The sequence below is a fragment of the Vidua chalybeata genome, chromosome 28 (assembly GCF_026979565.1).
Source record: "Vidua chalybeata isolate OUT-0048 chromosome 28, bVidCha1 merged haplotype, whole genome shotgun sequence".
Lineage (NCBI taxonomy): Eukaryota > Metazoa > Chordata > Aves > Passeriformes > Viduidae > Vidua > Vidua chalybeata.
The window spans coordinates 2377769-2499664 of record NC_071557.1 but is presented as its reverse complement, the minus strand read 5'-3'; the positions used below and the strand labels follow the sequence as shown (position 1 = coordinate 2499664).

The following is a 121896-nucleotide window of genomic DNA, read 5'->3' as shown; positions in this document are numbered from 1 at the left end:
GAAGATCTCAGCTACAGAGTGAGGGCTTCACTGTGCTGCTTGGCAATGCTAAAACCAAGCAGTAAAGGCTCCATAAAGAATTTAAACCCAACTCAGTGGACTTGAAGGGCAATCCTTTGCAGGATTCTGTCGAGAGCTTTTACTGCTCCTTTGCTGGGGCTTGTGGCTGCAGATTTTTCAGGTTCTTGGTAGACTCTAAACTATTAAAGCCTTGAATCACAACGATTTATCACCCATCAGGGAGCTACATAAAATGTATTTTCCTTCAGAGTGACTATTCTCATAAAAAAAACTAATTTAAAAAGAAAAAAGACAATTAAGAATGTTTTTTAAAAATCTACACTATAGCCCAACTGTACAGGGATCCTTAAACCTAAAAAGTCTGACCCCCAAAAAATTAATGCCACCTGCAAGCTGTAAATACATGTATTTAATTTTTTTTTCCCCAAGTATTTTCTTTGGCTGTTACATTCAGCTGAACAAGGCCTAAAAATTGTCAAACTAAATTCTTGTTTAAGAGTGGAGCTCTAACTACTGCCAGTTTGAGTGAAACACACAGCCAGGTTTAGGGAATATGTTTTATTTATCTTGGCTGCGGCGCGGGGTGGAACATTTTCCATCCCATCCGAACGCAGTCAAAAAGGGGTTGAAATATTGCACAATAAAAGCCATTCATTATATCTGTCTCCTCTGCCTTCTAAAAACAGAGCTGCCTGACCAGCCCCGAAACTGGGCAGGGGGCAGGAAGATGGGAGTCAAGGGGTCACTGGAAATAAACCAAGACTAACACCAGGTTTTTCAGGCCTGGCTTAGGGAATCTGTTCCATGCCCTCATTCCCACAGCACACAGGTTTTTCTGCTCCCCCCTCCCAAGCCTGGCTAAAGTAGTTAATTGCTCTGTTATGCACAATTTACAGGAGTTAATTACTAAACTAATACATTAGGCTGCTTGTCTCCCAGTCACAGGCCCAGCTCCAGCTCCTCCACTGGGACACGTTTCCTCCACTGGACCATTTTCCACTTAAAACATTTTGAATTTACTTCTCATTTAAAAATCATGTTGAAGGAATACCCTACTATTTTTTATTTATTTCCAGTGCTCACTTACCTGTTGGCAGCTTGAAAATGCAATTTCTTCCCCTGCCCGTTTGTGTTCCTGCGTGTTGAAGCCATCCCTGCCATTCTTCAGGGGAATTTCCCCCTTTCTCCATCTCCTTGTCCACAGCTCTAACAATCCTTTGCTGTTTGCTTCCCTGTTCATCACTAAAGTCTCTCCAGGTCTAAGAGTGAGAGGATTCACGGTGAGGAGGAGGAAGAGTCAAGCAAAAACTTTCTAAACATTTCTGAACAACAACTGACCCAGACAAACACACCACACTGACATTTCTAGGCAGCACTCAGGTGTTTCAGCATCTTCTATTGCTCATTAGTCAGGATAAAGTAGAAAAAAATCAGCTGAAAACCAGATTTATTTACAATTATTTTAAAGTGAAATAAATAAAAATGGCACATACAGTTCTTGTTATTTTTCCCCCTGCTTATCAGGTCAGGATGAGAAAACTTTTACTTCTTCAACTTTTCTTAACTCATATGGGAGAAATTTGGTCATCTCATCCCCACTTTTATAACTTATGCGCACCTTAATTAAGGCAAAAGATTGGCATAAAATAATTCCTGGGAAACATTAACACTTTCCCTTGAAAACCTCCTGGAGAATTCAGAGATAAGGATTGTTCTTTGTACCCTGAGCAAAGTGAAGCAGAGACTTTTCCAACAGTGAAATAGCTGCCAGATATCCAGCTCTGAAAATCCATCACCACTGCACTTCACAAAAGTGATGTGTAATGACTCTTACTTATTAACAACATCATAATTACACAGCAGCAAAACAATCAGCCTTTCCAGGCCCCAGCACTTGTCCTCCCTGCCAGTCAGAGCAGCAATTACGTGGCGAGCTGCTAAATGCAATTATTCACCAATCCACACCCAGGGCTGGCTTGTACCCGCTTGAAGTCATTTAAAGTCCACACAAATTAAAGTAGGGAAGTACTTTTAAACACAAATTCATTTTTATAAAAGCCCTCCAAAAAGAGAAGAGCCTCGCTTTGAAAGAGGAATGGCCATGCCATGGATTTATTTAGATGCCACTATAACACATGTTCTGAGCTGGAGCTCAGCACATAAAAATGTTAAACCACTGGAATCTCCTTCAGGCAGAGCTGGAAACCAGAACCACAAACTGAAAGAGTCCTGACACCTCTCTGCTGTCACACACCTTGATTTCATTTCCTACCCCCCACCATGGCCACTAAGACAAGACCCAACTCCAGAAAAGCTGCTGGCACAGGGAGAGGGAAGCTGCTGGTCATTCTGAGGGAAATGTTGATTTTGGAAAAGCAGATGTGACAATGGAATTACAGTGCTGTTCCCAGCCCCTGTGTGACACCACAGGCACCAGGTGTAGGTCCCACAGTTTCAGGAGTGCAGTGAGCTCCTGCTCTGAGGCAGAGCAGGGACTCAGCTGAGATCTGGGTGTTTAAAGCCCCAAGATGCACGGGCGTTGCATGAGGAGCTCTCCCAGTTTCCAGTTCCCCAGCTGAGCCATTCCCCAGCTCCCTGCTCCACCACGGATTCCATCCCAGGTCTGGGCTGTTCAGCAAGCCCCACAGCAGCTCCTGCAATCTCCACAATCAGAAAACACAGCCAGAGCCTCCAGAGGCCATCCTGGCCTATCCCTACCCCAGGAAGGATCATCTGTCATTCCTGACAGGTATTTGTTTAATCTGTTCTTGAAGGCCTCCAGCGATGGAGATTCCACACTTCCCCAGGCCCTGTGTTCCCCTGCATGGCCATTGCTGCTGTGAGAACTTTTCCTTAATGTTTAACAGAGACCTTTTCCTCTGACTAAAACACATTTCTTGTCCTTCTCAGTGCAGATATGGAGAACAGATTACTGCCCCCTACCTCTGCATCTTCTGCACAGCTGAAGACTTGTTCAGTTCCTCTCCAGATTAAGAAAACAAAATATTTTGAGGATAAATTCTATCCAGAGTAGGACAAAATGAACTAAAAAGCACCATAGACACATCTCTTGGAAAGAACTGCAATCTCTTCTTTTCTTGTAGGTTTCCTCACCCTGCCACTGCCATCAAGCATCCACAAATGATTCCTAACAACCCTTTTCCACACAGCTGTGCCAGGAGGAAAATCTAAGCTTTGTTTTCCTCTCCTTACCCTCGTTCTTCTCCTCCCGCCTCCCAGCTGAAATGCACTTAGAGAGCCTCTCAGGGAACCTTGAGGGAGAGCTCCCTGTGCTGCTGGGGCTGGACTCAGGACAGCATCTCACAGAGCGAGCTCTGGGCAGCAGCAGGGATTAACCCCTCTTGTATCAAACACATGAATTTATTGTCTCTTCCTCCAGGACAACTCTTCAATCTCACTCTTCAGTCTGATATTCAGGATGTAACAGCCCCAGTGTCACCCAGTGCTGGATTTGGTACCTCAAGCTGCACAGACAGCTCAAGTACAACATGACTCTGTTCAGACACAAAGTGATTTCCATATGAAACTCACACCTGATTCCAGCCCATCATCATTTCACTTTCCCAGTTTAATTCCAGTTCAGTTGCTGTTTTGTTTTGAACGGTAAAAGGAATAGCTATTTTTACTAATTTTTTAAGCTTTACATTATAAGCTCAGCCAGCCTGATTTTGTCCATGATGTTCTTTTCCAGGTCCCTTCCAAGCAGAAAGCTCAGCCCAGCCTGCCCTCTCCTGGCAGCCAAGCACAGCATCCAACCCAGGAACTTTCCCCAGTCTGCTTCCAAACCTAACCCCAAAAGCAAATCCTCAAGCCAAACATTAAGGCAACTGTTTTTGGAGGGATTTAAGACATGGAGATGTGGCACTTGGGGACATGGTTTATGGGCCACAGGGCAGTGCTGGACTCTGATCTTAAAGCTCTTTTCCAACCCCAATGATTCTGTAACTCAAACAGCACTTAAATAGAGGAGTTTCTTTCAAGTTGCTTTAGGAATTCTTGTCTGGGGAGAAAGAGGTATGAAAATCCAACTGCTCTGGTTGCTTTCAAGCTTTATAAAAGCAGCCAAGTACATAAAGGATTTTATCCCACATCACTCATGGTAAAAACCAGGTCACAGAAGGGACTCTGGTGGACACAAAGCCATTTCCTCCAGGCTGGCACGTGGATCCCTCTGGACTGGAGCACCCCAGGATGAAAAATGAAAGCAGCAGCAAAGCTTGGAGCAGAGCACCTGCAGTCCTCACTCTTTATTCCACTGTTCCAAGCAGAAAGTGCAAACAGGAAGATGACAAGGGCCAACAGGGGATGGACGCAGGACACACACACACAGGGCTGGGAACGACTGGAAATGAAGCACAGCCTTCCTGGTTAGGAATGCCTCTCTCCCCTCAGCCAATTTCATTTGTCAGATACATTTTATACAAATAAAGATCTAAAAGCTTTTTTTTTTCTTTAATGACCACCCTTTACATCAGAGAATCATTCATGAACTCTAACACAAAATCTTACACTAAGGAACTCCACCTCTGCTCATGCCCAAAGCCTTTTCAGAAGATAGAGACAGGTTCCCCGCTTCCTCCTCTTCCCTTTCAAGAAGGGATTCCTTCATTCACTGCAGACAATCTCTTTTTAGTGTATTTTTGCAATCTAGAAGAAAGTATTTGCAGATTTCAACATCAATTTATAGGGAATGATCAAGCATATGGGAAATAAACCCTTGGAGCAATTGTAGCTGGAAGAACACATTTGACTCTGTGGTTTAACTGCTAAAGACAAATTTATCAGAGAGAAGAATTTAATTCTCTTCATTACTTGCCATAACTGTACCAGACCAATGCTCTAAGCCAGTCTGCCACACGATTCAGATCTTCAAGCGTTTTAGGCATCAAGACAAGGAAAAGGAATTCTAAGTTATCCAGAAAATGAATAAGAAAGTGAGGAAATACAAGTGGGAAAGAGAAGAAAACTGCACTTGAGAGACAACACAAGGCTCTAACAAGCACCTTCACTTCAGAAAATCAGAGATGCCTGAAACATCTTTCAATCTTAGCTCAAGAGTTTCTGCTGCTTTCAAGTGGTTTTGGTCACTACTCTTGTCCTTCCCACACACAGAATTTGTGCTTCTCCTCTGGGTGGGAGCCCAGGGCATTTCTTGAGCTGTGGCTTCACAGAGGCTTCTCCTCCTCCACCTCCTGCCAGGACCAGCAGCAAGAGGAGCCGAGTTCTCATTCTCCTTCCCTGGGGCTGGGAAGGGGAGGTTTTGTTCCCTGTGGTGAATATTCTTGGATCCTGCCAGGATGGATATGCTGATGCTTCTCCTGGCTTTGGGAGCAGCTGGGAGGGGAGGCTGCTTGGGAATCTCACAGGGAAGCTGAATCCATGAGAGTCCCTTACTTGCTGCATCCTTGCTCAGCCTCATGCTGCGCCTCACCCTGACCTCAGCACTGGCACTGCTCCTCCTCCTGCAGGCCTGCAGGGATCCCTCCTTCGCCCGGGGGACTGATAAAACTTCTTCCACATCATAAGAGCAAACTGGAAGATCAGCCCCAGTTATTTCCAAGTTTTCAACAGGAGGGAAGTAGAAGGCACTGCTGCTTCTTTTTCTTCTTCTCCTTGCTGGATCATTTCTGACAGAATCCTTTTGAGGACACTTGGCACCCTCCTGTACATCCTGTTGTTCCAGAATTTCCAGCCCACTTAGAAGATTTCCTTGTAATTCTTCCTTTTCTATCAAGGAACTGCTTTCTTTTGCTTCTTTTTCACATGGAGTCTCTTTGCCTTGCTGGAAATAATCAGATGTATCAAAATCACCTTCTGCATCTGGCACAGCATTTGAAAACTGGGGAGATTAAAAAAAAGAAATCTTGATTTTTTTAAAATATAGGCAAGAGGTAATCCATAAAAACCTGGTTTCAAACAGCTGAACTGGCCACTGTTCTCCTTACCACGTTAGTCTCCGAAATCCCAACACCTGACAGGGAATCCTGCAGGCCAGAATCTGTTTCAGTGTGAGGCCAAACTTGGGTTGCTTGAGAAGCAGAGAATACTGGAATGGCCAGGGTTGGAAGAGACCTTGAAGATCATCCCATTCCACCCCCTGTCATGGGCCCAGGCTGCTCAGAGGCTCAGCTGAGTTCTGAATGCCCAAAACCTCCTTCCAAGGATGGCCTCCAGGCTGCCTGACCCCCAACTTAACCACTCCCAGTGCTTTCCCCCCAAACATCACCTCTGTGATCCCTCAGCCCAGCAGTTACCTCAGGAGCAGACTCCAGGCTCCCTGGCACCTCAGAGTGTCCAGGCACAGAGCTGGTGGCTGCTGCCTCCTCCAGTAGCCCAGGGCCTGGGCACACAGCAGCTGCATGGAACCCCCTTGCACGCATCCTTGCAGCCTGAGGCTCCTGGGCAGTGTCCCTGCAGGCATCCCTGCATTTGGGATCACCCCAGCTTGCACCCTCTGAAGGAGAGCAAGCACGTGGTTAATTGACTGAGTGCACAAAATCTTCCATGTACTACAAGAAAAGCTTCATCATCATTTACTGCATATATAAATTATTTTACTTATTTACCTATATAAAAATAACCTTCTAAACAACCATTCCAGATAAGCAGTGGGGAGCAAACCCAACAGAAAGCTCTGCACATCCCTTAACTCTTCATGCCCAACTCATCAGCTTAAAGACTAGGAAAATAGCAGTACCCAAAGTAAGGAGGTGGATCTTTTGTCAGATTTACACTGGAGTCCAACAAGAACTGAATTTATCAGCTGGACATTATTAATTTATTAGACCCTCCAGACCCTGCTATTACAGAAGCAATTAAAAGTAAAAATTTCTATTTTGTTTAATTGTTGAAATAAATGAACAGAAAGAGCAAAGCAAAACAAAACTAAAACCCAAATCACCTGTAAAAAGTGCATCTGCCTTTGGTGAGTTTGGAGACGACACAGAAGAGAAAACCTCTGGAATTTCAGGGATAGGGCTGAGCAGGGGTTTCTTAGAAGCAATTTCTCTTTCCCCATACAAAGATTTCTTCACTTTTTTCTTTCTTCTTTTCCCATAGCTTGGGTGTTTTGTTTTCTGAAAAGATTGAGATGGAGAATAAAGCACTGTGAAATTTTAATCATCCTCTATAATATTTTTCAGTAAGTGACCCCATTACTGGATTTTGATGGATAACAACTGTTTCCCCTAAAAGGAAGGTTCCACTTCTTCTGCCAGCTACAGAATAATCTAGAAACTCAAAAGCAAAAAAGAATTACTTTTCTAACATGCAAGGCTTCGGTAAGGGAAGAACCACAAACTCATTTGTTGGCCCTCAAGTCTGAAAAGTCGCACACAAACACCTCTCTCCAAAAAGCTCCGTTTGGCCCTACAAGAATTCAAGCCCTCAAGTCAGGAAGGAAAAGGGATGGGGTAGGAAATGCAGGAAAACACGATGGGGATAAAGAAGAAAATATTGGCAGCAACAGGAAGATCAAAATAATCCTCTAAGACACAAGGAGAGACACATGGAGAGTGAAATAAATAAAAATAAAGGCAGAATTCAGCAACTGCAGTGGCTGACACTCACCTGGGTCTTCTTGGGAGCAGCTGTGGTTGGATTCTTCTGTCTCTGAATCTTGCTCCTTCTTGGATTTTTAGTGTCTTTGTCATTATCAGTGTTTGGCATTTGGTGTTCAGTATCAGTGTCTTTGTCATTATCAGTGGCTCCTGTGCTGCTGCCATCAGCGTCCTGTGCCACAGCCCTGCACTGCTGGAGAACAGGATTTGGGGTGGTTGGGGGCACCTGCTGAGTCCAATAGGCACAGGAATCAAATGGAATTAATCTCTTATCACCTCATTAGGGGTTGGCACAACTGGGAATTAAATATTACAGACTCATTTCCCACAGTACAATCCAGTCCTGTTTGTATTAGAATGAAAATACAGTAAATTTTCATCTTCAGTTATTTAAGAAAATGGGTTACTTTTTTTATATTCCTCTATTTCTTGCCTTCCCCTCCCACCAGAGCTGTCCAACACTGAAGTCTGAAAGCACTTCTTGTACAATCAATCCTGTGCCTTGAAATTCCAGCAACCAAAATATTTTGTCAGATTATTTGGAAAAGCTCCTGGAAAATTCAATAGAAATTGTCCATTTAAAGTATCAGGCTGTGTCACTATAGGACACGAGAAAACACGACACACGCCTCTGCTCTTGGGATGGTAAAAGGAGAAGGTTTGATTTCTGACTCCAACATTTATAGCTTTCCAGAGATGACAGTGGATTGGAGGGTGAAAGTGCCACCTCTCCAATGACACTGGACAAACTACCAGTCCATCAAATTTCTCCTCCTCTATGAAGGAATGCAAAACAATAATTTATTTACAGAAAGTTGTGTGAGAAAGTTTGCTACAAGAATGTAAACTCAGAAGGCTTTAGAAAATCTTAAAAAATCAGGATGACAAGGCTGTATTTTTAACAACTGGAAAATCACTTTTACTGAAAAATCTCATTTCCTCAAGGCACTAACAGGAGGCATTTCCATATACCTGGATAAGGATAATCCTCATAACCTGAGGCCAGGAAAACTTTAAGCATCAAGAAGGATAAAAGAACAATTCTGCCTGAAGAAGTTCAAATAAACAAAATAAATTTCATCACCAAGGAAACTCACCTTCCTTTTAGTAGAAGAACGAGTTGTTATTTCAGGTTTGTCAGTCTCTGCTACTATAAATGAAAAAAAAGGATTTTTAATCAGTTTCAATGCTAGTTAATCACATTTTGAGGAAATTATCTACGTAATTTCTGACATTATGCATTTCAGCCACTTTAGTCTTGAGTAGAAACTTAATCTTGAGGACTATCAAACATGGCAAGATAAAAATTCTACGTTTCTCTACAAAATAGAGGAAAACTCAGCTTGGGAGGATTTGGTAACAATAATTAGAACATCCAAAGCTTTCAAGAAATAAATATGCACAACCCACTTTCAATTCTTTCGTTGTTGGTTGCTGTTTAAAAGTCATCAAAATTACAGTGTCAGAATAAAGACTCTAAAAAAAAATTACTTTAAGCAGTAAAATTTTCACAGAAGGATATGCCAAGTTTAAATAAGATCCAGTTAACCTAAAGCTCAGGTAAACTCTGCAGCTACTGCAAGGAGCTTCAGAAGAAAACCTTTCAATTTAAATGCTAGCATTCAAGTTTTAGCACAATTGAAATATATCCCCTGTATTAAAAAAATTACAAACAGAAAAATAAACCAAAACCCTCAACTCTCAGTTTTCAGGTACTAAAAGATTCATTATCTATTGATAAAAACCCAAGTTGGGGTTACCTTCTGCAATTTCAACAGATGAAGGGGCTTCTGCAGCAACAGAACCTTCCAGGAATTCTGGGAGAGGCTCAACACCTTCCTTCAAACAAGAAATGACATTTCTTAGCAATAAATTACAGCAGATATTTGATGGACCTTGTCCATCAGTGTTTGTAGACAAAGTGGTTTTATTTTGTTTCCTTAAAGAAGACACCTTTGTTCTGTGTGGCAAACACAGCAGCAAAATACAAGAAAAAGTGAAGGGGAAAACATTTCAAGGTCCAGAAACCTTCTAAAACAGCTCTCCAGGCCTAAGTGCTGTTCACAATTCCTAAAAACTCAGCTTCTCAATGTGATTCTGTAACTCCAAGCAGACTCTACCTTTATATTTCAGCAATTTCTTTGCAAAACCCAGCAGGCTAGGGGGGAAAATGAACCAAGAATTGACCATTGACAGGGAATAGAGACCAAGAAACTCACATCACCCCAACCAAAATCCAGGAGGGGCAAAGGCTCCTCGGAGAGGCCTGGCCTTGCCCAGGGGCTCTGCCCCAGGGGACGCCCCGGGGAGGCTCCTCTGCGTAGGGGAGTATTGGCAGGCAGGCTTTGGTCAAAGATTTCAGGGCTCAGATCTTCCCCAAAAGTCACTTTTTTCTTCTTTGGTGTTTTGGAGCTCTGACTGTTAGTTCTCTCTGTTGGAATAAAATGAAACAAACAGTTGAGTGAAGGGGAACTGGCACAGAGCAGAGGTTTTGCAAGAGATTTAAATATTCTCCTAAAAATCACCACCCAAACAATCAGCAAAACACCATCTTTACATGGACCGTGAGGCCAGCCAGGATTTTCACTCTGGATTTATTAAAAATCAAGGAAGAAAAACTAAAAATTACTACCTGTTCCCCAAGTTTCAGTTTAAAAGTATAAAACTCCTTTTAAAACCAGGAGTTCTATTCTGGTGGTCAAGTCTTTCTGAAGTTTTGAGGTGGGATTTTTTTTGATAGACTTTCTTTTCCTTGGCAATCTTGTTTTCCATGTCATCAGCAGGATGCCACAAGGAGGTCATTCAGTGGTGATTAACACCAATAACCAGACTTAGCAAAGAGGCAAAAACCTTATCACCACAATATTTTACTTATTTAAAAAAGAAATAAAGAAAGCCAAGAGATTTTTTTTTTCTTAGAAAGGGGAATCTGACCTGTTTGCAATGTTTCAAAGGCTTTTACACAATTGGGGACTGCAGCAGATTCATCTTCTCCTCTGTCAATATCACTGTTTAAGTATTCCTGTCAAATTTAAGATACAGTTCAATAAAATTTAATTAAAATATTGTCCTCTAAGCAGCATTTAATAATCAGTTCTTTTGTTTAACCAAGCCTCCTTGTTTGCTGCATGAATAAAACTCAAAAACATTCATTTCATGGAATCATGGAATGGTTCAGGTGGGAAGGGAGCTTAAAATGATCCAGTGCCACCCCTGCCACAGGCAGGGACACCTCCCACTATCCCAGGTTGCTCCAAGCCCTATCCAGCCTGGCCAGGAACACTGCCAGGGATGGGGCAGCCACAGCTTTTCTGGGAATTCCATCCCCCAACCCCACCCTCCCAGGGAACAATTCCTTCCCAGAATCCCATCTAACCCTGGCCTTTGTCAGTTTGAAGCCATTCCCTGTGTCCTGGCACTCCAGACCTTTGTAAAGTCTCTATTTTTCCTGTCACCCCTTCAGGTCCTGAAGGTGCAACTGGGTCCCCCCGATCCTCTCCCAACTTGAGAGCTCCAAGCAAAGCTCCCAAGATGACCAAGCAGCATGAAATCATTTCCAAACCATTCCCAAGCCACAGCAATCAGTCACCAAAGCACCTTTATGCTCATCCTTAGTGCAAGCACTGAATCAGCCTTGGGGCTGTGGGGGAGCTCCTTGGCTGGGGTTTTCTTCAGGATGGGTCTCAGCAGGGAGCTGCTCTGGGAGAGGTCAGTGCTGGGAGTGGTCCCAGGGGCTTGGCTTCCACCTAGCATTGCCAGGCTCACATCCTCCACAGCCCCAGCCTTCCTTGTGCCGAGGTCTGCAACAGCATCACCAGTGCCACCGTGCTCGCACCTGTGAGCTGCAGAGCAAGCAGAGCTGTCACACTGAAGTGTTACAGGAAAAGTGACAAAACTTCAGTACTAAAAGCATGAGGATAAAAGCACACACATCTCCACAGATCCTGTGCAGAAACACCCCACAAAAATCCACCGGCTGTAAATTCTGGCTCTTTCTGTGCCAAATGTACATTTGCTATTTTCCGAAATTTATAGAACATACTAAAAAGAAGCATTGCATGAATAAAAAGTTATATCAGGTTTCTACTGCATCCTAAATTGTAGACAAGATAACAAACGTCAGTTGAAACATTTCCTGACAAATATTCCGGTATTTTTATTCCCTAATGAGAGTTTAACAAAGATTATAACAGTGCTGCATTCTCTTACCATGGCCTGTTTCCAGGGTATCTCCAGTTGCAACAGTGTCCACGGATTTAATAGGATTTTGCTGCTCATAAACCCATTCCTAAAGAAAGAGTTACAGGATTTTTACAACAGCACAAACTATGGGGGGTTTTAATCCCACAGATCAAGGATTTCAGAGTTTTTTTCCATCATCCACTATTTCAGCTGAACTTATTTTCCCAAAACACCCAGGGAAATGCTTAGAATATGCTTAATTCATTAAATGCTTAGCAGGATTACACATGGCAAATGAAGAAATTGTCTGTTTTAATGTCTAACTTAGAGGTTTCTCCCCAGTTCAAAGCACCTTTGCAGCAGCAGGGTCAGGGACAGTCACAGCTCGGTGTGGGGACAAGATGCTGCAGATCCTGAGCTCACTCCTGCTGCTCTTGCTCCTGTTTTCACCTAAATTTTCTTTCAAAGCAGCTCCTCTGTTGCCCAACATAAACTTTTCACTCCACTGCTCCAGGTTTGGCTCTGTTTTAGAAGGTGCTTTGTTCTGAGCTGCATCAATTAAAAATAAAACAGAACGCAAACAAATCACAAAGACAAACTTCAGGTTTTTCAATTAATTCTTTTTGTATTTCTTCACCAAGAGGTGCAAAAAGTCAGGAAATGTTCTAGGCAGAGAGAAGAACACGTTTTTTAGATCTACTTTGAAAATAACATTACCAACCTTCAAAACAAAGTAAGAGATTCTTTTCATATAATTGTTAAGATCAGCAATAAAAGAGAAGTAAAATGAAAACCATTCTCTGTTTCATGGAAAAAAATGCAAAACCATTAATGCTTAGTGAGAAATCCATCAAAGAGTACAAATCTAGGAACTAAAACTCAGGAAAGAGACCCAAAAATAGGAGTTTTCAGAGAAACCACTAATCAGGGTCCATTAAGATGTTTTAAGCAAACAAAACAAACCTCAAACCAAGCACAAACACCTGTGCCAAGCCTTATAAAGGAAGATTATTTTGTTTTATAAGAAGTATTTCTAGTTTCCTACTTTTAGCCTAAGGGAAGAGCTGATATTTAAGGTTGTGACCAGGATATTTAATCAACTTACAGGAACCTCCTTCCTGGGAAGGCTCCCCCAGGTGTGAGGGCCCAGCCTCCCCCTCAGCTTCTTGCAGGGATTCAAAGGAGGCTTGGAAAGCATCGATTTTGTCCTTCAGCGACCTCACATTTGCAGGTTTAAAAGGACTGATCTGCCAAAAACAAAATTAATCCCATCAGGCATTTCTTCCCTCACCATTTGACCTTTAATGTTTTGTATTTGCACTTTGACATAAAATACAAATAATCTAGCATTTAATCTGGCTGCAATTATATCTGTACAGTACAAAATAATGAAAAAAAAGGAACTTTACCCAGAAATCTGGTACATTTTATTGCATTTAATTTGTTCCTCTAGTCTAGAATTTGCTTTCTGACAGCCCAGGATAGTTCAAGTTATGAACAAACCTGATTAAACAAGTCACTCATGCTTGAAATTGACTTCACTTGGAGCCAGCAACAGTTTAATTACCCAAAAACCAAGTGCAGTAAACAACGGAAAGCAACAAGAATTAAAATTTATCAGCAAGCTCAACATGGAGAAGAAATTCCAGCCTCTATGCAGTGCAAACAAAACCTGGAACATTCCCTTGTCCTGAAGTCAGGTGACCAAGGGACAACAGCAAATTAATGCCATGGTTATCCCTTTTGCTGGATTCTTCCCAAGACTCATCTCCCCTTCTCCCAGCACTAGGTGGTTCCTGGGGGAATGCAAGTTCCCCATCAGATATTTGGGAAGGACTCTCACCTGGGTGAAAGCTTCTTTCTGTCTGCTGCTCCTCTGCTGGGCCAGGTACCGGATCAGGGTGTTGTTTTCTGGTGATCCCCTCAATCCAATGGTTGATCTTCTCCTAAATTTTAATGAAGTTGGGGAGGGCCCTGTAAAGGGGACGAGAGGTTAAAAAGAAAAACAAAGCACAAAACCACAAAAATGGTTTGTAACACCTAAAGCTTTAAAATGGTATTTTTTAATCTTTTTTAAGGTTGATTAATGCTACTTATTCTAAGATCCAAAATTACCTGCTTAGCTTCAGAAACCTCCCTGAGCACATCAAATAATCACAAACCAAGTCTGCTTTTTAGCTTTTCAATTGTTTGTTAGTGTGTACAAATACTTGCAGATTTTGTCTTGCAATTCCCTGGTGAAACTCAAGACACTTCAATAACTGAAGAGAGATACACAGGGAGCATTTAACGGTGTTGGATATGCCCTGTCCAGTTAAATGGCATAATTATCTTATCCGTGGGATGTCCTATAAAGATGTTGCAACAACAGCCTCTCAGAGAGTGCTCCTGGGCACATCCAAACTCTGATCACCTGAACCTGCCCTAAATGAGAGCCTCTGGAATGAGGCTGGACTAAAGGAGCTGGAGAAGCCCCTCTGAGAAGGACAAAAGTCATCTGGCACCCCAGCCTCACCCATGGGTCGTGTTCCAAAACCTTCCTGAGTGATCCCAAACTCAGCATTTATCACAGCAGCAGAATCAACAGGTTTTTTCCTCTGTTCAGACAGTCCAAAATCAGGCTTTCCTTCCACTTTGTCCCCCTCAGGAGTGGAGAAGTCATTTCCCAAGGGAACAGCTCGGCTGCTGGACAAATCCTCCTTGGAGTGCAAAGGCAAGGGGGGTTTGCTGAGCACATCCCCCCCGAGTGGCCCAGAGCAGCCCCCAGGGAGCTGCCAGCCCTCATCAGCCCCCTGGGGGTGACACAGCTTCTCCTCGGGGCCTCTGGGGCATTTCAGGGCACGTTTTGGTGACCATGTCTGTTTCCCATCAGTGAAATTCTCCTTCTTGGATGGTCTGATGACTTTGGACTTGGTCACTTTGCAGCTCTTCTGGGCTCTTGATGGAGGGAAAGAGGCCTCTTCCTTCTGTTCAGGACAACCACTCTCATTTTCTTTGACTTTCAGGGGAGTTTTAGATCCTCTGAACATTGTTTGGGACTTATTTGAAGGAACATCCACTCAGCCTTTGCTGCTGTAATTACAGATTCCTATTAAAAAGAAAAAAAAAAATCTTATTACTTACTAAGGGCAAGAGCTCACTACCATACTCAAGCTTCTCCCAGATCCACATTTTTCCTGGACAAGGTGTTTAATAGTGGGATGGGAAGGGAAATTTATTCCCCAAAACCTGCAGGGAAAGGACACAAGGGGCAGGGACCAGAAAGAAAAACACAGAGCAATAAAAATGTGCATTATAAACAGGCACAGGAGTGGCTCAGGGTAAGGAGCCACAAGGCTGTGATTTCACTCTATCAAACTCCAGATTCATATAAAATACGTGTATAAAATATGTTGTATAAAATACAACAATCACAATCACACTGCAACTGTTTTGCTCCAAGTGTTACAATAAATATCAGCAGTTTAATACTACTTTTAATAGCACTAACTAGTAGCAGCAGAAAGAGAATGCAAGTTCTGGAAAGAAATCAGCAGAAGAAACAACACTAGTAATATATATATATATATATTTTTTTTACTACCACTAGCTTCTAAGTAGAAACTTTAAAAAGCGAGGGTTTTTTTTTTTTGCAGTTAGTTTCTTGAAGTTAATGACGTACAACTCAATAACGTGACTCTGAAACTTCGCTTCTGCAAATACGTGCACTTTTAGAAACAGAATTACCAAAATTAATCCGCTTTACAACGCCTGGGCAACCGTCTTCTTTCTTATTCTTTCTTTTTCTGCTCTCAGGACCCAGCGGAGACCGATGGCTGCAGTCACAGCCACCGGCCGAGGAGGGGAGAACACCCAAGCCGGGGCTCCCCCGGTCTGTACCGCCCCGGGGCACTCGCACCCCGCAGACCCAGAGCGCAGCCCGGGCATGCCCGGGTACCCCCGCGCCCTCCCGGCCGCCCCCCGAGCGCTCCCCGCTCCCGTTCCCCGCCGAGCCGCCCTCACCTCGGCCCCGCGCCCGGCCCGCCTCACGCTTCAAACCGCGCCACGCCCCTGCGGATCCCTCCGCGCCCCCGCCCCTCCGCCCAGCCCAGCGCCCGCCGCAGCCTCCCCGGCCCCAGCAGCACCGCAGGGAGGGCGGGTCACGGCGGCGACCCCTCGCCGCTGCTCTGCCCCGGGGGTCCGCGCGGCTGGCGGGGGACAGGGGGAACTCTTTGATTGAGCGGAGAGATCGCGGGCCGTTGGGACGCAGCACCGCTGTGGTACGGGAGGAAAAAATAAAATGATTAAATTAATTCATTCAACGGCCCGCGCGCACGTGACGGGCGACAACCAATCACAGAAGGCTTATGCAAATCTGGATGCTTCTTCTGGTCGCGATTGGCTGCCGCCCCGGCTTTGTCCCGCCTTCTCACTGCCCATTGGACAGATACGCGGCGCAGCGCGGCGCTGATTGGCCGTGGGGCCTGCCCGTCAGCGCCCGCCCCTTCCGGGTGTCGGCGCGGCGGCGGGCGCAGCATGAGGCGGGTGACGCTGTTCGTCAACGGCAGCGCCCGCAACGGGAAGGTGAGGCCGGGCCGGGCCGGCCCGCGGCGGGTCCGCGCCCCGCGGGGCCCTGCCCGGCCCTCCCGCAGCCTCCCGGGGCAGCCGGGCCTGCGCCGCGCCGTGCCGGCGGGGAGCGGGGCGCGGGGTCCCCCCTCACTGCCTGTGGAGGGAATCGCGACAGGCGGGGATTTGGCGCGGTTGGAGGCGCTTGGTAGCTTTGGGGAGTCGCGTCCGGCTGCTCGTGTCGGGCATAGCTGTGGGATGAGGGCTCTGGGGGGAGACGGACCCTGCGTGGGGATACCCTGGGAATAATCGCAATTAATTGTTTAAAACCTCGCTAAAATCGTCTCGAGACTCAAAACGGTGATTTTTGGGCGCAACCAAGTGCTTGTCCGGCAGAGGAAAAGACCCTGGGATGCATTTCCGCAGAGAGTCCCTGATCTTGATGTTTCCGTGCACGTTCTGAGTGTAGACGTTGATGTGACTGTGCTTTATCGTGTAATTCTATTCATTCTGCCCACGATCCCGCTATTTCCACCCGGGCCCGGAGTGCAGGAGTTCATTGTGACCGCATTTCAGCCTTGCAGTTCTGCTGAATTGTGTCTGTGATCCTGATTTTCCATCCACATCCTGAGTGCAGACAGTTCCTGTGCCTGTGCTTTAGTCCTTGGTTTTAGGGAGGGAAGTACATTTGGGAGAGGTTTGGAACAGAACAAGTAGCAATGTTTCTTTAGAGAAAGAATTAACTGAATTATATTCCTACAGCACCAACATATTCCCTCAGTGCTGTTGCAGTGAGTTTTGGTGGGAGCTGTGCAGGTCACCCTGGTTTTGTGTTCCAGCACCAAAGCTGGTCTTTTCCCTTCTTTCTTGGTCAAGATCCAAATGGATTTTGCTCCTCCTAATAGTCCTGATAAACCTGAAGTGGCAGAACTTTTGGAGCACAGTTTCCTGGGTTTGTTTTTATTCACAGCCTCCTCTCTTCTCTCCTCCCCCAGGTCGTTGCTGTGTATGGGACTCTCTCAGATTTGCTCTCTGTGGCCAGCAACAAGCTCGGGATAAAAGCCACCAGCGTTTACAATGGGAAAGGGGGGCTCATTGATGATATTGCTTTGATTAGGTGAGGATCAGCCAGGAAAAGGCAAATCAGGGCTGTGGATTAAGAGACTAACCTGTTAATCCTCCTTAATCCATACCCAGTGCTTTCCCCAAAACCAGATGTGATCATTTCCAGCCAAGATGCCCAAAGGTCCTTTGTGTCTTTCTAACTTCAAACCATTTATTGATTCAGAACTTGATACAAGCTGTGTTTGAGGCCTTTTCACCTCCTTCTGTGTTGATTCTAGGGCAATGTTTGTGCCATGAAATCCCCACTATGCCAGTCAGCCCTGGAATGACAGGATTTCTGTAAAGGAGACAAATTCTGTCAGTACCTTGGCTTCACCGAATAGTCCCAGGCTGGGGAGAAAAGCAACTATTTTGTAAGAATTAATTGATTACACAAGTGGTCCCTACCTGGCTGCTGCAGATAAAATCTCTGGTGAAGTCAGTCCATTCCAATCCAGTAGAACCTTCAAAATACAGATAAGAATCAGATACAGAAGTTCCAGCTAATGGCCACTAGTCATAATTTACCTGAAAGAATCGGGAGAGGTTCCACTGTCAATTAGATGAACAACAAATTATGATTAACCTTCTTTTTCTCTTCCCTCTGCCCCTCCTGTCTCAGGGATGATGATGTTTTGTTTGTCTGTGAAGGGGAGCCTTTCATTGGTGAGTCTGTAATCTTATGTTTAACCTTCTATTTAATAGAGTTTATTTTGCATTCATATAAACTTAAGATTTTATTTTGTGGTGTTTTCAGAAGATACCTCTTTGTAATTAAAGAGTATTAACAATTTTTCCAGTAATTGCTTTGTTTCTTGTCTGCAGATCCTCAGACTGATGGGAGAGCTCAGGAGGAGCTGACAGGGTCCCACACAGACTGGCTGACTCTCAATGTGGGAGGCAGATATTTCACCACCACCCGGTAAAAATGGTCTTCAAAAACTTCATTTCAATAAAGCAAAATACCTTAAAAAGTAACTTACTGTCAAGCAGGAGGTCTTTGACTCCTGCAGCTTTCTCTGTATTTTATGTTTGCCATGACAGTTTTGCAAGAAATTAATTCTTAAGCATTTACAGATGAAAGAAAAGTAAAGTTGGGCTGCTTTTGTTTCCTAGGAGCACTTTGGTTAACAAAGAACCTGACAGTATGTTGGCACACATGTTCAAAGACAAAGGTGAGTATGCTGAGATGAACTTTATTATTTTTAAGTAATAAATGAGCAAAGTAGGCAAAAGTCACTGTCAGGCTGAGGCTCTTGTTCATTAAGTAAAATATGCAAAGTATGTTGAAGTACCAGAGCAGAACAGGGAATTATTTTTTAATAAATTTATTTCTCTCTGTTTATCATCTCACCACCTAATGTTGATCATGTGTCTCACAAGCTGCAAATACAGCTTCCATCCATTCTGAGTAGTTTGGGTCCTTTGTTTATTTGATTTGAGGTTTTTGTCTTGTTGCATATTCCTCAGTTTTGTCAGCAGAGCCAGTGAGCAGACTGCACGAGGCAGCCTTGGGGAGACAATCAGGCTAAAATTTCAGTGCTGCTTTTATCCTAGCCAGGATTCTTTTGTATGTGGTAAAAACTCAGTTATTCAGAGCAGGAACAAAGTCATTTTAAGCTGATTTTTCTCCCCACTCCTCTTTTCCTTCCTTCTCTCTCCGAACCGCCCTTCCAAGTGGAATGTTTGCTATTCCAGTCCCCTTTGGTAATAAAAAACTCTGAAAACTGAAGCAAATGCTCTTCTATTACTACATCAAAAGTAATTTTATATATATATATGTTGTGGAAACAGATGCTTGGGGGAATAAGCAAGATCCTAGAGGAGCTTTCCTCATTGACCGCAGTCCCGAGTATTTTGAGCCCATTTTGAACTATTTGCGTCACGGACAGCTCATTGTAAATGATGGCATTAATTTGCTAGGTAGGTATTATCTGTCTGACATCTCCTAAATTATTCCTCCTTGGAATTAAAGCTTTGCCCGTGGTGAAGCCAGGGGGAGCTTTGTGTGCTCATCCCTGTGGTTGGGAGTTTTCCTTTGGTGGATTTATTCTCAGCAGTGCAGCTCCATGTGCTTGCTTTAATGAGGATAGGCTGGTTATTTCTTTTTGGAGCATTAAAAGCCCATACTGGATTAATATCTGGAATTCTGGAGTTGATCTCTTTAACCTAATGCTGGTGTTGGAAATGTTGTGTCTGAGTTACGTTTTTCTTTTTAGCTGCAAGCAAACATTTTCTCTCTCCCCAGTTACATCCAGTATAATGTGTGTGTGTTCTCCAGTAAGGGGAGAGAAGGGTGCTGCTCTCTGGATCAGCAGTTCTCTGGAATAACCAGCACTGCTTTGTTTGTAGGGGTTTTGGAAGAAGCCAGGTTTTTTGGGATCGACTCCCTCATTGAACACCTGGAAACTGCTATTAAGGTACCTTGCTCTCTGTAAGCCCTGGATGCACGTCCTGCTGTCCCAGGGAACGTGAAACTCAGTGCTGTCCCTGTTGCCTCCTCTGCCCAGAACTCCCAGCCAGCTGAGGATCACTCTCCCATCTCTCGGAAGGAGTTTGTCCGATTCCTGCTGGCAACGCCCACCAAGTCCGAGCTGCGCTGTCAGGTGAGGGAGCTCAGCCTTTGTCTTTCCAACAAAACTCCAGGAATTGTTTCCTAGCACCTGATCCAACTCTGTCCTCTTACAGTTTAAAACCACAGCCTGTTTTTAGGAAATACCCAAATCTTGAGAGCTTTGCATTTACATTTCATGGTGTTATGTAATAGAGTAAATGATCTTGTGAGTGTGTGTTTCTATGGGACCATGGAATGGTTTGGGGTTGAAGGGACCTTAAGGATAATCTTGTTCCAATCTGCCATGGGCAGGGACACCTTCCACTGTCCCAGGCTGCTCCAACCTGGCCTTGGATGATTCCAGGGATGGGGCAGCCTCAGCTGCTCTGGAATTCTATCCCAGCCCCTCCCCATCCTCACAGGGAGGAATTTCTTCCCAATATCCCATCTAAACCTGATCTCCAAATCCATTGCCCCTTGTCCTGGCATTGTCTGTCCATATAAAAAGTCTCTCCCATCTTTTTATCAGCCCCTTTAAGGTACTGGAAGTGTGTCAGTACATGTGTTTATCTCTATAGATTTATATACACAACTACCCAGACGTGTTTCTTTTAATTTGTTTGTGTCCAGACCTTCCCCTTCCCTTCTGTGACCATTTTGGGTGTGTTCACTGGCTTTTCCAGGGTCTGAATTTCAGTGGAGCTGACCTTTCCCGCCTGGATCTTCGCTACATCAACTTCAAGATGGCCAATCTGAGCCGCTGCAACCTGGCCCATGCCAACCTGTGCTGTGCCAACCTGGAGAGAGCTGACCTCTCTGGATCCGTGCTGGATGTAAGGATGCTGCACCCTGGGCAGCCTGGGCTGCCCTGCACTTGTCTCAGGAAACAGGAATTGGAACAAAAAAATCAGTTTCCCAATGTTTTCTGTGATTGTTCCACTTACAGCGCTCGCACACTTCCTCACAGTAACAGGGGGGTTGTGCTTTGGAGGGGTTCACTTGCAGTGCAGAATTTAAATCTGTGTTCTGCTGATTTTTGGTGTTTATCTTGACACCCTCATGACTCACATCCTGTCTCTGCCAGTGTGCAAACCTGCAGGGGGTGAAGATGTTGTGTTCCAACGCAGAGGGAGCATCCCTGAAGGGCTGCAACTTTGAAGATCCATCAGGCCTTAAAGCTAATTTGGAAGGTAAGTTTTTGCCTGTTAATTATTCTCTGGAATCAGCCCTGTGCCTGTACATTTATGTGGCAAAATTCAGCTGTGTTTGTACAGTCCATGGGAAGAGCCCACAACTCTGGGCTGGTTCTGCCAAATAATCATTAAATTCCCAGTCTTGCCTTGGCCTCTCCCAGTTTACCCAGCTCTTGGGAAGCATCACCTGGAGCTGCTGCATTTCTGGCTGGTTTCCCTCCCAGCCCTCCCTGTGGGTGTGTTGCAGGTGCCAACCTGAAGGGTGTGGACATGGAGGGCAGTCAGATGACTGGGATTAACCTCCGAGTGGCCACGCTGAAAAATGCCAAACTCAAGAACTGCAACCTCCGAGGAGCCACGCTGGCAGGGACTGACTTGGAGGTGAGTTAGCCTTCATTTCCTGGCCATAAATATGTATATGTGTACAAAAGATGGTAATTTGGGGGATTGCTGGCTTTCCTCCAGCTACAAAGTTAAATGGAGTTAAGGGAAGTGGAGTTAAACTTTTGAACAGAGTTCTGTCTCTATTCAGTTAACATTATTTTTCCTTTCCCCCTTCAGAATTGTGATCTGTCAGGTTGTGACCTACAAGAAGCAAATTTGAGGGGATCTAACGTGAAAGGAGCCATCTTTGAGGAGATGCTGACACCCCTGCACATGTCCCAGAGTGTCAGATAGGGGCCAGAACACGCTGAAGAGGAAGGAATCCAAACATTCATCGTGACTTTCTTCACCTCCTCCCCTTCCTGAGTTAAAGTCATGGTTATTAGCCACCTTACATTTGCAGTAGTGCCTAGGTAAACTCTTTTGGATCAATTTTGGGGAGGGAATTATTGTTTTCAGAGGTACCAGCAGAGACTTTGTACCTCTGTGAGCACAGTGAGGAAGTGGGCTAGTGCTGGAATCAGAGAGTGTGGCTGGTTTGGGGGGGAAAGGTTCAATGGTTTCATTATTTAGCATTGCCTCACTTTGGAATGCATTTTAATTTATAAAGCACAATATATGCAATTCTATTTATTAAATCTGTAGCTGCAATATGAATAGAAAATGTTACTCCTGTACAGTAGCAACCAAGTTGAGGTTTACAGGTGTATTTCCAGTCTGGATCCATGCCAGGGGTGGCTCAGTGTCCCCAGGGGGTGCTCAGGTCTCTGCTGGGGTGGAAGCTGATGGGAACATCCCTGTTCAGAAATTGGATATCTTTAAGTAATCCTCTCCAAATGAGTGTGGAGGTGCACTGTCAGTCACAGCTGGTGAGAAAAATCCTGCTTTCACATGTCCTGACCACTCCAGGCTGGAGTTCCTGCAGTGTTTTCACCTTTTGTGGTGAATTCAATGCAGAGAGGAAGTACAGAGCTGGCACCAAAGCAGAGAGAGGCAGAGGGGCCCCAGCTCGTGCTCTTACCCTCCCCTCATGACCTCAGCAGGTGAATCTTTCCCTGTTTCCCCTCCATGTACTATGCAAAGACTCCCTGAAAGCTCCCTGGGCCTCATCCTTTTCCCAGCTGGGTCTCCCTGTTCTGTTTGGGCTGCTTCAGGTGGCTGTAAAAGCATCTTGCCTGGGGCCAGGTGCCCTCCATGCCCTCCCACACTGCTGTGCCTGTGCAGAGAACAGCTGGAGCTGCTTGTGTGGGGGAGTTGTGCAGGGCAGAGGCCTCAGCACCCCTGATGTGGATAAGGAGCTGCTTCCCTGTAGGATCCATGGAGTTCTCAGCTCACACCACCTTTATTTTACACACAATCAAAAAGCACATGAAGAAACTATACCAAAAAAAAGAAAAAAAGGTGCATCAAGAACTTACCTCAGATGCTTAAACCACCCCAAAGTTAAAACTAACCTTGAATTTAAGGAAATCAAGCTGTTACTGTAGAAATACAAAGGAAGAATAAGAACCAGTGGATCCCAGCTGGAGTCCCACAGGAGCTGGAGTTCCACAGTTCTTCAGGGGGTTGTCTCTCCCTTGCAGTGCAATTTCTGTCGTCTTGTCTCAGTTGTTGTTACAAAAATGCTGCTTTGCCACCAGTCTGGGAGGATCGGAGATGGCTGAGGGTCAGCAAAGGATGTGTTTGGGGGGAATTGCAGGATTCTCCCTCCTTTTCAAGTTGGTTTGACTCAGGCGAGTGACATGAGCTTTCAAGGCTCAAAGTCCCAGAGCCACAAGGTTCAGAATTGGGATTATTTCCTGCAAATCCCTCTGGATCAAGCTCTAGGACAACACTATATCCTTGGAGAAATGACCTGTAGATTCCAGGGAAATATTACAGCGTGACTTTGGAGTCCTTTCTTGCACCTCATGGCTTTCAGTGGGAATGTTGTGTCTGTTGCAGTAGAAGAAGATTCCTAGGGCTAGAGAAACAAATGAATTATTTTTCTTTATCATATTTTGTAGCTGGCAGAAGTAAAACTATTGTATGGAAAAAATTATATATATATATATATATATATATCTATTTTCATAATCACTGTGTATAAAATCTCTTTGAACTTTCACTGAAGCACTATGGAATGATCACAGCATGTGGCACCATCATTCACAGCTGGACTTTAGGTACCTCTTTTGCCAGGACAGAGCTGTGTGAAGAGCCCTGTGCAGAATTTGCAGGTTCCAGCTAATTTAAGTTGCATTAATAAAAAGTGTGAAAGAAAAAGTGGCTTGGTTGTCTTCATTTTAATAAAAACCCCAAATCTTACCTGGCTTGTGTGAGAAGAACAAGAATTTTTTGGTTTTAAGCATAAAATACCCATTGGAAAAATAACTGTGCTTGTGGGGTTTCTGAGCCATGAATTGGGAGAATTTGCATGGGATTGTTTTTGGTTTGTCATTCTTCTCCAAGACTCCTCAGCCTTTTCGTCCCCACCCTTCATATTTGCTTAATAAAATAGTTGGAGACAGAATAGTCAGAGAATCATGGAATATTCTGAGCTGGAAGGGACCCAAGGATCATAAAAGTCCAATTCCTGTGGATTGCACCAGAAACCTGTGGAGAAAAAGTTGTTCAAAGCTGTCCAGGGCAGGCTCATCAGAGCCAGGGTAAGTGGTGGATAATGAGGTGCAATTACTGGGCAAAGCTCTCTTTAAATGTCCAAACCAACTCTGCTTTTACCTTTAAATAACCCTCATTTTTGAAAAGCTCATCAGGGAAGGAAGGAGGCTCCGGACACAGGAAAATCCCTGGGTGACTCCACGTGCCCCACGGGAGGAGCAGGAACATTTCTGCTCTGAGCCCCAACTGTTTTCACAGCTTGAGCAGCTGAGCTGGAGCTGGGGGCTGGCTGCCCCTGCCGGGAGCGGGAGGAGCCCTGGGGCAGGAAGAGTGACTCTGCTACGAGTCACCAAATCCTCCCTGAATTATTTACTATTAAATGACTTTAATCCATTAAAGCTCCAAGAGGTCATGGGAGCCGGAACAGAGGATGTTTGGAGAACAGGGAACACGAGACCTGCAGGTGGCACAGAACAGTGCACAGCAAGGCAGAGGAGCAGCCAGGTGGGGAAAAATACAATTTCTGCAGTCAAAAATAGTGAATTGAACTCCTGCATGCAAATAAATCTTTATAAACCTGCAGTGCACAAACTCTCAAGATTGAAAAATAAGGAATCATAGAATGGTTTGGAAGAGGCCTTAAGGATCATTTCCATCAATTCCATCCCCAACACCTTCCACTGTCCCAGGCTGCTCCAAGCCCTGTCCAGTCTGGCCTTGGACACTTCCAGGGATCCAGGGGCAGCCTCAGCTTCTCTAGGAATTCCATCCCAGCCCCTCCCCACCCTCTCAGGGAAGGAATTTGTCCTAATATAAACCCAAATTATATATTTCTTCCCAACCTAAACCTTCTCTGTTGTCAGTTTAAAGCCATTCCCCCTTGTCCCTGTCACTCCAGGCCCTTCTAAAAAGGATTTGGGGATCCTGTTCACACCAGAGACTCCATCATGCCAGCAAAGTACATTTACAATCATAGACTCATCCAGTTTAATCCCACCTGGCATTCTATAAAGCAAGGAACACCAAGGCACCTGAAGTTCAATATTAAGGAGGAGGATTTCAAACTGCTCTGGGCACCTGTGCAAGCACAGGCAAAAGTTTGAGCACTGAAGGGTTGTTTCCTTCATGCCTGGTATAAATGAAGATGGGCATGAGGTGTTGCCTGGACCACGGATTCTCCATCCCTGGAAGTGTCCAAGGCCAGGTTGGATGGGGCTTGGAGTACCCTGGGATAGGGAAAGGTGTCTCTGCCCATGGCAGGGGTGGAAATAGATGAATTTAAGGCATTTTCCAACCCAAAACATTCCAGGATTCTTAAAGACTGAGCTCAATTCCTCACCCATTTCACACCCTCAACAAATTCAGACTCACCCAAGAACTTTTATTAAAGGAAGCAGAACTCACTGACAGAAAAGCTCCTGCATTTCCCAGCAGGATCTTCTGGATCCCAATGTGGGATTTACAACTTCTTAAAAACAAGGCTGTTACTTGTATGACTTTTAGAGAAAAGAGCTGAATTTAATTGCTGCACCGGGGTGTCCCAATTATGGGCTTTGCTTGTGCATGACAGTCACTGTAACAGTAACACCAAAATTGCAGCCTGGGAGGGAGAAGTGGAAAAAGTCTCCTGCTGGGAACGGGGTGGCACTGGGGTTCTTGGGTATAAAAAGTGAGGTGAGAGCACATTTACAGGCATTTTCCAGAGGAGAAGAGCTGGAGTTACTCCACAACCTCTCTCAGGCAGCAGGTAATGTGCTAGAACAACATCCCACACTCCCTTTTTATTTATCCAGTGCTTACAGATGCTCCTATTAAAAAAAAAAAAAAAAAAAAAAAAAAAAAAAAAAAAAAGAGGTTAGAAGAGTCTGCAAAGGGCAGTTTTTAAGGAGCAGGGACATCGCATCAGAGCAGAAACCAGCCGAACACATCTGCCAAACACCACCAGGGAATGCAACCTTTGAGGTCCACACATGCCTGGAACTCAGAAATCCTAATTCAGATCTTCATCCAAATTTTTCAGATGTCCAATCTCTTTCAAGTGAGCTAATCCACACTTTGAGAGGCTGCAAATCCAGCTGGGGCTCCTGCCCAGGAGGTGCAGATCAGAAGTGGAGCAGGCAGAGGGTGGGATTTTTGGGGAGTCTGTGCAGGGCCAGGAGCTGGAATTCCATGATCCTTGGGAGTCCTTCCAGCTCGGCACATTCTATGATTCTCTGTCCCAGAAATGCCTCATTTCCATCCCTCTCCAAGGTGCAAATGGAGCTGCAATGCCTTTATGAGCAGACAGGTGCTTTTTTGTCTCTCCCAGGATGGAGAAGTCCAGGAGGATGGTGGCCAGTGTCCTGCTGTGTGTGCTGTCCGTGGGGCTGTGCCTGGCCCAGCACTGGTCCTACGGCCTCCAGCCCGGGGGCAAGAGGAGCGCCCAGGTCCTGCTGGGACCATTCCAGGAGGTGGGTCCTGCGCTGGGAAACAACCCTGGCCTGCAAAAAATGCAGCCAAAAAGGTGACAAAGGCTTCCCTCTACACCTCTCCCTGTGTCGGTCCTCCAGACATCCCCAGATCTGGGGATGAAGACATTCGTTGAAGCAGGGTTTGGAAAAACAGGGGTGAGGTGACATTTGTCAGGCTGGCACAAGGAACAGCACATTGTAGCTGGCAGAACTAAAACTATTGTATGGAGAAAAATATATATATTTTCATAATCACTGTGTGTAAAATCTCTGAACTTTCACTGAAGCACTGGAATTATTTGGACAGACAGCTCCAAGGGAGAGATAGAGCTCTGAGGTCCAGGTTAAATCTGATTTCATCCTCTCCCTAAATTCCAACATTCCGATGGGTTATTTTATGATAATTCCTCCACTTCCCTTAACATTATGGCAATTGGCATGTGGTGGATGCTCAGCACTTAAATGACACAGCACATGTGGAAGGTTCTGTTCAGCAGTGGTTTTCCCCTCTTTTCCAATCAATACTTCATGTCTAGTTCCTCCTCATTTCAGCATCCTGGGGTTTGGGAGGAAAAGGTGAATTTCAGTTGCGCACTGGAACACTCCACTACACAATTTCAGTTGTGTAGTTTCACCTCCATCTCTAACTGGGGTAGAGTTGCTTTTGGCAGAAAAATCTCCCTTCTCCCTTCCTGAAGGTTGTCTCACTTCCCTGTGTCACTTTTCCAATCCAGACTGCAAATGAAATGGAAAAATTAGAGGAGGTGCAGCAGAGTGCGTGCCCAGGCTCGTACCAGAATTCCAGGAGTGGGGATCTGAAGGAAGCCATGGTGAGTAATGTGGTTTTTCTGTCATCACTATGGGAAAATTTAAAGAAGATACATGAGGGGAGGGGAAAAAAAGGTGGTGAAGGAGGAAGAGGGAGTAAAGTTTAGCTCGCATCAGGAAATACTGGCTCTGCCCTTATTATGGAATCCCAGGATGGTTTGGGCTGGAAGGGACCTAAAATCCACCTTGTCCCATGGGCAGGAGCACCTTCCACTGGATCAAAATTACCTGCAGAGGTCCTTCACTGTCACCTGCACCGTTCCCAAATCCCTCCCTGGCCACTCCCAGGACAAGGATCCATCATTCCAAAGCTCCCCTTGTAGCAGTGGCGTTTCCTGCCTCAATTAACCCAGACCAAGCCCAGCCCTCCCTGGCTCCCTACGAAGCCACAGCACCCCCGGCTGCTGTCCCAGAGCTGTCCCTGCTGCTGTCCCAGAGCTGTCCCTGCTGCTGTTCCAGAGCTGTCCCTGTCCTTGTCCCAAAGCTGTCCCTGCTGCTGTCCCAGAGCTGTCCCTGCTGCTGTTCCAGAGCTGTCCCTGTCCTTGTCCCACAGCTGTCCCTACTGCTGTCCCAGAGCTGTCCCTGCTGCTGTTCCAGAGCTGTCCCTGTCCTTGTCCCGCAGCTGTCCCTACTGCTGTCCCAGGGCTGTCCCTGCCCCAGAGCTGTCCCTGCTGCTGTCCCAGGGCTGTCCCTGTCCCAGAGTTGTCCCTGTCCCAGGGCTGTCCCTGCCACAGAGCTGTCCCTACTGCTGTCCCAGGGCTGTTCCTGTCCCAGGTCTGTCCCTACTGCTGTCCCAGAGCTGTCCCTGCTGCTGTCCCAGAGCTGTCCCTGCCCCAGAGCTGTCCCTGCTGCTGTCCCTGAGCTGTCCCTGCCCCAGAGCTGTCCCTGCTGCTGTCCCAGAGCTGTCCCTGCCCCAGAGCTGTCCCTGCTGCTGTCCCTGAGCTGTCCCTGCCCCAGAGCTGTCCCTGCTGCTGTCCCAGAGCTGTCCCTGCCCCAGAGCTGTCCCTGCTGCTGTCCCAGGGCTGTCCCTGCCCCTTGGCTGTCCCTGCTGTTGGCCCTGAACTGTCCCAAGTCTGTCCCTGCTGCTGGCCCAGGGCTGTCCCTGCCCCAGAGCTGTCCCTGCTGCTGTCCCAGAGCTGTCCCCGCTGCTGCAGGGCACAGCCAGATGGAAGCTGCTGCTCCCAGGGTCCCCAGGCTGGGAAATGCATTTCCATTAGCTGCTGCACAGCAGCGACAGCACAGACCTCACATCTGAGTTCACTGACAGTGAGCCTTCTCAGGCAAGAATGTGCTTTTTCATTAACCCAGCAACACCTTGATGGGGCCAGATGGCCACCATTTCCTGGGAAGTGTCCCTGGGCCATCCCAAAAGCTCAATCTACTTCAGATTTGAAGCCAACAAACCCCAAAGCTCTGAGTGCTTGAAAGCCTCTCCAGACTCACTGAGGCATCAGGCCTAGAAAAGGCTCATAAAATCAGGAACACTAATGCAGAGCCCGAATTCCACTGGATTTTCGTGCAGAAACTACCTAAATAAATATGATTTTAGCTCATCTTTAATCCTGTTTGTACTGAACATGCATTGGAATTGTGGCCCATGACTTCCAGCAGCACTGCCTGCACAGTGAAGAGCCAGCAGCAGTAATTTACTATAGTTATGTATTTTTTTTTACTGCAAGATATGATGTTGGGCAGGAAAACACACCAGAATAATTACCAGGATATTTGAAATTAGTCCTTCCTGGCTCACCAAGGGAAACTTGGCCTGTCTTGGCAGAGCTGAAAGGACCAAACCCCACCAGATCCTGAGGTTTGCTCAGGAACTTCTCATCTCTTGCTGCTTAAGAACACTGAAGACAAATGAAGCTTTTTCCACACCCAGCTTTTCCAACCCAATGCATTCCTGGTGTTGCTACAGGAATATTAAACAGGGAAAAGAAAGGGGAGTGGCTGGAAATGTTCCACCCCATGGAAAAACTCTAATTATCAACATTTCCTGGGCAAGGTGGGAGGGAGCACAAAATTCCCCCTCCCTGAGGCACTTCAGGGAACAAACCCACAGATATTCACCCAGTTCATCTCCATCCAAATCACCCCAGGGCATCACCTCTGTGGTATTTTAGCACCTGAAAATTCCATCCTCAAAGTCGTTTCTGCTCTTTAAACCCAGAATTTGGTGTGTGGTTACAGGAGAGGCTGGTGGAGGGAGAAGGCAGAAGAAAGAAGGTTTAAAAATTCCAAAGTGAAATGGAGCCACAGAGCCAGAGTGAGGTTTCAAAACTGTGTTAAAATAAATTCCTCCTCAAATGGTCTTTGCTTGGATCAATATGTGAATAAATACTCTGAAATTGCATTGAAATAGTGGAAAATTGTTGTGTAGATTACTGGATTTATGTAAAAGAGAGCACATCCCAGTCCAGAGTGGGAGCAGCAGAGTCTGCTTTGAGTCCTGCAGGGACAATTTGGATGTGACAACTTTTGTTTCACATGTCCAGACAAAACCATGGCCTCATCTCACTCCTCTCTGGGTAAAAGAGCAAGGAAACATTGGTAAAAGAATAAATTCACTCTTGGAATTAACTCCCCTGTCCGCCAGTGGTCCATGGAAGAAAGACTTTTACTGCTTGTTTTTTCTGGTTCAGTCATAAAAACTACATTTATTTTAAAAATGTATTTACAAACTTTACAACAGTCATTACATTTTAAAAACCCACAAAAATGTGTACACCTTGCTTTACAGATTTAGTGAATCATGTGGCATTTACCCAGAGAGCTGCAGTCCCTTCCCACAGCTCCTGCTCTCCCCAGAGCCACTTTAAAGCTGTATTTTTACTGATTCAGTTGCAAAGAACTGAAAAAAACCTCCAAACATCGTATTTGCACTCTGCAAAAGTGGGTTTGCAATGGAATCACCAATCCAGGATCCCAGAACACACAAGAACTCCTTCCACAACACCCAAACCCTCCCCAATTCACAACAAACACGCTCCAGGGTTTTAGAGTGATTAAACCTGTGTAATACCACAGTGAGAAAAATTAATCAAATGTACATTGGGGTGAATTTGGAGCTGCTGAGGTGCTTCCACCTCTGCCTAAAAATACAAACCAGCAACATGGACCTGAAAATGGGTTAAGGTGTGAACCCCCTTTGAGTAAACCCTGTAGTGCCCAAATTGTCCTAAAAGTGCTTTAATTAATGTTCAGAGAGAAGGATCAGGTGAACCTCGTGCTTTTGAACAGCCATAAAATCACATTATTTGTTTATTTTTCCTCCCTGCTGTAGTCTTTGGAAAAGCTTACCCTGGTCCACCACAGGATTTGGTCTGCAACAGTAAAAATAAGGTCAAGTTTTTAATTAAAATAAAAATAATCAAAAGAAGGTAGCAGAAGCAGGTCAGGAATGTTTTCACTATATAAAAAAAATTAGTTAAATTACAGATTTAAAGTTATTATTTCCATTTACAATGGTAAAAATAAATAAGGAGAGGAAAATCTGGGGTGTTGTCACTGCAAGTCCAGCTCGGTGTGAGTCTGGAGTAGACACTGGGCTGGGAGCGGGGAGTTTATGGGATGCAGGAGCCCAAAAAGCCCCTGCACATCCATCCTGGAGTTCTGTGCCACTGCAGATCAGAGCTGCTCTCCCTGGAATCTGTGTCCTTTCCTAATCCAATAATCCACTGGAAGGCAAAGCTGCCTGCTCCCCTCTGCCCCTGATGTGGATTAGACATTTTTAAAGGAATTTATCACAGCATGATACATTTTAATTAAAAGCTCCAGAAAACAAGTGTTGAGCACATTTCTCCAAAGGAGAGAAACCAAAATCCTCAAAGACTTGAAATTTCACAGCAGCTTTGAACAGCTTGGCTCTGAAATGGGATTAGGTTTTGTCTCCTCTGCAGAGTGGATGTTTTGAGATTTTATTCCAAACCATGAATTGGGCAGAAATTGCTGTAATTTGTGGTGTGCAGAGATCATCATTGTGGACTGTCCTATTCCCATTTTAAACCCTCCAGTTTAAGACAAATTAGAGGCATTTCCTAGAGCACCTAATTAACTTGAAGAGATGATTCTCGTTTAAAAAAAAAAGGTAGAGACAACCTTAAATTGCCTCTGAAAATTAAATCTCACAACTCTTGTCAGGCAGGTACCCAAGCAAAGAGCAAACACAACAAAACCACAGTTCTGGTGGGATTTCTCCTAAGAGTGGGCACTTAATTCCACTTATTTAAAATAATTTGAATGCTCTGTTCTTCCTCACACACTTAAATGCCCAATTGCCTTTAAAAATCTGACACTTAGATGATTTTTTCCTGCCAAAACTGACCCAAAGCCCTGAATCATTTGGGCACAGAACAGAATTCCATCTTGCACCTCTGAGCCAGTGATGCCAACTTTTATCAGCCAGGTAAGAGAACTGGACACCATTTTGGGGACATTGCCAAAAGGAGCAGGAGTGGGACAAGTTTATAAACTCTAGAGCATAAATAATGCTGAGAAGGGAAGAAAAAAAAAAGAACCAAATTTAGAGCCCTTTCTGGCAAATCTGCCAGTGAAAATGCCCACAATGTCCTGGGAAGGGAAAACTTGTTCTGAGCTCTTTAGTGTCAGCTGCTCCTCTCCTCCCAGTTGAGAGGGTGCCCATGCCAGTGCCCAACTGGGCAGGCACAGGGAGGGAGAGGAGAAGGCTGAACTTGTGAGCAGCAAACCCAGGTGAGGTTTAAGGTGAGAGGAGCAATTTCAAGGCAGAGCAGAGCTGAAGGTGGCAACTGTTCTCACCCCTGGCAGCTGCACTGCCCAAGGGAAGGAAGGGAGGAATAATTCACCAACATGCCAAGGATTCTGTTCAAAATCCTGGTCTGTGACTACAAAAAATGCAGCCAAGAGCCAAACCTCCCCAAGGAAAAGAGCAAAAGGCTCATTAAAGATCTGCTGAAAAATTCTTCCCAAGGTCAGACCTTCTCCTGTGAGTGTTTTTTGCATGGAGTTTTCCTTCTCCAGGAAAAACCTGGATGCAGAAGGTACCTTCATATGTTAAGGTTGTTGAAGCAGAACAAAAAGACTGGAAAAGAGGACTCCAAAGTCACTTAGAACCAAAACACCCAAAGCTGACAGCTCAGTCTGTTTGCCCACACCAGGGAAACCATTCCTGGGATCCCTACTCAGCCTCCTGTGCTCCTGCTGATTCACTCGAGGAGTTAAACCCAACCTGCTCTGAAAAGCACCCAGGACTGAGGTCAGAGGCAGATGCAGAGTGGGGAAAGGCACTGAATTAACAAAAGGTGCTGTGAAGATGCACTTCAGACAACTCAGACCACATCCTGTTGTTCTGCCTGAAGCAGAATTCTCAGCCCAGACAAAAAGCTGCTCTTGAAGTGAACTTTCAGAGGATCCCGGGTTGGTGTGAGCGCAGCAGGAAGGCAGCGCTGCCAACGGGAGGGAGAGTGCACAGAAAAGGGCAAGACAAAAACACCCAGTGGTTTTCAAGTCAAGCAGTGTCTGTGGCTAAGAACACAATGAGGAGCTGACACGTCCTACAATGCCCCAGAGAGGGGGAAAGCTGGCCAGGGTGTCCAGGAAGATTCCCAAGATTTCCCCTGAGAAGCAGCAGCCCGGAGACAGCTGGAAGCGTGTGCAGCAATCAGGCTGGGGATGGATGGGATGTGACTGCAGTGCCACCTCCAAAGCAGCTCCAAGCTGGCGGTGATGGCAATCTGGGATGACTCTGGCATGAGGGCAATCTGCTTTTAGAGCTGGGCAGGCAGCACAGCAGCTCCTGCAGTCACACTGGTGTCAAAAGGAGTGGGAAGAACAAATGAAAATGACAACTTCAGTCTGCGCAAAACCCTCTTGTGGGTGGTTTTTGTTGGGTTGGGTTTTGTTTGGTTTGGTTTTCCCTGGAAAATCCTTTGCTAAGGAAACTTTTCATTAGGTTTAACAAACTTTGGTTTTTCAGTAAGGTCAGAAACCCATTTCAGTCAGGGGAGCACAATAATGGCCCGTGAACCCCCAGCCCAACAGTGATTGTACTTTCTGCTGTGAGCAACGCCCTCAGCAGGGTTTTAGTGGCTCTTCCCAACTTCTTCAAGATAATCAGAAGCAAAATGAGAGAATGAACAAATAAAATTATTTCCTGGAAGAGAAAGCAATATCTTCATCGATAGTGATGATAAATAAAAAGGCCACAAGCTGTTTCTGGAACTGGTACCAGTAAAGTCCTGGTATCAGTGCAGGTGGTACCAGTCCAGCCCTGGCAAAAGTGCAGCTTCTATCATCTCTAACATTTATAGGAGGGATTTCCCCCACCTCATTAAAAAGCACAAAATGAGATCTTGTTCCAAACCAAGCACAAGCTGGGCAGAGACCCTGACCCAGGCAGGAAACTCCACTGCCCTGCAGTGATACCACCGTGAGATCGCCCCAGGATTCCCAGTTACACTGGGAAGGAGCTGCTGGGATTGCAGCAGTGACAAACTCGGGACAGACAAGACCAGGAGGGAGAATTCCAGGAGGGGGACGTCTGGATTAGTGTGTCAGCACTGCACAGGCAAACAGGGCAGGGAATCCAGGCCCAACAACGTTTCCTTTGTGATGTTTCCCAGGAAAACTGCAGGGGAAGTGGTGCAATGGCAGGGAGGTCCCCAGGCTGCCTGGAAATAAAGCAGCCACTGCATGTTGGGCGTTGCTGTCACCCCAAATCCTCACTGCAGCCCCTGCTCCGAGGACACCACGCTGGATTTCCTGGTTTTAGGGGGTGGAGGGGGAGGTTTGGCCTCACGTCTGCTGGGCAGCGGCGGAGCAACCTGAGGAGATGGAAACACAAAAATAAACCATTGCTGGCAAGTGGAGGGTATTTTACTTCACCAAATGAAAAACCCAAAAGGTTGTGATGGTTCTTTCAGAAGCAAACCTTGGAGTTCAACCTCAGCTCCACATTACAGGGCCAAACAAGGACAGATCCCCAGGAGATACCAGAAGCTGAAATGTTTCAGTTGCTGGAGCATGCCTAGGATAGACTTTAATTGCTTCTGACCTGCAGCCCAACTTCAGCATTTTCCCCTCCTTTTGGTGATCAGTAAAATGGTAACAAACCCATTTCCTCCCAGGTTTTAAAATGCAGGTATTGTCTCCTGCTGGCTGGATGAGCTGCCCCAAAAGGATGTAACGTGCTCAAATCAGAACACACGTTAGGGCAAAACCTAACACCCTAAAATGGAAGCAAGGGCAGCTCTAATTAAACAAGCCTCATCCTGCCTGCCTGTAGAGGGGCTTGGAGGGCGTTTCTTGTTCTTGCACTAAGGGGGGGTTTCATGTTGTCTCTGCCTGTTTCAAGGGGCATCCTGTAAATAAATAAGATGGGAAAGGCCAGGAGAGTGAGGAGCTTGTGTGGTTCATCACTCCTCAGCCAAAACTCAACATTTCAGGATTGTTTTAACCCAAGGAAGACAGACCCAACTTTACAACAGCAAACTAACAAAATCCTTCAGAAAACCCTTCCCAATCTCCCTTTACAGCCCTGTGAATCCTTTCCCTCTGGCTGCCAGCCAAGGGGATGCTGCAGGCCAGGACATGGCAGTAATTAGTTTCCTTACAAGACTCAAGGGAAGGAGGCTCTTTTATTAATCCTCTTGATCCAGTGACTCCCACAGCATCCCTGGAGCTGGGATCTCTGCTGGGCACAGCACCACAGCAGCCACAGTCACTTCCAGCCAAATGAAGGGCAAAAGAAGAAAAACTTCCTCCTGATCCCGTATTTCAAGGCTTTATTCCAGTGTCACAACACACAATTATTAAGTGATGAGCTGTTTTCTTGTTTTCCTGTGCTGCTAAAGTAGTTAAGTGTGATCACTCTTCAAATTCTTCTTGGACAAATCCCAGTTTATCCCACTCAGGTACTCCCAAATCCTCTCTGTAAACTGGACTGGGGAAGACATCCCTGCCTTTCAATTGCAAAAGGTAATTCCTAACAGGTTTTGGGAGGGCACCATCCCTCTCTCAGTCACAAAATTATCCTTTCTTGCTTCCCACTGATAAGGAATTAGTCTGGCATCACCAGCACCCTCATTTCAGGGGCAGGTGAAATGATTCTGACACAATATTTGCATGTCAGGGATTCCAAAGAGCCTGCTGACCACGAGGTGTAAGAGAAACATCAGTGATACAGCACTGACAAAGGGGCAGTTTGATATTCTTGCAAGAAAATCACTCCACGGAACTGAGACAAAGGGCAGGATTTAAATACAGCCTTTTTAAAGTCACTGATGGCTTGAAAAATCAGATTCTGCTGAGCTGAAGCTTAGAAGGAGACATTGGAGACCTCTGAAAATTGTGATTTTCTCCCCACTTCTTTTTCAGACCAAATTATTGCACTATTTTAGGCTAATCATGTTTTTGAAACTTTTGCTGCTGGTGTGTTTTCCATATCTCTTCCCATCCCCACACACTTTTTCCTGACCAAGGACAATGCAACTCCCACTTGGAAAAAAAAAATAATAAAGGCACTGCACTCCAGTGTCTTCTCCTGAAGCAAAAAACCCAATTTTTTCCTTTTTTTGTGGTTTCAGGGAGTGAAATAGTGAAATGATGAGACAGGTTTCAAGCAGCACCACCCTAAGAACAGTTTGGAAAATTCCACTGGTGCCTCCTGTTCCAAAGCTGCTCTCCAAAAAGCTGTCAGCTCCCATTTCCTCACCTCCACGGAGTTCCTGGGGGTGCTGCTCTCGTAGGGTTTGCTTTTGGGTGGAGGGGGGGGTGGTGTGGCCAATCCATCAGCCTGCAAGGAGGGGGAGCCTGGAAACAACAGCAACGAGAGAAGAAATAACAAAATATAAGGGAAAAAAAAGGAAAAAATAAGGAAAAAAATAAGAAAGGTGAAAAAGAAATGGGAAATGGGGTTGCATGCAGATTTTAAGGAGATTCATGAAATTCCCTGTGGTTTTCATCTGTGAGCAGTTCCCTGCTCCAGCAGCTGAGCCTGCCTGATGTGCTGGGTCCCAGCTGAGTCCCCCTCCAGTTCCCAATGCCCTGAGGAGTTTTCCCTTCCCCAAATGGCTCTGAGAGCAGCAAACTGCTTCCATCAGCACATCTGGAGTGCTCCTGGGGCCTCCCCTCAGAACTCACTTTGATTTTAACTCCAGCTGATGGAGGAGATAAAACCCAAACTTCATAAGGATTCCAGCAATTAAACCCTTGCTAAGGAGAAGAGAGAGCTTTTACATTCCCTTCACAGATCTTTCTTCACAGAGTTCCTGAATTTGTTTCTGGCTGTCTCCCCATCTCATCCCCTGCCCTGGTAAGGATTTTATTGTTTTTATCCTCTCACAACAATTTTACGCTGGTTTAGATCCTTATCTGCACTGGATTCTGACTTGATACCCACATAAAGACAGCCAAGTCCTACCTAGGAACTTTTGTTCCTTTCAAAAAAGAGCAGCAGACTGAGAAACGCAGCAGCCAGGGAGTTCTAGGGGTGGAACTGACAAGGGATTTTTATTTTTACCTTAAGCCACATTTAAATGTGCTGCAGAATTATCTACAGAACTTCCTGGATATACCAGAAAGGGCTTTTTCCCCTCTCTTCTTTTCCAGGATCAGATTATTGTGCTATTTTACATTCAGCATGTTTTTGAAACCTTTGAAATTACTCATTTTGTTAATTCTTGATTTTTATTTTACCTTAAGCCACATTTAAATGTGCTGCAGAATTATCTACAGAACTTCCTGAATATACAGGAAAGGGCTTTTTCCCCTCTCTTCTTTTCCAGGATCAGATTATTGTGCTGTTTCACATTCAGCATGCTTTTGAAACCTTTGAACCTTTGAAATTATTCATTTGGTTAATTCTTGAAAATAAATTCCACCTCCTTCAGGTGGAACATTTACAGCTGGATGTCCAAGCTGCACAGCCAGCTGTCCTAGAACTCTCTGCCATGTGATGGGAGTTATTGTTCACTAATTAACAGAACCCTCAGGGCTTGCATTGATAATTTAGGCACAGAGCTGATCACAAACACCACGGGATCACTGCAGTGCCCTCCTGGGGATCCACTGGAGATGCTCCTGCAGACCTGACCTGATGATTTACAGCCATCTACACTGACTGCATGTGCTGCTCTCCTCAGGGTTTAATAAACCTGCCCAAAATTCAGAGAGTCATGGGACAGGTGGGGTTGGAAGGGACCTTAAATCCCACCCAGGGCCACCCCTGCCATGGCAGGGACACCTCGCACTGTGCCCGGGTGCTCCAGCCTGGCCTTGGACACTCCCAGGGGCCCAGGGACAGCCCCAGCTGCTCTGGGAATTCCATCCCAGGCCCTGCCCACCCTCACAGGGAGGAATTTCTCCCCAGAATCCCATCTAACCCTGCCCTCTGGCAGTTTAAAACTGTTCCCCTGTGTTCCATCACTCCACACCCCTGTGAAAAGTCCCTCCCCATCCTTCTAATCCAGGTCAATATAGGAGAAAACAAGAAAGGAACTGAGAAACCCAGAAAGTGTTCCCTGGAATTCCTGTGATGCACTGCTTCAACAAGTGATGTGCAAGCCACGGATGTGATCTTTGATAGCACAGCCAAATTCTGTTATCTGACAAAAATGATAACCCCTGTTTTCCTGGGAAACAGGCAGTGGGCACCTGGAATGCACTGGGGATAACTGCACTCCAGAGGCAGCAGCTGGGGTTCAGTTCCCTCTGTTTGTGCTCCAAAGCCCCATCTGTAAAATGGAACAGCAACACTGACCTCCAGTAACATTTTTAAATGTACTTCCATGGAGTAAATATTGATTTCAAGATTTCCAACAGCCCCAAGCTGTGATCTAACTCGGAGAACCTCCTCCCTCCCTCCCTCCCTCCCCAGCGTGTTCCCTCAGCAAACACGGAGTCATTCCCACAATATTCCAAGCAGCAGGACTTACTCTGGGTCCGGGGGGTTTTGGGGGTGATGGGGGGAGGGCTGCGGGTGGATTGCTGCAGCGAGGAGCTCTGGAGCAGGGTCAGCCTGTTGTCTCCTAGCTGCAGACTCTTGGGCCTCTGTGCCTTCCCTGCCATGCCCTGCTGGGAACACAGACACAGACACTTCAGGTGAGCACAGCCTGGTAAATCAGAGCTGTCAGTGACACAAACACCTGGCACAGAGAGGTGAGCACAGCCTGGTAACACAGAGCTGTCAGTGACACAAACACCTGGCACAGAGAGGTGAGCACAGCCTGGTAACACAGAGCTGTCAGTGACACAAACACCTGGCACAGAGAGGTGAGCACAGGCAGGGCATTCAGAGCTGTCACAGTGACACAAACACCTGGCACAGAGAGGTGAGCACAGCCTGGTAACACAGAGCTGTCAGTGACACAAACACCTGGCAGGGAGAGGTGAGCACAGCCTGGTAAATCAGAGCTGTCAGTGACACAAACACCTGGCACAGAGAGGTGAGCACAGCCTGGTAAATCAGAGCTGTCAGTGACACAAACACCTGGCACAGAGAGGTGAGCACAGGCAGGGAACTCAGAGCTGTCACAGTGACACAAACACCTGGCAGGGAGAGGTGAGCACAGGCAGGGAACTCAGAGCTGTCACAGTGACACAAACACCTGGCAGGGAGAGGTGAGCACAGGCAGGGAACTCAGAGCTGTCCATGACACAAACACCTGGCACAGAGAGGTGAGCACAGGCAGGGAACTCAGAGCTGTCCATGACACAAACACCTGGCACAGAGAGGTGAGCACAGGCAGGGCATTCAGAGCTGTCCATGACACAAACACCTGGCACAGAGAGGTGAGCACAGGCAGGGAACTCAGAGCTGTCCATGACACAAACACCTGGCACAGAGAGGTGAGCACAGCCTGGTAACACAGAGCTGTCAGTGACACAAACACCTGGCAGGGAGAGGTGAGCACAGGCAGGGAACTCAGAGCTGTCACAGTGACACAAACACCTGGCACAGAGAGGTGAGCACAGGCAGGGAACTCAGAGCTGTCCATGACACAAACACCTGGCACAGAGAGGTGAGCACAGGCAGGGAACTCAGAGCTGTCACAGGGACACAAACACCTGGCACAGAGAGGTGAGCACAGGCAGGGAACTCAGAGCTGTCACAGGGACACAAACACCTGGCACAGAGAGGTGAGCACAGGCAGGGCATTCAGAGCTGTCACAGTGACACAAACACCTGGCAGGGAGAGGTGAGCACAGGCAGGGAACTCAGAGCTGTCACAGGGACACAAACACCTGGCACAGAGAGGTGAGCACAGGCAGGGCATTCAGAGCTGTCCATGACACAAACACCTGGCACAGAGAGGTGAGCACAGGCAGGGAACTCAGAGCTGTCACAGGGTCACAACACCAGGCACAAGAGGTGAACAGGAGTGAAAGCCCTGCCTGGCTTGGCTGTGTCAAAGGCACCCTCTGTGCTCCCAGGACACAGCCCAGCTTCCCCTGGCACTTCCTGAACAGCACTAAACTGCTTTTAATGGTGTTATTAATGTATTAATTAACTGTATTAATCAAGGTGTATTAATTAAAGAGAGAAGATGTCACACTGAAAAATTGCTGCAGTTCTGTGGAAAAACTTTGGAGGGGAGTAAGGGTGAACTCTTTCCAAGAAATAAAGAAAAATAAAATTCTGGGTGCAGGTCAGGGCTCTGGTATCCTCCAGCTCCTGAAGGCTGTGAAATGAGTCTATTTTAGGCTTTACAGAGCAAATCCTTTGCATTTGGGAATTTGCATCCAGCTCCTTCCAGTGTCACATCCTTTGTGCTCTTCACTCAAACCACGAGGCCGCCTCAGTGTGGCCCCAAAAGTCCAGTGCATGAATACTGGAGTCCTTTTAAATACTAGTTCATTGCTTCCCAGAGCAGGCTGTCACCTAAACACATAATTAAACTCTTTTTCAGAGATCAATTCTCCATCCCCAAGCAGTTCAGGATTTCTCTCTGCACAGAAGGGACCACATACACCTAAAGCCCAGGCAGTCCTTGCTTCCCTCTGGCTTCCCAGCTCCCAGACAGCTTAGTCCAGAGTTCCAGAAAATCCTTCTGTCCAACTCCTGCTCTCACTGTGGAACCCTGGAGCAGAGCAGCCATAAAAGCAGTTTTTCCTGGGCTTTGCAGCATCCTGAGGCAGGACTGGAACCCTGGATGGCTCCTTCCCTTCAGAGATATTGGGGATTTCATCCAACAGCAATTCCAGAGGCAGAGGGCCAGGCCTCCTGCAGCACCAGCATCCACAACCCCAGTTTTCCTGGGCTGGAAATGCTGTCAGTACCAATGACAGCACCCTGGCACCACAGATCCCCTTCTTAGAAACACTCTGCAGCCTCCAAGTGCTGGCAGCATCCCTCAGAGCTGATGAGAATTCCTGAAAATGGATCAGCACTACCTGCCCCTGCCAGATTCAGCTGGAACTTGGAGAGGAAAGGGAAACACAGGAATTTGTGTTTTCGTGCTATTGTGAAAAATGAGCCTGTGTTAAATCAGATTTGCAATCAACCTCAGTGAGATTAGGAGCACTGAAATACCCAGGTGCCCAATTCTCTCAGCTTCAGAGTGTAGCACAGTATTTATGTCCTTCAGGACAATATCCCAGGGTGTAACACAGCTTTTACATCCATCAGGACAATATCTCAAGATGTAGCATAGTTTTTACATCCATCAGGACAATATCCTGGGGTGTAACACAGCTTTTACATCCATCAGGACAATATCTCAAGATGTAGCACAGCTTTTACATCCATCAGGACAGTATTTTGGGGTGTAACACAGCTTTTACATCCATCAGGACAATATCCTGGGGTGTAGCACAGCTTTTACATCCATCAGGACAATATCCTGGGGTGTAACACAGCTTTTACATCCATCAGGACAATATCCTGGGGTGTAACACAGCTTTTACATCCATCAGGACAATATCTCAGGGTGTAACACAGCTTTTACACCCATCAGGACAATATTTCAAGGTATAACACAGTTTTGATGTCCATCAGGACAATATCCCGGGTGTACAGTTCTGTCTGTGAGCTGAAACTGTGCTCTGGGTGACCACTCTGAACCCCACTGTGAGCCTTAAAGCTCAACAGCCTCCAGTCTGTTCCTCATCCCAGCCTCCTCTGGGGTGCACATTCTGGTTTATTCCTCAAGCAGTGACCACCCTGCCCTCACACGGGGCTGCAGCAGAGCACAGCCTGGCAGAGCCAGGTTTCCAGAGCTGGTGATTGAACCACCAGAGCAGCTTCTCCCAACTCCCTGATCCATCCAAGGGGTCTGCACCTCACAGGATATTTGATTTGTGCAGTGCTGCTGCCTGACAGCAGCTCAACATCTGGCTGGGCAGCTGGATCCCTGCCTGGCTGAGCAGGAGCTCCTTGCTCCAACCAAAACAGGGGTTTGCCATGGTGCTGAGAGCACCCCAGGGCTCAGCTCTGCTCAGCACCTCCCTGAGCCTCCTGCTCCCAGTCTGCACCTCCAGCCAAGCTGCAGTTGGGCCTGTGACATGAATTTTCCAAATTAAAAAAAAAGAGAATTACTCAGATGACTGAGGCTGGTTGGTATTTGAACCCCTCCCACTGTTTAATGAGGTTCCCCCTGACCAGCACGGCTGAGAGCAATGGAAACACTCAGCTCCTGCTGTGGGTTTTATTACTGCTGACGTTATGATGATGGGTTTTTTTACCATTTTGGAAGTCAGTTCTGTTTCTGGCTCCTTCTCCACAATAACCTGAGACTTGCTAATGCTCCACTCCTTCCTCTTGAGTTTGCTAATCCTGTTGTCACCATCGTCTTTCACAGGCAGCTCCTCAGCTCTGGAAGATGTGGATATTCTCCTCTCCAAGAGAGGCTCCAGGGTAGATCTGTGGCCCAAAAGAGTGAGAAAAACATGAAACACGAGTCCATCAGACATGGTAAGGGCTCTTTGTTTAAAAGCTGTGATCTCTTAATTTGTGTAAGGGATTACTGTGAAAAAGTGAGGCAGGAACATGGATTGTCCAGTGGGATTTGTGCTGTTACCCCTGGAATTCTGAGTATGATATGTTTTTTGTCCAAGGTAAAGCGTGATCTGCTTGCAGAGGGAGCCATAGCTGCAGTTCCTGCTCAGCCATGAGTCCCACTGACCTGCACCAAACCACCTAAACTCGGGTTATCCCAGCTGTAAAGTCAATGCACAGACAAGTGACATCAGGGGATGTCCCCAGGTGTGGCAGCTCCTTTCCACACCACGGATGCAGCTGCAAACAGAGTGAAACACGTGCTATGTGCCTTATTCACTTCTTGGCTGACCAAAATAAACCCCTTTGTGGTGCCTCACACCCCTGTTTTCCTGGGAAACAGAGGCAGTGGGCACCTGGAATGCACTGGGGATAACTGCACTCCAGAGGCAGCAGCTGGGGTTCAGTTCCCTCTGTTTGTGCACCAAAGCCCCGTCTGTAAAATGGAACAGCAACATTGACCTCCAGTAACATTTTAAATGTATTTCCATAGAGTGAAACTTGATTTTCATAGCACCTGATTGTGGATGTGACAGCTTAGTCAGAGAGAGAGAAGCCACATAAACTTTCCCAGGAATTGTTCTGGGGAGTTTTGAGAAGGCTGAGAGAAAGAATTAAACAATCTTGCAGCTGGTGTTTTGAACAGTTGTTTTCTCATAAGATGTTTACCAAAGAATGTTTTCTTAATTAACCAGTGGTGTGAGTGGTGTTGATCAAATGACCAATCAGGTGCACCTGTATCAGAACAGTCTATAAAATAATGGGTCTCTAATAAACTCAGATCAGCCTTCTGAAGGGACCCAGAGTCTGTGTGACGCCTCACTCCCATTCCTGAACAGCGGTGACCCCTGCTCTCTCAGGCACATCCCCTGCTCCTCTCTAGGGCACATCCCCTGCTCCTCTCTCGGGCACAGCCCTTGATCCTCTCTAGGGCACAGCCCCTGCTCCTCTCTCGGGCACAGCTCCTGCTCCTCTCTCGGGCACAGCCCCTGCTCCTCTCTCGGGCACAGCCCTGAACCTGTCTAAGGCATATCCCCTGCTCCTCTCTTGGGCACATCCCCTGCTCCTCTCTAGGGAACAGCCCCTGCTCCTCTCTAGGGCACAGCCCTGAACCTGTCTAAGGCATATCCCCTGCTCCTCTCTCAGGCGCAGCCCCTGCTCCTCTCTCGGGCGCAGCCCCCGCTGTTGGTCACTGCCAGTCACTGACCCGTCGGAGCCCGGCCTGGAGGAAGTGCTCTCGGACGAGGTGGACGAGGTGGAGGCCACGGATGAGGCCACGGAGGTGACCGAGAGCCTCCTGAGGGTGGAGGACATGATGTAGGGCAGCACCACCGAGCCCGACCTGCTGGGCTTCCTCTCGGTCAGCGCTGGGGGCTGCAGGGACGGGAACAGCGTGAGAAAGCAGCAGCAGCAGCAGATCTGCAGCAGTGTTGCAGCAGCAGCGCTGCAGCAGATCTGCAGCAAGCCTGGGGCCCTGCACAGGCCAGGCTGGGTCCACAGGCTGAACCCAGGGACAGAGGGCTAACAGCACCAAGGGTCCTGCACTTGGGCCACAACCCCCAGGCTGGGGACAGAGCTGCTGGACACAAAAGGACCTGGGGGGACTGATGGACGCAGCTGGACATAAGCCCAGGTGTGCCCATGTGGCCAAAGGGATCAGGAGCAGAGTGGACAGCAGGACCAGGGCAGGCACTGCCCCTTGGGCAATCGGGGAGGGCACACCTCCAGTTCTGGGCTCCCCAATTTAGGAAGGACATGGAGGGGCTGGGGGGAATCCAGGGAAGGGAACAGACCTGGGGAGGGGTCAGGAGCACCAGGAGAGGCTGAGGGAGCTGGGAAGGGGCTCAGCCTGGAGAAAAGGAGGCTCAGGGGGGCCCTTCTGGCTCTGCACAAGTCCTGCCAGGAGGGGACAGCTGGGGGGGTTGGGCTCTGCTCCAGGGAACAGGGACAGGAGGAGAGGGAACGGCCTCAGGCTGGGCCAGGGCAGGCTCAGGGTGGGCAGCAGCAGGAATTTCCCCATGGAAAGGGTGCTCAGGCCTTGGCACTGCCCGGGGAGGTTTGGAGTGCCCATCCCTGGAGGTGACCAAGGAAGGGCTAGATGTGGCACTCAGAGCTCTGGGCTGGGGACAAGGTGGGGACAGGGCACAGCTGGGACTCCATGGTCTCAAAGCTCTTTCCCAACCCTGATGATTCTGAGATTCTCTGACACCACCTCACACCCACCCATGGGTGGAAAAGGGGGAGTTGGGTTCCTCTGGGGCAAAACATGGAAAAAGCAGGTTCCCTCACCAGAGTTATGACCCCGTACTGCTTCTCCACCTTCCTCCTGAGCTCCCTGAAGCAGGCTGTGAGCCTCTCGTGCAGGGGCTTCAGCTGCTCCGTCAGCTTCTCGCCGTGGATCCGGATCCCCTCTGCCAGGAGAGGCATCTGAGGGAGGGTGGGAGGAAGGAGCAGAATGAGCTGCAGGAGCACAAACCAGCCCTCCTGCTCCCCAGAGTGTCAGTTAAACAGCTCAGATAAAAATGAAGGATTTATATCAACGTGTTTTGCGTTTGCAGAGGGGAAAATAAACAGTGACACAGCAAGGGAGCTCAGCTGCTGCCTCAGAGCTGCTGGCAGCGAGGGAACTTCCGTGCTGGAGCTCCAGGTGTTGAACAAACATCAACGTTTTCCCCAGGCCAGGCTGGATGGGATTTGGAGCACCCTGGGATGGTGGGAGGTGTCACTGCCCATGGCAGGGGTGGCACTGGATGGGCCCTTCCCACCCAAAGCATTCCAGGATTCCCTCTTCCCCACTCCCCCAGTGCCTCCATATTCCCAATTCCATACCTGGATAGCAATTTGTTGCTTGAGCAGCTCAATTTTGTCTTGATCTTCAGGATGTTCTTGAAGATATTTCTCTGTGAAGAAGGCCTGGAAGCACAGAGAGAAGGTGACACAGGTGACACAGACACTGCTTCCTCAGGCAGCTCTGAGGGGAAAATCCTTTAAAAGCAATTCACTGCCATTTTTCCTCATATTAAACCCAAATTTTGCTGGCACCAAGCTGAGGGACAAAGAACCAGGGTTATTTGTTGGGAAAAGGGAACAAACCCCACTTTTTTATTTTAAAAATTACAGGTTTTTTTCCTAGCAAAACACATGGAAAAAAAGTTACTGCATCAGAAAGGTTTTGCTCAGCCCAGATCCCCTTTCTCACAGCACTGATTTGAATAACTGAGGTTCCATCACTTCTACTTCTCACTTAAATGTGAGTGGCAGACCCAAAACCTCAAGTTCTGACTTCAAAAAGCCTCTTTATTTTTCAGCAGTCAGTGCCCCACAGCACCCAAGGCCAGCTGGCCCAAGGAGAGCAAAGCAGCTCCTGCTGCAATTTCCTTATTTCAGTCCTTAAATCCCTCATTTTCACCTGGGGCTGGTTACAAAGATTCAGAAGAAATAAAGACCATGCTGGGATGTGTGCTCCCAGCTTCCTTCAACAAAGCCCCTTTAGTCTCCACTTCTCCTGGGTTTACCTTTAATCAGCAGAATCTGGTCTTGGTTTGAAGTTGAACAAAAACAAATCCGTTTTCCTGGACCGAAAACTTAAATTTGTGCCAATTCCCATGATGTATCCCATTAAAATGGATCCTTATTCCTGCTGAGAATAACTTTTTTTTTGTAGATAAACCCCCTAATAAGTTTTTCATTTGTCTCTCTGAGCTACTTCGGCCTCTGAGTATATTTTTTTTTACTTCTGTAAGACTGGACTGTGGTACAAGTTTATAGGGCTGGGGGTTTGATCCTGAACAGGATGGAGGTGAGCCTGGGAAAGGGCTGCTGGGTTGGTCCCAGAGGATTTTCCTTGAAAGTGCTTAATTATTGAAAGAGGAAAGATGTTAAAAACCCCAACTTTGGGTTTTGGCTACAATGAAACAATTAAAACGCAGATTTTAGCCGCCCACAAAAGCCAAATGTTCTGCACTGATCTGCAGCTGAAATAGGAAAATATGAACTAGAAATGAGTATTTCCAGATGTGGCTGCAGAGATTTTGTGTTTTCTAGTTTTAACTGCTTTCCCACTTTTGTAATTCTAAACTTGATGTCAACCTTAATTCATAAAATGGGAGGATTCAGGGCCAAATTCAGCCCTGGCAAAGCATCCAAACTCCTCTGGAATCAGCAGAGTTAGACCCCAGATCAATCAGCCGCTCTCCCAATTAACGTGTGCACCTCATTTCATGGGACTGGGACACAGCTGAGGAGAATTAAATGTGTTTTACCACATTCCACCCTCTTTGTGGAAACAAGCAGTGCATTTTGTGCTGGGAATTTCATCATTAGGTGGAGGGAATCAACAGCTTAAGTTAAACATCACAAAAAAGAACAACCTACACTGCTCAAGTGAAGTCAGCTGAGTAAACCTGTACAGGAAATGCTGCTTTTTTCCTGAATTATTTGCTCTGTTGCAAGACTCCAAAGACACAGAGGCTGCTGGTAAGAAAAAGCCTCTTTTGCCTTCTCATCCCCTATTGATACTGGGGAGGAACAGCCAGGTTTTGGCTTTTCTCTGTTACCCAGAATGCCCAAGCACCTCTGTGCCCCACAAGGCAGGAGCAGGTTCTTATTCCACTGCAAAGGAGGCCCAGAAGAGCTGGATCCTCCCCCGGCCCTGAGAGCACCAAAGCTGAGCCCTTCCACCCTGCAGTCAGTGCAAACCTCTGCTCTTTGTCCTCTTCTCCTCCCGGCTGAGCTGTGCACACACAGAGCCCCAGGCAGGGCTGTTCTGTGCCAGCTGGAAATGGAACTGGACCTGCCAGCTCCCACCTGGGCCCTGCACACTGCAGGGCTCCAGAGCAGCTACAGCTCAGAGTCCTGCAGTGCTTTGGGCTGCAAGGGACTTCAGGGATCAGGCACTGCCAGGGATCCAGGGGCAGCCACAGCTCCCCTGGGAATTCCCTCCCAGCCCCTCCCAGGGAACAATTCCTTCCCAATATCCCATCCATCCCTGCCCTCTGGCAGTGGGAGCCATTCCCTGTGTCCTGTCCCTCCATCTCTTGTCCCCAGCCCCTCTCCAGCTCTCCTGGAGCCCCTTCAGGCCCTGCAAGGGGCTCTGAGCTCTCCCTGGGGCCTTCTCCTCTCCAGGTGGACACCCCCAGCTGCCCCAGCCCTGCAGAGGGGCTCCATGGACGTGCCAAAGACCTTCTCATAGTTGGTGTAGCCTCCCATGACGGCAGGGTCCACAATGCCGTTGAGCAGCATGGACAGGGGGTGCACGGGCAGGCTCCGGTCCCACATGTGCTGCTGCACTACGTTGGTGATCTTCTCATTGGTGAGCTCCATGGTTTCTATGGCATTCTCCAGGGGGCTGATCTCCTCCTGAGGGACAGAAGAAACAGAATGAGCCTTCTTCAGAGTCACAGAATAAACCTTTCAAACCTCCATGCAATTTTTAGGAAGAAATCCTTCCCTGGGAGGGTAGGGAGGGGCTGGGATGGAATTCCCACAGAAGCTGAGGGTGCCCCTGGATCCCTGGAAGTGTCCAAGGCCAGGCTGGAGCACCCTGGGACAGTGGAAGGTGTCCCTGCCACGGCAGAGGGTGGCACTGGATGATTTTAAGGTCTTCCTAACCCAAACCATTCTGGGATTCCATGGTTCTGTGATTTATTCCTCTCCAGTCAGTAAGAAACTAAATAATTTGCTTTTATCCAACAGTGGAAGGACTGGCATTCCCAAGTGCTCCAAGGCTTTATTTCATGAGGGATTGGAGAGGAGGAGATGCAGCCCCCATGGAGAACTCACCGTTGTGACCTGTTTGACCTCAAACCACTTGAGGATGCCTGGAAATGCATAAGCTGTTGTGTAAGTTGTCCTTTCTATCCACATGTTCTGGTCAGAGAAGGAAAAAAAGATATCTGAGATGTAAGGGAAATATTGGTCTTGCAACTCAAGTCTCTCCTGTGAGGAATGAGGCTTCCAGAACAAGCTGGCAGAACTCCACAGCCATTCCCACCTCCCCTCACTGGGATGGAGCCCCACGCTGGGCTCTGGTGAGGCTGGGCTCCCACAGCACCACCTTTATGGATTCTGAAGGATGCTGAATGTTCAAACTCCAGCTGTGGAGCCCCTTGACATCACCCCGAGCTTCAGGTGGAGACTGCAGTGCCCCTTGTGTCTCCTACTTTTTCCTTCCCAACCTCTGTGGCCACAAGAGAGGGAAAAGGTGACAGTTTGGTCAAAGTGCCACCAACAAACCAAACCAAAGGCAAAGGACTCACAGCAAACTCGTTGTCTGGATCTTTCTCTCCTTTCCTGACAGGTCTGGAGTGAGTGAATTGCTGCACCTCGTTGGCTCTGTAGTAGCTGGGAAGAAGCAGAGTAAAAAGGTGATCTTCCTCACCTCCCATCCTCCTCACTCAGATATTCAAGTGTTTCCTCACAGTTTGTGGGGAGGAATTGACAAAATTTACACAAGATACAAAGGCACAGTACTCTGTGCCCAAGTTAGTGGGGAAAACACACACAAAATGTTGAGGGAAAAGAAAAATAAATTACTTTAAGATCTGTTCAGGAACAGGTTTGTCTTTGTAATTAGGTGGCAGGTTCATCACAGGCTTCACAATGAAGCACTGCACATCTGAGCAGCTCTGGTTAAGGAAGAAAAACTAGGAACCCTTTTGGGAAAACAGGAGAGGGAGAGAAAAACCCTTCCTGTTTCCACTGTCAGACTCTTCCACAAATCCCTGTGCTCTCGTTAAGTATTTTTCTTCAAACCTGGCTAATTCATCATAAATCACAGGCATTCTGTTGCATCTTTGTGAATTAAAAACCCAGAAAGAAAAGGACTTTACAAGTAATAAACCCAGAATGGTTTGTGTTGGAAAGGACCTTGAAATTCAGCCAGTGCCAGCCCCTGCCATGGACAGGGACACCTTCCTCTACCCCAGGGTGCTCCAACCTGGCCTTGGACACTTGCAGGTGCTGAAATTCCCTGAAAATGCTTGGGAATTCTCAACACCACTTTGGGAGACAAGAAAAAGGGCAGCAAGGTTCTGCAGGAGATTCTGTGGATGCATCTGCCTCTTGTCTCACCCCACAGTTACTTATCAGAGGCTGCTGCTCCTTCCCTCCCACTTTTTAGATTCATGAAGCCAACTGAACAAAGGAATTGCTTCACACTCAGCTTTTGCACCTGTGAATAATGACAGACATTAAGAAGATCTTAGCAATTGTATCCCCAAGCACAACAGCTTATCATGTTCCTCCAAAATTCTGCTTTAAGAACTGTGCTGAGGCTTTACGAGAGCAAAAACCTGGCTGGAAAAGCAAGGCTTAGCCAATCTGACCCCATTAGGAGATGATTTCTGTGCATCCCCTGCCCTCTGAAGTGGCAATGTTTCAGTGGGGGGTTAAGGCAGCCCCCACACATCCTTTAATTCACTGAGGTGGCTCTGAAGAGCATTTTGAGAGCCAGAGCAAAGTCACCCTGCCTGCAGTGAGGAGCCAGCTGGCCCCCAGGCAAAGCTGAGCCCCAAAGAACAGAGCCAGGTTAGATCAGGCTCTGAGCCCAGCTGAGGAGCTATGTGTCCCAGGAGAGCCCCTCAGCTTGGGCTGTGTGCCCTGCTGAGCCCCTGCACAGCTCCCTGTGCTCAGCTGGTGGCCCTGGGCTGCTTTGGGCTGCAGGGAGCCCTGAGGCTCAGCAAGCTCACCTGGAAGCCCCAGCACATCACTACCAAAAGAAGGACGAGGTTATTTTGTCATAAAAGAGCAAAAAACCAGCCTAAAGAAATAAAAAAGAGCCTGAGGCAAAGGAGGTTAAAGGAGCCTGAAAGGAAAACCAACCCCAGAAGCAGCAAGGTCTGCCTAACACAACAGAGATCTGGGCACTCCTCCTCTCAGGAGGTGTTTGTGGGAGTCCAAGGAGAACCTGTCCCAAATCCAAGCCCTGCAGCTGCTCCCTTCATCCCAGGGCTGTGCCAGAGTCCCGGAACCCAACACCCCCAAACCTTGGGGACGGTTCAGATCTGCATCCAAATTCTGCAGCTCGGGTTCATCCCGAGCCAGAAACATCAGAACAAACACAAACAGATGCAAAGGAAGCAGCTGAAACAAAGCAGCAACACAAGAGGCATTTTTGATACCAAGTTTGATCTTGAATGGATTTTAATTTCCTATGTGGATTCAATGCTTGGCAGGAGGATTGCACAGGAAGCATCTGCTATCATTGCCTGGGCTGGGCCTTCGTGCACAGGGTTTGAGGGCCAAAATGGACCTTCAGATTCTTCAGCCTGGCCTGGTGAGCAGAGGCTGGAAGCCCAGAACTTGGTTTTCCTGACTGAAGTCCCTGGCAGCAATCTGGAGCATCTCCACTGGCTCACACACACAATTCAGAGGATCTTAAGCCTGGTGGGGAGCTTGGGACACAGCTTGGAGTCCCACCAGCAAGGGGGAAAATAAGAATTAAAAAATAGTAAGGGCTCTGCACCTAGCAACTTTTAGTGACATTATCACTTCACACTTCTTACAAAGGGACTTGCAGGGGAAAAAAACACACAAACCCCAGCACTTCATAAATGCTAAAGGACTGCAAGGAAGAAGGGAGCACCCTTCACTTCTCATCCTACTTTCACAGCCTGCATTTCCCATCTTTCACCCAGAAATACCCAACTGGGTCTCATCATGGCCAGAGCAGCCAGCACCACCTGAGTGAGAACACAGGAAATCCTCCCTGCAGTCTGTTCCTCACCCCGACAGCAACTTGTTTAACTCTGACAGCCTCAAACAGCCTTTAAATCCACCCTCACAGCTCTGGATAACCCCATTTTCATGCCCAGTGCCTGCCTCCACACCCCCTGAAGCAATAACCCCCTCACTTCTCACTACTGCTGTTCACCAGCTGTGTTGTTGTAGGGAACAGGGAGCTCTGGGATGTGCCAAGATGCCCCAAACCCAAAAGATACACTGTTTGGGGGAAGCCTTGATCTCCTCTGCTGGAGGGGCTGTGCTGGTCATCTTCTCAGCACTGGGGAACTGGGTCAGCAGCTTCAGGTTAAAATCCTCCCTCCGCTCGTACTCTTTGCCACGGTAGATGAACATCTTATTCTGTGGGCAGGAGAAGAAAAAGGGAATTAAAATTCAACAAAGCAGTGGGACAGAGCTTTCCAAACCCCCCCAGAGCTGGTTTATGGGAAGGGTTGATCCCAGCTGGACAGAAGAGGTGAAGGAAGGAACACAGGCTGGAATGAGGGCACAGCACCTCCTGGGAGCCAGGCCTGGCAAGGGGAACCTCAGATTTGTCTAAAAAATCCATTGCTCCACAGAGAATCATCAACTAGGGTTGGAAGGGAGCTTTTAAAGGCCACCTGCAATGAGCAGGGAGACCCTCACACAGGTGCTGCTGTCCACAAACACATCCCAGAGTCACCGGGCTGCTCACACCTCCCAGCACTCCTTGAACTCCCAGCTTCAGCACAGCAACCTCAGCCAGGAGCTGATTTTTAGTAGCAGAATAAATGTGCCAGGAAATTCTTAAATACAGGCACCTGCCTGCTGCCTGCCAGCCCTGGTGTGAGCTCCCTGAGGGATGTCCCTGGGCACAGGTGGGAATTTCACCTCAGGCCCATTCCTGACCACCCCCACCCACAATGTCTAGCCCTGGCAGTTCTGTTCTACACACCCAACACCAGACCATGGCCAATCATTTTTCCACCTGGCAGTGGTTTTGGGAAGGGATGGATTCCAAAACATGGCCTGGATTTGAAAGCCCTCCATGCCATCTCCTCGTACAGTTTTAACTTAACATTCTTCTCTTTTTTTAAGCTTGGCTTCCACTGAAGAGCAGAATTTCAAACAGCTCCAGTCTGAGTAGGTAAAATGGCCCTGAATTTTAATTAACAGGAATATTTTCAGCCTTGCTGACCCTGGATCTGAGTCATTCCTGTCCTCCACAGATCCAGCAGTGCTCAGCAGCTGTCTTAAATAAGAAGCACCTTTACACTTGAATTCTTCTGTGTGGGACAAACTCTCCTTGACCACTGGAATAATCCCTGTCCTGAAAATTTGGTTGATTGAGGCCGAAAAGCAATGGGATAATTTCTTCACAGGGTGAACGTTTTCTAACAGCAACAATCACATTTCAGAGAGAGCACAAACACAGAAGGCAAACTCTGCTTAAATCCATAGAAGAACTTAACACTCATCTAAAAAACCTGTTGTAACACCCAGACTCCACTCGAGCTGGAACACACAACATTTCATCTCTGACTTGATTCTTTTTAGACACTGAAATGCTCTGAAACACTCCTGGGGTTTAGATCTGTCAGTGCCACTGAAAGGAAAAGGAGTTTGGCACCGAATTTTCTTGGAAGCTCTGCAAAAGTTGTGACTTTTAGGGTCTCCAGCAGTGGAGAGTTTGAGTGGGGAAGGATCCTTACCCTCAGGAAAGAGGGAAAACCCTGTCCATAGTATCCAACAGCAAAGTACTCAGGCTGAGGTCTCATGGCCTTCATGATGTTCTCATAAAAAGTAGCTCTTTTTTTCTGGAAAAGAAAACAACACCACACTTTCACTTTGGAATACTCCAGGACATTGCCAGCTCACATTCCCAGGGACAATTCCTGATCTCTGAGCTCTGCCCTCAGAACACACTTCACAACTGCTTTTTGATGCAGTCTCTCATCCTTATCCATTTACTTGATTAAATATTTGCTTTGTCTGGGCCAGAACCAACTTCATTTCCTGGTCTACAGACATGAGAACAATGCCACGGCTTTAGGATTCCAGAAGGATATTTGAAATCCTTCACTGTGGGAAAACAAATGAAATACAAATATATTCTGAAAGAGAACAGACACAAATGGTGACAAATGTCAGAGAACTGGCAGAAATAAAACTGGGCAGATGATTCTGCTGTGAAAGAACATAAAGACCATCTGGTTCCATCCTTAACCACTAAAAAGCAGAATTCAGAGCCAAGAGGATTCTCTAGCTCTGTGTTCATGCCCAGCACTTTTACCACAGAAAAAACAAGGCGATGAGGTTTATGGAGCCTGAAAATACACCCTGGATGTTACTTCATTTGGTTAAGTTCAAGAATTCTAAACATCTGCAAATGGTATTATCATGCTAATTAGGAGGTGAAAATACACTATGAAAATATTTATTCTACTACTAACCTTTACAAAGCCATGGGGTTAAGTTGGTTTGTTTGTCTTTAACATACATTTATTTTAAGCTTATCCTGCTTGAACAGTATTAATTTAAGCAGTCAGCAGCCTGCTGGATATGGAGGAAAAAAGCCTTACCAGGAGATTACCAAGTCCCTCGTAGTCAAAGACCTTGTTTTCATACATGTCAGCCAGCTCCTTGCTCAGCTGAATGGCTTTTTCCCACATCTCCACAGAGGGTGAGGACAGGCAGGAGGGGGAAGAAGAGCACAGGCAACATGAAAGACTCAGTTAAAAGCCTTCATTAGCACAGATAGGTAAACAAAAACGCAGCTGATTTTAATTCAGGCACTACTTTCATGCTCTGCCAGGTTTCCCTCAGACTCTGCTGTGCATTTTTTTTTTTTTTTTTGCAGGGATTATTACAGTCATACAGATCTTGTGATTTGGAGATCTGAGAGTGATTTACAAAGCCAGGTCTCCACTGGGATCCTGACAGGACAAACTGAGGTGCTGGGAGGAGGAAGGACAGGTCTGAACAGCAGAGAGAAGCCCAGGTGGTCTCCTCCTCCAGCAGCACTGGGACAGGGCTTCCTTGGTTTGTCTCATCATGGAATCATGGATTTTGGGTGGAAAGGGTCCTCAAAGCCCAGTGCCACCCCCTGCCATGGGCAGGGACACCTCCCACTATCCCAGGCTGCTCCAGCCTGGCCTTGGACACTTCCAGGGATCCAGGGGCAGCCCCAGCTCCTCTGGGAATTCCATCCCAGCCCCTCACAGGGAGGAATTCCCTCCCAAGATCCCATCTAAATTTCCCTTATTTCAGCTCAAAGCCATTCAGCCCTGGCAGAACCCTCTCTCCAAGGTGCAGCTCCCAGGGTCAGTGCCAGCCAGGGAAGCCTCTCTCCCTGCAAGCCCAGAAACCTGACAGGAGCCACTGCCAGGGGAAGGAAGGAAAACACCTGCCCTGTTCCCATCTACCCAGAACCTTGAACAGCTTCACCTTCCAGACACTCTTTGGCCAACACAGAAATAGCATTTAAATATCTCCAGACAAACATGTGCCCTGCTGATGGCAGTATTGGGATCCCTGTCAAAATCCCAGCCAGGTGTGGAACCACATCTGCTTTTCCCTTTTTAACCAACCCCAGCCTGCCCCAAGAATTTATCAGTAAGGAAATCCTAAATCCACACCAAAGTGAATTTGCCAAGGCAGGGTTTGCTGCAGGAACAGGGTGAGACTCTCACCTTGCCCCTGTCGAAGAAGGAGATGATCTCCTGGTAGAGTTTCTCCTTGAGCTCCTGCTGGGAGTACACGCAGTAGGAGTCCCTCTGCAGCAGGTGAGGGACACAGGGCTTCTCTGACCACTGGGACAGGGAAAAAGGCAAAGGTGAAACAACTGGAACAATTCCAGATAAATCACAGGGTGACTCAAAAGAAATCCCTCATTGAGGCAAAGGGAGTTTGGCAGGGATATAAACCTGAGACATTCTCTCCCAGCTCCCTGCAGCAGCAGGATGCAACAAAGTGATGCTAATAATGATTTTTCTTTTATCATTATTACTTGATTATATCACTTATTTTATATATTTTATAGCATACACTTATATAGGTAAATCATATGTGATTATTTATATCTCATTATATCATTATATATATATCATTTTATATATATATCATAGTTATTTTGCTGTGGAATCCCCAAGACCGTGAAGCCCCTCAATGACCACTGGTACCTACATGATCCAAAGTCCCATTAAAAGCAGAAAAACAAGTGCTTTGGTTATTCTGAGGTGTTTTTCATGAGGTGCCTCATGAAATCCCAAAGCCTGGGATACCTGGAGCAGCTCAGCGTGCAGGAGCAGCGTGTAGGCAGCCTCTGTGAAGTTCTCACAGTCTGTGTGCAGGTCCCTGAGTTTGTACAGATACCTGAGCAAAGCAAAAGCAATTCCTTGGTGTGAAGGACTCCTGCATCCAAGGGAGCTCCAGGGGAACAAAGGCTTCTTCAGGCTCAAGGACATGGCCTACCTGATGTAAATGTCCTCTCGCTTCTTCTCCTTGTAAAAATTCTGCCAACAAGAGAAAAAGTCAAACATTGGCAATGCAGAGCACCACAGATTTGCAGAATCATCTCTAGGCAAGTAACCTGAGCAGCAGTTTTAGGAATTTCAGGGATATTTGCTGTTGTTTTGGCTGCTCAGGTGGATCCATCCCTTCATCCCAGGGGGGCACCAGCACCTCCAAAAAAAGGGGCAAATCAGAGAAATCACTTGTCTAAAGTTATACAGGCTCTTTGCAGGGGAACAGGGATCCCAGCCATCAGCCAGGCATCTTTTCTGCCTGTGTTCCAGGGTTCCAGATTGGGAGGACCAGCCAAGGACTTGATTTTGGACTGTCCATCTTTCTGTCATTACAGCTCCAGAGCCTGACTTGAGCAGATCATTAACCAAAAACGGAATGAGGAATTCATTGAAATCCTCCCCTAGATAAAAATGATTCCAAGGAGGTCTAGAAAAGCCCAGGGGAGGTGCCCAAAGCCCAGCAGAGGTGTCCCCAGCCTGGGGGAATGGTCTCCAGCCTGGGGGAAGGGTCCCCAGCCCAGGGGAGGTGCCCAAAGCCCAGGGGAGGTGCCCAAAGCTCAGGGGAGGTCCCTAAAGCCCAGGGGAGGTCCCTAAAGCCCAGGGGAGGTGTCCAAAGCCCAGGAAGGGTCCCTAGCCCAGAGGATGGGTCCCCAGCCCCGGGGAGGTGCCCAAACCCCAGGGGAGGGCCCCAAAGCCCAGGTAAGGGTCCCCAGCCCCAGGGAGGGCTCCCCAGCTCAGGGGAGGTGCCCAATGCCCAGGGGAGGTGTCCCCCACCAGGGGAGGTGTCCCCAGCCCCGGGGAGGTGTCCCCAGCCCCGGGGACGTACCCCCAGCCCCGGGGAGGTGCCCCCAGCCCTACCAGCACGTTGACAGTGCAGCTCATGCGGTTCTCCTTGCTCTCGTCGTGCATGATGGTCCTGTAGTCCAGCAGGTTCTCCAGGAGGCTGCTGACCAGCAGGGCAAACACCTCTCCCGGGGCTGACAGGTACTTGTGCTTCCTGCAGTGCTCCAGCAGCCTGCAGGGACACGGGGCAGCGCTCAGCTGTGCCTCCCAGTACTGCCAAATGGGATTTCGGTGTCAATTACCCAAAACCTCCAACGTTTCCCTGGATGGACACTCCGTGCTGGACACGCACACCCGAGACAGCCAACTCAGGCAGGGCACAACAGCATTTGCTGGTCAAAAAAATTGAGTTTTTGTTGCTAAAATTTCCAATTTTGCTTTAACTTTGAACCTGCTCTTCCACTTGCAGCCCCCTCCCCAGTTTGGCAGCTGACTCTGAATTCCATCTCCAGTTTAGGGCAGTTAAAAGTGCAAATAAACCCCTCATTTTTTGGGCAATCAGCGCCAGAACACATGCACAGCACTAAGATCACTGCAGCTGCACCCGCTTCCTGTTCACTGGAACAATTAATGAATTAGGGCTTCGTTGCATTAGAAAAGCAGCCCAATAAAGTGTGGAAAAATATATAAAAAGAGCCTCCAGGTGCTTTATAAAACTCACAGTTTCTCCAGCAGGACCTTGTACTGCTCATCCCCTCGGCCCCCCTCCACCTCCTGGTCTAGCCTGGTGATCAGCTCATTTTCAAACTGGAAAGGCAAAAAAAAAAAAACCCCAGTCAAACAGAGAGCAGCTCTCAGGAGCAGGGGCTGGCACCAGAAACAGCCTGGGGGGCTCCTGAGCCTCCCCACCAGCACACGCTGGGTTTGCAGGCCAAGGCCAGGCTGTTCTCAGTGCTGAGGCAGAATAAAAGGAGTAAAAATCCAAAAGGCACGATTGGAGCAAGGAAATGCAGGTCCTCCCTCTCTCACCCCACACAGCAATGCTCTGGGGTAATTAAGTGACCAAATAATCCTAATATGTGACTGCCCAGCAGCTTTCTGCAGAGTCACTTACAGCCAAAAGTCTGTTGGGGGGGATTTATGTTGTTATTGTAAAGGTAAATAAATAGCTAAAATTATATTTTAGACCCTCTGAGGGTCTCCAAACTCCTTCCCAGTTTAGAGGTGAGCATTGATACCTCTGCAAATGCAGGGAAGGGTGAAAAAAGGGGAATTCAGGGATTATGAAAGTCATGGAAAGGCTCAGTCAGGACAGAACTGGCAAGTCCTGAACCCTACAAACCAGAGGGACCTGCCAAGGGGTTTGGCACAATTTTGGGTGGGGTTTTTTTTTGTTTTGTTTAAGTATTCTATTTTTCTTTTGCCTGATGGACAATGTGGAACATTTGTGAAGATACCAGTATTGTGTATATATTGCAAATACATATATTATAGTGTATTTTTATATATACATTATTTTAAATAGATAATATTTTAGAGTCATATATAATGAATATACAACTACATTGTGTATAATACTGTATGTATAATATTATAAATTAGATTACTGTCTTTTTACATATGGCATATATCTATTTCCCATTATATTGTATTTAATATCTATATATACTGTATTGTTATATATGTTGGTTATATAAGGCATCCCTTACCATGTGGAAGTTCCCGTTCCCACTGAAGTTGAACTCACACTGCATCATGTCAAAAAAGATGGGAATTGTTGCTTTCCTCAGCTCAGGCTCTGGGACCAGGGTCACCTCCAGGATTGGCCCCACCATTGCTGGGATGAATTTTATTTTGTGGGGACCTGCAAGAAATTGAAAGTCAAATACATCCAGTGGCAGGATTTGGATTTCCCAATGTTTAAGCACATTATTCACACAACAAACACTCTGCTCAGAATTTATGTGGATTTTATGTGGATGTTACTTAAGGAAGAATTAACAGGTTACAGCTCCAAAATTCAGGAATAGCCCAAGGAAATAACTGAGCTGAATTGTAAATCACAAAAAAAGGCTCTCTGAAAATTCCACTCATCCTTACATGGCAGAACATCCTTTAGAGGAAATCTAAGAAATTATCTCAGCAGCTGATGTGAGGAGAAAATCAGCTTTTCCAAGTTATTCACAGGAAAAAGGAGGTTTTTATGTGCTGAAACAGCTGAACTATAAGTGCATTTCCCCCACATTAAACAAGTGCAGCTTTTATAAGGAAATAAAGGATTTGAAAGCCAGCTTGAGAGCTGGAATAAAGATAATTCTTTAGCTGGAACTCACCCAGGTTATACCACATATCCCTGATTTTGAAGCCAATTTCTTTCCTCATGTCCCCATACCTAGAAAAAGTATTAAAAGGAAGAGATGAGGAAGGCCCAAGCACTGAAATGATCCTTGGAATGCTGCTGAAGAAGTGAATGGCAAAGCCACAAATGGCCATGGCTCACTCTGACAGGGCACTGCAGATTGCTGAGAGCAGAATTTCCTGGGAATTCAGATTTCCTGAAAGCTGCAGCCCTCCTGCCCTGCAATTCCACCCCACTTTGGTTGGCTTTGGGGTTTTTTTCCCAAAGCTTTTACCTCTGACAGCAAGGCAATGCAAAAAATTTCATTATCAGGCTTCTTCAAGCCACTTCTGCAGAAAAAAGGGGACAAATCATAACAAAAGTCTGTGTCAAGATGCTCAGAGATATCCATCCAGGCACCCAGTTCCAAGGAAATGAAGAGGTAAAAGCTGCTCAGTGACTAAAAATTGCTGGTTTGGGGCTATGAATGACTCTGAAAAAAAGAAAAGTAAAAGGTGGGGGACTAAAAAGCTGGAGGGCTTTTAGGATTCCTCTGACCTACCTTCCATAAAGGCTGAGGAATTGCAGAAGGGAATTCTGGGAATTGTGACAACCTTTCCATTATAGACCTTCCAGTGGAGAGACTCCTGGCAAGGTGCTGCAGCAGTTCAAGGTCTGCCTGACCAAACTTCAAACAGCCCTAATTTACAGCCCTGACATCTTGTCCTGGTCACCCCTTTATCACAGTGCCTTAATCAGCATTTCCACGGCACCTCCTCCCACCCTGGGGCTGCGTGGGGGTGTCTGGAACAGCCCAAACGGAGCCTCCTGACAGCAAAAAAGGGCCTGAAATGGGAACTCACTTCTTGATGATTTTGTTGCGTTTGGCCTGGGAGAAGGTCTCCAGTTGGAGGGACTCGTGAGTGAGGAAGGCCACTGCCAAATGGAAATAGTTATTCCAGAGCTGGGGGAGAGAAAGGAGATTAAAATGGGAGGACAGCAAAGGAAAAGCAACAACAGGCACAAAAAAAGCTGCCCAGCCCCTCCATGAGGAGGGGAACCACGGCGAGCCACAGCCTGCTGACAGTGGGATTTAGCTGTTCTGTCAGGTTTGGGATCCATAAGAAAATCCAGAAGAAACAGGACAATCACCTGGAGTTCAAAATTAGTCTGATCCAGGAAGAAGCGGTTGAGGACGGAGGTGAATTGGTTCACTGCCCGGAGGAAAACCCTAAAGAGATAAAAACATTGAATAAAGGTGATTCTGTAAACAAAATCAATGACATCGCAGCTCTGGGTTTACAGCTCCTATGTGTAAGCTCAGGAACAGCAACAGATGCTCCCAAAAAAGGCAAGAATTCCTTTAAATCAGGGAATATTCAGGCAAAGTTAACCCTTGGTTTAACAGCCTCAAGTTGCATCAGGGAGGCTCAGGTTGGATATCAGAAAATTTCCTCTCTGGAAGAGTGGTTAAGCATTGTCCAGTTCTGGCTTTAGGTTTTCCATGTGATTCCCCCAGAACTGAGACCAGAAAGGCTTCTCTGGATTAAGTTGTAAAAAAGACCCCAGGGCTTGACGTTCTGGGCAGGACAGAGATTTCCAGTTCCACCAGTGGAAACGCACAGGAACTAAAATTGGCTGAAATCTGATTTAAACCAACCTGAAGTGGCTGAAGAAAATAAACTGCCTTGTGTGAGTCACCCTCCGGTCAGGTCCAGGGAGGCTCCAAAGCCAGACTCAACCCAGATTTAACCCTGTACCTGCTCTGCATCATGTTCATGACCATCCAGTCAGCTGCATACACATTCTTCCCAATCAGATCCTTGAACATAATGAATGTTTCCATCAGGAAGTCCTGTTGGAAAAAGAAAGCCCATCAGGTTGCACGTGGTGGGTTTATGTCCACGGAATTACAGGGAGACGATGCTGTGAGCTCATGAAATGCAAATGTTTGGGACTGCATTGATTAACGACCACGCTGATTGGCAATCAGTGCCTAAGAGGGGTCTCTCATTCTGTGGGTACGGCCCAATCATGAAATTATTCCTGACATCTCATCCATCCACTTGCACAAGGAGAAATAATTGCACAGAATGTTGGTCTGCTTAATGATATCTGTCTTTGCTGTTTTGCATTGAGCTGTACTGGAGCTGTGCACAAGCTGGATTAGAGAGCAAAACCAATATTGCAGGGCTTGTTCCCAAATCTCTGAGTGGTGACAATGCAACAGATCTAGGTGATCCAGAAAGCCTGAAATGACAATGTATTTTCACTCACTAATTAGGGTTAAATCAGTCCTGGTCCACTTTAAGGACAGTTAAGGGGAGGCAGTGAATATAACATCAGAGATGTGATTTAGAATTATTCCACATTATTGTAGAAAAGACACTTTTTGCACCAACACCCTCCAAACAAGACTTCAAACTTGGAAAAAACAAGGCTGAATTGCAGAATGAGAGAGAAAAAAAAGAGAAAATTAACAGAGATGAGCAAAAGAAGGGAATATCAGGAATATTGATCTCCTCCTTGTGGTCTCTGCAGATACAAAAGCCACTCTGAGCTCTTAAATCAATTCTATTCTCTGCAGCAGCACATTAATATTCAAATATGAGAGGGACACAAAGAAGGTCACAGGAGGAGCCATCCCCTTGAAATGATCACCAGCAAAAAATCTGTTGAGCTGAACAGTTTAGGCTGAAGAATTGGCAAGAAATTGATGAAGAAATGGAGCACTTGGTGCTGCCTCAGTAAAAATCCTTTTGGCATTATTAAATCAGAGCCTGATGAGAGGGTTGGACTTGACACGGGCACCTTGAAGATATGAATTAACTCCTAAAAGTGCTAAACTAACCAGGGAATGATGCCAAGGCAGGGCTGGAAATACCAGCACAAACAAACCCAATAAAGAACAACAACAATAAAAGCAGTTATTGCATTAAAACAAAATTTTCTGTTGGTATTAACAACTACCACACCACTACAATGGCAGGTTTGCTCCTGTAGATTTAAAGGTGTAGAAAAATCAGATTAGAAATTGTTATTTCCCATAATCATCCCGAAATTTTTCTCACTGGATGAACACTTCCAGAATTCCTGAATCTGCCTGATTTTGACTTTTTTTCCTTCCTTCCTTCCTTCCCAGCAAATCATTTGCGTCAGATAAAACCAGGCCTAAACCCACAAGAAGTGTGAGTGACCTGTAGATGGCTCTGTTGCTCCACGCTGGCTCAAGAGCTGATTTTGCAAGTGATTTTCTGTAAAATTCTGTAATTCCAACTGCACAGGGAAAAAAGGGATCACCTTGGCTCCCCATACTGAATTACAAACCTTCTGGTGGGTTTTGGTACAGGATGAACACAACTCCAGGCCCTTCCCCAGCTGGTATTTCAATAAACAGCCACTTCCCAATTGCAAAATAAGAATACAGGGACAAAAAAAGCTCCAACAGTTCTTGTGTTGTGTACTAATCTTGCTAAAATACTAGTTTGGGCCATTTTGGGGAATATCTGCTGATTTTAAGCAGATAAAACCCTCAGAAATGTAATATTTCACCTTGCTTCACACACGAAGTTTTTGGGGATGTGAATTTTTAACATTTTGAGAACTTTCTGCATTGCTGCCACTAAAGCAAGATTCAAGCATTTAATTAAACTTCAGAGGAGGGGAAAGAATTAGATAAAGAGAACAGGGGCACAAAGTGAGAGCCAGACAAGGGGAAGTGTTTTTCTTTTCCATCCTATCATTCCCTCTTCTGGTTCCTGACTCAAATCAAACATTTTTTACCCATTAAAAATGTTTTTCCTCAACGCCACAAATGCTGCTCTTGAGCTCTGCTGAGTCAGCAACCCCCCCGATGCCCAACAAGGGTGACAGGAATAAATTCCCAGGAATTGTGGCACCAGGAGCCACTGCTGAGGGTTTGGTCACCCCTAAGTCAGCTCAGAAATGACCCTGCAGAGCAGAGCAGAGCGGTGATGCTGGGTGGGCTGAGGTCATTCCCCAGCCAGGCTGACTTACAATGATGTCCTGCCTGGTTTTGAAAGTGTTGATGTAATGGCTGTAATGGAAATCATCCATCTGCCTCAGGATGGCTGTCATGCAGGCCACGAAAATACCCTGCAATGGGAAAACCACAAAATACTGGGTTATTTTCCTGGGCTAAGCACTGTAACTTCTAAGTGTGGCACGTCAGTGTGACCTGATCAAATATCACTGATCAGAATCCTCCTTATCTGTGTCCTAACATCCACCTGAGACTATTTGGCCCTCTAGACCAGTCAAGAATTCCTAAAATTCAAGCTTGAAATCTGGGTATTGCTTTCTTTCTCCCCATGGGTCACAAGAGAAACGCATCCTTCAAACACAGAATTTTATTATATATATATATATTGATCCACTTCATCAGCTATTGAAAGTATTTTCCAAGCTGACTCTGATTTTCAGATTTCACAGGGCCAGCTGCAATTCTCATGGGTAGCACATTAAAGTGACCCCAGACTTATCAAAAATCAGGTAAATCCCCAGCTCCTGGCTTTCCCATCCTTCTGTACATGAGCTCCAGGGTGAATTAAAACACCCCAGCTGCCTGCACCCCCTCAGCTGCCACACAGGGGTCAGAAATGCCCCTGAAGGGTCCAATCCCCCAGCATTTCATCCTGTTGAGCCCAGGTAACAAAATACAGCAAAGATCCTGTGACACAAAATTCTGTGCACAGGGGCCAAAAGGAAATGAAATCACCCCCAGTGACTCAGCTCAGACTGGAGTGGGATAACCTGAATCCTAATCCTCAGAAAAACACCAGGAGCCATGGCTGGGTGGCACAGAAGCCCTGCAGGGCAAGGAGAGATGAGTTCATCAGGCACTGCTGCCCACTGAGAGCTCCTGGGGGAATGAACCCCTCTGTCAGAGGTGCTGGGGAAGCAGGGAAGGGCTCCCAGGGGAATGAACCCCTCTGTCAGAGGTGTTGGGGAAGGAAAGGAGGCAGAGAAGGGCTCCCAGGGGAATGAACCCCTCTGTCAGAGGTGTTGGGGAAGGAAAGGAGGCAGAGAAGGGCTCCCAGGGGAATGAACCCCTCTGTCAGAGGTGTTGGGGAATGAAAGGAGGCAGAGAAGGGCTCCCAGGAGAATGAACCCCTCTGTCAAAGGTGCTGGGGAGGCAGGGGGCAGGGAAGGGCTCTCACGATGTGCGGGGACTGGCGGCTCATCCCGATCACCGTGCGGTTGATCCGGCGCAGCAGCCGCTCCATCATCAGCTGGATGTGCAGAGCAGTGGCACCCTGGGGACAGCCAGCAAGGGACATTGGAGACCATTCCTCAGGCACAGCCTTCCAGAGGCAGCTCCCTGTGTGGGAGGACTGCCCTGGCAGTGTTTAATTGTCATTAGGGGAAGAAGAAGAAGGAGATTTAAGCGCACAAGCGATCGATTCAAACACTCTGGGATTCACTTGGTGGAGAATTCCCTTAATGGATCTGTCCCAGATTCATCAGCTCATCCTGGGGCTTCGACATCTTTTCTCTGAGCAGTTCAAACCACTCTGTTCACAGCCACTCAGAACAATTCCCATGGCCAGAGTGGGAAGTGGATTTTTCTGGCTGAACAGTGATAGTTGTCCCTATTCCATAATAGAGAGAACGAGCAACCTCCTTATTTTTACACCATATAATACTTCTTTGACTTGCTCCAAATTACTGAACAAGCCACCAAAGCAGCTGAGATGACATTTTGGTCCCTAGAAAAGGAAGTAAATGCTTCTAGTAGTGATAACAACTAATTCAACCTTTTCTGGCTCCTTTTCAGACAGAGCTCCTACGAAGACCTGCACAGCAAGGCATCACAATTTCTATAAATATCACAATTGTGATTCATTAAAGCATAAGTTGAGGATGTTTCTTTACTGTAACTTCTCAAAAGAAGAACTGAGCTGAATTGGCAGCCCTGAGAGCTCGTGCTCACCACATCTTTGCGGTCCAGGACCTCCAGGACACTGCTCAGGAGCTGGGAGCTGGCCTCGTGGTCGGGCTTGCTGGAGTTGTCATCCAGCTGCCCACTCAGCTGATCGATGAGCAGGGGCAGGAGGGCATCTCTGCACTCTGCAAAGTGACACAGGGACAGAGCAGAGCCTCAGCATGCCCTGGGTATGGGCACCTCACAGGAGTGTCCTGCTCCTGATTCCATCTGGGGCACCAGAACTTGCTTAAAGCCACTGGAGTTACAACAAACGGACTGGAGAGAGTCATAAATGATCTGTAATTTGAATAATGGAATCGCCGAATGGGTTGGGTTGAAGGGACCAAAAAGATCATCTCATCCCACCCCTGCCATGGGCAGGGACACCTCCCACTGTCCCAGGGTGCACCAGCCCGGGCTTGGGCACTTCCAGGGATCCAGGGGCAGCCACAGCTCACTGGGAATTCCATCTCAGGCCCTGCCCACCCTCACAGAGAGGAATTCCTTCCCAATATCCCATCTAACCCCGCCCTTTAATTTATAAATTCTGTATATTCCACCAAACAGCACACTCAGCTTCTCCCTCCTTCTGAATCACCACCCTGGATCAGGATCCCACATACTGGGCATTGTATAAAGACTGAACAGCAAAAAAACTCAGTTCTTCCATGGCAAGGAATGCTTCTGGAGCTGGATTTAATGGTGGATTGCCCCTGATGACTGACAGGGGAACTCGTTTTGAAGGATGGGTGGCCCCTGACAGAACCCAGAGCCTTCCAAGTGCCACTCACCAGCCTGCTTGAACAGGTCACTCTCCACGATCTTGGTCAGGCAGTTCAGCTTCTGCCGGACCAGCTGGTTGTCAGGGATGCTCTGGATGAACTTGCTGAAGAGGACACTGTGTGCAACACAGAGGGAGCAGAGGGTCAGCATTCCCAGAGGGTCAGCCCATCCATCCCACAGAGACACTGCCCCGCACCTGGGCCACACACGGAATCACAACATCCCAGAATGGGCTGCGTTGGGAAGGACTTAAAGCTCATCAACTCCAGCCCCTGCCATGGGCAGAGACACCTCCCACTGTCCCAGGATGCTCCAACCTGGCCTTGGCCACTTCGAGGGATGGGACAGCCACAGCTCCTCTGGGAATTCCATCCAACAGGCAAATCACTACAGAGCCCTGACTGATTTTTAAGAAACTTAACACAGAACTAGAAGTCCCGTTGAGGTGTTAGGGCATGGGTTGGACTCAATGATCTTTAAGGTCTCTTCCAACCTAATCATTCTGTCAATTCTGTGAAAGTAAAACCGAGCAGTGTTCAGGAACTGCAGGCTTAAACCTCTTTAAATGGCGCTTTTATTCCAGGACACACCAGGTACATCCCATAAACAGGCAGTGCTCTGTGCCCTCTAGTGCCACACAGCTTAATCACACTGGCTGTCACACCTAGGGAAAGCAAGAGTTTGGAAAGACTCATTTGAAGCAACTCAGCAGCCCGCAGGTGAAACTTGGAACATCCACGGCAGCAGAGGCACAGCCTCCTTCCAGACACCCCTTCCATCAGAGTGATGACTCACTCCAACCCGAGATTTAATTCAATTCCATGGACATTTGCTGCCTGTCTGCTGCTTCCCAGTAAATCACTTGTGTCAGGACAAGGAGACAGGGCTGGGCAGCTCTGGGCAAAGCTCTGAGCACCACAACCAGGAATCCACAGGGCTGAGAATTTCCTGGATAAACACAACTTTTAGGCTCCCAGCCAAGGCTTGGTCTTTGCCACGCTTTTCAAGAGCATTCACCAAGAACTGGTGGAAACTTGCATGAGATTTCAACACTTCACTGCCCTCAGAATTTGCTTTTCAGTAAAATTTCAAGGTGCCTGTAAGGATCCCAGAATCCTGGAATGATTTGCGTAGCAAGGGACCCTAAAATCACCCAGTTCCACCCCTGCCATGGGCAGGGACACCTCCCACTACCCCAGGTCACTCCAAGCCCATCCGACCTGGGCTTGGACACTCCCAGAATGAAAAACTGGGATGCAGAGAATCCTCTGAACTTCACTGACTTCCTTTAAAGCCCTGCAAGCACTTCCTTGAGTTCATGCACATGATCTGCACCATCAGATCACAACCAGAGTGGCTGGTTTTAGCCAAGTTTCCAAAACTCTTCCCACCAGATAAGCTGGGTTTAGAGGACAAACAAACTTAATACAGTTACCTGAGCTCAACGGGGTCAAATACCAGTTTGACATCATTTATGATGCTTGGCAAATATTTTAAAGCTGCCCCCTGAAAGAAGAAAGAAACCAAGGACATGAAATGCACATGAGAAATCCAGTTTTTGTCAAAAGCAAATACGGGGACAACTGCAGAGAACTGGTTTAAAATCAAATTTATGCACCCAAAGAGCCTCCAGCCACTCCAGATCCACAGTGCAGAGTGGGAAAGGTGCAGGAGAGAGATTCATGGATAATTCTCTCATTCCTTTTTCTCGCCCAGCCCCTTCCCAACTGCACCAGTTGATGTAATTAAATATTTTTACTTTTCCCTGGCAATGATGCTCACCTTGATCTTGACAGCCTCCTCCAGGGGCCGGTCCATGAGGACATTGAAGGAGAGGAACAGTTGGCGAATTGCATCATTGAATTCATTCCCATCCTCACTCTTCCCATAAACACTGCAAGAAACAGGGCCAGTTACACGTGGAAATCCAGCAGATGAAATAGGATTTCATGCTGTGGAACAACATCCTAATGCCATCTCCTTAGACAAAGACATGGGGGTAAAAATGGAATTGGAGATTTTGCAGTCATTTCCTGCTGGAATTTGTTATAGGGGGAAAACTGCACTTTTCAGGCTGCCACTGCAGCAAGTTCTGCTTGGGTTCCAAGTATTAAACAGGATAAAAAATCCAGAATAGACATGAATAAAGGGTTTCAAACCCTCACTGTGAGTCTCTGGAAGGATGTTTTTGAAGCTGCAATTAAACCACTTTGATTTTACCCCAACTGGAGAATGTGTCATCTCCCACCTCACCTAATGATTAAAATATCTATCTGTGGGTTTCTTAAAGTTTCTGAAAATGAGGAGAAAATTCCATGTTTTACTTTATAAAATAAATACTGGGTTCCTTTTCAGCTCTACCATGTGCTGCTTATTGCACATTAGGGGGGACTAAAAGGTTTTTCTCCCTTCTAATCTGTTATTTTAATTTTTGCTCAACTCATTTGTTCCAGCCACAGACAAAGGGCAGAAAGATCCTCTTAATCAGTCAGTGACAGAGGATTTGGTGAAGAATATCTGCTTTAGTGATATTTACTGGAAGGAACTCCAGTGGGTTTCCCAGAGGAGGCCCAGGGATGGAAGGGCTGGACCCACCTCAGGTACAACACCCGCGACTGCACGATGAATCTGAACAGGTATTTCAGGGCCTTCAGGGCTGCAAAGAGCAGCTCTGTCTTGCTGGAGTCCTCAGCATTCCCCACGTAGCAGTTCAGGACTTTGGTGAGTTTCCTTTGGAAATAAAACAAAAAGGGGAACCAATACAGGCTCAGCTCAGTTCCTGTGCAGGTCCAGCTTCCTCACCCCAGAGAGGAACTGCAGGCACATAAACACCACAGGGTTCCTCCTCACAGCCCATTTCCTTCTCAAACCTGGGCTAAAAGTCTACAGATTCCACCCTCTTGCTCTGCTTTTCCTCTGCCCTAAAAGGAGCTGTCCAGGAAGATGCAAACCCCACTCCCAGGGGAAGGGACTGAGGCCTCTCCCTGTGAGAATTCCCACGTGTGGAGCAGGAGGAGAAAAGGAAACCACGTGGAAGCAGTGACTGCGTGGCAGGGCAGGGAAGGAGGCATTCCAGGAGAAGAGGACTTCAAACTGTGTTTCCTTTACGGTGACAGCCAATTCATGCAGATCAGTAAAAAATAAAGAGGAGATTTTTAGAGAGGAAAAGCAATTTGGTTTCTGGTTTTGCCCTCCCTATTGGCCTCAGTTTGAATTTTTCACTTCTGTTACCACAAGGGTGATGACCATTGGCTGAAGGGTGCTTGATCAAGAGGCTGGAAAGCCAAGATCCGTGACAGAAGTGTCTTTCTGTCTGTTTTGACAGAAAAAATCTCACAACAGAATTTTTTAGAGGGTAAAAAGAGCAAGAAGGATTCTTTTTCTCCTGAATGCAGAGAAGGGATGGAACTCTGCACTCTGCTGCCTTTATCACATTAACATCATCAAAAATGACCTAATCAAATACATCACCAAGAGCTGATCTCATCCCCAAAGCCCTGAGTGACACTGCTGGGTGCCACCCAAGGTTTGGGACCAATACTCACACATAGGCCAGGGTTGCACTGAAGTGTTTGTAAATGTAAGTCTCAAGCACAGCGTTGAAATGCTGGAACTTGATATCTCCAATCAAAGAAATAATAAATACCTGCCAAAAATCCAGAAGGAAACAGATACACAGAGCTGCACACTAACTCGAATACAACTGTCTCTAATTCCATTTATTTTGCTGGGTTATAATTTTTGTTTTATCAACAGCATTAATGCTACAGAGGGTGTTATTCATGTTATAACAGTCACTAAATACTGTGTGTGTGCAATTTATTACTCTTTTCACTGTGACTACTAAAAACTTGATGAGCATTTCAGTCCTGGCATCTGAAAAAAAACTCAAGAAGTGTTTAAATATAATTTATTTCTAGAGGAAAATACCAACTGCTCATTGGAATCACCATGAACAACTGGAAATGTGGCTGAAAACAAACTCTGCAGCCATAGAAGATTCACTCACCAGAGCATCAAACACCAGGAAATCATAGGTTTCATTTTCTGACATTTCCATCATGATGTTGAAAAGAGCATCGAGGGTGTCTGGCAAAAACTAGAGGGGAAAAGGAACAGTAAAAGAGTGGGGAAAGGCAACTGCTTCTGGCATCCTGCACAGGAGCATGATCTGGATCATTCCTCCCCCTCCAGCCTGGCTGAACTGTAAAACCTGTCCATGAGAAAACATCTAAAAAGGGATCCCAGCCCTGTGTTCATGCACATGATTGCCATGATCACCTCCATAGTAAAGAAGATCTCAGCTCTAAATGGCCCCACTTTGCTGTTCTATTGCCTTTCCATCCCACAGGATAAAAGTCCTGACCTCTCCAAACCAGCCCGCCCTGTCCCGAGGCAGGACACTGCACCCAGCCTGTCTGCAGCGACACAGTGACACATTACCCTCATGTTCAGCTGCTCCATAAAACCACCACCCTGCAAAATCCCAGCACATTCACTCTTGGACCCCTCTTCAGGTAAGATCCTTCCTCCTAAATCCTTCAGCAGGCCATTTGCTGTGGGAATTCCCTCCATATCAGGTCCTCTCCCCACAGTATTCTATGAGATCTCTGGGCTGTCTCTGCTCCCAGATTCACAGCAAGCCCCTCCTCATTCACAAAGGAGTTGAAAATGAAAAGTTAGGCTTTGGATGTGTCTCTTATTTCATATGGATAAAGGGGAAAATAAAATCACCGCTCTCTCCCTGATCCCTGTAATACTCAACTTCTCTAATTCTGGTGAATTCCACTAATGAGAGGTGGAGCACAGGTTCCCAGAGAAGCTGTGGCTACCCCATCCCTGGTGTCCAAGTGTCCAAGGCTAGGATGGAGCAAGCTGGGACAGTGGAAGGTGCCCCTGCCCATGGCAGGGGGTGAAAAATCTGATTTTAAAGTCTCTTCCAAGCCCAACCATCCCATGATTTGACGATTCTCCCATTCCTCAGCACTCAGAGCTGCCCTCCCAGCCTACCCAGACACCTTTTGGGTCCAACACCAGGCTGACACACGAGAGTGTGTGCACCAAGGAGGCTCAGATCCCTGGGAATACCTTCACGATTTCTCCTCCTTCCACCTCCATCAGCTTCCTGAGGTTGTGGGCGATGTTGTGGGCATTGGAGCGCCAGTTCAGCAAACCCAGCAGGTCAACTGCAAGGGCACAAAGCAGCAATCAGCAATTCCAGCTCCCAGCTGACTGAAGGGCTGCAGAGCAGCCCAGAGCAAGGCTGGGGGCTATTTTTAGAGTCAGTGCACAAAGAACAGTCACCCTGAGGCACAGAATGTTACCTTGAGGTGCTTCTTTTGTCTTGGCAAAACAGCAAAGCTCTGCTATAAATGGAAACCTGGCTGCCATCTGATAACACATTTGGAGACCATTTTGCAGGTTTTTTTAAGGACTCAAGAGCAGATATCTCAAGCCAGGAATTTTACTGAAATGCAGACTCAGTGCAGGAGCCTTCCAGAACTGCTGCTGGAAGTCTCCCATCATTTACCAGCACAGGCTGGACTCAGTCACATACTGCTCTTCATTTTGACCCCTTCAGCAGCACAGCAGAGTTAATGCACATCATCACACTGGAGAGCTCAGTCCTAACTGCTGCTCTCTTAACAGGCAGAGGAAAGAAGGCAATTAACCTTAAATATTTAACATTCCGATAAAACACAGACACTGTCACTGACAGGTGACATTTCCACATGTGTCAACAAACTTGTTGGGTTTAACACTGGCAGTCTGGATCGAATATTTGTGTGAAAGGGTTTCTAGGGGCACAAACATTCTGGGAGTTTGTTCTGGCAGCTTGATGGGACAGGGCTGCCACTGACACATGAGCAGCAAAACGAAAGCTGAAGCTCTCTGGCCACACACAGAAACCTGCCTGAAGAAAATGCCCTCTGTATTTCAGAGCCCCTACCATTCTGGGTGAGTTTGGTGGAGCAGATGACAGTGGCAATCTGGAAGCTGTCCTTTGTGCTGTCCTTCGTGGGGGTGAAGCTGGCCAGAGGGTGCAGGTTTTTCCCTGAGGGAGCCTCCTTCTCCTCCATCTCTGTTTTGGTGCAAGGAAGAGTCAAATAACTCTTGGCATCTTCCATTTTCTTGTTGTCACCCTGTTGGTTGGACACAGCAGGGAGAAGGGTCATGTCCCTCAGTGACAGCCAGAATGGGTTTGAAACGCTTTTTCATCTCTGTCATTGCTTGAGTTCTGAATTTCAGGGATAAGTTGCTCATACTGCACATGAACTGAGCCACAGAGTTTAGGAGTATTTCCCACCCCACACACACATTGTGTAGCTTTCTACTGCTTGGAAAATCAGCCAGGAGAGCGTTTTGATGAGTTTAACATGGTCAAGGCTGGAAATGCCCAGGTTACCTTGTAAATAATCAAATTGTGTTTGCCATCCTGCAGCGTCGTTCCATCTGCATTCATCAGCTTCACAAAGCCCATGCCAAAAGCTCTCTCAGATCTATCCCTGGCTGCAAAACAGGAGAAATCTTCATTAGCAATTGTTTTATTCATGCCCACACAACCCAAAATGCAGCCCTCTAACCTCATAGGCAACTGCAGCTACACAAACACATCCTCCTAGAGCATCTCCCACACACAATTTTAGTGATTTTGTGCTGATAGATGGACAGATTAATGGTTGGACTCCTTAATCTTCCAGGTCTTTTCTAACCTTAACAATTCAGTGATCCTCCGATATAGAATTCTATAGATATTTTTGGTTGGGATTTTGGTTTGTGAGCTTTGGCTATGGAAGGATGTCACTGCCTTCAGAACCAGGTGCCTTTGAAAGCCTTTCAATGACTGAGCCTCACATTATTGATCTCATTTCAGGGCTCTGAAGTGATCTGATAGAACTTCTGGCTCTAACTCTCTCATTAGCCTTTCATTAGCTTAATTAGAAATCCTCTTATAGGAAGATCATTAGAAGCCCACCAGGCCTTGCAGTGAATTTTGGGGAATATATTAAAAGCAACACCCAACACTATGAAGCCAAAGCAATTAACAAACATTGATAATTGTCTTTCGGGGGGATAAACTGCTGCTCCTTATCAAATTTCAGTTTCAGGACAAAGCCAGCACCTAACTTTGGGTGCAAAAAATTTGAGTGAGTTTTGGTTTTTTGCTTGCCACAAAACTGGGAATAAGTAAACTGGGCAAGAAGAAAATCCGTAACACTGTGAATATACAGAAATTCAAGTTCTACACTCAGAGGGAGTGCGAGGAGCACAGCAGTCCTGCAGGTGTCCCTTCCTGGTACTCACATTCCTGGGACGAGCGGTGACGGAACGTGAACCTCAGGTGGCAGCGACTGACTTCTTCTATGGCAATGGCCACCTGCATGGGAGAACAGGATGAAAACACATTTTCCCTGTCCCCAGCCGCTCTCCAGCACATTCTGCTGATGCAGCTGCTGGTTTTACATCAGTTCTGGTTTGCACAAGAGGAAGAATGCAGTTGCTGACATTTCTGGAAGTGTTGTTGACTAGTTGAGCAGACTAAGGATGAGTGTTACTGCCTTAGAATTAGTAAGGGTTTTTTATAAGAACAACAAAAGGCTTGCTTGTAAAGAATTCTATGGTATATGCTGGAAATCTCCATGACCATTCTGAATCAGCGTCTGATTGAGGTTCTGATTAACAACCAGCACATTGCTAAAGAGACCTTTTGAGCTGTGCTTGCTCTTTCTGCAGGGCATTGCAAATGCTGCCTCCTCCTTTAAACAAAAAGGGGGACCTGTGGATGTGACAGTTTAGTCAGAGAGAGAGAAACAGATCACCTTCCCAGGCATTGTTCTGGGAAAAGCTATGAGAAGCTGAGAGAAAGAATTAAAACAATCCTGCAGCTGGTGCTTTGAACAGTTGTTTTCTCATAAGATGTTTACCAAAGGGTGTCTTCTTAATTAGCCAGTGGTGTGAGGGGTGTTGATTAAATGACCAATCAGGTGCACCTGTATCAGAACAGTCTATAAAATAATGGGTCTCTAATAAACTCAGATCAGCCTTCTGAAGAGACCCAGAGTCTGTGTGACGCCTCACTCCCGCTCCTGACCAGCGGTGACACGCAGTGAGTGACAGAGCCATACCTTGACAGTCTCGTACCAGCAGGGCTGCTTGACCTGGTAATAAACCACAGACTTGTACTCCGAGACTCCCTCGTAGCCAGCCCCAGGGTGGATGGCTTTCTTTAGACAAAACACAGGGATGGGGGGAAAAGGTGAATACAGAGTATTTTGGGAGGTAGATCTTCAGAGGGTGTCAGAAGCCATCCTACCTCCTGCAGGTTCCCGTCCTCATCGTGCACAGACATGGTGACCTCGACGTTCTTGGGGGTTTTCTTCTTGCCTTTGTCAAACTCCCCCTGGATCAGGGTGACGTAGATGTCGTTCCGGACATCACCTGCAATTCCCAGAGTTTAATGAGCTGGTTTCTCATTCCCAGTGTGACAGGTTACAATTTAACACCCTTGGGTACCACTTTATCCTTATTTTCCTCCCAGCCTTTAATTAACAACACCCACCATCGCATCATTTTCATCTCCATCTCAAATTACACAAAATCTTCTAAATGAACCATTTTCCTTTCTACAAACCTCTGTCCTTACGTTTTGTTTTCTTCTTTTTTAATTTAATGAGCTCTCTAGGGTTAAACCCACTCTGAATGGGTGGGTCAAAGCCACATGCAACAAAAATTCCTTTGACTAAAGAGAGATTTTCTTCCAAAAGCTCCATTAAGCATCATTTTGCCATAAAAAAGCAAACTCATGTTTTCAACTTCTTGTGACAAAAAAATAAGAAAATAGCCTGGACATTTCAAGAAAAATAAAAAGTTTTCAGATAAAAAAAAAACTTTTTTTTTTTTTTTAATAAATCTTTTTGTGACAGAAATTCTAGAATTTCAGGTGGCTCTTTCACTCCATAGAATGCAAAATCACATCGAACCTACCAGGAAGGATGATCTCAGGGAACCCCATTTTTCGAGCCACTGCAGTGGATCTGTCTATAAGGTGGGAAAAATCCTTCTGAACCTGAGCCAGATCCCCAGGGAGCAGCTTCAGGGAGACCCAGAGACCTAAGAAAAGGGAGATGACGCTTGTTTACTGAAAATAAAAAGGTACCAACCCCTGAAATTTAAGCCAGTGCTTCCAAAAAATCTGTGTTTTCATGACAATTCCGTGTCCCCATTTGGTTCTCTCTTGCCCAGTCCTCTCTGTCCCTGAATCTGAGTAAGATTTTTCTGGGCAAGAAGATTCTCTGAAGCAAACCCCTAACCTTCAAAGATGAATCTTGATTGTCTTTGAGCCAAGGAAGACCAGAGAAATCTGGAATGATGTGATTTAACCCCAAAGCATTTGGGACACGCAGCCATGTCCACTTACAAATATTTCACGCCCCATAAAACACTTTTATTTTAAAGGTGTTAAAAAATATTGACCTTCAACATATGACTAGCAAGCAAGTGAGGAGCTGTCCTCATGCAAGTTTGTCTGGTTTTATCTGGATTTTAGCTCTGTGTGTAATGGGGTGGAAGGGGCAAAGTGAGAACCATGGCAAAGACCACGGATCGGGCTCGGGGAAGGGATTAAACTCCACTAAACCTTGATCCCTAGAGTTTCACCACCCCCAGGAACCTCCCCCAGGCCAGGTTTCCCCCAGGCTGCACCTTGGCCCTTGTGGTTGACCTCCTTGGCAGCGATGACTTTGTTGAAGACAGAGGTGAGGGGCTCGTTCTCGCCGATGACGTGGGAGGTGATCAGGGGGGACATGATCAGCTGCCGCTGCCTGATGTAGGTTTCCATGGCAATCCTGGGCAGGAGGACCACAAAAATGGGATCAGGAATTGGGACAGACTGACACCAACCACATACAAGGAGAGGCCAGGCCAAGAGCCGGCTGTTTTCCAAATAAATGTGGGATTTTTTAAGGATTCCATGGGGATTTCATGCCTTCACCTGCACAAAATCCATTTAAATCTTCACACTAGGAAATGCACCACAGTCTATCCCTCAGGCCTAAGGTAAGTAACAGTGACCTTGGGATTTAAGCCCTGACTTCAGGTTTGCTTCAGAGCTGTCCCTATGCAGATTAACTATTGGTAAACAAATATAAATGAATATAAATGAATATAAATTAATGACTGCTGTGACAACACCTAAGTGATGAACCCATCCCTAGTCACAAACAGGACTAGTGAGGTTTGACTTCACTCCTGTACCCACACCATCAATAATGAGGGAGAAACAAGGGTTCCACAGGCTGCCCATCCTGGTGTCCAGCTGGGGGTCTGAACTCAGCCTCACTGGAGCAGAAGAAAGATGGGAAAAAATTCCAAACCAACAAAACAAAAAACGAATCAAACAAACAAGTTAAAAAAAAAAACAACCCCAAACAAACCCTGAATCGAAACAACTAAAAACAAACAAACAAAACAAAACCTCGTAAGCAAATAAAAAATAACCAATCAAACCCACAAAAAAAAAAAAAAAAAAAAAAAAAAGCAGACTAATGTTATTCTGCAAAAGGAAAGACATCCTTCCAGGCCCTGAAAGGGCAGGAGAACAAACCCAAATCTCCCCTGAAAATACCCTGTAATAACAAATGGCTGCAGCCAATGCTTTGCTCTATTTAGGGCTGTAACAACAAGGCTGGGTCTACCCAAACAAGCTCCATTTTCATTACTCTAACGTGCCAAAAAAAGTGAGCAATCAGAGCAGGCAGAACAAACGCACAAGTCTAACTCTCAGGGCAGAAATGCAGAACTCATTGGGGCTGGAATTTCTTCCCCAGGAAGAGGGAGAAACCCCTTCCCTATGACTGACCCTGACCTGAAACGTGGGCAGGGAGGGGCACAGAGGGTCCCACACAAAAAGCTGTGTCTCTGCTCAGCCTCTGTGAAAATCCTGCCTTTCAACCCCCTAAAAATTTTGTAAGTCACATCCCCCCAGCCCCACAACATTACTGTGCTCTGTGCTCCTCTTCCTCACCCCACAGCAATTCCAGCTGCACTGCCCAAGTCCCCAAGCAGTTGAGTCTCTCACAAAGCCATGAAAACCAAGGGGAACAAAGGCTCCTGAGGGCTGACAGAAACCTCTCCCTGCAAAGAGCTGACTGCTGCTACCAGCTGATCTATCTGTCGAGCCCTTGGGGCTCTGCCAGGCTCCCAGACAGGTCTGTCCTTCCCCAGAGCACGCCTGCTTTGGCCAGAGGTGGGGTGAGCTCTGGAGCCCAGTACTCACTGCTGGAAGGGGATAAAATGCTGCTTTTCCTCGTCGTCCACCTTCCCGTGGATGATGTCAGTGATGTCCATCACTGCAACGACACCAGAGCATCCCTCAGAACTGCCAAGAACCCAGAGAGAGCTTTTCCCTCTCAGAATGGAAACAACAAAGGGTTATTTTGGGCCAGTGTCACTCAAAACAAGGGCTCTGAGTGACCTGGGATAGTGGAAGGATTCCTGGCCACGGCAGGGGTGGAACTGGACGGGATTTAAAGTTATTTCCAACCTCAAGAAATCTGGGATTCTGTGCCAGCAATGGAGGGCATCACTCTCATTTTATCTTTTAAAAGCACATTTACATTGATGTGCATGTCAGTACCCACAGCAGTCATGTGAATATACTGAATACACTCTGATAAAATACTCTTACAAAATACACTCTCTGAGAAAAACCAGGGGTGACTGGGGCACTTCAAGGCAAAGAAATTCCACTCATATTCAAATGCTCTTTGGAAATTGATTTCCAGCGAGGATTTCAAGCAATCCCCTTCACAAGAAATCCCAGGAATAAAATAAGAATTGGTTCACCTAGGCTTCTTTAAAACCTCCAGCTGTATCCCACGAGTCCTGAGGAGCAAATCCCACTCTGATAAGGCCCTGGTAAGTCTGCTGCAGCCTGGCAGCTGTTATCTTTGCAGAAGGTGACCAAAGTGAGCAGTGACAGTGTTTGCTCTCCAGCTACCACCTTCATGAAAGGTCTCATGGGGACAGTTTATCTGCTCTGGGGCAGAGATGCTGGCCCTGGCAGCTGCCAGGCTGTGCTGGCACTTCCAGCACGCAGTTCCCAGTCCCCCCACGGGTTTAGTGGGCCGTGCTGGTGTCCCCAGGGGGGCAGTGCCCACCTGCCACGCCGAAGGGCCTGCGGAGCCCGCAGGTGTGCTTCTTGCCATCCTTCAGCTCCATGTGCCCCACCCGCACGATCTGGCACACCAGGCTGATCCTGGGCCTGATCAGGTCAGAGCTGCTCAAGTCCTAAAAAGAGAGTTCACATCACGCTCCATCAATGTCCTTTCTGAGTGGAAAAGAAGACAGAAGGAGAGTGGGAGGGAGGGGTTTTGTTGGGTTCCACACAGGTAAAAATTGTGGCCTTCTGGATCTGGAGGGAGACCACGAGGGGGATGGAGACATTTACAGTGCCAGGACACTGGGAATGGCTTCCCACTGGCAGAGGGCAGGGACAGATGGGATACTGGGGAGAAATCTTCCCTGGCAGGGTTGGGGGCGCTGGGCTGGAATTCCCAGAGCAGCTGTGGCTGCCCCTGGATCCCTGTCAGTGTCCCAGGCCAGGCTGGAGCAGCCTGGAACAGTGGGAGGTGTCCCTGCCATGGCAGGGGGGGCACTGGGTGGGATTCAGGTCCCTCCCAACCCAACCTGTTCTGGGATTCTCTGAACTTACAGTAAACACTGCTTGGAGGTTGTTCAGTTTCTCAATTTCTTTAGGCATCCCATTGCTGCCCCAGCGAACCAGGTAATTTTCACTGCAAAGAAAGGGAGAAAAAGTAAATTCTAACAAATGACAAATGACATCTTCATTTCCTGGCAAAAACCCAACAGCACTTTGATCTTTTAGGAATATTTGACCAATCTTTTATCCCAAAATGCCTCTGAAGTGACTCACTTATGGAGGCAGATGGGGTGAGCCCTGGCAGCTGCTTCCCTGGACAATTCCCACTGCATGGCCACACCTGATAACTGCAGTGATGGACACAGAGTGTTCCTGACACAGAACTGCCTCCCTGATAAAGCTCCTCATACCCTCCCCAGCTTTTCAGATGTGAACTGGCACTGACTGGACAGCAAACATAATTTAAATCCTTGATTTACCAGGAAATAATTAACAAAATGCTTAACCAAGGCTTGCAGCCACAGCAGGGAAAATTAAGAATATAAAAAGTCAATGTGGGATCAAAGCAATACTCAGCTTTAGGAGGGACAGCACCTGGACTTCCTATCTCTCTGAAATTCATTCCAAAGTAATTGGAATTAATTTTCCCCCACTGGGGCAGCAACCAACAGAACTGGAAAACATCTGCTGGATTTCCCTTTCCAACCTGCTGACTTCTACGAATGATCACCCTGATGACCACATTGCTTAAGAATTTCCAAAAAAAGCCCCTACCTGATGAATTTGGAGAGGTCAGGGTCATAGAGGCTCATCAGCAGCTCTGCATCTTCCCCAATGTTGCAGACAAAGTTCTTGAAGTTCACGTAGAGGCTGTAGGTGTGCGTGGAGTTGAATATTGGCTGTCCCCGGAGGTCCAAACTCTGCTGCAGGGACTGCAAAGAATTCCATATTTCCATTAAATTTTATATTTCCACTACAAACAAACACAGGAGAATTTAGTTCTGCTGCCAAAGGAGCACAACATTAAGAGGAATATAAAAACACAGTGGGCACAGTGACTGAAGAGGGCAAACCAGGGACACCAGAGGTACCTTCTCCTCCTGGATCCTCTCGTCAATCCTCTTGGATGCAGTTTCATGGGCCTTGAAGAGGGAGATTGTGCTGGTCTCATCTGGGTCCAGGATGTTCCCATTGTCATCTCGGACAACCAGGTCCAGACCCAGGATCCTGGACAGCCCCAGGAGACAAAAAAAAAAGAGCCAGAATGTGGGAGAAGCAAAGATCAAATCACTGCCCAGGCTGCCAGTGCCCAATCCTTGGAATAGCCTCACTCACTGCTGGTTTTCCTGCCCCTAAAAACTCCTCCCTCCCATTTTCCCATTAAAGGGAGAAGGAATTATTCAGGTAACTCAATCCTAAGGTGACACCTCCCTTATTCCTGCTTAAATGGCTTTGTTTCAAAGGTGGATGAGTATCTACCAAGCTCACAGATTGCAGCTGATTGTTACTCTTTGCCATAAGCTTCTTAATTCACTTGCTGGACCTGAATCACAGCTGGCAGGCAGACAAATGAGTCCTGGAGACTGCAAACCACTGAGGGCTGGGGAATCCTGCCCTGTCTATGGAATCCTGCCCCTCAGCTGCTGATAAAGCAGAGCATTTCCCCACCAGCATCCAAACCCAGGCACACACTGTGCTCCAAGGGAAAGGCCACCCCATGCCAGGATTTGTGCAGAATTAAGAGAGGAGAATTTCTGCCAAGGCACAGAGATCTGTGGCACATCAAGAACCAATGCTCCATGTCCACCTGCCAGGTGGCTATGTTGTCACAGGGACTCAAAGCTGTCATTTCACCTAATTTCAGCCTAATTCAGTGCCTGGTTTTGCATTAAGAGCCCTCCCTGGGGTTTGGGAGCCTCCTCTGCCTTCCAGGTGGAGTTTGGAGCTCACCTGTTGCCATAGTCAATCTTGGCAGTGACTTTTTTCTTGAGCTCAGCCAGTTCATCCTTGGGCAGGGTCCCGGAGAGGATTTGGGATCTCCACTCTATCAGGCTGTAGGTGAGCTGCTGGACATGCCTGAACTGTGTGGTTTTGTTGTTCTGAGGCAAAAAAAAAAGAGCAATTTTAATCAAGAAAAACCTGGAAACCTTAGCTCAGCAGCCCTTATGAAATGTGTGCAGCTGCAGAGCCACACAAGTTTTATTTAACTAAAAATACCTGGCACTTTGTGACACACAAGATCAGAGCCATGCAGTAAATTCTGCAGCACTTGGCACTGCCAAGGTTTAAGTGCCTTTAAGATCTTTAAGGGCTTCACCTTTCCCTAGGACATTATTTCAGAAAAACCTCACCCACTAAAAATAGACCTCTGGTGATTTCCAGCACTTCCAGACTGCTCTGATGGAGGCTTTGTATAAAAGGGACAGAGGAATTATGTTAAAGGACCATAACTGAACAAGGACACTGAAAAAAACCCTGCCTGGTAAGGAGTCCCCTCCTGCCATTCCTTCAGTTATCATCTCTAATTAATGAAAACACTTCCCATGCCCTTTACTGGTTCCACCCTCATAAAATCAGTCCCATCCCCACACCTTGCTCCTGCACCTCCAAGCTCCACAGCTGTAATTAAACATGGATATGTGGAAACCCACCCTGTTTGTGGCAGTATGTGCTCAGATAAGTAAATAACCTTTTACAAGTATCAGGGAAGACATTTAACCCATTGAAAAGGGAGCCCAGGCTTCATTCTCTCTGCCACCTCAGTGGGGCAGTTCCTGGGAGGATTCTGACTCTTTTCACAGTGAAATTTGAGTTACTGGGACAGTGATGAGGTTATTCATCTCCAAAGGAGAAATTTAAGTGTAAATCAGGGCCTGGTTTTGCATTAGGAGCCTTCCCTGGGGTGAGATCCCAAAGCCCAGGAGGTTGGTTTGGGTCCCCATCTCCCCCTCAGCCAGTGCCACCTTCTGGTGCTCACTGGGGGCTGGAGCTGTTAATGGTGAGCTACAAACCCCCCTGCTCCCACACAGCACAAAAAGAACCTAATTGCAATTATCTCCCCATTCTCATCTCTGCAATGAACAGGAATGATATCAACGACTCACATTTCCCTCAAATTTAAAGGTATGAAAACAATCCTCCCTTTGATTTGGGTTAACACCAAGGTGCTGATGGGGGCTGCTTGAGTTTTGAGCTCTATGGAAACGATATTTGAGATATATTTCATAAACAAAAAACCCCCATGTTCTTGTATAAAAAAGCTTGCTAAGAAAAGGCAATTTGTGTGAATTTTCAAAGCAGACCTCAATTTGACCTGAGTTATCTCCACAGCTAATTCCTATTAATTAAACCAATTAAAAACTCTCCCTATTTTTGTATTATTTTGCAGTGGAGATAAAGCCACTGCTGCAATGAAACCCACAGAAATTAAAGAAGTGAAATTAAATGCTGCCAAAATAAAAAATCCCGTCATGTTTCCTTTTTCTCCTCAAATGCCTCCTTCCTCCTTTAGCTTTTTAAAAAATTCTTTTACTACACACTGCAGGGAAAATAAAATAAACTCAAATCCATTTTAAACCACAACATTTTCCAAACCTATTTTAAGACTTATAGTGGTTAAGCACAGGAACATGAAAGATTTCTGCTTGTTAAAAAAACAGATTCTGAGGCTGGGATCTGAAAGTTATTCAGAAATAAATATGCCAGGAACAAAACTCTCTTTTCACACAGTAATACCATCACGTAGAGCTTCTCATTAAATTGAGAAATTCTTGTGGTTTCGTGGCACACAAACACAAACTTATTTGTGGCCTGGTGAAATTTCCAATAGGAAAACTTGCTCTGGGTGCACTGGGTGATTAGAGCTCATTTAAACTCACTCCCTCTTCTTAATTAAAGTATTGGAGCACATTTTAGCAGGCTGAACTCATTACTGCTCAGAGAAAAATCAAGTTTGACTCCTTAATGTGCCTTTAAATAAAGGAACTCACTGTGGACTCATTTCTTTGGGTGAGAAGCAGCTGCTGCAGGACAGTCCCCAAAGCCTGGCAGTGACAGGCTTGTGACACTGCTGAGGGAACTCTGTGCCCAGGGATCTAGGACAGGAGAGCTCCTTCCCCACCAGACATGGGAGGCCTTGGAGCAGCCAAGGAATTCCTTCTGTGGGGCAGCTGCTGCTGGGACAGGGACAGGAGCCAGGGAACAGCTGGGGCTGGGCCAGGGCAGGTCAGGCTGGAGCTCAGGGAAAGGCTCTTCCCCAGAGGGTGCTGGCACTGCCCAGGCTCCCCAGGGAATGGGCACGGCCCCGAGGCTGCCAGAGCTCCAGGAGTGCTGGACAGTGCCCAGGGATGCACAGGGTGGGATTTTGGGGTGTCTATGCAGGGACAGGAGCTGGATCAGTGATCCCTTCCAGCTCAGGACATTCCATAATGTTTTTGACAAGTCACATCTGCCCCCCACAACACATCCCTGACTCTGTCCCTTTGTCCCTGGTTCCCAGGGGTGCTCTGGGTGGGGATCAGCCAGTCCATGGAATTCCTACAACATTCCCAGCCCAGCAGAGCTCACCCCTGCCCAGAGCTGTGTCCAAACTCCAGATTTGTGCCCAGCTGGGTTTTCCTGCCCTCGGGCAGGGCTGGCACAGGACAGGCAAAGCAGGGCCTGGATTTCCCAGGTGAGCTGTGCCTCCCAGCCAGCCCAGACACAGTGACAGTGTGACCTGTGCCAGGCCCTGCTGGCAGGGCAGTGTCACAGACAGTGTCACCCTCCCTCTGTCAGACCCCACATCTGACAGCAGAGCACTCTGAGCCCCCTTTTCATCCCTCAGTCTGCCCCAGGCAGAGGCACGGAGCGCCCTGCAGAGCCCAGGCTCAGCTCAGACACACAGCAGCCCCTGAGAACTCACCACGTACAGCTTGTGCCAGATCACTGCCCACTCCCGCAGCGTGGACGTGAGCTCCTGGCCCAGGGGCAGCTCGCTGGGAATCACTGTCTCGTGTTGCCTGCAGAGAGAAGGGAGACCACTGGAGAAAGGTTTCACACTCAGGGTTAAAACCTACTGGAAAACACCCTTTTTTGATAAATGTAAAAATGGAAATGCCAGAGGAGTTGGTTTTCACACAGTTCACTCACACATGATGTCAAGACCCTTCAGCTGTTCTCAACACACACATCCACATTCATCATCCATTTTTCATGCAAAATGCTTCAAGCTCCTTTCGCTCCTCTTATTCCCAGTGGATCCGTTCCAAACCCAGGATAAAGAGACAGAAATGAAGTTTGGACGAATCCCCACTTGCAATGGTAACAGTTACTTGAAAATAAGAGTTTAAAAAAAAGTGTTTTATAAAGTTCCTTCCTTTGCAGCCGCTGTTTTGCTCTCACTTAACGAGCACAGACCCAAGGAATCCAAGGAGGAGTCATTTCCTCCAGTGTTTTCCAAGACAGGAAGGAATCCACGCTCCTGCTGGGCCCTTGGCTGCCAGCAGGAGTCTGTTATGACTTGCAGGAGTCCCCAGAGGAGCTGGATGGAGCTGGACTGACCCTCCCCACGACTGACTTGTCCAGCAGAGCTTCCTTAATTCTGCAAATCATCTCCTGCTGCCCCTGCTCCCGACTGCTCTGCTGTGTCAATGCTCTGGAAAATGGAATTATGCAGTGCTAGTCCAGCACAGGAGGTGCACCCTGTTTGTGACAGCCACAGCTATTTAAATTGGTTCTTTTTGGGTTTAAATGGGATGAAATTCCCTGGGTTTTGCTGCCAAAGAAGTGCCAACCTACCCCCGGTCCTTCACGATGGCCTCTTTTAAATGGATGTAAGTTTCTGGGAAAATGCCCTAAAAATAGAGAGAGAGATTAAATAAAGCAATCCTACTGTGGAATAGGATGTGACAAGAAGATATTTAACAAAAAACAGGGGAAAGGAGTAAGAAATGTCCCAGCATGCCAGGAAAAAAGGAAAGGGAGGAGCAACAGGTTCCATATTGGCAACTCAGAATCTGATTCCTTGTTTTACTCTACTGAACCTAATCTTCCTGCAGGAAAATTATCAGTCATTGCCATGAAATATTCCTGGAGTCCTCTGTCAGGCTACCCTGTGCTCCCTAGAAAAGCTCCCACCGCCAGCACCTGCAGAAATTCCCCAATTTTTGTTGTTACAGAGGAACATCCTGGAAATGCTGGTATCCTTTTCTGTTCCCTTTTCTCTCCTCTTCACCCCTAAAACCAGATGCTGTGGGGGATGTTACCACAGGAGAGGTGCCAGCATTCCTGGGGGAACCTGGATTTCCAGGCAGCTTCCAGCTCAAGCTCCAGCAGCTTGGCTGAGAGCCAGGGATGTGTAATTTGTGGAGTATTTTCCAGTCCAAACTCTGATATTCCCATTACATAGAACTAATGCTGCATGTGCACAGGTCCCAGAGCATCATGATAAAGCAATAACCTCCTGTATGGAGATGGGAACAGGTAATTCTGGAAGTTCCAACTGCATTCCTCATGCTTCCAGTGGAGGAATTCCCAACACATGGCTCTGAACTTTCAGCTCAAGGTCATTGATTTCTGTCACTGAGGACAGGACACCGTGGCCAGGAGTCCTGCCTGAGGTTAAGACAAGAAATACAGGAGTTTTCAGCACCAGATGGGGTCTAGCAAGGTGTGAAATTAAAATGAGAGTCACCCAAAAGTGAGGTTGTACCTTCTTGGATTTATTCCGGAGCGTGTATCCTCGGTACCAGCCTGGCAAAGCAAACACAGATATTTGTATTGAATTATTTCCTGTCGGCAGCAATTAAATACAAATTGTGATCCTCACCACCTTTCTACAACACCAGTTTATTGATCTTCTCATTTGGGATCCACTCCTGGGAAGACACCTCTGTTTGTAGGAGCTGAGCTCCCTGCCCTGGCACAAATCCTGTTTATCAATCCTACCTTGGTAAGATCTAAAAACTATAAAACAGAAGCAATAATTGTGCTGCCCAGGCCTCAGGAGCAAATGTCTGAGAGAACATTTCTCCTCTCTTTGGCACTTGGGTTTTCATCAGGATTTCCAAGCAATGGGTTGGGTTGGGAGGGACATTAGAGCCCTTCCAAGGAGATTACGTCCAGCTGAGTGGCAGCATCAAGAAGGCAAAGGAGTTTAAGGGACTAATCAGGAAAAGAAGAGAGGAGGGGAGGCTGGTTTCTCAGGGTTTGTTTTTGAATTTTTTTTTTGGTGTTTTTATTGTTGGTCCCCCCCATATTCCTGAATTTATCTAAGAAGGTTCCATAAAGAACCATGGATCTGACACTCCTCAACCATAAAGTAGAGCTTAGAATGGTTTAATTTGTATTTTACTGAGTATTTTTATGTGCATGTGGTTGAATTTCTATTTATTTATTTTCTGAAGTGCAGTTTTGTGCCCTTTCTCCAGCAATGGGGAGGTACCTCCACCTCAAAAACTCCAATACTCCAGTAATGAGTTCAGAGGAAAGAAGAAATTCCTTTTCTTTCCATAGGAGGAAAACAAGATTATCCATTGCTCATGGAGCCATGGATGAGGTCCTGGATTAGGGATGAGAAGATTTAGGTTCTATTTTTATCTAAGTTGTCATTGATTGAAGGGAAAGCACAAATTACTCAGGGTGGGAGACAGAGCTCATGGAATTTACCAGGAGGGATTTTGATCCCATTTAACACGTTCAGCCCTTTGACAGCACAACTTCCCCCTGTTTCAAAGGGCCCCTTGGCCTTCCCCCCATTCCTGTAAAATATTTTGCAATCATTGCACAAAAGCACGTTGGGTCTGATTGTGCAAAGCTGTTTCTGCAAGCACCTCGTGCAACTTCTGTCGGAATTCTGCTCCCACCTTCAATAACTTCATCCATCACTTTAACAGGAACATCAATCTGTGGGAAGGGATCAATTAATTACACGATTTCTTCTTAAAGAAACCCCCAAAATCTGCTTAAATCTTCAGAGAAATAAGACTGTTTAAGTGTTTGAGTGTTTTCCCCAAGCAGAGATGGGCTAAAAATGGAGAAAGGTTTTGCAGTTGATGATGACATGGAAAATTTCAGCTGCTCCAACACTCAGACTGAAATATGAGTGAAAACAAAAATACAAGCAGACTTGCAAAGAAATTACTCAAAGTTTGAGGTTGTTGTTTTGTTGGGGTCTTTTTAATTGATCAAATCCTCAATTTTACCCTTCACTAAGTGGATTTTATGCAGTATGGAAAAGAAAAATCTAAGGACAACACTCCAGTGATGATCAAGCTCTCCCCAGTGATGCAAGGCCAGGTCACGTGTGGGACCACAAGGTCCCTGTTCCTCCTCCTGCGGGGCCTGTCCTGTCCCACAGCTCTCAGGGCATTGCTTCACCCTCCACAGGGGTGACTGAAACCAGGAACAAATTCAAGGTAAACTTCTTTTCAGCAGGAACAGAACCTGCCAGGGGTCACAGTATGTGAGCACACATTCCTTCCACCCACAGCTCCCCTGAAATCCTACAGTTAACAATAATAATGATAAATCCTGCAGACTGGGAGAGATTCCCCTCAACAGCAAAGTGTCCTCCCAGCTCCCTGCTCAAGGACAGACTCTCTGCACTGGAGCAGCCTCCAAAGTGCTGGGGGCAGCAGGTTTCCCTCTTTTTCGTGGATTCTGCAGCACGTGCAAAGCGCTGAACCCTTGGCAGGCAGGAGGAGCATGCGCTGCGTGTCTTCTTGTCAGGGGAAGGAGAAATCTTGCACAAAGAGCTCGTGCCCTTCTGCAGGCAGAGACACGAGGGGAAAATAAAACCTTGCTCTGCAGAGTGGGACCTGAACTAACAACCCTGGGCTCTGCAGTGGGTTTGGCTGTATTTGTGTAAAAGGGAAAGGGATCCAAGAAAAGAGATCTGAGAGCTCTCAGGTGTCCTACACAGATTGTTACTGGCACACAGAAGCATCCCTGGAAGTGTTTCCATCCCTGGAAGGGTCCAAGGCCAGCTTGGAGCAACCTGGGATAGTGGAAGATGTCCCTGCCCATGGCAGGGGGTGTGACAGGATGATTTTAATGTCCCTTCCAACCCAAACCATTCAATGACTCAATGGACATCAGCTTGTACTGGAAATATCTGGAACCTTCAGTTCACACTGCTCAGCCTGTGGTTTTCCTCTGACGTCCTTCCCTATGCCCTTTGTCCAAGCTGGAGCTGAATTTGCAGGGATATCACCCCCTGATGAATCCCTGGCACAGGGGAGCTGCAGGTCAGAAAAATGAATCACCCCCTGTGTTATCCCCCTTGTGTGATCCCTCCTGTGTTATCCACCCTTGTGTTATCACCTGTGTGTTATCCACCCCTGTGTGTGACCCCCCTCGTGTTATCACCCCGAGTTATCCCCACAGATAACCCCGTGTGATCCCCCCCAAATCTCAGGTGCACTGACCATCCACCCCAGCTGCATCAGCCTGACTTGGAAACTGGGGCTTGGAAAACAAGAGGCAAAGCATGTTCAGAGCCTCAGCCCCAATCTGGGTGGGATTCTGGGGTATCTGTGCAGGGTCAGGGTTGGACTGGATGACGCCTGTGGGTCCCTTACACTCAGGATATGTTGTGATTCCAGCCTTTGCAGTGGTAGCACAACCCAGCAGGGATTTTCCAATTTCAGGAAGTTTCCTGGCACGGTGAGGCAGCACAGGAGCAGCACCTGACTGCAGGGACTGCCCAGAGGGTTTGGGAGCCACATCAGGAGAGGTTTGTGCAGCCAAGAGCTGCCTCAAAGCACACCCAAAATTCCCTTTACTGCCTCTGCCTGAGCCCCCAGGGTGGCTCAGCTCTATCAGTGTTGTGTCTGGCAGTCCTGGGAGCAGATAACATTTACTGCAAACACCAAATCCCAGCACACATCCCGGGATCGGCCTTCCCAGCAGGAACGTGCCGTGGATCCGCTGGGATCCCTGCAGAGCCAAAACCCCGGAGCACAGAGAGCTCCCACGTGTGCCACCTGGCTGAGGAACCCACTGCTGCTGCCTGCCAACAGCGGGAAAAGCAGGAATGTTCTGGATCAGCGGGATGCAGCAGCCCTGGGGACATGCTGGGAACTCGTGGGACGCGCTCCTGAGCATCCTGAGCTGGGCAGTGACAGCGACACCACCCAGGGGCTGCTGGACCCAGAGCCTCTGGACAGCCCCAGAACTCCCCTGAGCTCCCTGAGGAATGTCACTGACAGCCTGTGGAATGCCCTCAGCTATGGGAAAGGCAAGGTGACCCAAAAAGTGACTGCATAGGGCATCTCCTGACCCCAAAAATGACTCCACAGGACATCTCCCAACCCCAAAAAACATCTACCTGGGGAATCTCCCAGCCCCCAAAAATGCCTTCACAGGGCTTGCTCCTCCCAGCCCCAAAGAATTATTTTATAGGGCATCTCCCAACCTCCAAAACATGATTTCACAGGGCTTGTCCCAACCCCCAAAAATTATTTCACATATTTCACTATTTCACATATTCATCTATTTCATTATTTCACAGGGCATGTCCCAGACCCCAAAAAAATAACTCCACAGGGCATGTCTCAACCCCCCAAAAAATGACTTCATGGGGAATCTCCCAGCCTCAAAAAATGACTCCACAGGGCATCTCCAGCCTTTCCTCCCACAGAGCCCCCACCCTCGTTCCATGGAAACTTTTCCTAAGTCGAGGCTTGTGTGTCCAGATAAGAGCAGTGATTAGAGGAACAAAACCAGTTTTTATCAGCTCTAGTGGTGAGCAGGCAGCATTAGCATGAAAAGGAGCAGAAAAAGCCTCTTGTGAGAACATCTATCCTCAAAAACAGACCCACAGAGAGCTGGGAGCACAGCTCAGAGCTGATATCCCAAAAAATACATTCGGGAAGACACAAGAAGCTCCTCCCAGGCAGGCAGAATATCGGAATGGGGAGGGTTTGGGGTGAATTTATGGGAAATTAGAGCAGACCCACAGCAGTCACCATCTCTGCATCTTCTCCTGTACACTCACAACTGTCTGGCCTGGATTTCTGGCTGCTCCTTCTGGGAAAAGGGATTTTTGTTGCCCTGCAGGAATTCTGAGGTGCCTCGGCCACAGATTTCTGCTCCCCACTGATGGCTCAGCATATGGGAATAATCACTTTCCCCTCCACACATGAAAACATTCAAGTCTTTCCCAAACTATTCACAGGCAATTTTCTCCTGACAAAGCTCCAAACTGGGAGATTTCGGGCCAAAGAAAAAAAAAAGGTGCCATTTATGTACTCATTCCCTATTCATGTCTCTGTTGAACTGATTACAAGAAATAGGGGCTAAACAATGACAAAAAATTTAAAATAGGGAGAAAGAAGTAAATTCCTCCAAATTTTGGGGAGTTCAAGATGCCTCCTCTTTCTAAGGGAGTTTTCCTCCCTCTTCCCTGTGTCTTTTTGCAGAACCAGGTCATAAATCAGTGATTTCCACAGGGTATTTCCCTTTTCCCCCTCTCCCCCACCACGATCACCCGCAGTGGGGTAAAATCACGACGGAATCTGCTGGGATTGGGTGAGGATGGAAAGGGAACAATGGGCCAAGAACAAATTGCTAAAGGAGCAGCTCCCTGTTCCCAGCGCTGATCCTGGGCACGGAATCTTTCTTCAAATTGATGTTGCTTGTGAAAATAATTGGATTTCTATTTTCCCTTTGCGTTTTGGAAAGGGAAGCAGTGACCACAGCATTCCTTAAAATGATTGAATGGCTCTGTTCCATTTGAAATCTTTGTCAAAGAGTCAAATTTGACAGGGAGATTTGAAACACTCCAGTGTCATTTAAATCTTCAAAATAAGAATTTTGTTTACCTTGTGGTTTACATTAAGGTATTAGGGAAAATCTCCCAGTGAAGGACTAGGAGAAACAGCCTAAAAAGGGCATGGAAGCTCCACAACTGGAGCATTTTAAGAACATTTAATGCCAGTTTGTGATATTAAAACAACATGAATTATGAACTAATCAGCCCTTCCCCCTCCTTTTCTCTCACCCACTCAGATCAAGAACTAACTCAGGTTAAAAGCTAGGGTTTTTTAAAAATTATTATTCTTATTTTCCAGCAGGATCAGTTCATCCCATGAGCACAGGTGCCCGGCCTGGCCCAAAGAAGAGCCAAATCAAAGAAGTGTGGGGTGAAAACAGCAGTGAACAGCCAGAATTAAATGTTTCCTTCTCTGTTAGTGCTGCCTTGAGATACTGGTGAAACCTTTCCTTGATAAACCCTGCCTGGAACAGCACAGATATGAGAAACCCTCTGCATTTCTGCATTTTAACATTATTTTAAAAATTAAGAGGCTACAGCAGCCACTACACACCAAATTTGTGCTTTGGGGCGTAAGAGAAGTTGAAAATACAGACCTAAAATTTGAAAAACAATCTTGACTTGTTCCTATTTTCCTTTCAAACCCCATGTGAGCTGCACCTACTGTGGTAAGCACCTACCTTCGTACATCTCCAGGATGTGAACAGTGTCCCCCACCTGCAGGGACAGCTCCACGTCCTGCACGGCCTCGTAGTTGTAGATGGCTGAAAAATGGGGAGAAAAATGAGGGAATTAGCTTTGGGAATGGGCTCTCCAAAGGCAGGGGAGGATTTGGGAAAAGGAATGAAGTGATTGAATCACCCTGGGTATGGAATACACTGGGAAAGGACATCCTGTATCTATTTCCAGATTTTATCATGCAGAAGTATCATTAACAGACAACAAAGGTGGGGGTTTTTACCTTCCAGACAGGCCTGGGACACCTTCTGGAGGAGCTGTACGTTCCCACTTTGCCAAAAACCTGCCCACAGAGGTCACCAGCACCTCAGGCACATCAGTTCTGCAATTATCATTTTTCAGTCTTTCTCAGGAGCAACTCCAGCATCACAAAACATCAGAAATGGGATGTTGTAATAAAACCCACCCCTATTCCAGACTAAAACACTCATTTCCAAACCAAATCACACTTGTTTGCTGCTAAAGGCTTTGCCCAGCCAAGAACCAATTTTAGCACCAAAACTTGGGATTCTGTGCAAATTTAATCCCTCCCAAAGACAAAGTCAAGCTGGATGCTTATGGGATTTCCAGGGGGAATAGGATTAAGTGCAGAAGCCCACACTCCTGGGAGTGCCTTTTCCCTGGGATTTGCTACAGCTTCACTGGGCAAAGCAGAGCCCTCCCTGGGACCAGATGAGAAAGTTTAAATTAAATTTGCTTTCAAACCAAGTAAAAAGACATAAAATCAGTGAAATGTTTTGCTGTGGTTCAAGGAATTGATCAGCAAAGTCAGAGCAGACCAAACCCAGACCATGTGATTCATTTAAAATACTGATTTAAGAATAGATCACATCCTAAATGCAGCAATGAAATCTTTCCAAACACAAAATTCCCATATTTATGTATCCCTGAGGAAATCCATTGGTGAATAACCACATTTGGTTTTAAGAAAGCAAAAAAATCATGTGAACATTTTCAGAGGAGAATTCTTGAGACTTCCCAAGGTTTGTGTTTGAGGAGCTCTGGACTGGAAATGAAATAAATAAATAAAAATCAGAGCTCTTCTGCCAGGAAATTCCCATGAAATGCCCCCCATTCCCATTGGGATGAGATGCTCTGCCTCCTGGCCGGGTTCCAGCACAGCCTGGGGCTTTCACCACCAGGAATTCTCTCCAAATTGGAGCTTTCTTCAAAATATTGTGGCTGTAAATATCCCAGCAGGAGCAGGCTGGGGATGTGCATCCCTGCAGGATCCCTGACCCCAAGCAGGGCCAGCTTCCTTTGCTGCAGGGCAGCCTTTGTTCCCAGGGCCCCAGAGAGTGCCACAGACACATGGACAATGCACAGAATCCATCATTTCCACAGGATTACAGGAATTTTACTGGATTTCTGCTCCTAAGAGCTGCCTCCGCACCCACCTTCCCCTCCCTCCCCACAAAGGGGCTGTAAATCAGGACTTTAAAGCTGACTGCTGAGCTGGGTGTGCGGCTCAGACACCTGAAAGACCCCAGAACTGGGCCAGAAGTAAAAATTCCATTCACATTCTAACAGAAAAATCTGGATAATGTTCATGGCCAAAGCTGACCGTGAATGAGAAGTGTGGAATGGTTTGGGTTGGGAGGGGATTTAAATCCCATCCCATCCCACCCCTGCCATGGCAGGGATACCTCCCAATGTCCCAGGGAGCTCCAGCCTGGCCTTGGGCACTGCCAGGGATCCAGGGGCAGCCACAGCTCACTGGGAATTCCATCCCAGCCCCTCCCCACCCTCACAGCCAGGAATTCCTCCCCAATCTCCCATCCATCCCTGCCCTCTGGCAGTGGAAGCCATTCCCTGTGTCCTGTCCCTCCATCCCTTGTCCCCAGTCCCTCTCCAGCTCTCCTGGAGCCCCTTCAGGCTCTGAGCTCTCCCTGGAGCCTTCTCCTCTCCAGGTGAGCATTCCCAGCTCTCCTGGATCCCTCCCTGCCCCAGGTGAGCATTCCCAGTTCTCCTGGATCCCTCCCTGCCCCAGGTGAGCATTCCCAGTTCTCCTGGATCCCTCCCTGCCCCAGGTGAGCATTCCCAGCTCTCCCTGCATCCCTCCCCTGTCCAGGTGAGCATTCCCAGCTCTCCTGGAATTTCCCCTCTCCAGGTGAGCATTCCCAGCTCTCCCATCCCGGCTCCCGAGGGTTCCAGCCCTGAAGCACCCCTGGCTCCCCTCTGGCCTGGCCCCTCCAGGTCCCTGTGGTGCTGCAGGGCTGCCACACCCAGGGATTCCCACACACAATTCCCACATGCCCCGGCTTTTTCGGGGACAATCACCCATTATACAAACACCAGGCTGCATTTTTCCCATCAGCCGCTGCCCAGGGAAAGGTGGGTGGACACAGGCCCAGCCTTTCTGCTGGGAACACAGAGTTAATTCAGCCCAAAGAGCACCAGGGAGGACCCAGCCATTCCCTTCCCCTTCCTAAAGATCATAGCAGCCACAAGATAGAACTGACCCCTGCACTCCCCTTCCCTTCCCCCTGCCTGCTCCACCACACAGGTTTCACATCCCAACACGCAGCATTTACAACCTGGAGGAACTCCCACATCAAAAAAAAAAAAAAAAAAAAAAAAAAAAAAAAAAAAAAAAAAAAAAAAAAAAAGTCAATTTTATCTTTCCTTGCCTTGCCAGACTGAACTAAGCCAGAACAGAGGGTCACTGTCTGAAACCTCCTCCCTCATGCTTATGTACAAGATTATAAAAGACAAATTGCTGGCATATTTTCCCTGGGAACTCTGCTGGTTGCAAGTGACGTTTCCTGCTGCTGGAAGTCAGAGCTGTCCCCAGCCATCCCATCTGCAGGGATTTGTGCTGCTGAGCCCCCTCCGTGACCTCTCACTATCTTGAAAGGAAAAGGAAGCTTCACTTCACAAACATGGGCATGCTGTGGAAAAATAAAACCCCTTCACTTAAATCCTGACAGAGCAGAAAGAAAGGAAGAAGGAAAAATAATACAGAGACTTTTGTATTCAAATTTGCAGCAATATCTGAAGTTAAGTCTTTTTGCTCCGAGCTAAACTTCAGCTGTGATTCTGTCCTTTGAAATTCACTTCAGAGTGTTGATCCTGCTCCTTTTATCATCCCAGATGAAAAGCAGCACTGAAATTGAGGAAATTTAATCCAAATAAAGACGTGGAGGTGGAAAACACAAGCCTGGGTCTGTTCAATGATCATTTCTTTGAGCACAACTGGAGGCAATGTCTCGCTGTGTTTGGTTTAGTGCTTCTGTTTGGTTAAAAGGTGAAGGATGTGTTTTCCAAGTGCACCCAGCCTATGGAATCCATCAGGATTGGAAAGGGCAGCAGATAATTCCACGAGCAGTTGATTTTATGGCACAGCCAGGGCCAGGAGGTGAAGATAAGCAGCAATTTTCATGCTCCAGGGCAGAGGGTGATTCCCCAGAGGGGCTGGAGGAGGAACCCTGAGGGCATTGCACAACCTCAGGGGATGCTCTGCTCCAAAGTCACCCCAAAACAGGGACTGCACGAGTGGCAAAGGAAACCTGGCAGAGCCTGGGCTCCCCAGGGCTGAGGGGTGGCTTAGGGAGCAGGTTTGGCTCTGTCACTGCCCCGGGCCACCAGCTCAGCCCAGCACACACTCCTGAGCCATGGACACCCACAGCAGCACTCACACAGGGAGTGCCTCAGTGCCAGCCACGGGGCACAAAACAAGAAGTACAATTCTACTGCAAGTAAAAACCCCCAAAACACACTTTAAAACCCACAAAGCTCCACTTTGTGCAAGAGCCCAGGGAGAAGCCTCAGTTTGCAGGAGGTCTGTGAGCAGCTCATGGAACCTGAGCTGGGGTTCAGTGGAACCAGGGACAGATGTAGCATTTTAGGAGGAATGGCTTCAAAGTGACAGAGAGGAGGTTTAGACAGGATAATGGGAGGGAATTCCTTGCTCTGAGGGTGATGAGGGTCTGGGATGGAATTCCCAGAGCAGCTGGGGCAGCCCCTGGATCCCTGGCAGTGCCCAAGGCCAGGTTGGAGCACTCTGGGACAGTGGGAGGTGTCCCTGTCATGGCAGGGGTGGGATGGGATGAGCTGTTAAGTCTCTTCCAACCCAACCATTTCATGATTCCATGTTTCTGTTAATTTCTAGACCCATTTTTCCCACAGATTAATTCCTTTTCAAGACTGCCCTAAAGGCCAAGCTGGGCTAAAATGCCTCAAAATGCAAAGAGAACGAAGCAGCAACTGTCACACACAATTTCTGTGTAACTCAAATCAGAAGGAAATGGAATCTTTTCCTCCATGAGGGCACTTGAAATGTGGATTATTGGCCTGGAAAACAGAGCCCCTGCAAAATCCCTTATCTCTGAGCTGGCTCTGAACCCCCCCTGCCCCACCCACCACAAAGACACAACAACCCCATCCAAATGCCACGTCCTGCTCCCCCTGCCCTCCCAGCTGATAGCAGGGGCTGCTCCCCAGAACAAAGGAGCCCATTCAGGGCCCTGCAGGAACCCGGCCCCAGCTCATTCCATCCCTCAGCCCCACAGCCAAACCCCACTGACAGAACCAGAGTGATCTGATCTCTGCTGCAGCACTCAGGAATGGCCTTTCTGCAGGACAGCCCTGCCTGGAGGAGCCTGGGATGGTCCCTGGTGCCAAGATCCAGCCAAAAACACAGTGGCTTTATTTAAAAAACAAGGAACTACCCAAGGAATTCATTCTTCAGAGGAACAAAGTCTTTTTTATGTATGGAGCAAAAACATTCTGGTAACTTCCCAGGAATTTGTGTCTGACAAACTGAGACAGGCATAATTAAGATTTAGATGTTAGGCCACTTCTTCTGCTAAAAAAAAAAAAAAAAAAAAATAGAAAAAAAAAAAAAAAAAAAAGTAATTCATGGTTCAACACTGGGAAATATGGACATTTAGTCACTGTTATTTAAAAAAATCCCACTCTTGGATGATGGCTGCTGCCATTCAGATCAATTCCCAAAGTTCCCAGTGAGTGCTGAGCATTTGGGATGTCAGTAACTCAGATTTAATGGGATTATGCAGCTGGAAATGCTTTCATTAACAGCCACCCTTAGACAGCAGAGTCCAAGCTCTGAGGAGCTGCAGGTGTACTATCCCTGCCCGGGGAATGAGAGGATCTTTAAGGTCCTTTCCAGTCCCAAAGTCCCTGGAATTCTGTGGGTTTATGACTTCAGCACCTCGTGCACTCACTGGTCCAGGCTGACCTCACACAATGAATGCACTCAACATTTTTAAACTGGGTTATCTCAAAAATGAGCATTAAATCATCTGAGCAATGACATCATCTGCCTCTGCAGGAGGATGGGACATGCCCTGTCTAATCTGGATGCTGGAACTGTTGGGTTTTACATTCCCTCCTCTCTTTGGGAACCAGGAGAAAAGCAGGAAGAGCCACTGCCCTCAAGAGGTTTCCAACACTGCCAAACTCAGACTGCTCCAGGAACCCAACCCGAACGAGCTGCCCCCTGCTCACCTGCCAAGGACAAGGACATGATGCACATTTGATCAAAGTCTGAAAGATTTCCCTGATTTCCTCTGAATAATGGATTATCTTGGAGTGAGACAGGCAAATAATCAGAGGTTTTGCAGATCCTGTCCTGACCAAACAGCCCAAATGAAATGGACTCCCAGATCTGGGAGCAGGAAAGGGTTTCAGCCTTGCCCTCATCATCTTTGGGCTAATCCTGTCTCACTCCCCATCCGGGGCTGGATCAGATCCTGGGCTCAATGCTTTAATCTCCTAAAGCCTGGATTGCTTTAGGAAAAACAACCTCACAGCCCAGCCCCTGGGAATGGGGAGGTTTTCCCAAGATTATACAAGGGCTCCCATGGGATGATCCCATGGTCTCTTACAGCTTTAAACGCCCCCAAACCCACAGGCAGCTCCACAACAGTGCTCTGGAGCAGGGACAAATGAGTCCCTGGATTTTAATTAGAGCTTCTCAGATCCAAATCAGGCAAACTGAGATCACTCAGAACTGCTGAAGCATGAGATATCCTGACTGTAAGGGGAAAAAAAGAGATAATATCTATATTTTCATGTTTGCAGAATCCCCGTCAGTCACCCTCCCCTCAAATATTTGTTGCAAAGTGTCTACACCATGGTATCTGTGTAAAAATAAAGAATGTTCAGTTCTCAGAGTGCATCTGAACTGCACACACGACACAGATACACCCTGAACACCCAGATTTGGGCACCAGCATAATTTCACCCCAGCACAAACAGTTTTGTCTCTGAGTGTGCTCGGGGTGGAAGGAGCCAAACTTCAGCTGCTCCCGTTCTCTGACCCTCACAGACACTCTGGTTTATTTTCCACCCAATGAATACACACACACAAACCTTTTGCTGTGTCATTTTCTTCACTGGCCTCTCCATTTCCTTTATTATTTTCACTCTGAAGGGCCCTTGGGGGTTTTAAGCTCAGATAAGGAATTAATCTACATGAGCTGTCTCAGCTCCTGTCTGGAGCAAGAGGGAGTGTTGTGAGCCAGAGGAGAAATAAATCAGTGCTGCCAGTGGAGGACCCAACCTGCTCCTGAATTTACAGCACCCAACCAGATCTAGGCCATGATTTCAGAAAAAAGAAACCAACCAAAACACCCAGACCTGCAATTCCAGTCCCCTTGGAACACCAGGAAATGTTCCCCTTTGCAGAGACAGAGCTGGAAAAACAGCCTGGCCTCTCTTCACACTTCTGTAAATTCTATCAGGTTTGATGCATCTGTTTATGGTGATCTTCAAGGTTCTGCCAGGAGAGGTTGGGCCAAATGATCCTTGAGGTCTCCTCCAATGTGATCGTCCCTGATCCTGCGATTCCCCAGGCTGTGGTTTGGGGAATGCCCCAGCTTTTGCTCCCAGTGCATCCCAGTGAGAGCAGCACCTCCCTAAAAGTGCCCAAACATGAAAAGGGGAGATACATAATAAAGCTTAGCCTAAGCATCGAACAGTTTTTAAGGCTGCAGAGTGTTCCAGGTCTGGTGATCTCTGCCAGGCATCCTGTCAGGGTTAAAGGTGCTGTTGTTATTGTCCTCCAAGCCCTGCAGCTTTGTTCCGCCTCTTTGGGATCCCAGCACCAACACCCAGACTGAAGGAGCAGTGTTCTCCCAAAAAAACATTTAAAATAATCACCCCGACCCCATGAAATTGTACCAGCATGACCACAGAACAAACGGTTTTGCCGCTGGTTTTCGAGGGGGCAGAACCTGGTTTGTGTTCAGCCGAGCCTGTTGGCCTCACTGCAATTCAACACACCTCAACTATTATGGTTTTCCTTTGTTCCTTTGGACAGAGAGACCTGGGAGAACACAAAGCCATTCTAGGGGCTGTGCCCTCCACAAGAAGGAGTTTATACTCCACAGTACTGTGGCACTAATTCTGATTTAATAACTGCACACCCCTACCAGAGCTCTGAAATCCAACTCCACAAAAGCAACCTCTGATTTAATTTTCATTTTCACAGCCTGTGAAGATGCAGTGTTTGTTTACAACACCCACACAACTGCAACTGGATTTTACCAAGTTTGTCTGTAATTACCTTTTTTCCTCCGAGCTAAAAGTGCAATTTGTGCTTGGGTACTTTAAGTACAACATAGTAACTTTTCCAATGAAATTTTCAGGCAGATTTGTAAAAGCAAGACCCCAGCACTCCATAAATTGGACTGCTCAGCTCCTTTCCAACTTGAAAGCGTGTGGCACTTTCAAAAGGATTAATTGAATTTGCCACTGGCTTGAAATTACTGTCCCGGTTCTCACTGGGCAAGACATCAAAGGAGTAGGAAAACTTGGAACTGCCACTGCCCAGAGCTGTAGTGCTCCCACCCTGAGCTCTGTTTGCATATTCCAGGGGCAGGCAGGGGGCAGAGATGAGGAGTTTAAGGAGTGAAACATTCGAGCACAGGGTCCAACTGTGCCTGAGGGCTGAAAGGTCCCCTGAGTTCAAACTTCAGCGCTGTCCCTTGCTGGCATCAACACAACCAACAGCAAACCCAGGCTAAAGCTGAGGACCCCCCCCTTGTCAGCTGCAAGCAAAACCCACCTGAGCCACAGCTGGGAATTTGTAACAAGGGCTCCAACACCTTCCCCTGTCCAGCCAGGGGCTCAGGAGGAGACAGAGCAGCTCTCCCACAGGTTGAGGACAGAACTCGTAGCATGGCTCAGCCCATCTGGAGAAATTTGGGATTCAGTGCCGAGGAAGATTTTTAGCTCCACTGGGAAAGCCCTTTACGGAAAGCCTGGAGCTCTCTGGAGCTGGCAGGGGTAACACAAAGAGAATTTCTGACATGCAGAACAACGGGATTGCAATTCTGCACCCCCAGTTCTGCTCACCCAAGGCGGACTTTGGGGCAGATTTACCTTCCCTAAATGGCCTGGGGCTCACTGGTCCATTCTGCAGAACAAAGCCCATCAGAGAACGTGCACTGCACAGACAGACTGGTTCACAGCTTCTCAGTTCCAGAGAAATGTGAATTCCAAGGCATTTTTCTCTTGCCATCTATCCCACGTAACAAGAAATGGGGGAGTAGGATTAAAATGAGGAGCAAAAAATCTTGGCAGGGAATGGGGGCGGATCTTACACTGGAAGCAAAAAGCCAAACAAGAATATTGATCCCTTTGTTGCCAGGAAGAATGAAGAACAAACTGCTCCAAAATTTGCAGTCAGTTTTAATTAAACTGCCTGAGATGCCAGGAGATGAAGAATTAACCTCTGAAGCCTTCCCTACTTTATTCTTTTACATCAAACTCTGTCTCTCTGCAGCTTGAAGCCCCCAGGCATTGTCAGAGCAGGAGAATGGAATAGCTGCAAGAATCATGTGAAATATACTAAAAGAGAAAAAAAAAAAAAAAAGCACTGTTCCAGAACTAACTGGCCACTACTTGCCCGTGACATTCTGAGCCACTCTCAGAACTTCGAAGCCGAAGCCATAAATGGCTTTATTGCCATGGAGGACCAAAGTTCCAGACTTCCCAAGAGCAGGAATTGTTATCTCCACTGCACCTTAATGAACTGTTGGCTCAGACTCAGCACCCTCCAGGACCAGGGCACTTGGATTGCACCAACACCTCCCAAAAATTCAGTGTCAGTGAGCAAAGAATCCTCCCCACAGCATAAGCACTGCTGCTTTAGCTGTATTCTGTGCCAATGTGCCAGACATCATTTGAACGAGGCTGCCAGAGAATTAATCCTTTAAATGGTGCTTCCCCTCTAGCCCAGGGAGATCTCCCCAGGAAGAACAGCCTGCACTGCACCAAAAAGACATTTTTATCATTTTAGCAACAGCTCCAACTAAAACTCTGCAACATCACCACTTTATGAAGGCAACCACGGACTGCCAGCCCAAAAAGCTGCTTTGTACTTTTTGTATTTATGGGTTGTTTTTATTAGCACAGGTTTGCTGGCAAATGCACCCAAATCCATGGCAGGATTTCAGGCATTCAGGCATCAGCAGTTAAATGCACTGGACCTGAAACATCCCCTCAGCTCCAGCAGCAAGGGGGGAAATGTGTTTATGGCTGTGGGCTGACCTGGTTTTAAGCTTGGTCATGGTTGTGTCTTTAATGTCCTGGCAGAAATGGGACTTTTTTTCTTTAAAAGAAATAGCTGAGAGAAATGCTGTTCCACTCAAGTAAAGTGCAAGTTGAAGAGCAAAAAATGTCGATTTCCAGTTAAAGTTTGCAGGTAGAAGGGATGTGCATTTTTCAACAGTTGAATGCTAAGGATTATTACACATTATGATAAAGAATATTACACATTAGTACACTGTCACTGTTTCTTGACCAATACATTTACACTTGTCTGAGTTCATGAGTGTTTATTTTGCTTTTCCTCTCCATAACACCCATTTGCAGTTGTGCTGGCAAATACAGTCCCTATGCCAGAGGAAGAACCACCAGAACAATCAAGAGTTGGTGTGAAATTCAGCACTGGTCCCACACCCAGCTCTGGGGGATGTTGGTTCCTGTGACCTCTTGACACCTCAGAACAATTAACCCACATTTAATCAGCAGGACAGAGCTCAGCCCAAGCTCCAGAGGCACCCAGCAGCTCTGGATGCCTCTTTAGAGCCTCCATAAAGAGATTTAATTGTTAAAAAGATGAACTGTGGACAGTTCCTGAACACCGAGGTGATGTCAGTCAGAAACTGAAGCAGCCACAAGTCACAAAACACTTGGGGAAATACTTCTTTTCAAAGTAAGAGTAAGATAAGAACAGTGACAAGTCTTGTTCATGGCAGTGAGATGCCTTTGCAGTCCACAGGATAAATTTCACAGGGAATAACAAGCAATAGTGTAGAGATCACCAAAAATAAGAGAAGACAGACCCTGACTAATATGGACTAAAAAAAAAAAAAAAAACACAAAGGACTATGGAAGCAAGAAGTAGCGTGGCCAAATTTCACATCAAATCAACTGCAGACACAGCAATAAAAGTTGGGAAGCTAGGTCAGAAATGAAGTGTCATCTGCTGGGAAGATTCAATTCTCTGCTGTCAACAATGCCAAGGTTTTTCCCATTGGGAATATTGTTGGCATTGCCATCAGACATTTTTTAGCCATAAATGATAATAAAGCAGGAGAAATGAGCAGGAATGGGAGGATTGGCTTTTCCATCCTTCTGGAGCCCCTGCAAGGAACCAGAGGCCCAACAGTGGACGTGAGCTCTAAGTCAGAACAGGAATGGTGGGGGAAAAGCAAGGAGCAAGTCAAGACAAATATGGATTTTGCCCTAATTTGACACAATGCACAACTCCCAGCACTGTGAAGGGCTTTGATCCCAGACTGTCTGAGGAGAGAACTCTGCAGGTGCCTGGAACAGCGACAGGGAGCCAGGAGCTCATGGCCCAGCACCCCAGGTGATGCCTTACATTTTAGCATTTATATTTTCCAGATCCTGTACTGCCTTAGTGCCTAACTCTGAACTCCACAGAGAGTGTTAGTTACTGCCTTCACGTTTTGGGCACACAAAACAACCCCTCCAGGCCTGAGATCCAAGGACACTCCGCTGCCTCAGGCCCTGAAAAGTATCAACAAAAGTGAATTGGGGGGAGCAAACTGGGGGTAAACGACTTCATTACCTGGAGCTGTCATTGGAGCATTAACCCCTGATGTGTAAATGGACCAAACTCATAGCTGCCTGAAAAACTCGTGACCACTGTGCACCTTCTGACTGCCCACGGTGTATCTACTGAAGGCCTTTAATAAATGCCCACTTTATTCTCCGACTTTAATAAATGTCCACTTTATTCTCTGACTCTGTCTAGCCTCTGTTCCAGGTAGCCACTCCAAGGCATCACAGGAGCCACCACAAACCAAGCCATGAGAGAGCAGACCTGGTCCTGCAGCTCCCTCCCTGCTCCTCTGCTCCATCAATCACCCAGGGCTGGCTTGGTGTTTGAGGAATTGCTGCCATTCCTGAGCCATGACTGGAACCAACCACCACTGGCATCTGACAAAGGAACGACTTCAACACTTATTTTCAAATAAAGCAGCCCAGTGCTCTGCTCCTGCCAGCCAGGACAGGTGCCAGGGGTGTGAGAGGCCACCAAAACCTGGCAGGGGTAATCCCAGGTACCTCCCCAGTCCCACCACACAAACTCTGTGGAACAGCCACACTGCCCCAAAAATGAGGGTCAAGGAATCATGGAATGTCCTGAGCTGGAAGGGACCCACTGGGATTGCTGATCCAAACCCAGGCCCTGCACAGACACCCCAAAATCCCACCCTGTGCATCCCTGAGCGCTGTTCAAACACTCCCGGAGCTCTGGCAGCCTCAGGGCCGTGCCTATTCCCTGGGGAGCCTGGGCATTGCCAGCACCTCTGGGGGAAGAACCTTTCCCAAAATCCAACTTAAAACCCCCTGACACAGCTCCAGCTGTTCCCTCAGGCCAATGGAACCCCCCCAGCCCTCCCAGTGCATCCAGCTGCAAGGCACCACCTTCACCAAGATTATGCTTGTTTTCACATCTCGGACCTCTTCCAACCAAACCCAAGTAAATAATTCCTAAATTCTGGAAGCTCAGATTTGTGTATTGACTGAACAATTGGTACATTTTCAGCTCAGGCTGCACAAGGATGAATAAACACTTCACATCCTGTTGGTTCATAGTCAGAGGGGCCACAAGAACCCGGTGTGCCTGATCCATCATCACTGCAGACACCTGGAAACCACCGTGGCCCCAAAGGCAGCACTGCCAGTCCTGCACTGCTCTGGAGCTGGGGCAGCTCCCTGCCCTGGCCCAGCACTGCCACTGCAGCAGAAAGGGGTCAGGAAAAGGCATCTGGTTGGTTGTTTATAATGGATTTATTGCAGACTAATTTAGGATTCCAGGTTCTCTCACTCCATTAACAGCCTCCAGTCCACAAAGTGAAGAACAGCTGATGAGCAATGACACAATTGGTTTTACAACCCAGGTACAGCACTTGAGTTACAGTTACTTGTGTGCAAATACAGGTTACTGCCAGCAGAAAAAGAAAGTAATTACATTATTGGTTCCCTGTGCTCTAAGTTAATTTTAAAACAAATAGATAAGAAAAGTTGAAAGTCTTGGGAATTCACTAAGGTGTTCTTTCCCTCAGAGCAGAGTTCTTTGACTGGAAAGAGTCTTTGTGGAAGGATTTCTGCAAATGACAACTCCTTTTGGAGAAAAACACATGACCAGAATAGGTTATTTTGTTCAGTGTGGCCCAAGAACTGATCAGCTTCCCATGAAGATGCTCTTTCAGTCCGACATCAGAGGTGAAGCCTGTGGCAAGGAGGCCCTGTCAGACCCAGCAAACCCTGGTGCTCAGGCAGGAGATGCTGCCTGTGAGTTGATCCCTGGTGTTTCTGTCCCTCCCCAAATCCCATCTGTCTCCTAGTTGGGAATTCATTGCGAGGGAGAAGCAGCAAGAGCTGCAAGCTGCTTGTCTCTCACGTTTGCTTCCCTAAAAACACTGCAATTCCCAGTTCTGCCCTCCCTGCTGCTGCCACTCCAAACTCAGCCCTCTGCCATCTGTGGGGAAGGGAGCCTCCCCAGCTTTAACCAGTTCAGGACAGAGCTACAAGCCAGCAAATCCAGTGGAACTCACAATGCACGGATCTGTAAAATATAATCCAGGACAGAAACCCTTCTGAAGGGCAGAAATCAGACAAGTGACACTGAATCACACGGCTGACTTCCTGGAATTTCCCATTTCATTGCCATTCCTTCCAGGGTTGTGTTTTAAATAAATCCAAGTGGTTCTACAGAAGTGTCCAAAGCAGAGACCACCAGCAGCTACAATTGGGGTGTTCTTTTGCAGAATCCCAGACTCTTTAGGGGTGGAAGGGACCTCTGGAGATCATCCAGGCCAAGCCCCTGCAGGGTCAGCTGTAGCAGGTGGCACAGGAATCATCCGGGTGGGTTTGGGATGTCACCAGAGAGGGACATTCCAGGCCCTCCCTGGAGCTGTTCCAGGGCTCTGCCACCTCCATGGAAAAAGTTCTTCCTCATGGTGAGGTGGAACTTGTGTTTTATTTTATGGCCATGACTGGGAAGCGTCTGGCACCCTTTGGAGATGTTTATATGAACTGGTGAGATCCCCCTTCAGTCTTTTCTTTCTGAACAAAAGCTGTGTCTTTGCACTTCACACATCCCTGGCTGGGATTTGTCACCACCCCACACAAAACGGGGCATTCCTCTCCTTGCAGCCACTTCACCACTGGTACAGTCCCAGCCCAAAAGCCCAAACCTCCCTCTCAATCCTCATCAGCCTCTCCAGGGTAACCCCAAACCAGTGAGAGCTGGGCCCTCGAGCACAGCACGGGACACACTTGCAGATAAGCAACTCATCAAGTCTGCAAACATCAAATTGACAAAATTACAATGCAAGTGAGTCAAACACTTCCTGACAAAGCCAGGCAGTGCCTAAATAATTCTGTCACTGCCTGTGGATCAACCTCATTGGTCCTGGCTGCAAATTAAACCCCAGAGCTGCAGCAGGACAGCCCCCATGTCACCTGGGGGGAAAAAAACACCTTTTTCACCCAGCTGATCATCCAGGAGTCACAGGGTACATCCCACCACACACTTTTTGGTGGAAAATGCAGGAAGAGGCATTTTTTCCCTCCACCCTTCTTATTCTCAGGCCAGTGCCCTTTCTGGGAGAGGAGCTGTCACAAGGAGCAGCTGGCTGAGGCCAGCATGGAAAACTCACCCCGGAAGGTAATAAATAAAAGGGAAGTCAGAGGAGTGCCTCTGATTCATCTGCTGCCCAAGGCCATTCTGAGCTGGGGAACAGCCTCACTCAAAGGTGTGCTCAGAAAACACCAGCACAGGCAATCACCCCGGCAGGATATGGCTTATCTGATCATCCACCAAAGTTTGGAAATTACGGATGCCCGCAGCAATCTCAGCAGGCCATGTGCACACTTCCATGGATAAACAGCAAGAAACAAAGTTCAGGGTGTCAGCACTCCACACCCTGCCAGTTACCTGGAGAAACCAGATAAGGCTGTGCGGTGTAAAATGTCTCTGCAGCTCCTGCGAGGAGCTGAGCTGCCTCCCTGCACAGCCACTCTGAAGTGGAAGGGTCACCCAGCTCGAGCTCACTGTGAAAATCACACAGGGTGAGGTTTTTCACCTTCAAACTCACCGGCTGAACAACACCCTCATGGGAGCTGGGGCGATGAACACTTTGCAAGCACAAAATTAGTAATTTTTTCTCACATTGAGAAGCCCAGTGCTGAGCACCAGTGGCACAGAAGATCACTCTTAGTAAACTAAGTTATCAAAAGCTCTCTGTGTCATAAGTGGCTTCCTGCCAAATGTTCCCTGCCCAATTCTCACCACCAACCTCAAAACTGTGGGTTTAAACTCTCAAGCAAAGCAGAATTTTGTCAGCAACACCACAGGGATCTGTTCCTGTTAGAGACAAGTGAGCCAGCATTCAGAAAAATCCTTTTAAACAGATGAGAGAGCAGGAGGTACAAGGTGTCAGTCACAGAATCACGGAATGGTTTGGGTTGGAAGGACCTTAAAGCTCCTCCAGTTTCACTTCTGCCATGGGCAGGGACACCTTCCACCATCCCAGGTTGCTCCAAGCCCCGTCCAACCTGGCCTGGGACACTTCCAGTCAAGCTTTCCCCATCCCTCACCCTAAATCAAGATTTCCAGCCCCTGGCAAAGACGTCACCCAGAGCCCTCAATTTGCCCATGACACCCTCTTTATCCTTTTCCAACCACATCTCCTTCCAGGCACACCAGAAAGCAATTTTTTTTCTGCTGTGCTGAGAGCTTTTTTCAGTGTAAAACATGCTGGAGAGGCAAAATTATAAAAGTCAGCCCTGAACTTTGAGGGGTTCCTGGAAAACAGCGCCGGACACACGGCACCGCCTCCTCGCACCCCGATGGATCCAGGGAGCGGGCACTGGCGCACCGCGAGCGGCACGGCGGGGACCGGGAGCGGCAGAGGAGCCGGAAAGGGATCCCCGGAGCGGGCACGAAACCGCCCGAGCGGCGCGGGGAGCGCGGGATGGGATGGGAGGGACAGAGAGGAAGGGAGAGGAGGAAAAGGAGGGAAAGGGATGGGAAAGAAGAGAAGGGATGGGATGGAGAGGAAGAGACGGTACGGAGCAGAGGGAAGGCATGGAAAGGAGGGAAAGGGATGGGAAGGGGCACACAGGTCCGGGGCATCCCGGCTGGCACTCACTCACCGACCCCATACTTCTCGCGCTTGGTGGGGATCCAGCGGGCCATGCCGGCGGGTCCGGGGGTCCCGGGGGCTCGGGGGGGTTCGGGGCTTCGCTCAGCGCCGCGCCTCGCCCGCCGCAGCCCCGCGCTGGAGCCGCGGGCCGGGCGCCCCGGGCTGCTCAGCCATGCTCCGCTCCTGGCTCCGCTCCTGCCTCCTCGATCCCAAGCACGCTCCAAAAACTCCCCGGCACACGCCCAACTTTGCAGCCTCTCCCGGCGCGCCGAGCGCAGGGGAGGGAGGGGAGAACGCGGGGGGAGGAGGAGGAGGAGGAAGAAGAAGAGAAGGAGGAGGAGGAAGAAGAGAAGGAGGCGGCTCTCCCCGCCCCCGGCATCACCTGCCCCGCACGGCCCCGCCCCTGGACCGGGAGACGGCCAGAGCCAGCGGGGCAGCGCTCGGCACAGAGCCGGGGCACGGTTTCGGTATTGCTGCTTAAAGGGTTTGGGGGGTGAGCGTGCAGAAATGGCCCCGCTGTCACGGTAAATGAGGGGTTTCACTGTCAGTCACAGCATGGGGATCAGGGAAAGGTTGGGGATCTGGGAAAGGTGGGGAATCAGGGAAAGGTTGGGAATCAGGGAAAAGCTCTTCCCCAGAGGGTGCTGGCACTGCCCAGGCTCCCCAGGGAATGGGCACAGCCCCGAGGCTGCCAGAGCTCCAGAAGAGTTTGGACACCACTCCAGGGATGCAGAGGGTGGGATTTTGGGGTGTCTGTGCAGGGCCTGGGGTTGGATCAGTGATCCCAGTGGGTCTCTTCCAGCTCAGGATATTCTGTGATTCTACGGGATCACGGCATGGTTTGGGTTGGAAGGGACCTTCGTGCCCATGTCATCCCAGCCCCTTCCACCAGCCCAGGCTGCTCCAAGGCTGCTGCGCTGTTCAAGGTAACTCATTAATAGCTAAGAAAACAACGAGGTTACTCGAAAAGCACTCCAGGCATCTGGGAAATGTCACAGGGCCACACTTCACAGGAGACTCGATGTTCTAGAGATTGACTTGGCACTCGGTGACGCAAAGCTCCACTCCAGGGCCAGGAGCTGCCACTCCAGAAAGGGCTTTGAGGTGAAGCACCTCGAGCTGGGGACACAGAGACCAGCTGAGCATGAGCTGGGTCCTGCAGGGCCAGAGCTGGGCCAGCAAAGGTCCCGGGACAGGGGTGTTCAGTAACAGCTAAAGAGATGTTGAATCACATTGTTCACCCAGCCTTAGGGCCAAACTGAGGAGATCCAGATTCTTCCCATCTCTCCAGGGCTGTAGTAACTGGATTTGGTCTGTATCAGTGCCTGTGGAGCCCATGGAATCATGAAATAGTGGGGCTGGAGGGGACTTTAATCTTATCTCCTTCCAGCCCCCTGCCATGGACATGGCACCTCTGTCTCTCAGGAAAGAGAACAGTGATCATTCAGAATATTTTAACATCTGACCACTTCTTTAATTGCATTAAAGTGTGAAGATCTGGAGACATCATCACATTTTGGTTATTTTACACTGCAGGTGAGAAGCAGCAGGGCAGAGTTATTGCTCAGCTCTCGGGATGCCCTGGGCAGATCACTTTGGATCTCTCTGATTCCAGCCTGGCGTGTTCAGGAAGAGTTTTCCATACTCCCTCCTCTCTCACCTGTGTTTCCAGTAAGTTCAGTTTTCCTTCCTCTTCACTGGCGCCTGTAAGGGGCAGAGCAGCATAAATAAGAATTAATTGTCAGCAATTTGCTCTAACAAATAAACCCAAATAGAAGCTGAAAGCTGCACGCAGGACACTCACTGTCACCCTTAGCCACAGTCCTGCTGCACAGTGCCCTGGTTTTTGTAACAGTGGTGCTGATCTGTCAGCCCCCAGGAGCAGAGCTGGGTTTGTCACACACGCAGAGCGTTACTCACCCAGGATGTGCTGTCCTGTCACACCCCGTTCACAGCAGGCAGCCAAATGGGGGAAATGAATTTACAGAAAATTCATAACCCTATTTATAGAAAATTCATAACCCTTTTTATAGAAAATTCATAACCCTGACCAAGCCCTGCCCTGAAATGATGTTTGGGTCTTGTCCCAAGGGCTGCTGCTGGGATGCTCCCAGAGCTGCTCCCGGACACAGCAGCCTAGGGGCTCAAGGTGCTCCTGAGAACTCCAGCAGCGCCTGAGGCGTCAGCACAGAGCGTGGCAGGGAGGGACAGAAGGAAAAGGAGACAAGATTTGCAAGCTGGAGCTGCTTAACTGATTTGTTATTTATAAAACACCAACTCAGCGCAGCCAGCCTCGCTCCGACGTTGTTCTGGCATATAAAATCCTTGTTCTCGTGCAGAAAAAGCTGCAGTTCCTCTGGTTAAAGACTGAGTGGTGCCAGGGTGTGTTTCCCTGGAGCTGGGGGCTCACAGAGAGCACACGCCCTCCCGGTGGAATGGGGGTGTCCCAGCTGTGTGAACAGAAAATATTTATGGGTTTGGCAAATCCTGAAAGATTCACCCAGGCTTTATAAATGGAGACTTAATATTTCAAAGGGTTTTGAGGCCTTCACATGAAAAGCAGTGTCACTGGGATGTCAAGACAATTAACCATGATTTTCTAGGTCTGATTTTGGATTACCTGGATTTCAAAATATTCCCTGCTATGATTGGGATGTGGCTTTTCTGTGGCCTTTTTTTGCAGTGTATGGCAACAAGAGAAGCAGAGGAGAATAGGGTTTTTGGATCACTCTACATTCCCTTCCATCCTGGGAATGCTCCATCCATCACCCTCCAGGGCTGATGGTTAAATCTTGTAAAAGTTTCAGTGCTTGGAATTAAATATTCCTTGCTGAAATTCAAGGTGCCCTCTGTGTGCTAACACCCAAAATCAGTTAAAATGTTTTTCCTCAGCAGAGCAAAACCAGCTGTTTCTTTCCTTAGAAAAGCAGTTTTATTGCTTTCTTTATTTCTTTTTTCTTACTTGGCCTGGACATTGATTTCTGCAGCACAACCCCCCAAAAAAAGAGGAGAATCAGCTCCATGAGAGGTGTCCTGCAGGGGACAGGAGGGGGACTGAGGAACCTGCTCAGATCTGGGACCAGATCATTAGAGAAGAAAAGTTTTCATGGAGACACTGACTCTTTTTCAAGGCCTCCTGAATTCTGGCTGCCAATTCTCTGCTCAGGGGTGGAACTGACAGCCCAGACCCTGATTTTACTGTAAGATCCTTGATTTTTAGATAAGCTGCCTGAGCTGTGCCAGTGTTTTTCCAGCCCAGGTGAAACAAATTCTTGGCAGCAAATGAAAACCAGAGCAAAGCATGAAAGGCAGGCAAGTAGCGACTGGAGTGCTGGTTTTACCCAAGTGGGGGAACTTGGGGAATGCTCCATCAAATATCAGGATTTGCAAATGTCAGGGAGCGAGCTGAGCTCTCGCTGAAAGATGGAGTTATTTCAGAAAGTCTTTTATTTCATTTTCATCACCAAATCCATGTTTTTCTTCTCATTTTCTCTGTTGCTTCACAGGGCCATTTATGGGGAGCCTGTTCTTCTCTGCCCTGAGCAGGAACAGGATCAATGATTACATTCTAATTGAGGCTGCAGCCGAAATTAACTCTCAGCCACATCAAACCCCCGATTCTGAGGTCATGGGACAGAGCAGAGCTGGGGAGAATTTGGGTGACTGAGGTTCACCCACATTTTTAGTGCTCTAAAAAAGTCATGTTACTCCTGGGTCCTTTATAGCCGAAAGAGCAGCACATTTGCAAACGATCAGGCTGCAAAAAGAGAACCTTTCTCTACATTTCTAAATGTCTCTAAGTTTCTGAATGTGAAGTTAAAGTCATTAAAAAGAAGCCCTGTTCTTGCAGACTTTTCTGAAATCCTCTCTCTTTTTTTTTTTTTTTTTTTTTTCTCTAAACTGAAGTTTAAGAAATGGAATTCTGGTGCCCTCCTGTGTCCAAATCAGATCTACAGCAGCTACAGTGTTACTACAGCTAAAACGATGGGAAAAGAAAGAGAAAAATGTTGGGTTTTTTTCTGGGATAATGCTTAAGAACTCTCCTGGATCAGTCTGGATCCTCTCAAGCCAGGTTTTGTGAGTGTACAAACAGCAAAGAGGGCCCTTGAATAAACCAGGTTATATTTTAGCAACAGAAAGGACATGGAAACTGGAGAAAAAAATAAAATAATGAAGCCAACAAAAAAGCTCATACAACAAAAGCCATCTGTTCATTAATGTAGTAAGTCAGTCCCTCTGGAAGATGAGTGATCAGGTCTGATAAGAATTGAACTCTTGATTTTCAGTCCCCAGCAGAAACCATGCAGAAAAAGCAGCAGAGTAGGATGGCTAGTTAAATATGCAAATACCCCACAAAAAGGAGGAAAGCAGTGGGTTTATCCATCTGCCTGAACATGTTTTATCATGGAACAATGTTGAAGATATTGTCTGACAATCCCATTGCCCAGATATGTTCTGTCTGAATATTCCACTGCACATTTTGTTACCCAGTTGTCTGATAATGTTGATTTTGTCCCTTGATTTGCATTACCCTCTTGGCAGTTCATTTTGTGTTCTGTGGAGGTGTCAGGTGTATTTCTAAACATTTTTTCAGCAAAACCACTCTTTACCTGCCACCAGTTCCCCTGGCTCCAGCCATGCTGTGAGAAAGGGCAGAGTTCATTAATTAAACTGAATTTACAGGCACCAGAACCCAGCTCTGATGAAGCCAAGGTATGACAAACTTGTTCCCATCTGCAGCTGGACAGGGGAGGGAAAAATTGTTGTTTCACCCAGTAAAGAAATGATTTATTTCCATCCCTGCAGAAGGTGAAACACACTGAACCGGGTTTGCAGGAGACAGAAACCTTGCAGCAATGCATGAGCTGCTGTGGGTTACACTGTGCTCTGCCTGTTCCTCAGCTGGAAATAGGATTTGTGCTCCTGAAAAAGTTGTTGCTTTTGTGTAAAACTACCAAACCTTGCAGGATTTGGATGTGAGATTTCCTAGGGACAGATCTGTAAAGGTGTTTAGGTGCTTAATGATGCTGAAAGGCGCCTTGTAGGAGTTCAAAAGCATCTCAGATTCCTGCCAAAAGGAATCCAGGAACAGTGAATTCCCCAGGAGTCACTCAGGTTTGGGTTTGTTAAGTGTGTGGCAGAGTCAGTAATGACCTGGCTTTGCACCTCCCCAGCACCCCCAGCTCAAACCCAGGAGCTGCAGAGACCTTGGCATGGAATCACTGAGGTTGGGAAAGGCCTCTGAGGTTGGAAAAGTCCTCCAAGGTTGGGAAAAAACCCACCAAACCCAACCTCAGCCAGTCCCAGCGTGCCTGGCACAGCATATCCCCAAATCTCCAGATCCCACCCTGCCTTTGGACACTTCCAGGGGTGGTGACTCCACCACAGCTCACTCAGCTGGGTTCAGCAATGTCCAAAACCTCCCAGTTCTAGTGACTTTGGGATCTGCATTCCAACAATAGACAGGCACAGGCTTCTTGGAGAGGTCCAGAGGGTTTTAATTCCCTTTATCAGCAGGACCTGGCATGGAATTCTGCCGCAGTGCCACGGAATTCCCTGGATTCCCAGTCAGCCCTGCATTCCCTCAGCCCTAGTGGGGCAGAGCTGTTGATTCAGGAGAATTCTGCCCCTGTTAAATTTGCTAACACAGAGCTGAGCAGGGCAATGATTTGTCAGGCAGGTTTATGGCTCTTTCTCCAGAGGAATATTCCCTGAAATGTCTTCTTCACCGTTTTGTGATTCCATGCAAATGTTTTCAGAGCCACCTGACTCCTGAAAGCTGACTCCTCTCAATTCAACGGGAATGGGGACTGCAACAGCCCTGGGGCAGCTGGGGAAGTTTCTGCCTTGATGTGCCCTGCGGTCAGAGGAGCTGTCCGCTGCCGTTTCCATTTTCATCGCTTTGTATTTTATGGCTGAATTTATTAAAATTTCAAAGCTCAGCTTCCCTGCCCCTCCTCCGTCCGCTCCTTTCTAAGGAGAGACAGAAGAACCTCCCATTCAGCCAGCACTTTCCCCAGATGGTGATTTCCCTTTGCTCAGGCAGCTCTGTCCGTGCAGATCAAAGCATCAATGACACAAATCAGCTTTTGCTTTAGCAGCAAAGCTCGGCAGTGTTTGAAGGTGGCCTGGCTCGTGTGCAGCGCTTCCGAGCACATCTTGTGCTGCCAGTGCCAGCAAGATAAATGCCCGAATTTCCTTCAGGGGGAGACCACCAGCGAGTACAGGAGGAAGGTGTGAAGTCCCAAATCAATATTCCTGAAGGGAAACATGGTGGGAAACGATCCCTCAGGTGGTGGAGCATGCAGAGATCTCAGCTGTGCATTTTCTGTGTGTTGCTGCCCCACGCACTGAGGAAGAGCCTCCTGAGCAGCAGCACAGGAACCCTTGGGCTCCTGCCTGAACTCCTGCTGGAGGCCAGGCTTTGTTCCTCGGATCAGGGACTCACTCAGGGGGTGGAAATCGGCACAGCTTCACTGAAAGAATAATTTTGCCCTCTTTTCACACGTCACACACCAAACCTTGGTCCCAGCAGTGTCGGGGAGGGCTGTGACATGAATTCCTGAATTCCACCTGACTGATGCGTTTGAAGTGGTGATGCCAAGATGCTTCCCTACAGCAGAATTGTTGTATCTTCCTTTCAAGCATCCCATAAACAGGTCAGCAAAGGCTGTGCTGCGGTTCCTCCGTCTGGAAGGGGGCTGAGAATTTGATGAAAAGTTTTTCAAGTCAGTGGCCTTGGGTAAAATCTCATCATCAAAACTCTTGGGCTGGAAGTTGTGACTATTTCTAGGAAATAAAAGAGTGAACAAACTGAGCAGACATGGACTTTTAGTACTCCCAGCTTTTATTACAAAATGTTTGGAGACAAAGATCTCTGGTACATCTTCATTTGCCCTTCCCCTTCCCTTTCCCCTTCCCTCTTTTTTTTTCCTCCAGCTCATGATTTCTAGAGAACTAGAAGGTCACAAGCTTGGGTTTGGCCCCTTGTTTCCAACCATATTAAAAATCCCACATTCACCCATTAGCTAATATTGTTTCTGTGCAGGTCATTCCACAGAGCAGCTCCATGAATGGTTTGGAGCTGTGCAGAAGCAAAGGAAGCAGGGAATTCTGCTGGGTTTGGAACAGCAGCAGAAGTGTCTCCAGGGCAAGATGAGGTTTATGACACTGAGAATGTGCCCAGGCTCCCTGTGCTCTCTACCTTAGTAATTCCTGGGGAAAAAAATATTTTGTAGGAAGGTATTGCTGATAAAATATTGAATTTCAGTGTTGAGGTTCTGTGGGGCTTCTTCTGTTCTACTGCTCCCATTTACCATGGAAATTAAAATGGGTTTATAATCAGAGCCATAGGGACAGAGCCCAGTTTGTTTCTTGATGGAAGAATAAACTCTACTATTGTGGCATTTCTCACCCACCTGGGGGAGGAATTTCACTGGGAAAAAAGGCTAAAGGATGAAGAAAAAGATGAAGGAATTGCTAATTACTGCACAGCAAGGAGAATTGGAGTGGGTTTGGGTTTAGCACTAAGAATAAAAAGGTGTTTTGCCAACACTTGAGGCAACACTTGAGGAGCTGAGCTGATCAGGAGTGATGTTTGTTTGGGCTAATAAGATGAAAATTCACTGAGATTTTCGGCACCTTAGGCAGAAACTCTGCTTATTTACACCACTGTGTATTCAGGTGGAGTTTTTCCAGTTCCCCCCTTATTCCTGCAGCTCTGTACCCTCAACAGAGCCAGGGTTACAGAACTGCCCTAAACCCAGGGGTGCAGCTGGATTCATTCATCCTAAATTCACTCTGAATTCAGAGTCTGGAACGAGAATTCTAGACTCTGAATTCACATTTTCCTTTCTGTGCCAGTAATTCTGCTTCTCCCTCCCTCCCTCCCTCCCTCCCTCCCTCCCTCCCTCCCTCCCTCCCTCCCTTTCCAGATCATGGGGAAGATTAAAAGGAGGAAGTTCTGGCAGGATTTTCATTAATAACCCCTGGCTAATTCCAAATTGCCTGTTAGGAGGAGCCCTCTGTGGTGTCCATCCATCACAGCTGGGTCCTGGATATTGATTATTTTATATTTAATGCAGCTCTTACATTTTAATGCCTTGTTCCCGAAAGTGTCCTCAGCAGGGGGGTGGTGTGGTCAGACTTAATCAACATTTCCAAGGCTGGAAATGAGCTCCCAATAATTCTTGGGACATGTCTTCAGCAGATGGCAATCAATGAGTCTTTTTTTTTTTTTTTTAAAGCAGTAGTCTTTTATTTTATTTTTTTCTCCTGTCCTCCTGGGAGGTTTATGTGAAAAGTGTTGCTATAAAATGAAGCCTCTGATTTTGGCAGTCAGGAAAGCAGAGAGCCAAAATCCCCTATTTAAACTGGAAATGTGTTTGGGATCATGGAATGATCTGAGTTGGAAGGGACCTTAAAGATCATCCAGTGCCACCTCTGCCATGCACCCCGAAGTCCCTCTCCAGCCCCATGCAGGAGTAAGTGTTTTTCCTAAGGAATTCAGATGCATTTTGTACCCAAAAATGATTGTTCAGCCTTGGTTTATGGGTTGCTTCTCACAAAAAGTCACTGACTTTTGGGTTGGGATGGGAATTTAGATTCCTCTGGAGAGAGCGAAGCAGGGAAGGACCTGAGCGCTCTCCCAGGATTTGCTGCTTCCTTATCTCTGCTGTCACATTTAATTATTGCTCCAGTAACAAATCAATGCTAATAAAATGAAAAATAAAATCCAGATCTTAGAGCTGATAAGCTTAAGCAATTTCTAATCATAGACAATAAAGGACCAAAAAAAACCACACAGACCCCAGATTTTGTGGCTCAGCCTGATCTTCATTTAGGATGGAGCTGCAAACCTCAGATGGGCTTGATTTTGCTGCAAATAATGAGTGGTTCTGTGCAATTCTTCAGAAGTATTAATTTACAACTTAAGGGCAGCATCTTCTTTGCATCCTCTCTAAACACAAATTCTCTATTTGCTTGCAGGGTTTCATTTATTTGCATAAGCAGCTTAGAGATCTTTACAAGAAATGCTCTGAAAAAAGCAGAAGCACATTTTAGAATTAAAAAAATAAAGTCTGTCTGCTTTTATGATTCAGCTGCATTTGCATAGGAGTAAATGAGCACATCAGTGATACACTCAGAGCCCTAAGAATTTCTCCATTCATCCAATGCTGGCTCTTTTTATGAGTTTTATCTTTCTAATTTTTTTTTCATTTAACTTTATTTCCCTTTTGTCCCATTGAGAAAGAGGAAAGAGACACATTCCCAATACAGAGAACCACAATTGAGAAACAAAAGCAACACAGAAATGTCTTTTCCAGGATACTGCTGCTTGCAGTGCTGCTGATAAGAGACTTGAGAGCTTGCAGTGTCCTCTATAAATCAGTTCTCTCTGCCTTGGAAAAGGATTTACATTTTAAAGGAAATTGATTGTACAGGCACATTCAGGTTTGATTCTCCAGAGGCCGGATTCTCCTGGGAACTCCTCCACTCCAGAAATCCAAGTTTGGGCGATCTTGGGTGTTACTGGGTGATACTGGGTGATATTGGGTGATACTGGGTGATATTGGGTGTTACTGGGTGATGATATTGGCTGATACTGGGCAATACTGGGTGATACTGGGTGATATTGGGTGATGATATTGGCTGATACTGGGCAATACTGGGTGATACTGGGTGATATTGGGTGATACTGGGTGATACTGGGTGGTATTGGGTGAAACTGGGTGATACTGGGTGATATTAGGTGATACTGGGTGATACTGGGTGATATTGGGTGATACTGGGTGATACTGGGTGATACTGGGTGATATTGGGTGTTACTGGGTGATAATGGGTGATACTGGGTGATATTGGGTGTTACTGGGTGATATTGGGTGATACTGGGTGATGATATTGGCTGATACTGGGCAATACTGGGTGTTACTGGGTGATACTGGGTGATACTGGGTGATACTGGGTGATATTGGGTGTTACTGGGTGATAATGGGTGATACTGGGTGATACTGGGTGATATTGGGTGTTACTGGGTGATATTGGGTGATACTGGGTGATACTGGGTGATGATATTGGCTGATACTGGGCAATACTGGGTGATACTGGGTGATATTGGCTGATACTGGGTGATACTGGGTGATAATGGGTGTTACTGGGTGATAATGGGTGATACTGGGTGATGATATTGGCTGATACTGGGCAATACTGGGTGATACTGGGTGATATTGGGTGATGATATTGGCTGATACTGGGCAATACTGGGTGATACTGGGTGATATTGGGTGACACTGGGTGATACTGGGTGACACTGGGTGATACTGGGTGATATTGGGCAATATTGGGTGACACTGGGTGATACTGGGTGACACTGGGTGATACTGGGTGATACTGGGTGGCACTGGGTGATACTGGGTGATATTGGGCAATATTGGGTGACACTGGGTGATACTGGGTGACACTGGGTGATACTGGGTGATACTGGGTGGCACTGGGTGATACTGGGTGATATTGGGCAATATTGGGTGACACTGGGTGATACTGGGTGATACTGGGTGGCACTGGGTGATACTGGGTGATGATATTGGCTGATACTGGGTGATACTGGGTGATACTGGGTGATACTGGGTGATATTGGGTGATACTGGGTGGCACTGGGTGATACTGGGTGATATTGGGTGATATTGGGTGATACTGGGCAGTACAGGGTGATACTGGGCAGTACTGGGTGATGATACTGGGCAATACTGGGTGACACTGGGCAGTACTGGGTGATGATACTGGGCAGTACTGGGTGACACTGGGCAATACTGGGTGATACTGGGCAGTACTGGGTGATGATACTGGGCAATACTGGGCGACACTGGGCAGTACTGGGTGACACTGGGCAATACTGGGTGACACTGGGCAGTACTGGATGATGATACTGGGTGATACTGGGTGACACTGGGCAGTACTGGGTGATGATACTGGGCAATACTGGGTGACACTGGGCAGTACTGGATGATGATACTGGGCAATACTGGGTGACACTGGGCAGTACTGGGTGATGATACTGGGCAATACTGGGTGACACTGGGCAGTACTGGGTGACACTGGGCAATACTGGGTGACACTGGGTGACACTGGGCAGTACTGGGTGACACTGGGCAATACTGGGTGACACTGGGTGACACTGGGCAGTACTGGGTGACACTGGGCAATACTGGGTGACACTGGGTGACACTGGGCAGTACTGGGTGATACTGGGCAATACTGGGTGACACTGGGTGACACTGGGCAGTACTGGGCAATACTGGATGATGATACTGGGCAATACTGGGTGACACTGGGCAGTACTGGGTGATGCTGGTGCTCCCTCCTTGCAGAGCTTTTTCAGCTGCATCAGGCAGGGAAATCTCCGCTGTGGGGCCAGGGAGAGCAGAGCTGAGGGCACTGGAGATCCCAAAGCCCTGACAGTGAGAATTAAAGATCGACATTTAAGAAAGGACTCACTAAATACCAAAATCAAGGGATTTAGGGAGGAGAATAGAATTAGGAATCACAGAATCAGGGAACGGTTTGGCTGGAGAGGGATTTTAAATCCCATCCAGTGCCACGCTGCCATGCCCAGGGACACCTCCCACTGTCCCTGGGTGCTCCAGCCTGGCCTTGGGCACTGCCAGGGATCCAGGGGCAGCCACAGCTCCTCTGGGAATTCCATCCCTGCCCCTCCCCACCTCTCAGGGAGGAATTCCTTCCTTAAAATCTCATCTAAATCCAGTAAGGGCCGTTCCCCCTATTCCTACAGCTGCTTTACGCGGTCTGAGCCTCCAGCCCGCGGGTGGGGCTGGATACTCTCTGTACAAAGAGACCCAAACCGCTTTATTTCAGGAATTGCTGCTGGCCCGAGGCCGGGAGGAGCCGCTGCTGCGGTGTCCAGCGCCAGGCGCCGCCAGGAGCTCGGCGGGGGGAGCCCAGCCCTGCGGAGGATGCTCCGCGCTCCGGAACAGGGAGCGGGGCTGGGGAGCCACGGGCCGGTTCCCTGCCGGCAGCACCGCCAGAGGGACGGGAAAAGCTCCAGAAACCCTCGGGATAGGATTCAGAAACCCCCGGGAAAAGCTCCAGAAACCCCCGGGAAAAGCTCCAGAAACCCCCGGGGAAAGCTCCAGAAACCCCCAGGAAAAAAAGCTCAAAAAACCCTCGGAAAGAGCTCCAGAAACTCCTGGGAAAAGCTCCAGAAACCCCCAGGAAAAGCTCCAGAAACCCTCGGGAAAAGTAGTTTGCGGGCAGCGAGTGGTGCTGGGGTTCCTGCAGGGATTTCTGAGAGTCTCTGCTCGCCCCAGAAGTTTCTGCAGCAAACAGCAAGAACGAGCAGACGTTTCATGTTCTCCTACATGGAAATGCAGCCCCTGCAGCACCGGGACACGAGAGGGGACGGAAAATGATCGCGTCCTCCCGTGCAGGGACAGAAAGCAATCTGCAGAGTCATGCTCTGTCACTCTGTCAGATCCTTTAGAGCTGAGGACACCGAGTACAACACCAACACCCTCACTTCTCCAAACCTCCAGTGTCCGTCTGAAGCATTAGGAGTGACAAAGCACTGGGGTTTTAACCCCCAAACTTCCCAGCCCTGTGCCAAATCCCCTCGGCAGGCTCCCCTCCAGTCCCAGCCCCGCTTCGTATTGAGGATGTCATACACGAATATTTATTGATTTTTTTTTAGTAAAATCACCTGTTCTGAGTCACTGTGGGAGCCCAGGAGGGCAGGGGGCACTGGGAGGGGGCACTGCCAGCTGAGTGAGTGGCCACTCACTCCATAGGTCCTGCGGAACTGGGAGCGACTGGGAACCTCTGTCTGGCACAGAATGCTGAGCAGTGGCTGTGCCACTCTGCCGTGCACAGAAGGTGGCATCGTGTGACAAGCAGCGACTTTCTCCTGCAGGGAAGCAGCTCTTGCTGTTCCTAGCCCTCCAGCAGCTCTGATTAATCTCCCCCCATCCAGGCAGAGCCAGCACGCTGTTCTCACCTCTCTGATCCCAGGGAACGAGACCCAGGCTGTGCCTGCAGGAGCTGGATGTGGCTCTGGCCAAGGAGAATTCCTGACAAAGCTCCGTTCCTGAGGCTCAGGAGCGCTGGGCTGACGTCAGCTCTCTTTCAGAGCTGTACCCACTGCCTGGAGCAGGGAGTCAACCGAGCAAGCAAAAGAAAATAGAATTGCTTGCTGGCAACTTGTAACTCGCTGTAGTGGGTGTCTTCCTATTTGTTGGGATTTTAATTATTGAGTTTAGTGTAGATAGGGATGAGAAACAGCTTGTCAATACCTTGCCCCAGTAATTCAGCCCAAATCAGAGTTATCTCTAACACAACAGCCTAATTTCACCAAAGCTGCAGAGGAAGGCAGGAAGGCTTGATTTTAGTATTGCTTTCCAAGTCTGCTCAGTGATCCAAGTCTGATCAGTGTAAGACAAAATGCCTGACCCAGCAGCAGCTCTCAGGGTGGAGGATTATGCTCTCAGGGTGAGATTCCAGATCCAGGAGCCTGTGAGGTGAGAGGAGCAGAGAGATGAGAGCTTTCAGCCCAGAATATTAACTCAGGGCTCAGATGTGAATTAGAGACACACTACTTAAGAAATAGGGGGAAAAGTGCACAAGAAAGATGGAGCCTTTTGTGCTAAGAGAAAATAAGCACATTTCTTCCATCAATCCCTAATTACTGATCCAAAGTGTGCACTGGAGAGCCAAGGAGAGTGGAAGAGCTGTGATTCACCTGCTGTGAATCAGCCCCACTCTCCGCCTGCTCTGACACCTCTCCTGCTCCTGAATGTTTCTCACAAGGCACAAATCCATCAGCTGCAGCCCAGCTCTGACAGTTCAGGGCTGTGATTCAGCTCCCAGTGAGCCCCAGCTCAGGCACATCAATGGACGGGTTCAGGGCAGGGAGGCAGAGCAGAGTAGAGTGGAGCTGGCATTTGATGATCCCCAGCCCTGTGAACATGGAAAGGTTTTGTTCAGCACTGCAGGAGCAGACTGAGCTCCTGGGGAGGTTCGTGATCCACTTTGCCAAGACTGAGGGACTCTGTCCTTTCTTCTACAGCAGAAAAGGAACATTCAAAGAGCTTTATCTGCCCTGTGGCTGCTTCCCATCTTCACTGATTTGGGAAATGTCAGTGAAAATAGTGATTAGAAAATCCACTGTGGGGGGAAATTCTCCACTGAAGTCCCCATTCCAGCAGGGATGTGCTGCAAATACTCAGAGCTGTCTGCTAACATAGGTTTAATTTCATATATAAGCATTCCAGTCTTATTAACAGCACTGCTGTAGTAGTACACCATCCTTAGCCAGTAGAAAATATTCCACGTTTTGTTCTAAAGGAATCAAGGGCTGAAAAAAGACCCAGCTGCTGGAGATGGTGCAGTTCAGCACAGCTCTGCTGATGGGAGAAGAACAGCAGGAGACATGTTTCTCTGTTTCTCTTTTACCTGAGCTCTGAAGCCCAGGCATTATTCCCTTCCCAGAGCACAGCAGAAGGAATGCAGGACAAGCCTGAATCACCTTGAGTGGCTGAGAACAAAAGCCAAGCAGCACAGAGAGTGCTGGCAGAGCCAGTCCACTTGAGACTCAGGAGTGAATACCTAAAAATGTCCCAGCTCCCAGTTTACGTCAGTGCTGGCACTCTTACATCTGACATTACATAAGATCAGTGCCTCCCCAGGATGTGCCATTGTCTCACCCATCAGAGCTTTAAAGCTGCCACAGTTTAAGGCTGTACCTTCCCTCCTCTTCTGTTTCGATTTGGATTTCAGAGGCCAACAAAATAATCTTTTTCCAGCTCTTTCCCTGGAAAAGAAATAATTTTTTTTTCAAAATAAATTATCTTTTTCAAAATAATATTTTCCCAGCCCTTTCCCTGGATGCAAAACCCAGCCCAGCACCCCCAGGTTGGCTCTCAGGCCACCCCTGCACATTCTGCTGAGTAACCTGCCCTGGCTCTAGCTGGGGAGAAGGACATGCTCAGGAATGAAGCATCTGTCACTTCTTTGGCTCTAAACTGTGCTGCAGGACCTACATCTGCTGGGTCAGTTCCTGAACTGTTGTTTCTGACATTTCAGTCACCGCATTTAAGCTGAGAACGGGGCTAAATCACTTATTAGCAGCTAATTAGCAATGAGGATTAAGGCCCATGGTGTAAATGCCCACCTCAAGCCTTTCTAGTGCAGTTTCGGGGTTATTTTCGCTCTGGTCCCACACAGATCGCTGCATTCCCTGGGAAGGATCGGCTGGCAGCGTGAGTCGGGCGGGCAGGGCTGGTTCCTGCCTGGGGAACCGGCTCTTGGTGGCACCAGAGCTCGTCCGAAGGAAGGCAGGAGAACGCACGGATGAATCAGCATTTCTTTGCTGATGCTGATGCTCGCTGGGGTCCGGAACGGTTTGCTCTGTTCCAGCCCTCCCCGAGCTCCCCATCCCGGCTCTGCCATTCCTCTGGAAATGTCAGCGCTGTCTAATCCTGAGTGAAATGTCTCTGCTTCCTGCAGCCCCCTCTGAAGTCTCCACGGGGCTTCAGAATTGTGAATTTTCACAGCACCAGTGGGAACAGAACAACTTCCCCCGTTCCCAG

General features: G+C 47.5%; 4 protein-coding genes across 14 annotated transcripts; 2 read left to right on the top strand and 2 right to left on the bottom strand.

Annotated features, from left to right (window-relative positions):
- Positions 1-4259: 4259 nt before the first annotated feature.
- On the bottom strand, positions 4260-15818 carry CDCA2 (cell division cycle associated 2). 9 transcript variants are annotated; one of them, XM_053966522.1, is made up of 15 exons: positions 15786-15818; positions 14299-14871; positions 13627-13757; positions 12889-13030; positions 12136-12332; positions 11811-11889; positions 11199-11443; positions 10536-10623; positions 9821-10032; positions 9362-9440; positions 8699-8751; positions 7612-7830; positions 6944-7118; positions 6297-6496; positions 4260-5881 (listed from the first exon to the last, which is right to left on the bottom strand). In XM_053966522.1, exons 2-15 carry the CDS (start codon positions 14810-14812, stop codon positions 5048-5050), a joined length of 3168 nt encoding a protein of 1055 aa, XP_053822497.1. In that variant the 5' UTR covers positions 14813-14871; positions 15786-15818; the 3' UTR covers positions 4260-5047. The 9 variants fall into 9 exon arrangements, with proteins under 9 accessions (XP_053822497.1, XP_053822496.1, XP_053822505.1 ...); XM_053966521.1 differs by lacking the exon at positions 15786-15818 and adding an exon at positions 15510-15730; XM_053966530.1 differs by lacking the exon at positions 15786-15818 and adding an exon at positions 15510-15730 and having other exon boundaries at positions 4260-5824.
- A 457-nt stretch (positions 15819-16275) lies between these two features.
- KCTD9 (potassium channel tetramerization domain containing 9) lies at positions 16276-21957 on the top strand. Of its 2 annotated transcripts, XM_053966531.1 has the most exons (12): positions 16276-16346; positions 17324-17445; positions 18055-18098; positions 18258-18354; positions 18549-18607; positions 19227-19355; positions 19785-19852; positions 19943-20038; positions 20670-20819; positions 21071-21176; positions 21427-21560; positions 21741-21957. In XM_053966531.1, exons 1-12 carry the CDS (start codon positions 16299-16301, stop codon positions 21855-21857), a joined length of 1170 nt encoding a protein of 389 aa, XP_053822506.1. In that variant the 5' UTR covers positions 16276-16298; the 3' UTR covers positions 21858-21957. The 2 variants fall into 2 exon arrangements, with proteins under 2 accessions (XP_053822506.1, XP_053822507.1); XM_053966532.1 differs by lacking the exon at positions 19227-19355.
- A 4516-nt stretch (positions 21958-26473) lies between these two features.
- Positions 26474-29696, top strand: GNRH1 (gonadotropin releasing hormone 1). The gene is made up of 3 exons (XM_053966548.1): positions 26474-26614; positions 27349-27444; positions 29633-29696. The coding sequence occupies exons 1-3, from the start codon at positions 26474-26476 to the stop codon at positions 29672-29674; spliced, it is 279 nt and encodes a 92-aa protein (XP_053822523.1). The 3' UTR covers positions 29675-29696.
- Positions 29697-30081: 385 nt separating this feature from the next.
- On the bottom strand, positions 30082-90652 carry DOCK5 (dedicator of cytokinesis 5). 2 transcript variants are annotated; one of them, XM_053966546.1, is made up of 51 exons: positions 90587-90652; positions 84843-84883; positions 83930-83985; positions 83055-83151; positions 80102-80250; positions 79243-79378; positions 78926-79083; positions 78203-78284; positions 77649-77778; positions 76766-76838; positions 75193-75335; positions 74476-74601; positions 73805-73929; positions 73617-73715; positions 72796-72868; positions 71897-72000; positions 71441-71633; positions 70579-70676; positions 69500-69589; positions 69036-69136; positions 68086-68220; positions 67273-67384; positions 66926-66996; positions 65499-65605; positions 64714-64850; positions 63941-64036; positions 62778-62876; positions 60521-60615; positions 59913-59991; positions 59624-59724; positions 58756-58814; positions 58132-58286; positions 57144-57229; positions 56498-56654; positions 55587-55627; positions 55397-55487; positions 54806-54925; positions 53696-53785; positions 52826-52930; positions 51353-51494; positions 48948-49029; positions 48671-48755; positions 48195-48281; positions 47595-47771; positions 45243-45326; positions 44703-44840; positions 43621-43787; positions 42101-42278; positions 38353-38491; positions 36132-36229; positions 30082-34242 (listed from the first exon to the last, which is right to left on the bottom strand). In XM_053966546.1, the coding sequence occupies exons 1-51, from the start codon at positions 90594-90596 to the stop codon at positions 34141-34143; spliced, it is 5499 nt and encodes a 1832-aa protein (XP_053822521.1). In that variant the 5' UTR covers positions 90597-90652; the 3' UTR covers positions 30082-34140. The 2 variants fall into 2 exon arrangements, with proteins under 2 accessions (XP_053822521.1, XP_053822522.1); XM_053966547.1 differs by having other exon boundaries at positions 38353-38488.
- Positions 90653-121896: the final 31244 nt, after the last annotated feature.

Bases quoted from the DNA above. Each gene is read 5' to 3' on its own strand.
- CDCA2 (XM_053966522.1), bottom strand. From the start codon at position 14,812: ATGTTCAGAGGATCTAAAACTCCCCTGAAAGTCAAAGAAAATGAGAGT. The intron at 8,752-9,361 runs GTAACCCCAACT...TTTCATTTATAG, and splicing joins ATCTGTTGAAATTGCAGAAG to TAGCAGAGACTGACAAACCT. The intron at 5,882-6,296 runs GTAACTGCTGGG...TAATCTCCCCAG, and splicing joins GCCTGGAGTCTGCTCCTGAG to TTTTCAAATGCTGTGCCAGA.
- KCTD9 (XM_053966531.1), top strand. From the start codon at position 16,299: ATGAGGCGGGTGACGCTGTTCGTCAACGGCAGCGCCCGCAACGGGAAG. The intron at 17,446-18,054 runs GTGAGGATCAGC...CTCCTGTCTCAG, and splicing joins GATGATATTGCTTTGATTAG to GGATGATGATGTTTTGTTTG. The intron at 21,177-21,426 runs GTAAGTTTTTGC...GGTGTGTTGCAG, and splicing joins CCTTAAAGCTAATTTGGAAG to GTGCCAACCTGAAGGGTGTG.
- GNRH1 (XM_053966548.1), top strand. From the start codon at position 26,474: ATGGAGAAGTCCAGGAGGATGGTGGCCAGTGTCCTGCTGTGTGTGCTG. The intron at 26,615-27,348 runs GTGGGTCCTGCG...TTTCCAATCCAG, and splicing joins TGCTGGGACCATTCCAGGAG to ACTGCAAATGAAATGGAAAA. The intron at 27,445-29,632 runs GTGAGTAATGTG...GTGTGGTTACAG, and splicing joins GGGATCTGAAGGAAGCCATG to GAGAGGCTGGTGGAGGGAGA.
- DOCK5 (XM_053966546.1), bottom strand. The intron at 69,137-69,499 runs GTGAGTGAATCT...GATTTTTGGCAG, and splicing joins TCCTGGTGTTTGATGCTCTG to GTATTTATTATTTCTTTGAT. The intron at 51,495-52,825 runs GTAAGGATCCTT...TCCTGCCCACAG, and splicing joins GTTTTCCCTCTTTCCTGAGG to AATAAGATGTTCATCTACCG.